Source organism: Gossypium raimondii, chromosome 2 (assembly GCF_025698545.1).
Source record: "Gossypium raimondii isolate GPD5lz chromosome 2, ASM2569854v1, whole genome shotgun sequence".
Lineage (NCBI taxonomy): Eukaryota > Viridiplantae > Streptophyta > Magnoliopsida > Malvales > Malvaceae > Gossypium > Gossypium raimondii.
This window is the reverse complement of record NC_068566.1, coordinates 47,894,553-48,018,908: the sequence shown is the minus strand read 5'-3', so window position 1 is coordinate 48,018,908 and position 124,356 is coordinate 47,894,553. Positions and strand designations below refer to the sequence as shown.

The following is a 124,356-nucleotide window of genomic DNA, read 5'->3' as shown; positions in this document are numbered from 1 at the left end:
ATGATTTCAAAGCATGATGGTAAAAAAAAAAACACATTCGCAATTATGTAAATATTATTAAAATTATGAATTAATTACACCAAAAATCCTTAAACTATGGGCCTTATTTTAAATTAGTTCTCAAATTTCAAAACATTTTAATTATATCCTCATAATGTTGATATTATATCAATTAATTCGTTTCCTTACTAAAATTATATTGAATCAATAATAGATTTATAAAAATATATAAAAAAAATTCTGTTAAATTAAGCCGCAACGTACTGGGTTAATGAAATTGCTATATTTCATAATTGTGCTGCTTTTATGAAAATCTTATAATTGAAATAAATGCAAACACATGGGTTTATGCATAGTTGGGTAGATTTCCACATCAAAATTGAATAATTGAAGGATTCTTTTTTCCCTTGAGAAAATTTGTAGTACCATAAGATATGACTGTTGATTTGAATGAGAAGCCTATGGTCCAAAAGGAAAAGCTACAACTTTAAAAATCCATGACTTAGAAGTTGTCCACATGACACTAACAGATAGGCACAATACAATTGAGAAAATGTTATAAATAAATAAAACGAAGTGGCGGGGAAGAAGGATGAAATAGATGTTGGAAAATAAGTGCAATGGTAGGTGGTAGTAATGGAAATGACAGGTGACTAAGGGTGAGTTTAGATGGGCGGTGCGTTTACCTGCGGTTAGTGTAAAAATAGCGGTGGCGGTGAGATTAGATACCGTAGCGTGAGACAAAAAGTAAACTAAACGCACCGCACCCAATCGCCCATCCAAACCCACCCTAAGAAAAGTGAAAGGGGTAGTGGTTATTGTGATTATTTAGAATTTAATAAGGGATCAAAATACAATTTTATCGTTTTGAAAAGTTTCGATAATCAATTTCTATATTTTTTAGGGACAGAGACAACACCATTGCATACCCCTGCTTTGAAGTAGTCTGGAGTGCCCCATGTCATTGCATGCTAAAGAATATTTCAGAATTACCTTGCAGGAACTATAAATCAATATGTTAATCTGTAAAATTTCATCTCAAATTGTTTAAAAGTACATGAAGTGATGAAAAAAAATTTCTCTTCATTTTAAAAAATTAAATAAAAAGACCGTCTTGCTTTATGTTCCTTTCTTCCAAAGTATTTTGAATATCGAGCTAACAGGGTCACTAATTGGATTGCTCGGACAACCTTGTCACAAGTTTCTATTCTATTTCATAATTGTGTTTCCCTTGTAGGTAATGTTGACAAGGGATTTAGGATCGAGTGTATGAGATAAGCCTATCGTCTTGGGATAGGTCTTTTCCTCAAAACGTTGTTCTATGAGCTTCCACCTCACTAGCAATGACATGCATTTGATTCAATGGCCCCATTTGTAAACCACCAAGCCGTAAACTTGTTCCCTTCATAACCAAAAATTTCAATTTCTCTTAAATTTGCGAAGAAAACTATTTTAGGGGAATCAGAAATGAATAAAAAATTTTGAGGACCAAAATATAAATTTATAATTATACTAACTCGTGACTTCATAAAAATTGAAAGGACTACATAAAAATTTTTCCATTTTTTCTCTCAAAATTTCATCTTTCTATTTTACGAAAACTAAGAAGTTAGTATCTTTACCTTAATTTGCCATAATTTCATTCTTTATTCTTTATGAAAATCGAGAAATTAGACCCGAAAAAAATTTAGAAACGAAAGAGCAATTTTATCATTATACTAATTTGTAATTTTTCCAATTTAGCCACTGCCAATCTCCCCGTCTTTGCCCCTGTTTACGTATTATACATTATAGGTATATAAATTTATATACTGATATTAAACCGTATGATAATCTTTTTAACCATCAATTAAACCTTTTACATATAATCTCTCATAATTCTTCACTATTAGTACATGCAATTATAAATAGCACAACCTATTATCAATAGGTTGTGCATTAAATCAATCTAAAATTATTGATCCTCCATAAATCCTAGGTGTTTATGACAAAATTTGAAATTTAATCCTTATACTTTATACAGAGTTAAAAATAAGTTTTCTTATTTTTTTACTTACTATTGATTGTAATTATCAAATTCGTAATGATTTACTTCTAAAGTTGGTACGATTATTGCATAGATTTATTGATGGAAAATTTCGAACAGGAAATACTAACAATACTAAAGAATTTTTAACTTTTAGAAAGGACCAAATTTCAAATTTCATCAAAATATAAGGACCGAAGAAATTTTTGACCATTTTGGATGTTTCATTTACCGTTATATCAAAGCAAGGCAAACAAGGTTCAAACCTCAGATCCAACCAACTCTTGATGCTCAATTTATTTCAGAGAGAGAATATAGAAGATAAAAAAGAAAGAGACTTGACACACAATTGGTCGAATTTTCTTTTTTGTCCCTCTATTATGCTTGAATTTAAAATTTAGTCTTTGTACATTAATTTGACATGTAATTTAATACTATTGTTAACTATTTCAATTAAAATACTCACATACAATTTTCTTTTAACACATCTATTTCAATACACAAAAGAAAATGTCAACATGATGAGTTGAAAAATAACTAATGGTATTGAATATTAGGTCTAATTACAAAGTTCATCCTTTTACTTTATGAAAATTGATAAGTAAGTATCTTTACTTAATTTGTCATAACTTGGTTCTCCTTTTTTTACGTGCAAAAATCAACTGTTCAACAATTTATACAACCAAAAATCAATTAGTTAAGTTTTTATTTTTAACAACAACGTGATTAACTTCTCGGTTTTCATAAAGTATAAGGATCAATTTTAACAAATTAAAGTAAATTGACCAACTTCCCAATTTTCATAAAGTAAAAGATGAATTTCATAGAAGACTTAAATATTTCAACTAACAAATGGTGTCATAAAAAGGAGAACTGATTTTTTTTTTTTGAAAGTTTAAGACTTTCACAAATACAATACAAGTACAAATATATCCGCAATCAACTAAAATATAGAATTAAATTAGTATAAAGCACAACAGACGAAGAACTGAACCAAACTAAATCTGAAAGAACCGAACAAAACCCACACATGATATACTCACATGGTAAGACTGAAGTCTTACACATTGCAATTGCGTATCGAACCTTGATACTCAAGAACCCAGGGTCTTTGTTGCAAATTTAAGCATAATAAACGGACCAAAACTATAAATTTGACCCTTTTAATGTGTCATCATTATTAATTCAACTGTCACGCACACCAGAAAAGGTACTTCACTTGGAAACTGTTTTTCACAGCTCGTTTAAGATTGCAATAAAAGGTTCCATCTACTTCACACATATGCCGCTCCTCCATTTCTTTATTATATTCCATTCATTATTTACAAAACTCCTCTATATCCCTTTTTGTATTTTTCAGACAAAAAAAAAAAAAACCATGACACCTCCGGCCGGTTCATTTTCCGGCGAGCGAGAAAACGACGGCGATGCCACGAAGAAGAAGAAGAAGCAACGGAAAGTTCCATTGTTGAAGCTGTTTTCATTTGCTGATTTTTATGACCATGTGTTAATGGGATTGGGATCACTAGGTGCATGTGTGCATGGTGCTTCGGTGCCTGTTTTCTTCATTTTCTTTGGCAAATTGATTAACATTATAGGAATGGCTTATCTTTTCCCTAAAGAAGCTTCTCATAAAGTTGCAAAGGTAAATTCCAAGTCGGGTTGAGGGTGAGTCGATTCGTTTGAAGTGTTGTCTGTCGAGTAGGATCTCTATGGAGAGTCATGTACGGTTGTGAAATGGGCTGCAAGGAAGAAGCCAGCAAATTAATTGGGGGATTAGAGATGAATCATAAATTATTTGGGGTGTTAAAGTGCAATTTTATCATTATACTAACATGTCATTTAGTAAAATTTAAGAGACTAAATGACAAATCTACCATTGAGGGGGTGGCAAGGCCATTGTCTGCCCCTTTGTCTTTGTTCTTTGAAGGGGTACTTGATTGGTGAAGATACAATTTGCGAGAGTTCATGGAAAATGTGGTAGCATTGTGTGTATTATTAATTATGGAGAATGCACATGGGGAATTAGAACCACCAACTACTAACACTTTTCTCATGAGCTATTGCTGATTGTATCTCCATCAATCAAAGTGCCCCTTCTAAGGACGAAGACAAAGGGGTAGGCAATGGCCTTGGCCCCCAAAATGGTAAATTTGTCATTTAATCTCTTAAATTTATAAAGTTACATGTTAGTATAATGATAAAATTGTACTTTGACCCCTCCAATAATTTATGATTCATCTTTGGCCCTCTTAAAACAATTTTCTGGCTTTGTCTCCACCCCTTCTGTGACCGTACATAACTCTCCATAAAGGTTAAGGACAAAACCCTGACACGGGAATAATACCCGATAAACCTTTAAACGGGACCAAACTTGAGAATTATATTTTTAAGTGAATATAATGCATTTGTTTTTCTTTTTTTGCAGTACTCGTTGGATTTTGTATATCTCAGTGTCGCTATTTTATTTTCATCATGGATAGGTACGTTAATGTCTGTCTCTCTGCCTTATGTGAAAACACTTTATCAATTGATTTGGTTTTAGTCCCTCTATTATATTAAATTTTAGGATTTAATCCTTCTACTTTAATTTAGTATAATGTGATCTTTCTACTTTTTTTAAATTTTATTAATAGATCTAAATTGAAGCCAACGTTAATTGGTATGGTTAAAGTGATAATTTTAATTGTTATTTGGTCACACAGGTTTCATGAAAAATTCAATCAACTATGTTCAACCAAAATAAATTTACATGATGGTCTAACGCTTAAAATTTTTCTTAAAAGAAAATCAAAGTTGGAAAAACTAATAATATTATAAAAGTTGGTATCAAATTAGGCCAAATTAAGCTTGGGGGATTAAATTCTACATTCCAAATATAATAGAGGGATTAAAATCACAATTTAACCAAAATTAATCAAATTTTAGTTTTGGTTGATGATATTCCTAGACTATCATAACCCCAATCCAATCCCTAAATAAGAATATCTTCACGGGGTGAATCTAAGGGGCAGTAGCATTGGCCCCCCTTAAATGGAAAAATTGCTTTTAAGTCCTTTTAAAAGTTTTGAAATTATAAATTAGTATAATTTTGAAATTACCTTTTGCCCCTGCCCCCCAAATTATGATTTGATTTAGGCCCTCCTAAAACATTTTTCTACCTTGCACATCTTCCAAATGTTGCAAACAACAGCTGATTGCTTTTTATTGTATTTTACGAATAACTTTGAATATGAAATTATAGAGGTGGCTTGTTGGATGCATACGGGAGAAAGACAAGCAGCAAAAATGAGGATGGCATATCTAAAATCAATGCTAAATCAAGATATAAGTTTATTTGACACAGAAGCTTCAACTGGAGAGGTCATTTCTGCAATTACAAGTGACATTATTGTTGTTCAAGATGCCCTTTCTGAGAAGGTAATTTGTTTTTTTCAAAACTAAAGCCTCTTTAAGGGAAATATAAGGTTAATTTATGGTTTTGATCCTTCTACTTTATTTAGATTTAGTTTTTACACTTTAATTTTGGTGTAATTTGAATTTTTATTTATAATGTTGTTAGTTATAATCCAAGTGGTTAATTAAAATGTTGACGTGGTTTTAAAAAAAAGAAGCTTTTACACTAAAAGAAACCTAGGTCAATGTGATGAGTTAGAATATTAAAAAAAATAATGTAAGCATCAGTGGTAGATCTTACCATTAAGTTTTGAGACTTAAATAAAATTTTAAAAATTTGAGATTTTTAATTTTGGGTGTTTAATGAGATTTTTCAAATTTTTTGAGGGTCTAATTCAAATTTTCAAAATTTTAAGAGCCTAGTGAGAATTTCTAAAACTTATAGGGCCTAATTAAAATTCTTAAAAATATAATTTTCCAAAATTTTGGGGGTCAAAGCCCCTAGCCCTGACTACATTCTCCCTCTTGTCAGCTTTTTGATTAAAATAGTTAGGTGGAGGGCTAACTAATGATATTATAAAAGTTAATGGCTAAATTATGCCAAATTAAAGTATAGAGACTAAATATCAAATTTTGAATATAGTAAAGGGACTAAAAATGTAATTTAACCAGGAAATCAATGACCAAGGAAGAAAGTAGTTGAAAACTTTGCCTTTATAAATGTATAAATTGAATGAAATTGGCAAGACTTACTAGCATTTATAAGTGGGTGGTTTGTTGGGTGATTTACTACATAAGGGGTTCTATAATTATGTATATACTTTTTTGCCAGCTTGGTCACGGCAAATCTTAAAAATAATGGTCATATAGGATAGGGATGGTTGTTGAATATTGATTGCTTCTTTCAATTATCATTTTTTAAACCAAAATGAAAAAAAAATCTTTGGGTGTTAATTTGATAATTACAAGTTAATTTAAATACCCATCTCCAATTTTGAAACACACATATATATATATACATACCTTTTGTACTTAAATGAAGAAATGTTATATTGTGAGGGTGGAATAGCTAGTTTTCTTTTAAAGTTAAAAAGGGTCTAATTATGCTCTCAATCCCTGTATTCTTTAAACTTTTAAAATTTGGTCCTTTTACTTTTAATACCAATTAAAATTAAATTCTAACCCATAACATTGTGATTCGTACATTTGAATGTTACAATGCTATATATATTCAAATATAATGAAAATACATTAATAGTATTATCAATTGGGATTTAAGTATATACACAAGTACAATATAAGTACAAATACATGTTGGAGTAACTACAATGTAAAATCAAACTAGGGGAATCCAGAATTATTTTTTTGGGGAGAGTCAGAATCGAGTTATGTATTATTATGAGAGCTAAAATACAATTTCATCATTGTAGTAGCTTATATTTTATAGATTTTAAATGATTAAATTAAAATTTTATCATTTTAGGGTGAAAGTGCAATTTGACCGTTTACTAATTTATAATTTTATAAAATATAAAGAAACCAATGTAATATTTTCCCATTTTAGGGAGCCCTGCTGACGAACAAAAACCATACATGGTATATACATGATGAGACTAAATTCTATGAAATAAAAATAGAGTGACTAAATTTCATACTTACTAAGAGTATAAGGACTAGGGTCATAATTAAACCTTAAAGAAAATGCATGCATGTAAAACGTAAACTGTTGGGTTTAATTTGTTTATGATGATATCTCAAACGATTTATTTTCTCTGTATTTTGAAATTTTCTTTCTCGATATTCTCTTCAGCCAAACAAAAAAAGAATTGTTTATGATGATGAAAGATGATGATGGCAGGTTGGGAATTTCATGCATTATATAAGCAGATTCATAGCAGGTTTCAGCATTGGCTTTGCTAGAGTATGGCAAATCAGCCTTGTAACCCTCTCCATAGTCCCATTGATAGCCCTTGCCGGTGGCATTTATGCTTATGTTGCCACTGGTCTCATTGCTCGAGTTCGAAACTCATATGTCAAAGCTGGTGAAATTGCAGAAGAGGTCAATTCTTTTATTTCTTTTCAATTCCCCCCCCCCCTCAAGATATTATCTGCCACAGCTGAAAGTTGAAGCTTTTAATATAATTTGTTTGAATTTGCAGGTGATTGGGAATGTAAGAACAGTACAAGCATTTGCAGGGGAAGAAAGGGCAGTGAAATCATACAAGGATGCATTGATGAACACATACACGTATGGTAAAAAAGCTGGGTTAACAAAGGGTCTTGGCCTTGGTTCACTGCATTGTGTGCTTTTCGTTTCGTGGGCATTGCTTGTTTGGTTCACAAGTATTGTTGTTCATAAAAACATCGCAAATGGTGGGGATTCTTTCACTACAATGCTTAATGTTGTCATTTCTGGCCTGTAAGTCCCTTTTCTTCATTGAGGACATTTCACAAACACTGATATGCAACTTGAATTTTTAGTATTCTTACCGGTTGGATCTTTGTATGTTTATTACTTGGTTTTTTGTTCTGTTTCAGGTCATTAGGACAAGCGGCACCAGACATATCTGCGTTTATTCGAGCAAGGGCAGCTGCGTATCCTATATTCGAGATGATAGAAAGGAACACGGTTAGTAAAACCAGCTCGAAAACGGGCCGTAAACTAAGCAAAGTGGAGGGGAACATTGAGCTCAAGAATGTATCTTTCAGTTATCCGTCTCGCCCCGATGTGGTCATCTTCGATAGGTTCAGCCTTAACATACCTGCTGGAAAGATTGTAGCTCTTGTCGGAGGGAGTGGATCGGGGAAAAGTACGGTCATATCATTAATTGAAAGGTTTTACGAGCCACTTGCAGGAGAAATATTGTTGGATGGGAATAATATCAAGGACCTTGACCTCAAATGGCTTAGACAACAAATTGGTTTGGTTAATCAAGAGCCTGCTCTTTTTGCTACTACCATTAGGGAGAACATTCTATACGGAAAAGACGATGCTACACTCGATGAAATAACGCGTGCCGCGAAACTTTCTGAGGCCATTGCCTTTATTAACAATCTCCCTGATAGATTTGAGACTCAGGTTGGTGAAAGAGGAATACAACTATCAGGTGGACAGAAGCAAAGGATTGCGATATCTCGGGCAATAGTGAAAAATCCATCTATTCTTTTACTCGATGAAGCAACGAGCGCCCTTGATGCAGAATCCGAAAAGAGTGTGCAAGAGGCACTTGATCGTGTGATGGTGGGACGAACGACGGTGGTGGTAGCTCACAGGCTTTCTACTATTAGGAATGCAGATGTGATTGCTGTTGTTCAAAGTGGGAAGATTGTCGAAACCGGTACTCATGATGAGCTTATTTCGAACCCGAACAGTACTTACTCTTCGCTCGTTCAGCTTCAAGAGACATCGCCTTTGCAACGCTACCCTTCACAAGGTCCTACTTTAAGTAGGCCACTCAGGTATATTTTCAATTGGATCATTTTGATGACCTTTTTGTATTACGGTGCAGCGAGTTAGAAATCCCGAACCAGTGAAATCCAGGGCTTCTTGTTCGTTCTTTTCATGCTAAAGCAGGCACTCTTATCATGTTTCTTGAATGCTATTATAGTGAAGAGTTCATTAATTAGAAGTTTCCTTTTCTTTTTTAGTGTGAGTTATTCACGAGAATTATCCCGAACAAGGACGAGCTTTGGTGAAAGTTTTCTTTCTGAAAAGGACTCGGTTAGCCGTGCTGGTGCTGATGCAATCGATGCAGGGAAGCAATCTTATGTTTCACCTGGAAGATTGTATTCTATGATAGGACCTGACTGGTATTATGGGGTCTTTGGTACCGTTAACGCATTGATTGCCGGAGCTCAAATGCCTCTATTTGCTCTCGGGGTTTCTCAAGCTCTCGTAGCCTATTACATGGACTGGGAAACAACGTGCCACGAAGTCAAGAAGATCGCCATCCTGTTTTGTTGTGCTGCTGTCATAACGGTCATCGTTCATGCAATAGAGCACCTATGTTTTGGCATCATGGGAGAACGACTCACTCTTCGTGTGCGTGAAGGGATGTTTTCAGGTAATATGTGACCGAACCTTTTCTTTTCCTACGATGTTTCGATTCTTATTTTCCTCTTATGACTTCGATTTGCAGCCATCTTGAAGAACGAGATTGGATGGTTCGATGACTTAAACAACGCAAGTTCCATGCTTGCATCTCGTCTCGAAACCGACGCCACGTTTCTAAGAGGTGTAGTCGTGGACCGGACATCGATTCTCATACAAAACGTAGGCTTGGTCATTGCTGCCTTCATCATTGCATTCATCTTAAACTGGAGAATCACACTTATTATCTTGGCCACATTTCCATTGATCATAAGTGGTCACATTAGCGAGGTTTGAACACCCTTTCCCACCATTCATATACATATACATATACATATACATATACATATACATATACATATACATATACATATAGTGATGTTGTCCTTGGTATGGTTCAGAAACTATTCATGCAAGGCTACGGTGGTAACTTGAGCAAAGCATATCTAAAAGCAAACATGATCGCCGGCGAGGCTGTCAGTAATATGCGAACTGTCGCTGCATTTTGCGCTGAGGAAAAGATCCTTGATCTTTATGCCCGTGAGCTCATAGAGCCTTCGGAACGTTCATTTAAACGTGGTCAAATTGCAGGGATATTCTATGGGATTTCCCAGTTCTTCATCTTCTCATCTTATGGCCTTGCCTTATGGTATCAAAGTTTTAGCCATACATATGCATAAAAGTATTCATATACATATACACATAAGTTTTTTGGTTTTGATAATTTCTGTAGGTATGGTTCTGTTTTAATGGGGAAGGAGCTAGCTAGCTTTAAATCGGTCATGAAATCGTTCATGGTGTTGATTGTGACGGCATTAGCCATGGGAGAAACGTTGGCACTGGTCCCGGACCTTCTAAAAGGGAACCAAATGGTGGCATCGGTGTTCGAGATTATGGACCGGAAGACGCAGGTTGTTGGGGATGCTGGCGAAGAGCTAACAAATGTGGAAGGTACCATTGAGCTAAAGGGTGTTCACTTTAGTTATCCGTCGAGACCGGATGTGGTGATATTCAAGGATTTTGATCTGAAAGTTCGTTCAGGGAAGAGTATGGCGCTTGTGGGACAAAGCGGATCCGGTAAGAGCTCAGTTCTTGCTCTTATACTTCGGTTCTACGACCCAACATCTGGGAAGGTGATGATTGATGGTAAGTTTGTCTCCGAAAATCTCCGAAATTTAAAGACACGGTCATTTTTATTGGTTTCTTATTTGCTAAATTGTTGCAGGCAGAGACATTAAGAAACTAAAGCTCAAATCCCTTCGGAAACATATCGGATTAGTCCAACAAGAACCAGCTCTTTTCGCCACTTCAATATACGAAAACATCCTATACGGAAAAGAAGGAGCATCGGAATCTGAAGTGATCGAAGCGGCTAAACTCGCCAATGCACATAGTTTCATAAGTTCCCTCCCCGAAGGTTACTCAACAAAAGTCGGCGAGCGAGGAGTACAACTCTCGGGTGGTCAGAAACAAAGAGTAGCCATTGCTCGAGCTGTCCTCAAGAACCCCGAAATCTTGCTGCTCGACGAAGCCACTAGTGCTCTCGACGTCGAGTCGGAGCGCGTGGTGCAGCAAGCTCTTGACCGGTTAATGAGGAACCGAACAACGGTAATGGTGGCTCATAGGCTGTCGACAATTAAAAATGCGGATCGAATATCGGTCATTCAGGGTGGACGAATAATTGAGCAAGGGACACATTCGAGCCTAATCGAAAATCGGAATGGACCGTACTTTAAGTTAATCAACCTTCAGCAGCAGCAGCAATTGGAACAATAGTGTCAAATTTCAATAAGAAAATGAAGAAACAGGTCATGCAGTTGCTTTGTTTAAATATTTTACTTTTTTTTTTCACTAAATTTGGATTCATCTTAGAGCCATTGTTTTCACATGAAGAAAATAATAATAAATATGGAAGAATATTGTAACAAGTGGGATTTTTTTTCCAATAACATGGATATGATTGAAGGTGTTAACAAATAAGATTGGATCGAGTTTGGGACGAATTTACACATATTATATTATCATATTTTATATTTGTCTAAATCTAATCTGACCTAAATATAAGTCTTAGATATTTAAGTTTGGACAAGTAAACCAACCAAAACCAACTATTTTATATTGGTAGGGTTTGAACCCATGGCATTAGTGGGTAAGGGCATGGGTTCGAACCCCATCAAGACCGTATGCTAAACACTCCCTAAATACTGTGAACCTTTTTGAGCTTTCCTTAGAGTCGGGAGACAACTCTGGGGCTAAAATCGAGCATAGACATTCCTTACGCAATACCTTTGTTTGAGAGTCTGGTCAACTACTTGGTCGGTGACACTTCAAAAACTTCTCTCGAAAGCGAGCCGATTCCCTCAACAAACACAAACATTCTCAAGCATTCAACTGGGATATAAATTTACAATTAGTTGAATATGGTTGATTGGATTTCCACATGCCCTTGACTATGTGATTGAATAAAAGTAAAATAAAAATAAAAATCTACACCATACTTTAAATACAATAACTAATGATGTTATCAGTTTGAATATACTAATAAATTATAAAAGTAGAGAGGCCAAATTATAACAAATTAAAGTAAAAAGGGTTAACTCTTAAATTTCAATATAATAGAGGGATTAAAACCAAATTAAATCATTTTTTTATATTTATACCCTTGGCATCAATATATTTACAACATAGTATAATTTTTGTCCCCTAAACTTGGCAATTAGGTCTACTTTGGTACTTGAATTTAGCAACTAGATCAATTTTGGTCAATGTACTTGGATTTGGTCAAAATTTGATGATGTGGCCAATGTTCTTGGAACATGATTGGATTGGTCGGTCGGATCAATTGGACTGAGAACTGATTGATGTATTGGTTCAAACAAAGGGGTTGAACTGATTGAATTAAAAACTGCTCGAAATCGGTAAAAGAACTAGGACAAAGTTGAACCAGTTTAATTTTTTTAATATTTTATGATTTTTTAATTAATTATTGTTGGTCTAACAATTGAACCAATCAAACCGATATCGAGAACAAGTAGTCTGATTGGTTCAACTGTAGGTTCAGTTATTAGAATACTGTATATGATACTCTAAGATTGTATCAAGTCATCACCGAAAATTTATATAATGTTAATTTTCAAGTAATAATATGACACAATAAAAAAGTGTCACGTTATCGAATTTTATATATTTTTTAAATTCAGAATTAAAATGAACTTAATTGTCAAATTCAAATACCAAAGTAAAAAAAAAATATAAATATCAAAATGAATCGAATTAGCCATAGCCAAAAATTATATTATCCTAAAATCAAACGAGAAAGTGAAGCAAAAATAGTAATTTTATTACAATATTATAGGATATTTCTTGCAAATGAGTATAAGAAAATTAAAAGAATTGAATGTTTGTACAACGAATTTGAGACAGCAATTTAGACCATTGTTTTTCAGTTTCTTGTTCAGAGTTGACTGTTCTTTTCTTCTTGTCGTTTAATCATTGTAGTCCAATGTTTGATAACAAAAGCAAACTGTCCTAAACTTTATGTGTTAATATTTTTCTAAGTGTTAATTTCATATTAATTATTTAATTTAATTGACTTGTCAAACAAGAATATTATGGGCTAAGAAAGTTTGAATTAAAAATAAAAAAATAAAAACAAGCACATCTTAGTCTATATTTTCTCATTGACTTTTTGATTTGTGTAAAGTCAAACATTTATATCTAATCTAATCTTCAACAGCATAGTCGATTTCGATTGTTTCGGTCGGTATGTAACGTTTCAATAACAATCTCATTTGTTTTAATTTTTTTGATGTTACAAAGAGATGATACACTCATAACAAAATTTTAAGATTTAAATCATGTCTTTAATAAAATTTACAAATGCAATTTCATTTATAAAAGACGAGTTTCATGTTTAATAGAATTTTTATATAAAATTTAAACAATTTATTAAAACAATATATTAATTTAGTCCCTGTTTGATAACTCATTGAAAAATTAAATCAACTGAAAATTAATATTTTAAATAATATAATTTTTAAGTACATTAATTGATAACTCAACATAAAAAGCAAATGATAGAATTTTTCAACGAAAAAACTCGAAAAATGATTAGTAGATAAAAAGCTACTTATAACTTTAATATATACTTTTTTCAATTATTTTTAACATTATCCTTTAAATAATTTGCATTTAAATTTTTAAAATTACATTTATCAGACAATCTAATTATAATCTATACTTAATTTTAAGATAAAAATACTATTGTCGAGAATTAATTTAGTAAAATTTGCAGTTCAAGAGTTTCATTCACCTTGTGCTACCCATAGTTTTTATTTTTTTATTTTTTATTTTAAAGGGTTGGTAAATGTTTGGTTGTTTTGATGTTAGAAATGGATTTAATTTGACTAATTAATTAATTAATTAATCCATAACAAGTCAAATGTGAAATCTTTAATGTTTACAAGAAATATTTTATGCACCATTTTACCATATTATTTATGGTCCTTTTTAATGATTTAATGGTATTTTAATAATTTTTTAATGTCATTAACACATAATTTTGGTAAATTTTTACCTGAACCTTAAATTCGAACTCAAGTTTAGGGTTTGAGTTCGGATTCAAAGTAAAAACTTACTAAAATTATATATCAATAACATGGAAAAAATTACTAAAATATCATTAAATAATTAAAATGGACTACAAATGATGCATGAGAAAGGTCCATAAAATAATGTATATATACATTCATAAATATATACTGTAATTTCAAAGTCAAAACTTGCTTGAAGAATGCCAGACTGGAATTAATTTAAAATTTACAAAAAAGAAAGGCTGCTTTGTTAATTGGGTGATCTACCAATAAAAAGAATTAGATGAAATTAATAATATTAGGGTGCGGTCTGTTTGGGGGATTAATTAAATTATATGAACATTCAACATTGAACATAAAATTAATTGATGCAAATGATGTCAATATTTGTTGGAAATTGACACAACTGCTGACTGATAAGGAAGCTGCTTAGAATTCCATGTCATTGCCTCCACTCATGACATACACAATGACCAAATCATATGAAACTTTTTCCTACTTTAGTGACCAGATTTTTGTGATGATAATAGAGCTTTGATCTTGTCCATTAGCTGAACATAATTAGAGAGTAATTCTCTAAATTTTTTCGAGTTTTTCGATTATCGAAATTTTAGAGAGAACTTCTAGCTTCATCGTCTTCTCCTTATGCTTTGATTTCTAAATTTCTAAACTTGTGCATCTGCGTTACATGGTTTGGAGGTTATAGTATTAGTTAACTAAAAGAGAGTTCTTATTTAATTTAATTAGAAATAAACAACAATTATTTAGAGTTAGTTAATTCTGCTAGCTAGATATACATGTCTAGTAAGTTGCAACTAGACCAGGTGATTACTGCAAGTAAAATCAGAGATGGACGCCAAGAACTTGTTTGTGCAAATGTCTGTGGGATCTTACCTTCACTCATCAATAACAACCTTACTTTTATACTCTGAACTGGATTACTCTTCTCTAAGAGTTTCCCTTAAAAGCTTTGGTGTAAACCATTACAATTTATGTACTCAACTAACCTAATACAAGTCGTGCATATTTACAAGTCGTTTAATTTGATAAGTTACAATCAATTGCAATCACATTTTCACATAATTAACCACATAAAAAGGTTTTCAATTACCTTTATAATAGTTGAGGTATTCAATTATCTTGAGTTACAATCAATTATAATCGTATTCCCACATAATTAGCCACATAAAATAATTTTCAATTATCTTCACGATGGTTGAGATAAAGTTTGAGATCTCCTTAATATTCGAAAGTCAATATGATCCGATTTTCTAACAAAAGAAATTTTGGATTGCAGATTTTAATTTGATCCTTACTTGATTTGTTGTCATCATGTTTTAGCATCATAGAGGTCCATATAAAAGTATCGGAGTCCATGAAACAAAGGGTCGTGCAATTTTGGATAAAAATGTGTCAAGTCAGGTTTTATCCAAATTTTAGCTATTAGGCAAAGTCAACTAGTGTTGTAGCTAGGAGACAAAACTCCTCTAACACACGGGTGAAATCAAAATTTTTTTAAGGAGTCAAAATTAAATTGTAATTTTTACGATAAAAAATGTGTAATTTTATCATTTTAATAGATTATATCTTTATAATTTTTAAAGGATTAAATCAAATTTTTATATTTTCAAAGGGGTCAAAGTGTAATTTTACTTTTACTAATTTAAAATTTTAAAAATTTTAAAGGGGTCATATGAAAAAAATTTCATTTTAGGGGCAGCGGAGCCCCTGCTAGCACCCCTAATTTTGCCACTGACGATGAGTTCTGATTGATGAAAAATTCCTTCTTCTACAATATTGATTGAAGAACTATACCCAAATACTTTCCTATTTTACTAGATAAATCTTAAAACTACACATGAACTTTAGATTGTTGTGCAATTTAATACATAAACTTTAATTTAGTGCAATTATACATATAAAACTTTATTGCGGTTCAAATATATGCATGAAACTTTAATTTTGATTCAACTATACAAATTTAAAGGTATAAATATATCAATTTAATTTTACATTAGATATGTATACTTATTTGCATTGCAATACGTATACTTAAAATGGTGCTATATTGATAATTATGTTAGTAATTTTAAAAATTAAATTAAATTAATATTTCATATATAAAATCAAAATTCATATATAACATTGCGCATTCAACTAATTACGAATTAAGAAGTTATTTATGAGACGAATAGTAAAACTATTATGCTTCAACTGCCATATCACAAAGTGTTGACCCAATATAATTTTAATTTGCAGCTCATAATTGTCAACTTTATATTATATGATGCAATTTCAAATTTAATTTAGAGACAACAATAGGATAATTATGAATCGAAAAAAATTAAGCTAAAGTTTTGTTGTTGACCAAAAACAAGTCCCTAGGCTTCCAATATCACGTGCTTGATAAAAATTCAACCAATTTCATCGTTCAAATAAATTACAATCTTGTAATCCAATTTACCTAACCCTTGTTATAGGGTTCATCATCCCAAAAAAGCACTACATAAAATAATAATCATATGAGCTGCCACGTTACTTCCCTGGGAAAACTTGTAATAATATTATAATACAACAAAAAGAATGTTAAATGACATCAATAGTTTGAAATCACACAGCCCCATGCAGCCTATAAAAACCACCTTCATTCTTGTCTCCTTCACCAAATCACCATATACAAAATTGGAAAACCCTTATTTTCCTTTGTTCATAAGCAAACCCTTGATATTTTAACAATGGGTAGGTCTCCATCTTGTGCTGATGATGCTAATGTGAAAAAAGGGCCATGGACAGCAGAGGAAGATCAGAAACTAGTGGATTACATTAACAAAAATGGCCATGGAAGCTGGAGGATTGTTCCAAAGCAAGCAGGGTTGAATAGGTGTGGCAAAAGTTGTAGGTTAAGGTGGACTAATTATTTGAGACCTGATATTAAGAGAGGGAAGTTCGGTGAAGAAGAAGAAAGGCTTATTATTAACCTTCATTCGGTCCTCGGGAACAAGTACGGTGATCAAACTTTTTACCATTTGGTTCAATAGATTTTCTATGAGAGTTGATTGTTTTGTTGCCTTTACTTAACAAATAGGTAGATTAGTCTTAGAATAAAAAGCAAATTGGTCCTGTTTATTACAAATTTTATCCATTTTTATTATTGAAAATTGGTGATTTACATAAGCTTGAGGTACACGTGGCACGCCATGCCAGTTTTAACAGTAGAAATGAGTGGAATTTTTAACAAGAAGGATCAATTTGTTCTTTTAAGTAACGTACAGGGACTAATATGTTAATTTTTTGAGTAAAGGGGTAAAATGTAATTTGACTCCTAATACAAGGGCTTCTATGGTACTTTTATGATTTTTGATATATTTATGATTTGATGTTGGAACTTGATTTCCATGATAAAAGTACTACGGAGGCCTTTGTACTACTCAAAAAATGGACAAATTAATCCTTATATGTTAAATTAAAAAGTAAACTGGTTTTTTTATTAAAAATTTCATCCATTTTTATTGTTAAAAATCCGGCCATTGTACGTCGGCATGAGGTGCAGATGAGCTGTTTGGATATTTCTTTAGCTACCCGCCAATTTTAATAGTAAAAATGAATGAAATTTTTAATAAAAATGATCAGTTTGCTCGTAGTATAGGGGTAAAATACAATCTGACTACTAATTTAGGGCTTGCATGATACTTTTACTGTCTTCAATATATCTACGATTTGACTTGTTTTTGTCGCAGGTGGTCTAAGATTGCTGCACATCTACCAGGGAGAACAGATAATGAGATAAAGAATTTTTGGAACACGCGTATTAGGAGGAAGCTATTGAACTTAGGGATTGATCCTCATACCCATAAGCCAAGAACTGACCTCGATCATCTTTTGAACGTATCACAATTGCTTTGTGTTGCACAATTGGGTAACATGATGAACCCTTTAGATGCTGCTTTTAAACTCCAAGCTGATGCAGCTCAACTAGCCCAAGCTCAATTGTTTCAAAACCTAATGCAAATCATGAACACTAATGAGGCTGCAAATGTTGAGAGTGATGGGTTTCTTGCATTACAAGAAAACACTAACCCAATACCTCAAAGTATCCCAAACAATGGTTTTATTGCTGGTGTAGTCCCTCAAACAAGTGACCAATGGGGTTTGAGCAGTTCCTTTGAACAAAGAGAAAATCCAGTACTTCCTGGGTTAGTTTCAATATCACCAGAGAGTAATTCAACAATGGAAAACAAGGGCAATAATGAAACAGATTCCACCATTTATGAAGCTTGGGAGAAGTTGATCATGGAAGATGATGAAGCTGATGGTGGATCCTATTGGAAAGAAATGTTGGAGTAGGTGTTTTTTTCTTGGATTCTTTCATTCATGATTTCTTTTTTCATTTTTTCAGCTTGTTGTTTAATCATTTAATTTATTTATTTTTTGCTTTTGCAGCCTTGCTTCTTCAACCTCTTCACCTATCTCATGGTAGACCCCCTTTAGGTTTAAGGGATAAAAAAGAAAGAAGTAGAAGAAATCCAAATTCATTCACTATTTTTCCATTTTATTTTGTTAGAGTTCTTTCATATACTTTATTCATCTATTTTATTCATTTAGGAAGCTTATAATTGAGCTACCTCTTTGTAAATCTTAGAATTTTTTTTATTTTGTTTTTGGTAATCAAGACCAAAGTTTATCCAACATACAAGTATTTTCATATATTGTTATTTTTGAGCTTACGAATGTCTCCTACATATTATTTTCAAGATTTAAACTTGAATTTTCTTCTAAAAATGTAATTTATCTTGTCACTCCACCTAAACGTGTTAATTATATTTTGTGTTTTCTAAAAGATATTGTATTTCCATCGAATATTGAGGGTGACTAACCCATGCCAAAATTAAAGATGATAAGTGGAATTATATCATGACGTTGCATTTTTCATTTACGATTTATGAAGTTTTAACTTTTTTGTTTGCATTGTTTTCCAACAGTATCATCTCCAAAGTTTTTAACTTTTAATAATTCATACAAGTTATATAATTCTAGATTTTATTATATTCACGAGGTAGATGGAAGAAACACGTAATATTAATATTATATTTATAAAAAATTAATCAACAATTGAAGTGCTTTTGAATTAATTCAATTAAGAAATTACTAAAAATCATTTTTAAAATAATAAATATTATTATAATTTTTTTGTGTGTTTTAATGTTTTATGATAAAATTTTAAATAAAACAACTTTAAAAACAAAGTATTTTTATTATATTGGGTCTTCTACTGTTGCATCAGAATGAATAATCAATGAAAAATGTTTAATTGTGATTAGTATTAATAATTCAGTTTCGGATATTAGCATTTGTTTTTGTCACTAAAAGTCATAATAGTAGTTGAACTGTTGCCTTGTACCTTTGTGAAAATTTTCCGTCGGAAATAAGCTATTTGATTGGTGGAGGTCGGAAGAGTTATATACATAACCTATCAAAACCATCACTTAAAAAAATAAAAATAAAAATCGAGAGTTAACTAACAACGTTTTGACATTATTGGTAAAGGTTAAGATTTTGGGTTTTTGAATATTCAAAGTTCAAATTTCGTCATGTGTAATTGTCATGTGTGGGTCTTTAGTTCCAGTATGTGTTGTTGCCATATTTGTCTCAGATGGACTGGTTGGATCGAAAACCAATTGGTATATTAGACTTACCAATTCGGACAAAGGGGTTGAACCAATTAGATATTGAACTGCTTTGAACAAGCTAGTTGTTGAATCAAGTTTTATAACTTTTAATAATTTTAGTTTTTATGAATTTTTAATAGTTTATTTAATTAAAACTGGACCAACAATTGGACCAATTGGACTGGGAATCGATGGCTTGACTAGTTCGACCATTGGTCTGACTCCAAAAACCATGGTTGTTGTCATTTATGGGTTTTAGTTCAAATTATTCCGATTCTTAGTCCGTTTGTATTGGCTTGTTTCTACTTTAAAGTTGTTCGAACATGTATTTATGATTGTTCAATGGTTGTATTGCATTTGTACTTATAAACTTAAAAAAAATTGAGAAATCAAAAATCAATTCGACATTGTGGCGTTTAGAGACAGTTTTGATTCTTGAAGTTTTTTTTTTACTTTAGCATAAATTGAAAGATTACATTAATTTATAATTGATTTTATATATAAACTCTAAAAGCTCAACGAGGTGACGCATGACTTAAAGAACATATATTAGTACATTTGTCAACAAAACGACGACTTATCCCATAAACATCAAGAAGAGGACATTTTTCCGAAAGTTATATAATTCTTAATAATGCTCTCGACATTCTATAATGTGTTTATTTCTCTCCTCTCATTCTTTCACTTATATTACATCAATACACTTAATTTCTCTATTCTTGAAATTCAAGAAATATAGATAATTTAAGCATTGTATCAATAATAACAAATAAAATCTCCACGTTTAAAGACTCAAACCCTATAAAAAAAATAGTGCGTGGGCAGTGGGCAGTGGGCAGGAGGCGTGGCCGTGAAAGAGGCAAAGCAACATCGGGGTTAAAACTGAAAAACACATGGTTGTTGACCAACAAAACCCAATCATTGTCTATCTCTCTTTGTCACTTTTGTCTGTGTTTATGCCTTTCTCCACCATTTCACATGCTTATCGTGGCCTACGTGTCTCCATCTCCGCATGTTATTACCATTTCTCTTTCTTACATTTACAAAGAGGGTAAACTACACTTAAAGGGCACTAAGCTATTACTAAATTTATGTTTTGGTCATTTAACATAAAAGAAATACAAAAAAGGGGTCATTGAATTATTTGAAAGTTTTTATTTAAGTTACTAGACTATTAAATTATTTTTTAAAAGTCTAACCAATGAGTTTCAAGCAACGATTTGACAACCGGTATGATAAATAAGTACTTGTTGATGAGTAGAAGAACATATCTCAATCCAAGTTGATCTGACAATTAGTGTTGAAAATCGAAGAAAAAAATTATTGAATTTTGATTTGCAGATTCATGACAATCAAAATTATTTCACATAAAAAGAAGACTAAACTATAAAAGAGAATGAGAAGAAGAGTTTTCGATTGATGCTAGCGGTGTGAAAAGAGAAGTTCATACAACAATGATTTTAAATGCCCAATGACTTGAATAAAAACTTTCAAATAATTTAATGACCATTTTGTAACTTTCAAAACTGAGTGATCAAAACATAAATTTACTAACAATTTAATGGCCTTGAGTGTAGTTTACCCTTACAAATAATAATCAAACAATAAATAATATCAGTATTTCATCTCTCCTCACAAGGGAATTTGAAACCAAAAGAGAGAAATGGAAGGTAGAGAAGAGGTAAAAGAACCCAAACCCAGTTTCCCTTTAAGCTTATGGGAACTATCTGTAGCTTCAACGGTGGTGATTGGTTTCCTTGTAGGCCTTGCCGGCGTTTATCTCACCATGCCTGCATCTGATTATAGCTTCCTCAAATTCCCCAGAAGCCTCGAAGATCTTCAATTACTCAGGTTTCCCTTTATCCTTTTCTTTTTTTCTTAATTTTGGGGTGATTTAAATCTATTGCTCTACTGTCTTTTGTTAGTGATTGTTAATGTACAATGAAAACTTGTGATTTTGGGGAAGAAACTGTGGGAAATGTTTTGTTTTGAGGAAGGGTAAATTATATTAAGTTTGACATTGAGAGTTAATAATAAAAGAATGAAAAAAAAATTATTATCTTAAATTTTTAGGTATTTTTATTTTTTATATTTTCAATAAAATTTAATTGGTAATTTTTAACTTTTTAATTGAAAGGATTATAAAAGAAAAGAAAAGTTAAAAAAATCATAATGTGTAAAATTAAAATTAAATTGAAACGATTTATAAATATTAAGAGTTAAAAGTTGATATTATGCTAATTTTAAAAGTTGCAAAGCTAAGCTTTTATTGTTGTTTGTACAATGTATGATACAGGGATCACCTTGAAACTTACACAAGTGACTACACCATACAAGTGTTGGTGGGATATTGTGTAGTTTATATTTTCATGCAAACTTTCATGATCCCTGGAACTGTTTTCATGTCATTGCTTGCCGGAGCCTTGTTTGGTGTCTTCAAAGGTGTAGCTCTCGTTGTGTTCACCGCCACTGCCGGTGCTTCTTCATGTTATTTCCTATCGAAAGTTGTCGGTCGTCCCCTCGTGTTTTCTCTTTGGCCTGATAAGCTAAGCTTCTTCCAAGCACAGGTGAGTTTTGATTGGGCAAATTATACTAGTAGTCACCCAACTATTTAGTCACTCAAACTATTTAATTTTGTCTTTTTTAATTACCAACTTGCTAACAGTGATGATGGCTTTTAAAATTGGCAGAGTAGCAAATTTTAACCCTCTAACATTTAAACATTGTGTCAATTTAGTATTGATTCTAAAAAATCTAACCCTCAACATTTACACGCATTGTGTAATTTGTTTTTTTTTTTTGTAGTTTTGCTTTTCTTTGCAATTCTTTTTCATCTAAAAAGTAAAAAAATAGCTAAAATATACAAAATTGAAAATACCAAAAATTCAAGATAATAATTTTCATCTTTTCTCATACTTTTAAAATTAACCTTCAATGTCACAAAGAAAAGCAAAACTGCCAAAAAAAGGACCAAATTATAAAATGTGTAAATGTTGAGGGTTCATTTTTTAAAAATCAATACTAAATCGACATAATTGATAAATATTGATGGTTAAAGTTGCCATTATACCACTTTTAAATGTTGCCACCGTTAGAAAAATTGAATAATTGGATAATCATTTTGTGACTTGTCATAGTTAGAAGTGACTAGTAGTGTAGTTTGCCATTTTCGATTTAAGCCATTTTTGCTTACTTTGAGCTAAGAGAGTGGAATAAGTTTTTGAACTTCATGCTTGTAGGTAGCTCAAAGAAGAGAGTGTTTATTGAATTATATGCTTTTCCTAAGGCTTACACCGACTTTACCAAATACGTTCATCAACGTTGCTTCGCCTATCGTCGACATCCCTTACCGTATTTTCTTCCTTGCAACTTTTATCGGACTTATCCCTGCTGCTTACATTACTGTCAAGGTATGTACCTATAGACTTCCATGTAAAAGTCGCAGTGAAAAACCATGGCGTTCTTGATTAATAACTCGAGCTTCTCTGTTTTCTCTGCAGGCTGGAATAGCTCTCGGCGAGTTACAATCGGTAGGGGACCTTTATGACTTCAAGTCAATCGCTACTCTTTTCATTATAGGAGTTGTTTCCGTCACACCTACGCTTATGAGCAAGACCAAATCGTAATGTTCGATCGACCATGCTTGCTTCTTGTACATGGTACTTCAATCTTCCAGTTAGTCATCAGTGTTGCCCTGATCTTTTTGTAATGCAATGTGCTCTGGTTAATGGAATTCACTGCCAGACACCATGGTCATTTTCAGTCCATATGAGGAGAGGAACATGAGAAGAAATTAGGGAAAGGCTGTTACTTGTTTCGATTTCATTAGTGTTTTAGAAGCTGTATATCCTTTGAAGTTTTTTATTATTACCAATGAAACATCTTTCTTTCTCAGTGCTTTGTTGTCCCCTAGTAATCACTCAACTAATAGTAAATTTTTTTTTCAGTTATCTAATTATGAAAAGTTACATCATGATCATCCAACTATTCAATTTTGTCTAACAGCAGCAACTTTTAAAATTAACATAATAACAACTTTAACCCTCAACATTTATAAATTATGTAAATTTAATCTTGATTCTAAAAAAATTAACCCTCAACATTTACACATTGTGTAACTTGGTCTCTGTTTTTGCAATTTTGTTTTCTTTGTAACATTGAGGTTGATTTTAAAATAATATGAAAAGATGAAATTTATTATTTTGAATTTTTGGGTGTTTTTATTTTTGTATACTTTCAATAAAATTTAACAGATAAATTTATTTTTTAGCTTTTTAGGTGAAAGGGTCATTAAAAAAGTAAGATTGCAAAAAAAAAAAAGAGTGACATAATGTGTAAATGTTGAGAGTTAAAATTTTTTAGAATTAAGAATAAATCGACACAATGTATAAATGTTGAGTGTTAAAATTGCTATTATGTCAATTTTAAAAGTTGCCACCATTAACTAGCTGTATCAAAAAAAAATTAAATAGTTGAATGACCATTTTGTAATTTTTATAGTTAAATGACAAAAAAATAATAATTAGGTAAAAGAATTGAGCATATCCTCAATTAAGCCTATTGCTTTGAAGCTAAGAAAATTTTAGATATACTAAATAGCAGATTTAATTAACCCTCATGACCTTATGACACAATATCATAGAAAAAAACCTCTGGTAAACTACATTTGTATACAAGTTTTTTTAAGTAATTATAAAAAGTTACAAAATAGTTATTTAATTATTCGAATTTTTTTGGTCAACAATCATTAAATGATCGACAGAAATGTGATGAGGTAGCTATTAAAATTGACATAGTAACAACTTTAACCATCAACATGTATACAGTATGCCAATTTAGTCTTGATTCTAAAAAATTGAACCTTCAACATTTACACATCGTGTAATTTGATCCCGAAATCCATGCATGTGTATGTATGTATCTTGGTAAAAGTACCATGGAGGCCTTTGTACAAGGAGTTTGATTGTATTTTGCCCCTTAACTAAAAAAATAGGTAAATTGGTCATTTTAAGTTAGATCAAAAAGCAAATTGGTCATTTCTATTAAAAATTTCATTCATTTCTATTGTTAAAAGCTAGCGTGATTGATGAAATATCCTAAAGTTAAACGTGACGTGCCTTGTGTATCTCATGCAAACGTACAAGGACTTTTTTAATAGTAAAAATAGATGAAATTTTTAATAAAAGGATCAATTTACTCTTTGATTTAACGTATATGACTAATTTATCTACTTTTTTTAGTAAAAAAGACAAAGTGCAGTCCAATTTTTGGTACAAAGATCTCCATAATATTTTTAACTATCTTTCACACTTTTAGCCGTAGCACTTTAAAATAAATAATAAAATGCTTTATTATTTGGGTAAACTACATTGGTGGTCATCCAACTATGAATAAGTTTCTTTTTGACCATTCATCTATGAAAAGTTACAAAATAGTCACTCAATTATTCAATTTTATTTCTTTTTAATCACCCATTGTTAAATGGTTAATGTAAAGATGACATGACAACTTTTAAAATTGAAATAGTTATAAATTTAGCTCTCAATGTTTACACATTGTGTCAATTTAGTCTTATTTTTTAAAAAAATAACCCACAATATTTATACATCACCTAGCTAATTTTATCTTTTCCTTTTACATACACAATGTTTAAATTAAAAAATACATAAATACATTTTAAAAATCCGTTTATTATTAAACTAGACAATCATAAATATATTTTTTAAAATTTTCGTTTATTATTAAACTAAATAAACTTCAAATATATTGGTTTCCTTATACTTCAAAAACTAAAATTTGATATCTCTCGAAGATAATTAATTCAATTTTTGTTAGTTTGAGTCGACCACCATTGATGAAGCAAATTAACACTCAATATCTTTTAAGCAATTAGGCTTACAATTGGGTTGAATTAATGAAGCATGTATTTTTTTTATTCTCAAGCAATTGAATCAGCTATTTTTTTTTTCAACATTTGGGTCATTCTATTTCTTGTCGATGTTCATTTTTTTCATTGAATCAATGCAGGGACAATGTCGAAAAGGGTTACAAAAAAAGCAAAAGTGCAAAAGGATAAAATTACACAATGTGTAAACATTGAGAGTTCAATTTTTTAGAATCAAAGATTAAATTGGCACAAGTATAAATGTTAAGGATTAAAGTTGTTATTATACTAATTTTAAAAGTTACCACATCAATTTTCCATTAGTTATTTAACGGCCCTTGAACCCCAAAAAAAAAATCAAATAATTGAATAACCATTTTATAACTTTTTATAATTAAGAGACCCAAAAAAAAAAATCTTCCTAATAGATAAGTAACTAGCAATGTAAATTACTCAATATTTTATTACTTTTTATATTCAAATTTGACATCACCCATCTCATAAACCATTCTAATTGAACCTGTTCTAAATGAAACATATCCTTCACACTTTTAATAGTAGCACTAGAGGTATTTGTCAACCGTGTCGGGTTAGGTTTGGGTCAAGTCTAAGTATGATATTAATATATTTTATATATACTTACTCAAGTTCGGTTCAGTTTAAAATACGAGTCTAAATTTTTTTTATAAACCCACTTATATTATTTTAAGTTAATATTTAATAATTTTATTTTTTTATTTATTGAAAATTTTTATATAGTTTTCTTAACATTATTTTAATGTTTACATTAGAGTAGTGTTATATATTTAGTATAAGTTTATTTTTTTTAAAAGTGTTCTAAATTATATAATATATAAAAATAACATAATATAAAGTATTATAAACTTAAAAACGGGTCAGGTTGGACTCAGACCTTGAATGTTCAAGCCTAAGCCCAATCCATATTTTAAATGGGTCTAATTTTTTTTGTCCAAACCCATTTTTTGGGTCTAATTTTTTTGCCAAAATCCTCCCAAATTTCGGGTAAGTCTTCGAACCTGGACAAATAACCTGAAACATGAACAGGTCCAAATAGCACTTTAAAATGAATATATTATTCAAATTTGACAAACCACTTTATTCCAATATACTTAGACTACATAAATTACACATTCACAGATATAGGTTACACTATTATATAAGTGATACTATGAATTAAACTTTGATCTCGAATATAAATCAACTCATTTTAATGGATGGATAATACATTTTTATTAAAACCCACAGATGGGAGAAACATAAATTTATTGATCACACTCCATGACCGGCATTTAAGATCAGTACAAATTCATTGCAGGGACAACAATGGTGCCGGTTTCCAACATCTGCAGGAAATGTTGAGTTGATTCTTGACTCACATTAAAGCTCATTTGCAATATTGATGGAATTGTTTTCAAAACCGAATTTTTACTGCCTATTTCTCCCACTGCGGCTCTGCAAATCAAGTAAAAAATAAACATATGAAGTGCTCCACAACTGAACTTGCCATATCCACCCTGTCTTACCTTTGAATGTACATCATTATTACCTTGGATACATCTATTTATATATACATATAAGATAGAAGAATTTAAGGGTTTAGAGGCCGATTGAATCTTAACTCAATTGATATAGTGTTATTATCAATATAAGAAGACGTGGATTCAAGTGTGTTGAAGTATATTGTCCTTTTATTTATGGGTTAGGAAAGGGTTATAGGTAGTTCTAAGCATTATATCAAATAAAATAAATATGATCAGAACTTAATAAGGGTAATAATAAGGGTTTAAGGTGAAATAATAATTTCATGTATCAGGATAAAGTGGGCCAGGGTCAAGGGTGATGTCGGAAAGGGTAGGTGGAGTTTTGGACCCTCTCAAAATGAGAAATTTGCAATTTAGACTCTAAAATTTATAAAACTATAAGTTAATGCATAATAAAATTATAATTTGATCCCTTAAAATGATGAAAACTTGTTTTGGTACTTTAAAAAAACTATAAAATAGTAAAACTATATTTTAACCCTCATAAAAATATATAACTAAATTTTTACCTCACCAAAAAAAATTATGACTTCATCCCTGATCAAGGCAAGCAATTATTAGAGCTGTTTCATACTCGCCATCCAAAAAAACCACCACCCCACCCCGAAGCCGGGTTTTGTCATCCCTAAAACATACATATAAAACTAATTATAAAAGAAATAAAATAATTTGCTTACCTTGTAGATGTTACAATTGAGACCAATTCTATGCCTTGTTCATCAGCAGATACAACAACCGCGAACAACTTCGGCACCACAAATAATTGACCAGTTTCCACTTTAGTGTTCAACACAAGCTTGCCATTGATACCCACAATTTGCACTTCACCACTTCCTTTCGCGATGTAGCAAACTTGTGGCTCCGTTGCGTAAGACGGTGCCCTGGTGGCGCAGCTTTCAAGCACCAAGCGACTAACATCAATCCCCACTTGTTCAAGCAAAGGAAACTCCGTACCCTTTATGGTAGTCAATTTGCCACCATTATCGACTTCAACGTCGGGTTGTGAAGCATCCATGTTGTGGACCAAAATATTTGATACCTCCTCGTTCGGGTTTGGGATTTTTCGTGCTTCTTCTTCACTAAGCTTGATAAGCAACACGCTCTTTTGGCTGCCAACAAGGTTTTTAGCCTTGTCGGCATTGATTTGGTAAGTTTTGGCAATGAATTCGGGGGAGAAAGCCCGTAAGTGACCTTGTTGTCCGGTTAATAAGAAATAGGTGATTTCTCCGGCGACATAGGCCTTGGTTGCATCAGCCATGAATATTATAACCACATCTGAATCTCCATAGTTGTACCATGATGAAACTGATCCACAGGGAATTGGTAAAACATCCCCTTTTTTAACACCTATGTAACCCATGTTTTCCTTTGTGTTAATGCCTGGTACTGTTAATGCAACTCCACATTTACCTAAAGATAAATCAAAAGTAATGACAATGTTGTAAGAACCGGATTGATGGTCGAATTTATTAGATCATCAATCTCTTTATTTGGATTAACATACTAGCCGATTTGATTCTAACAAGACTTCAAAAGAAATCCTTATGTACCTAAATCGGTAAGTAGATTAGTCGATGCATTATACCGCATAGGACTTAACAGGGATGAAGAGCTTTAGTTTGGACTTGATATTTAAACCAAACTTTATGCTTTTGTAATTGTGGATAATACTTGATTTATTGGCCGCAACAGTTCACATAGTCATTTTAATTATATAAAAGAAAACCTACCTGCATGGCTAAAAAAGTAAAATTGTATAAAAGATCCTTTTACTACACATTTTGATAGATTTAGTTCTACTGTAATTTTATCTTTTTAGTTTTATACTTTTTAAAATTTGTATTTTCAATTTCAGTCCTCAGGCAAACTTTTCTCACTCATTCAACCAAATAAATTGATTTAGCTTTTATCTGAACATATTGTAATGTGACATTCATACTTTCATTTTTTTTTGCAGCTGGACAAATATCATTTCTTTTTCTTTTGTCTTCCTTTAAATTATGAAATAAAATGCAAAATATATATGCCATGTCACTGCATTTAAAAAAAAAAGCTATGTCAAATTATTTGAAAGAATTAAAAGAAAAAAAAATCAAAACTGAACATACACATTAAGGGGCAAGAAATGAGTAAATAATAATAGAGGGACTAAATCCAAAAAAAACATATTACAAGGACCATTATAGGATTTACCCACTCAAGACTCACCTTCAAGAACATAACCAACTTTGGAGCAATCGGCATAGTGAGGAAGAACAAAGCCCTGAGGCTTCAACACAAGCTTACCAGCTGCAACTTTGGCCTCACCAAGGACTTGAGAATCGGCAGCTGCCCAGTGGTAGTACACGCCGGCTTCGGTCTCTGTGAACCTTGCCGGAAACTTGGGAGACAAGTCCATGTTCATTTTTCTTACCTTACCTTAATTCTACAAATCAATTATATATGAAAAATACAATGAACACACACACATATATATATATAGAGAGAGATGGAAACATTGAGTAGCTTTTAAGTAAAAACGTCAATTTGGTAACAACAACCATGTAATGAATTTCAATGAGAAAAATGAGAAACGCGTAAAAAAGGATAAAAAGCTTGTTACATATGCTTTTTAATTAGGCTTTATTCATGTATTTAATATCATACCGATATTGTTTCGATTTTAAACCGACATTAAGTAGTTTAAATTTTGTATGGGTCAAAAATTTCGTTATTTTTCATGTGTTTTGAGTTTAGGGTTTAGTTAATATCGACTTGTACAAATGTGTATCGATGTGTACTTGGTTGATATAAATTTTTTATTTTTAAACTAATTTTAATTTTTTATCTTAACCATTTTAGTTTTCCTATAATTACATTTAAAATTATTAGTTATTAAATTAAATTATCAAACATAATTAATAAATTTAAAATTTATATGTAATATATTTGCATGTTTATAATGTATAATTTATTATTTTACCAAGATAATATATAATTTATTAAGAAATTAAAAGTTAGAAAATGCATGTGAAACTATTTAAATTAATAATTAGATTAGAAGTATATATGTGAAAAATATTTTAAAATATCGATAAATTCAAAACGATACATCAAAATATGTCAACACCAGTACATATTTGTACCAAGGCAAAAACGATACCGCCCATCGATACGATATTGAATACCTTACTTTTACTAGTGATGGCAACTAGGCGAAATGGATTTAGTTTTTTCTTTTTCATTATTACTTCATGACATGTGCCTTATATGCACTAATAAGTATCGGTTGCAGTGGTAAGGTACGTACATTGTACTCCCAATAAGAGAATGTGATTTGAACATTGGAGATAACATTGTTGGGATGGGTAGTCACGAATCTTGAACATGAATTAGTAAATGTGGACTAAATTTATAACTTTATCCATAATACAGAATTTACCTTTGAGTCAGCACATAATACAGGAAAACAAAATTTATAAGTTGGAAAAATACGTTCGACTATTGATATGCAACAATCAAACCAACAAAGACAACACAATGGGGTCGAGAATCACACTGAATGAGGCACGTAAAACATATGAATCTACTATTCCGTGGTGCCAGGTTTGATTAAACATATGAATCAATAAACATCAACTAATAGAATATTTTGACTAGGGATGAAAAGAAATTCAATTTCAACACGATTGGATTCAATTCGATAAGGTTGAAACTTTTTCAATTTTAAAATCCAGTGTTCGAGTTTAATTCTACACTACATTTAATCGTGTCAAAATATCATTATATATATTTTTAAGTTTAAAATTTATGATACTAAAATTTCTATTAATATTTGTCGTAGCATAATTATACTTAAAAACAATTAATGGTATCATTAAAATATTAAAATAATAAAATTATCATTTTATTTTGATAAAAATAAAAATGTGAAATTCGGGTCAGATAGAAGTTGAATATATCTTTAATTTTGAACGGATAAATTAATATATAATTTTGGATGAAATTGAAATCAAGTTATATTGGGAGTAGACGAGATTGGGGTTGGTTGGGTCCCTAATTTTGAGAGTGAATTTAATGCTAAACTTTGAACCTTCACAGTGAGATTGTTGGCCGATTCAGTGTACGAAAACGACTTATTTGTATGGTCCAAGCAACAAGCGAATACAACAAAGTTTCTAGACAATATATAGAGGTAAAGAGAATCACGACTAAGTGTAGAGTAGCCTATCTTGGTTGGGTCCCTACACAATTTTGATATGTTCCATTATTAGCAAGAAAACATTGTAAATAGGAAAGAGTTTCCCTCTTCTGTAATAAATTAATCCAAACCTTTCTTTTTATTTAGAAGCTTGATATGTAACAATCAAACCGACAAAGACAACACAATAAGGTCGACAATCACATTGAATGAGGCACGTTAAATATATGAATCTACTATTCCTTGGTGCTAGGTTTAGTTAAACATATGACTCAATAAACATCAAATAATAGAATATTTTGAGTAGGGATGAAAAGAAATTCAATTTCAACACGATTCGATTCAATTCAATAAGGTTGAAACTTTTTCAATTTTAAAATCTAGTTTTCGAGTTTAATTCTACATTTAATCGTGTCAAAATATCATGATATATATTATTAAGTTTAAAATTTATGATACTAAAATGTCTATTAATATTTGTCGTAGCATAATTATAATGGCATCATTAAAAATATTATAATAATAAAATTATCATTTTATTTTGATAAAAATAAAATGTGAATGTTAGAATTGTGTGACCCAAATTCTAAGAGATTGCTTCCAAGTTAAGTTAAACAAAAATATATTTTCTTTCTAGAAGATTTAGTATTTATTAGTATAATATATCTAGCATTTATTAGTATAGTTTATTTGACTTACTAATTTAGCCTATAAATAGGCTCTTTTACAATCTTAGAATTAAGAGACACCCATTAGATTAGAACTCATAACACATTCAGAGAATTTTGTGTTTACGTTTTGAGGGTTCTTTGTTTTTCGGGTTTTCGGGGTTTAGTTTTTATCTCCATCTTTTGTACTCTTCATTCTTTTGCCATTATAGTAAAATTATCTTTGCCCGTGGTTTTTTATCCTCTTTTGAGGGGTTTTTCCACGTTAAATTTGTGTGTTCATCTTCTCAATTTCTTCTACTATTTTTACTTGTTCGTTGCTTAATCGGGACGATCCTAACAGTGAAATTCGGGTCTTTAATTTTATGAGTTTGAGTTTAGAACGGATAAATTAATATATAATTTTGGATCAAATTGGAATGAAGTTATATTGGGAGTAGATGAGATTGGGGTTGGGTGGACAAAAAAGGCCTGACCAATTCTGTGGCCATCCCTAAATTTGAGACGATTCAGTGTACAAAAACAAATTACTTGTATGGTCCAAGCAACAAAGCTTTTAGTCAATATATAGAGGTAAAGAGAATCACGACTAAGTATAGAGTCGCTTTTTTTCGAATTTCGAGTTCGAATCGAGTTGAGTTTTTGAATTCGAATAACTCGAATAATTCAAATAATTCGAATATCAAACTATAATATTTTACATTTTTACCCTAAACTCCCAAACCTTTTTATTTTTCTCTCAAAACTTTTACTCCTTCCCACTTCCCCCCAAAACTTTTACTCCCCTCCCCTCCCAACCCCCCAATCTACCCAAAATCCATTTCCCACCAAAATTTTATTATCCCATTTACTTTTTCTCAAAATTTTACTCCAAAAAACCCTCAAAACTTTTTATTTTCCCCCAAAATTTTTACTCCCTCCCACTTTTCCCCTAAAACTTTTATTCTCTTCCCATCCCACCTCTCATCTACCCCAAACCCTCCCCCTCCAATTTTTTTTAATATTTTCCCTCCAAAATTTTACTCCCACTATTTACTTTCTCTCAAACTTTTATTCCCCAAAACTTTTTATTTTCCCCCTAAACTTTTACTTCTCACCCTTTACTCTCAAAGAAAATATCAAAATTATCCAAAAAAAAAATCACTAAGCATAAATAGTAATAATTTTATTTATATCTACTATTTATATTATTAAATTAAAGTTCACATTTTATATTATTTATATTATTGAATTGTTTAGTCATATTGAATATTTATATTAAAATTAAATTATTAATTATGCCATAAAATAATCATGTTAAAATTTTATATTGGTATCAATTTCACATTTTATTTTTAAAATAACTTTTATTAAAAAATCATAATTTTACATTTAATATATTTTTAACTCCAAAATACATAGTGACAAGAATCTGAAGATAATTGAAACAATTAAGCAAGCAAAGAAGCTAACCAGTATATAAAAAATTAATAAATAAATTATGAGGTGATGAAAGTTAATAAAAAATTTGATTAAGGTGGTCAAATTTTATTACGATGGGTGACAATAGTTACAAGGACCCAAAATTATTTTTTAAATTTTAACTCGAACAAATATATTCGATTCGATTCGATTCGATTCGAATTCCATCTCACTCGACTCGATTCGAGAAAACTTCAAATAAAGTTAGGATGATAAAACGAGATCCGAAAACTCGATTAACTCGAAAATTTTCGATTCGATTCGATCGAATGCTCACCCCTAATCTTGGTTGGGTCTCTACACAATTTTGATATGTTCCATTATTAGTAAGATAACATTATCAATTGGAAAGAGTTTGATCTCTTCGGTAATCAATTAATTCAAATCCTTCTTTTTATTTAGAAGCTTGCATTCCTTAATATGTTTTCTAAGAAGATAGGGAGAGTTGTCTGGAGATAAAGAATATTCATGTTTATAGATTCGAATCCACTGATTTGAAAATAAACAATCTCTCTATTTGAAAAAGATTAGTTTACAGATACAATAAATTCAATTAAGTTCAAAATTCGTTGCAACGAGTGAGGAAATAAAAAAGAAATGAAGAAATCATAAAATCAATCTTTGTTTACGCAATTCAAACACAACGATCCTATGTTTGCAGAACTTAGGATATACTTTTATTCAATCACCAAATCAAACAACTGTGATAATCCGTACGTCTATATTGGCTAAAGCCCATAACCCCGTACAAACTAAGTTCATGTAACTTCAATGGAGAATAATCAATCACCCGACATACACCAGAAATAACTCTCGACTTACTCAAGTATTATCACCAACAATCAACAAAACAAACTAGCACTCAATACAAGAAAAACAAACAAGCCAGTTACGAAGATATTTGAAATTATTGTAGATTTCCAGCTCTCCAAGTCGTGAATCACTTAAGGAGGATGACACTGATTTATGAGTCGAATATCAGTAAGATATTCTCCTCTAAGAAACAAATAAATCCTTGAAAAATTCATTAAGAAAAATTGACAATTATCTTTTAATTAATTCTTCATTCAACAAAGTGATAATGATAATAATTCAGCTCTTATCCAATAACCTTATGGCCTCGACTATAAGAACAGTTGGGGAATTAGAGTTTTAGCCAAACATCAACTGGTGTTTATCATACATGCCACATCTTTATAAGCTATACTCATCATATATTCAAGAGGTCAAAAAACACTCACAGTTCAAATAAAAAATTGTTCTCGTTCTAATGGAACATGAAACGAGTTTTGCGATGAAATTTTTTACCAAAAGTTAAGAATGTAATCGCACGATAAATCCTTTGACATTGAATGGAGCCTTAAGTGTTGTCATGTACATAAACTATAGGTGGATTGAAGTTGGAAATTATAATTGAATGGGCAATTTAATGACAACCACTTCCTAGATGTGGTATCTGTACATTTTTTTTTTGTTCAATTAGATGTAGTATACGTACAAATTGGTGGTGTGGAAGGCGAAGTTAAATAAGTCTTCAAATTTTAAAAAGGTAAATTACATCTAATGTTATTAAATTATTAAAAAAATACATTTCAGTCATTTGATTATAAAAAGTTATAAAATAATTATTAAATTATTCAAAAGTTTTGATTTAAGTAACTAGTTGTTAAGGTTTTTGTTAAAAAAAAAGTCTAGCTAGCGAGTTCCAAGCGACGATGAAATTTTGGTTTACAGATTCATAATATGCAAAATTGTTTAATAAAAAAAAACTTAATTATAGAAGAGAAGGGGAAAGAGAGCTTTCAATTGGTGCCAGCAGTGCGAACATAGAAAACCATACAATAACAATTTTAATAGCCCAATGACGTAAATGAAAACTTTCAATAGTTCATTAATTATTTTGTAAAATTGTGAAGTTGAATGACTAAAATATAAATTTATTGTTAATTTAATAACTTTGGGGTAATTTACCCGATTGAAAATCTATTTTTTTTTTGTTCGTAGCACATTTTTTTTCTCTCAACATACAATATCTTTTATGAATAAAAAATATAATATTTTTCAGAAAATAATTTTTTATATCTAAATAATTAAATTAATTAATCTTTTTAAAAATATTTAGTAAATAGAAATTTGAAAGTATTTGATTGAAATGCTCCCATAGGACCACGGCCTGGATGAGGGATGAATGCACTAGTGCACAACATTAGTAGAGTTGGAGATTTTACGGATTACAAATAACTTTTGACTTCGTCCCTAAACATACCTTTTGTTTTTTCGGAGTACAAATAGTTTTTTCAGTTGTATAAATGCAACTTTTTTTCTCTTGTCTCCTGCTTTTATCGTTTAATCAAATCTTATGCATATATAAATATTAGGGAGCCTCGAAACAAGACATCAAGTAGAAGGGGATTGTTGTCAATGTAAGTTTTACGAGTGTAAGCTTGCTTCCTTGTGATAAACATTCAATTTTTCATAGAGCAAGTTTACTACTCATCTTATCAAGGATTCTTTCACGATATATTCTTCATTATAGACGAAAAATTACCTATATCTAATTCGACCTGAACTGATTCAATTTATTCTTAATATAACCTGATTCTGATCCGATCCGATCTAAAATTAAATACTAATTTACCTACCCGAACGGCCGAACCCAATGAAAAAAATTAAAGTTACACACGACCTCGACCTGATATGCCACAATTTTATTTTTTTATTATCTTTAATGATACTATTAATTGCTTTCTAGGTATAATTATGCTAGAGCAAATTTTAATATAAAATTTATTATCATTTATTTTAAACTAATATTATATATAAAAAGGTATTTTGGTAATTAGTCTGAAATGGATTTTTCCTATACCCGGTCTTGACCCAATTGAAGAACTAAAGCCCCGAAATCTCTACCCAAAAACATATAAAAAAAGTAAAGCTCATCAAAATCCCTAAAAGCTCGTTCCCATGTCTTGCCACAACAATGGTAAAGCCTAACCCATTTATAATCGTCGAGTCCACCAGGTTTTCGGCTTTTGACCCATTCAAGGTGAAAAATGTTGTTTGGCTAAAAGGTGGGAGAATTTACGCTCGCTTCTGCAATTTTTTTTTAAAATTTTTTTTGTGTTTAGATTGTAGAAACTTGATTCTAGTTTCTGATTTTTTTTTCCTGTTTTACTTGCTTAGCTCTGATCTTCTGTAATAAATTCACAACTGCGTTTTCAAACTCTTTGTCAATGGATTCCTTCCCAAAATCTTTGAATCCCAACAAGCACCTCAGAGAACAGTTAGTTACTCTTCTTTTTTTTTCTTCTTCTCAAATTTCCCAATTTTTTAAATTAAATCTTATAAGTGCAAATCCTATTGATTAAAATACTATAATCTACAGATTCGTGAGCAATTTGCCTGGATCTTCCATGCTTGAAGTCTCCGCGCTTTTGAATAATGTAGCTGTAAGTTTATCGACACTTCAATTTCATTTTAATTTGTTTTATCTCTCAAATAAATGTGTGTGTGTGTGTTTTAAATTTCTTTTCAATTTTATATTCAGCTTCTAATGCTTTTGCGGCACACTTTCTGCTCTCAAACAGTGAATGGTAAAGTTATCGATTTCTTTGTCTCTAATTGAAATGATTTATTGTAGAAACTTTGTTCTTAAATGTTTTAATTAAGGCCAAATATGCAGCCGGTTCCTATATTTATACTCGAATGAAGTTTGAGATTTAGTTATTGTACTTAAAATGTTAAAAGGTTAATACTTACTTTTTCAGTTTAAGAATTTGAAGAAAATATACTCATGAAATCTTGCAAATCATTATGAACTTAGTAGTAAGCAAACTTTGATAGAAAATACTGTATGGCCAACTATTGAACTAAAATTTTACATTCAAAAAGCGGATATAATTTTTAACTTTTCTTTATTTGAGAAAAGTATTTTTAACTTTAAGTGCAAGAGTAAGGTGTTGTTTGATAAGCTGAAATATTAAGTGTTGAATTTTTTAAGAACTAAATTTATATTAGAAAATTGTCTGCGGAATTAGTAAACCCTATAATAAAATGAAAAAAAATTAACGGTTTGTCAAACACACCCTAAATCTTAGACTTTGCAAAATTATAGCAATTGTTGACATATTTTCACCTTTAATAAAACAATAAAGATCAGAAATTCAAAATTTTTATGGCTTTGTAGAATTCATGAGTGCTTATCATTGAATCTGTTTGAGCAGATGCTTGTAGGAGTTTAAAGTCTTACCTAGCCTCAGTAGCTTTGGATTATGTCTTCCTTGTTCTACCCACACTTTTAATTTTCACTGTAAGTACTCCCAGTTCGCATTCTAAAGATTTTGTTGGAATCCCCAAATTCGACTTTTGTTGTTTGATAAAAGAGTTATTGGTGTAATAGGTTCTAGCAGAGTGGGTATACATATGCATGATTGGGTTATTGTTATTGCTGGTCTTCTTTACTGCAGTCAAAAGGTAGAACTTGATGAAAGTTTCATATATGCGTTATTTCTTCAGTCATTACTCATTATTCTACAGAGAACCGTGTTTTTGATGTAAAAGTATAATAACTCAAAGCCTTCTAATGCAGAACTTACTCTTTGCCTTACATGGAAGGACCTAATGCTTCAAGGGCAAGCATATCATCTTATAGGGTTGTTACGGTATAGTGTCTTACCTGCTTGTATATTATGCAAATTGGTTTCTTTTGAAATTACTCTCTTTGCTTAATGTACCTTTTTGAATTTGTGATAGATTTTCAGTGGGAATTTATTGATATTCTTTGTCACTTACTTGTGTATCTTGGCTGTTGGTACATTTTTTAATTTGTAATAAATTTTCAGTGGGAAAATTTTGCAGATGTTTATCACATGCTTGTGTATCTTGGCTGTTGACTTCAGAATATATCCTAGAGATTATGCTAAGACAGAGACTTACGGGACTAGCTTGGTAAGATATTATCAAGGTCGTTAATATTTTTTTTTTTTCATCTTCATGGATATTATTTCTTTTTGCCAATAATTTAGCACTAAGTAGATAAATTTACAGCTTTTAGAGGTAAAACCCATGTTAACATTTAATCCTATACCCTTATACATAATATTTTTGTTATTGTTGTTCTCATAAGGGGTCTTTACATCCTTTCAGAAAGATTATTATGTATGAGAAGTGGATGCCTACATTCATTCACTTTGAAAACTTCTGAACTTGTCCTACCAATATCTCAAAACTTATTGAATTTGTTTGTTTTTTCAGTAAAATTTTATGTTTTTATCCTGGAAAATAGCAATCCCAAATATTTTATCATATTGATGTTTTTGAACCTTGCATAATTTTTTTTTAGATGGACCTTGGAGTTGGCTCCTTTGTGCTAATGAATGCTGTTACTTCACGGCAAGCACGAAACATCAAATCATCAATGTGAGTCGTTATATTTTCCAGATGCTGGTGTTAACTTGTCATGTATATTGCTTACCATTGTAAATTCTTTCTCTTCTGAGCATACGTTCTAATTTTGGCATCACAATTTTCTTTTGTGCATGCAGCATATCTAAATTTGGTATGCAGTATATAGATGTATATTGTTTCAGATCTATGTTCCACTAACTTTTCTCAATGCTTACTAAGGAGTTGGTGGAAGGCAGCCTTTAAATCTACAACTCCGCTACTACTGTTAGGATTTGCTAGACTTGCTTCTACATTGAGTCTAGACTATCAGGTAGAATATATTTCTTTGCGCTGGACTTTTTGTAATAATAGTTGTTTGCAATGGAATAGGATAAGTTGTGTACTATATCTGTTTGCTAATATAAAACAAATGGAATTCTGGGAGATGTCTAAAATAATGCTCCAAACCAGTTTGTACTCAAAAGCATTTTGCATAATAAGCATAGAATTTATACGGACTGGTTTTAGTTAAATGACGCCTTTCTTAATGTTGGTAGTTCAACATTTTAGCTGTCGATGATTGATGATCAATACTTTTTTTCGTTTAATGGAATTTCTTCCTTGTAGGTACATGTGGGGGAATATGGAGTCAACTGGAATTTCTTTTTCACACTTGCTGGTGTATCTATCCTTACATCCATTTTAAATGTTCCCGCAGAATATTCTGGAATTCTTGGTTCAGTAATTTTAGTTGGTATACCTTCATATTTATGAAGTTTGTTTTTATATTCTGGTATTTGCTTTTTGATTGGTCCTATATAGTAAGTTGACTTTCTAACTCTCAGGGTACCAAAGTTGGTTGACTAATGGGCTAAATGTTTATCTTCTTTCTAATGAAAGGGGTACGGATGTCATAAGCAGAAACAAGGAGGGAATTTTTAGCTTATTTGGTAAGGAAAATTTAGGACTGTACCTAATGTCCCATCCCATTGTTGTATGCTTTATCATAGTGTTTTAATTTTTTTGCACCTACAGCTTTATTCTTGGATATGTTGTCTGTAAGATTCTTGAGATCCCCTGAGAAAAAAAAAACTGTATTCTTTGCATTTTGATGTTGATCTTCGATCATCTAGCTGAAAAACAGCTTGTATTGATTAGAAGGAAACTGAAAATGATGAGAGAAAAAGAATTTCTATATTAATTTTTAGGACCATTTCTTCCATTGGAGATTTGTCTTCTTTCTACGGAATAATAGGCTACTAATTGTTCTTTTTCATCTAAAAAGAGTAAAATGGTGTTATGGTCTATGCAGTTCCTTTTTATTAGTAACTCTTCTCATCATGTCATCTTGATACAAGATTTTGTCAAGTGATTACTTGTTATCGTACCCAGGATACTGGGGTATGTATCTTGTTGGTGTTCAGGTCAGCTACTATCTCTTCTTTGAAAATCATACTACCAAGCAGAGAAGCAAGCATGAAACACGAATCAGAATCTGCCTTCTTACTATTATGTTTTGGTATATATAACTCTCATGTCGTTTTTGTTGCCAAAATTGGTTGTGTTCATTCCTAATAAATTGATTGCATGAAGAGTGACCTGATTTTTGCTACCTTTGCTTGTCGCAGGATTTTAACGTTGCTTATAGACAGATATGTTGAAAGAATTTCACGTAGAATGGTAGGATATCGTATATTTACTAATTTGTAAAACTATCTTGGAATTCACAATCATGATTCACTGAACCGTGCTATGCAATTTTTGCAGTGCAACCTGGCTTATGTTACTTGGGTGGTGGCTCAAAATCTACAGGTTTTGCAATTTCTTCTTCTTCTTCCTCTTCCTCTCTTTTTAAAATTTCTTGAGTTAATTGCACCAAACATCCTCAATTATCGACCTTATATCAATAAGGTCTTTTCATTACTAAAATCGTTAACTGTTAAACGAGACATCAGATCTTATATGGCATAATTTAAAATGAAAATTTTAAAGAAAAATATTGTAAAAATGGATGTTGAAAAATCTTGGTTTTGAGGGTTTCGAAGCTTTTACATAAATTATCATTCACTCTTTCTTTTCTTTTTTTTTGTTGTTCTTTATTTTTAGTTTTTATTTTAAAAGTTATGCAGCAACATTTTACTTTTCTTTGAAATTTTAATTTTAAATTATATCATATAAGATTTTATGTGTTATTTAATGGTTAAATTAACAATTTCAATAATTTGGGGATGTAATTAGAACGTTTTGAAGTTTGGAGACCAATTTAAAATGAGTGTCATAGTTTAGGGATGTTGGATTCAATTAACTCAATTTATTTTTATTACATTTAAGAAGAGGATTGGATGGTACTGGTTCTATGATTATATGTGCTTGTCAACTACTAGTTTGAGTGAAAAACAAAGACATTTCGTGAGCAAAGTGTCCTTTTCATCTAAGATGTATTTTGGTGGAGCTATGAAACTTAGTTTGACATGTGTAGAAATCGTGTCAATATGGTAAGACTCTAAGGGAAATTTATTTGTTTCGACTTAGGTATCTGAAGATTGACTATCAACCATGACACTGCTAGGAATTTTTGGGTTCGAATTACCATGTTTGTTCTCTATTAGCCTCTCAAGAAAAGTTCACTCAGAAACTTTGTTATACAAATTGAACCCTTGCCTGTGTACCTTTTTTGGTTGTGTCTTTGGTTATTTTGCTTGTATTTGGATATTAAGAGACGGAGCAACATAGGTTTTTGGTATACTTGATGAACATAGATGCAATTACTTACACAAGATAATCGAAATGCTTGTTGGTGTTTCAATTAGTGCTTCAAATCCGAATAATAGAAAAATGTCCCGGTCCCTTTGAATGGTGATGGATGTGTATAGTTTTATTGTCTACTATCACATGAGTTGCATAGCTAACAAAAGGTTTACCAATTGCTTCAGCTATTAGCACTGCGATTGCTTGCCGATAACATCATCGGGCACAAAACTTTATGTCTTGAAAGAGCATTTGACCGAAATTTATTGGCTTCCTTTCTTGTGGTAAATTGAACATCTCTCTTTTTGGTAAAAGTACTATGGAGGCTCTTTTACCATAAGTCAGATTGCATTTTGCCCTCTCTACTCGAAAAATGGACAAATTAATCCGTGTATGTTAGATAAAAAAACAAAGCGATCTTTGTGTTAAAAATTTCATCCATTTTTATTATTAAAAATTGAATCTTGTATGCTAGAATGAGGTACATGTGACACACTACGTGTAACTGTTTGGTTATTCCGTCTATTATGCCAATTTTTAACTGTAGAAATGGATAAAATTTTTAACAGAAATGAATTGTTGGCTCTTTAATTTAACATATAGGGACTAAATTGTCCATTTTTGAAGTAAATGGGGAAAAATATAATTTAACTCCTAGTACAGGTGCCTCCATAGTACTTTTACTCCCTCTTTTTTCATTCATGTATGTGCTTAAAGACTCCTTTATTGTCGGGGATCATCATCTTGCTAAAAAATAAATAACGGTAACGGGTTTTCTCGTATTTGATCATTTATGCAGGCAAATCTGCTAACAGGCCTGGTAAATTTATCTGTGGATACCATATTTGTGTCACCATTATCAGCTGTTTTGATCTTGGTTTCTTATTCTTTGACATTGTGTGTTGTCATGGTACTCATAGATTTTTCTGGGGTGAAATATAAATTTTGGTAGGTTTAGGGATTTGTGTTATACAATACAAAAACATGAACCTATTAACTTTGGGATTTTAATTTTATGCCTTTATGAACTAGGCTCCTTTTTGTTCCAATGTTAATAATTTAAAATTCTTGTACCATTGTTACTTGCTAGGTTTGAATGAGATATATAGTTCCTCTATATGTATATGTAATCTATTTGTTCAATGAATTTTGTGTTATGAATGATTTGGAATTGTCTTTCTACTTTTATTTTTATGAATTTAGTCTTTTAATTTTTAGATTTTCAAATTCATGTCTAATTGTTAATACTTTTAATTTTTTTGTTAAATTTGTTGATATAACATTTTGAAATAATAATAAAAAGACTCGCTTGGTATCAATATAATAAAATAAAATGTTGTAATAAATTTTAATTTAACAAAATAATTTGAAGAGAGTTAATAATTAGATTTTAAATTTTAAATTTTAAAATCTGAAAAATAGTTGGACTAAACTTTTAAAAATAAAGGTATATGACTTAAATTTTAGATTTACAAAATGTGACATATTTTAACCATTAAAATAAGGCCAGGATTTTAGAATTGATTTGTCAGTTCGTTTTTTTTTTGAAAAACAAAACTGCATTGTTACAACTAAAAGCAACATTAACTTTGTCGATCTACGACTAAATTGACTTCCCTTAGAACATGTATACTAATGGTACTCGGGTCAAATTGATAATGTATACTCACTCAATACAACAAAAATACATTGTAAATAATATGGAGGTTTATTAAGACAAAAAAGAAGAAGAAATAATTGTTAAATCTCTTTATTAACTCTGTTAGGTAGTATAAAGGTTGATATTTAGTTTTATTTGATTCTTTTAATAATACTAGAAGTAAATAAATTTATTTAATAGTAGAATTACTAATTTGATTCAATCCCTGGGACCTACCAAGTAATTTCACCAAAGAAAAAAGACGTAGAGAGAATGTAACATTTACGAATTACTTTTTATCAAAAAAAAAAAAAACATTTACGATTACTTTCCTCATTCATCAGAGAAAAGTTGTATACACTGCTCTGAAAAAGGATGGAGAAATATGAAATCCCAGTGAAGATTTAAGACTCTTCGGTTTGATCATCGGGCTCCTTTTGTCCCGTGTTTTCATCTCCGGGTTCATCAGCTGTTTTCTCACTGAATTTCAAGCGTAGTGGCCGGTCCATCAATTCCTGCAAAAACAAAGAACGATGGAATGCATGACGATGTGTTCTCATTCAAGCTGATAAACAAAGAAACTTATGATGAGAAAAAGTTTCATTAACAAAGTGCATAAACATTACAATTTAAGTCCTTACCACAGTAGGTAAAAGGGCCATATTTGTCCTCCATGGCCCTTTTACCTACTTAGTACTAAGTATCGGATTGCATTCTGTTACTTACACTAGTTTTTAACAGTCAAAATAGATGAAATTATTGACAGAAAGGACCTATTTGCTCTTTGACCTAACATACAATGACAATTTTGTCATTTTTAAGTAACGACGCAAAATGCAATTTGACTCCTGACACAGAAGTCTCCATGGTAGTTTTACCTATATAGAACAAATTTGATTAGTACTTACCTTCCCATTGAGAGTAGAAATTGCAGCTTCAGCTTCTTCTTTTGTGGCAAATGAAACAAAGCCATACCCTGCAGACTGTCCTGATGGGGTACCGAATATAACTCTGGCCGAAACCGGGTTGAAGGTCGAGAAAAATTCTCGGAGATGACTCGACCGGACTTTCCAATTAAGATTCGATACGTAAACCTTATGGCGTGTTTCGCGAGAAGGAAGTACAATCGGTTTAGATGAAGCTGGTGAAGGTCTCTTTAATCTCTTTGCAAACTCTACCTTTATAGTTCTCCCTGAAACTTCCTGCACACAAATGGAAAGCAATTTATTGATAAAAGTACCATAAAAGATCCTTTTTACTCAAAGAACCATTTGCTCTTTTTCTTATTAGATGAGACAAAATGCAATTTAACTATTAGTATAAAGGTCTCCATCGTACTTTTATCATAATTTCTCTTATTACGTTTAAAAGAATATGAGCTAATGAAAGAATAACACGCGTTTAAACATGTTTGAATCTACTACAACAACAATGTTAACCGAGTTAAAATTCAATCAGCCACGTGAAAATAAGAAAATAATTGAATATCATAAAACTTATAAACCATTGACATAAATGAGACCTTCAAAAGACTATCACAAGATTTCATTTAGACTAATGTAAACAATTAAAATGTGTTGAACCAAGTTGACTAGCAGAGTATATAAATGGCAGACCTTTAATGAACATGGTAGCGAAAAATAAAAACATATCCTTCAAGCACAGAAACCAAACAAAAAGAGTAAAAAAAGTTAAATTCTACTATTAGTCCTTATACTTTGCAACTGTTCTGGATTTAATCTTTATACTTTAATTTGGTCATTTTCAGTCTCTATACTTTTCAAAGTTTGAAATTTCAATCATCACCAAAGAATAGCTACTAAATTCATTAGGTTCTGCTATTTTCGAAATCCAATACAGCAAACATATTGTCATATGTCTAATGTCACGTCAACTTGTTACTTTCATAAGTTACTAAAAAAATTTGATAATGGATTAAGGACGATTATTTGCATCAAAATTGAAATTTCAGAATTCAAAAAGTATTGGAACTTAGAATGACTCAATCGAAAAATACAGACTAAATCTACAATTGCATGTATAGTATAAGCCTAGTAATTGAATTTAACAAAACAAATTTCACTACTCCTATTTGAGTCAAACTAAATTGACCAATAAAAACTACAATGACTAAAATTGATCAATCTAAACAGTAGAGACTAAAATTGAACAAATTAAAGTACAAGGGCTAACAGTAGAAATTAAAAAAAAAAAAAACACTTACGTGAGAATCAAGGTTATCTACAGCAGCTTGAGCTTCATCACCAGAAGCCATAGTTACAAAAGCAAAATTCCTACTTCTCCCATCTTTTTGCTTTATAATCTAAAAACAATACACAATTCCACATAGCAAACAAAAGGAACCATATCATAAATCATCACAAATTTATATTTTTCTATAAAAAAAAATCACTAAAAAGGTATATTTTTTGGGAAGGTACCTCAACCTCTTTAACATTCCCATATTGGCCAAAGAGATCTTTGATATCATCAACAGTAAAAGCCCAAGGCAAATTCAAGACAAAGAGCTTTCTTTTCACATTCGGTTTCTGGGTTTTCTCTGTTTCAGCTTCAAAGCTTATTTCTTGCAGGGTAGAACAGAGTGTAAAGCTCAGATTTTTATGGGTGATGATTAATGGAGAGATTGAGAAATTGTGGGAAAACAGAGGGCTAGTAGATATTGATACATGGGAAGCTAAGGAACAGAGCTTTGTGGGTTTGGGACATAATAGGGTTTTAGTGTACCATGGAAAGGAAAGTGCTGCCATTTTTTATGAGCTTGTCAGTTTCAGCAGCAAAGATTTCGACTTTGGGAAAGATTTAAACTTTGGATGAGTGCATAAGAGATTTTATTTGGCAGATTTAACGATGTCATTTTCATTTTTTTTTTCAGATTTTTTTTTTCATTTTCTTTTCAGAATTTTAGAACATTTTTGTGACGGAGGACCGAGCTAAGTTGTGTTTTGTCCCGCTATTGAAAAATGTTAGAAATTAGTTTCATTTATATTAGATAAAAATAGAGAGTAAAAAGTAAATCGAAATTTTTGTTAAATATTTTTACTAATTACTACTATTAAAAATTAACTAACTGATAAAATAAATAGATAGTGTTATTTTATATTAATGTATAGAGACTTACTTTTAACAGTAGAAATTGATGAAATTTTTAACAAAATAGCCAATTTATTCTTTGCTCACATGTAGAAGAATTAATTTACCTATTTTTTGAGTAGAGGGGACAAAAAGTAATCCGATCCAACTATAAAAAGTTTAAAAATGGTCACTTAATTTTGTCTTTTTTTATCATTGGTTAGCTAGCGGTAGTAGCTTTTAAAATTGGCGTAATAGGAATGTAACCTTCAATATTTATACATTATATCAATTTAATCTTGATTCTAAGAAATTTAACTCTCAACATTTACACCTTGTGTAATTTGGTCTTTTTATATTTTTATTTTTGGAATCATTTCACCTAAAAAGCTAAAAAAATCAACTAAATTTGATTGAAAATATAAAAAATAAAAACACCCAAAAATTCAAGATAATAATATGCATATTTTCTCATTCTTTTTAAATTAACCATTAATGTCATAAAGAAAAGCAAAACTACAAAAAGATCAAATTACACAATGTGTAAATGCTGACGGTTAATTTTTTTAAAATCAAGACTAAATTGACATAATTTATAAATGTTGAGGGTTAAAGTTATTATATCAACTCTAAAAGCTGCCACCCTTAGGCGGCTAGTGAAAAAAAAAGAAGACAAAATTGAATAGTTGAATGACCACAAAAGAAATTTACTAATAGCTGGATAATCTTTTCGTAAGATTTCATAGTTAAGTGACCAATAATAAACTTATCAATAATTGAGTGACTACTAGTGAAATTTATCATTTTTTTTCTTTATTTATATGTAATGAGTGGGGTTTTTTATTAAAATGGGTTTAAAAAAAATTATGTACTGAAATGGGGTGTCAGAAAACTTATTTACGAAAATGGGGTATTTTTTTAATTGGAGCCTATCTCAGAGGCGCCAATGAATAAAAAAATATTTTTTTTTCTTTTTTAATGGTGCCTATTAGATAGGCGCCAATGAATATTTTATATTAAATTTTTTTTATAAAATATAATTAAATATTTTCTCAGGTCAGTATATGACCCGTATAATACATAGTATTGGCGCCTATCTGAGAGGCGCCAATGGTGGTGCCTATCTGAGAGGCGCCAATGGTATTATTTTATGTAAAAATTTGTTTCAAAAAATTAATAAATACTGTTAAATAAATACAAAATAAAATAAAATTACATAATATAAAAGTTACATTATATAAAAATTAAATGAGTTAACAACAACTATATGATTAAAAAAGTCAGTTATAATTAAACTTTTAATAAAATGATTTTTAATTTTTTATAAACTTTTATATTAAACTCACCAAATACTAAACTAAACACAACAATTTATAGCTTAATCCTAAATTACTAATAAATTAAATTTTAAATAATTACAAACACAAAAATTTATAACATAATCCTAAATTACTAACAAATTAATTATAAAATAATTACAATATTCATACAAAATTACAATATTCATACAAACAATATTACAATATTCATACAAACAATATTACAATATCCATACAAAATTACAATATTCATACAAAATACTAATCCAAAACTATAAATACAAAATTAATTATAAAATAATTACAATATTCATACAACATTATAATATTCATACAAAATACTAATCAAAAACTATAAATACAAAATTAATTATAAAATAATTACAATATTCATAAAAAATTACAATATTCATACAAAAAATTACACTATTCATACAAAATACTAATCCAAAACTATAAATACAAAATTAATTATAAAATAATTACAATATTCATACAAAATTATAATATTCATACAAAAAGTTACAATATACATACAAAATTACCCATTGGCGCCTCCCTATGAGGCACTTTTAATGGCGCCTCCTTATGAGACACTTTTAATGGTGCCTCCCTATGAGGCGCCACCCGACCCATTTTCCCCTTTGACCGTATTTTGACCCGTATTTTTATTTAATTTTTAAAAAAATAATATTTTATTCAAAAAAAGAAAAAAAATTTAATAGTTTTTTATTCATTGACGCCTCTGAGATAGGCACCAATGAAAAAATAATTCATTTTTGTAAATAATTTTTCTGACACCCTATTTCAGTAAAAAAAAAAATTAGCCTAGTTTAGTAAAAAACCCGTAATGAGTGACATGTAATAAAAAGCACAACACGTCATCGGTTTATTAGTTACAAAAGTATTACACATTGTAGGAAGAAAAAAAAACTTTATATATTTATATTTAATGAATTAACACAAATTGATGGCAAAAGATAAGACCATCCACGTAAATTTGAGTCAGCCAAAAGTAAATATTTGCTAATCTCAGTATTTAATATAGAAAGTTAGGAACTTTCGCCACCATTTTAGCTTGAAGATAAAAAAGATTGATTTTTTTCCCTGTCAGTATCCAAATTCCAAAGAACCCTAAAACAAATCAAATCTTTATTAAAATGGGAAATAAATCTTTTTCATTTTAGTACACTCTTCCATTTCTATAAATTCTCATCTCTTAAACAGTCTCATTTCATTGCTTTTCTCTTTGATTTTTTTTTCTTATATTACCCTTTCATTTTTGCTGTAAAAAATGGTGACTATTTGCATTGGCAAAGGTATTTTGTTTATTTTATTTTATTTTTCATTTCATTTTCAATTATGATTATACATTTATATGGTTTTAATATCATTAATAATTTCATTTACTTGGTGTTTAGTTGGTCAAGCAAAGGGGCAAAAGATTCAGCTCGATGCTAATGAATTGGTATCAAATGATGAATTTGCATTGCCTGAAAAGAATGCTTTTGGAAACTCATTTAGGTAATATATATACATATGTATGCATGTGAAAGTTCATGATTCAGTGCTATGGTTATGTGAAGAACTAGGAGAAGTAAAAAAAATTATGGGTGCAAAGGATTGGTTTTGTGTTGAATTTCAGGTTTTGATTGGGAAGGAAACAATGGAGATGTATGTATTTATGCATGTATGGGTTTGTGTGTGTGTGTGTGCAATGGTTTTTTTTTGGTGTTTTTGAATATAGCTAATTCACCGTTTGTTGAAATGACTGACAGGGATTATGAAACAGATAATGGGAGAAAAGACATTGTCGAGCAACACTACAAATCAAGTCATATTAACCAAACCTATGAGTTTGTAAGTGAAAATGTGTGTATATATGCAAAGTTGATATATTAACATATATATTTTAATTACATAATAAAATGTATAGGTGAAGCAAATGAGGGAAGAATATATGAAGCTTGATAAAGCTGAAATGGGGATATGGGAATGTTGTGAACTACTCAATGAAATTGTTGATGAGAGTGATCCTGATTTAGATGAACCCCAAATTCAACATTTGTTGCAAAGTGCTGAAGCAATTAGAAAAGATTATCCTAATGAAAATTGGTTACATTTGACTGCTCTTATCCATGGTAAAATAATACAAAAACCCTATAAAAATCTTCATTTTTGATAAAAGTATCATGAAAGCCTCTCTACTAAGAGTCAGATTAAAAATTGTATTTTCTTATTTCTATTCAGAAAATGACAAATTCATTCTTATAGTAGGAGCCTCCGTGATACTTTTACTTTCATTTTCCAACGGTAAAAAAGTAAGATAATTTTGCTTTTACAGATCTCGGAAAAATCTTGGTTCTTCCAAAATTTGGAGGGCTACCACAATGGGCTGTTGTTGGTAAGTGGTAGTAAAAAAAAGATCTTATATTGCTTTGATGTTATAAGTGTTTCATTAACAAAACTAGCTTGAATATAACAGGTGATACATTCCCTGTGGGATGTGCATTTGATGAGAGCAATGTTCATCACAAGGTTCTTTTTTTCTTTTTTGATAAATTTAATCATTTTTTTTCATTAAAAAAAGCTATGAGTTTGTGTAAATTGACATACCATTTTTGTTTGTAGTATTTTAAGGAAAACCCTGATTTCAACAATCCAAAGTATAATACCAGAAATGGAGTTTACATTGAAGGATGTGGACTAGACAATGTGCTTATGTCATGGGGGCATGATGATTATATGTACATGGTATATATATACATTTTGACTCCATTAATATAGATCCTTCTAAGCTAAAGTACTCAATTGTTTCTTGCAACAAAAGTTTTAGTCATAATGCTGAATGCAGGTTGCGAAGGAGAATGGAACCACATTGCCTTCTGCCGGATTGTTCATCGTCCGATACCATTCGTTCTATCGTAAGCATTTTTTCCCATATCGATGCTGTTTTGTCTCGAAATATCATAATCCATTTTACTTAATTTCAACATATTTAATTGCAGCATTGCATAAGTATGGAGCTTATTCTCAGCTCATGAATAAAGAGGATAAAGAGAACTTCAAATGGCTTAAAGTATTCAAGTAAAGTGTGTTTTTTTTACTCAAATTTACTATACTGTTAATTTATTCGGAATTCGGGTTTGAATCTTGTGGACTATATTGTTAGGAGCAAGGGTGGCCCTAAATTAGGGGTCTATTTAAATTTTAAAAAATTATAAGTTAGTAAATAGTTAAATTGTATTTAGACCTCCTAAAAATATATATAATTTTAATTTAATCCTTTAAAATTTAGAAAGATATAAGCTTATACAATGATAAATTTACATTTTAGCTCTACAAAAGTCAGTTCCCATAAGGGGGCAGGCTGTGGCCTTGGCCCCTCAAAAATGGTTAAAGTGTCTTTTAGTCCCTTTGATATTTATGAAATTATAAGTTAGTATAATAGTAAAATTGCACATTGACCCCCAAAATTTATAGTTCATCTCTTGCCCCAAATGTAATTTTTTAGTTTTTCCCCTACCATGAACCCTAAAAAATTAGTTTTTATAGACCGTAAAGCTGACTTGGATTGACTTTTTCATGAAATTATGACAGCAAATATGACCTTTATAGTAAAAGCAAAGTCTTGGTTGATGTTGAGAAGGTCAAGCCATATTATGAATCCCTCATTGCAAAAGTAAGCTCTTTTTACTCCAATTTCCCCATTTTTTTCCCCTTTAATCAATGATAAACTCTAAAGTTTTCATATTTGATTAAATGCAGTATTTTCCAGCAAAGCTGAAATGGTAAAAAGCTTCAAAGGCTCAAAACACAGCTGATAAATTTATTAGGATCTTAATGCCATTTTCATATGTTTTTTTTTTTATATATTTTTAGTGTGAATAAAGGACTTGTTTTGTTTATTAGTAATAAAGATCCTTGAATTATTATTGTCAAATTTGCTTGTAGGGTTTGTTTAATTTGTCTTAATCAAATCAATGTTAAGACCAAATCATTTCTAATTATAGGAAGATCATTGCATGATGTGATCTTCTATATGATGCAACAAGGCATATAAGCATGTGCATGAAATTTAGTTGATTAAGAAAGCATTGGTAAGTAACCAAAGTTGAAATAAAGTCCTTAAACTATCGATGTTATATCAATAAAGTCCTTTCATTATTAAAATCATTAATTTAACTGTTAAATGAAACATCAAATCTTATGTGATATAATTTAAAAGGAGAATTTAAAGAAAAGTAAAAATTTACGGCATTCATTTTTTCTTTAAAATTTTGATTTTAAATTATGTTATATGAGATACGACGTCTAATTTAACGGTTAAATTGATGATTTTAGTAATGGAAGGACTTTATTGATACAACCTTGATAGTTTGGGGATGTCTAGTATAATTAACTCTTTTATAAATTATAAGAACAAAATTAAATATTTAAACTAGTTTAAATCCAATTCAAACGGTCTTTTATTTAGTTTAACTAATGTTACACCAGTTTCATAGCACCGGTTGAACTGATTGGATCATCAATTCTCGGTTTAATTGGCCAATCCAATTTTGTAGTTTTCTTGGGATTCTTTTCTTTTCCCTTTTCAAAACATGGTACTAAAAAATGATTATAAAGAACCTAAAAAGAAGCCCTTTAAAATTTGTTATAAATTACTTTGCTTTAGTACCTTTCTTGGATCCAAAGCAAAGAACAAAAACTTGTGGGGATTACATAACAAAACCCCCATCTTATACCCCCTTTGGCAAATTCCATTTTCATTATTTGATCCCAAAACAATATCCCCCCCCCCCTCCCTTCACCAAAGGCAAAAAAATGGCATTGAGCAACAATGTGATAGGTGCAATCAACTTTGTTGCTATGTTGCTCTCGATCCCAATCCTCGGTGCTGGAATCTGGCTTTCGAATCAACCGGCCGACTCTTGTCTTAAAATTTTGTTATGGCCTATAATAACATTAGGTGTCTTAATCTTGGTTATGGCACTAGCAGGTTTTGTAGGAGCATTTTGGCGTATCCCATGGTTACTTATGGCTTACCTTGTTGGCATGCTAGTGCTTATCATATTGCTTGCATGTTTGGTTATTTTCATGTACATGGTCACCATTAGAGGGTCAGGTCACATTGTTCCTAATAGGGCATATTTGGAATATCATTTGGAAGATTTTTCAATATGGCTTCAAAGGAGAGTACGAGGTTCTTACAAGTGGGAAAGGATTGAAACATGTTTGAGTACAACACAGATTTGTCCTGATTTGAACCAAACTTATACAATGGCTATGGATTTCTTTAGGGCTTATTTGACTCCTATTGAGGTAAATCCCCCACTTTATCTGCTTATTCTCAATTGAATGATTTATTTTGAAAAGGGTTAATTTCATAAAAGGTCCTCAAACTTCAACATGTTTTCATTAGATCCTCAAAGTATCAAATATTACATCAACCATGTAATTTCTGTTAGCATTGCTGTCAATTTAGGTGTTTAATGGCGGTTTCGGATTGTCATGGATCATTAATCAAATTAAAAGAACATAGTGGTGAATTTGGTTGGGTTCTTGGTTTTGGAACTTTAGACTTATTTTAACAAAATGAGTTTTGTTTTATGGCTTTTGGATATTATTTGATAAAGTTTTGAAGCTTTTTTCATAAATATTTTCAAAAATGATTTTTCTAAGTAAATAAAAAATAATCAATAACTCTTATATAATTGTTCTTTTATAATTCAGTTCAACTGATTTAACCGCCAGCCTAAAAATAATAAAAAATTAAGACATATTAAAATTTTATAAAACCATTTCAACCATCAGTTTTGTCTCAATTTTCAATTTTTTAACTGGTTCCAAATGGTTCTCTCAAAGGCTAGTTCAATCCCCCACAGGTGAAGCTAGAAAATTAGCTTAAAGATGATGTGAGATAAATCATAAAATTTTAGTGGGCCAAAGTATAATTTTACTGTTATAGTAACTTGTAATTTCATAAATTTTAAAGGGGTTAAATGATAGATTTATCATTTTTAGAGGCTAAAGCCACTGTCCACCTTGTCTATGCCCATATTTAGCCCTATGTCTAGACTAATATACAGATTCAACCGAGCAATCTGATCCCACTCAAATAACATTAAATAATCGTAATTTATGTTCTTAATGTTGTTTTACAGTCAGGGTGTTGTAAGCCACCAACAGAGTGTGGATACACATTTGTGAACCCAACAAATTGGATCAGTCCCATTAACAACATTGCTGACCCTGATTGCATTCAATGGAACAATGACCAAACAAAGCTCTGTTATAGCTGTAATTCTTGCAAGGCAGGATTGCTAGCAAGTTTGAAACAAGAATGGAGAAGGGCCGACATAATATTGCTTGTAACTCTTATTGCTTTGATATGTGTGTATTTAGTAGGGTGTTGTGCCTTTAGGAATGCCCAAACTGAGGACATATTTAGAAAATACCGACAAGGTTACTCGTAAGCCGGTAATGGTGCGGGGTTTAGTCTTTATATTATGTGCATGTTGCGGGACTTAGTCTTAATTTATAATTTGATTTAATTATTTTTAATTTTTTATATATATTTTTTAAAATTTTCAATATTGATTCAAATGATAGTTGTTAAAATACGGAAAATATATTATTACATATATAATGCTATGTTAGCTTATTATTTTCACGTAATGCTCCAAAAAGAAAAGCGATGTCATTTTAGTGAAGGGTAAACTATTAGTAATCATCCAACTATTATTTTTTTTCTTTTTTGATCAACTAACTATGAAAAGTTACAAAATAGTCACCCATCTATTCAAATTTGTCTTTTTAATCACCCAACTATCTTGGATATTTGGGTGTTTCCATTCTTATGTTAGTCAACTGTTGATAAAAAAGACAAAATTGAATAGTTGAGTGACAAAAAAAAAAAGAAAAAGAACCATAGTTGAGTGACTACAGATATAGCTTACCCTTTCATTAATGGATTCAACTATTACTATTTGAATAAGGACTACAATTTTAAAATAAAAAAGTATAAGGACTAAAATGATAAATTTGAAAAATAAAAACTAAATCCATACTCAGTTCAGCAACTATAAGCCCAAAACTGCAGAACTAGATTCAACTATTTTTATTTGATATACTTAATTGGACTCAAAATCAGGCCGAAGTCTATGGAGCTGGCGTCCAGACAGGACCAAAATATGTCTTTCATTTCTTCGACTTGCAATCGGGAAGTACAAAACATACTTTTGGATAAGATATTGCCTGCTTTACATGGGATAATAGCAATACTTATGTCTTCTATTTTTTGTTATCTTTGTCCGAAACCAAGGAAACAATAAGAACTCCCATCACTAGAGCTATAAATTATTAACTAAATTTAATTATTCAATTCGAATTGAAATTCAATCCAATTTAATTAAAAAAATAAACCATTTAAATTAGAGTTGCTTAAAATTGGCTCAAAATTAAAACAATTCAAATCTCAAAATGACTTGAACCATAAATTATCCCTAACAAGTAACCAAAGATTGCTTTGGCCTTCAATGTGGTAAAATTATCCTTTTAGTCCTTTAAAATTTTATGCAATTACAAAAATTAATATAATGATAACTTTCTTTTGGCTCCCCTTGAACAATATTCTAGATTCGCCCTTGGAAGTAACTTGGATTGACATGAATTTGAAATGATTAAAATCCAAAATAACCCAAACACGTAATGACTTGAGTAAAAAAACTCGAACCCTGAATCTTAAACTAAAAACAACCCAAACATGCTCCCCCAAAAAAAGAAAAATCCCCCTTTAATCCCTTGAGCATTTGTAAAGTTTTAAATTAATTTTATGGTAAAATTATATTTCGGCTCTTCCTAAAATTTAAAATTAAATCATGCCCTCTCCAAAAATAAAAAAGTTATAATTTTAATCCATTGTTTTACATTAATATAATAACGAAATTATATTTTCAACTCACTAAAAAAGTTTTTAGCTTTACCCTGTAACCCGAACCTTAAATGACTTGTGACGAATTCTCATAACAAAAATGTCAGTGATGTCATGTCAGCCAAAATAGACACACAATTACAAGAGGCATTGACTGGTTCAAAGTTTTAAGTCAATTGCCAAAAGCCGAGGCTTCGTCGGCCACAACTTGCAGTCTACACTTAAGTTTGTGGTGGGGGGTTGGTAGGTTTGCAAGGACTGGACTGTGTGTGTGGGTCACTAAATGGGACTCAAATTTCAAACCTTTCTTTAATGTAAAACAATGGTAACAAGCTACTTGACTTTTCGTCCTTCAATTTCAGCTCACAGGCTTAAATTGAACACAAATGAAGGTACCAAGATATTTTTTTTGGTCAATATGACTCATCCTATGCATGTATAGAAATTAAGGTTCAATATATGTTTTTGTTCTTGTATTATAGTGAATTTCTCACTTTAACCCTTTTATTATTGTTCATGTGTTCTCATTTGATTGATTTAAATGGTCAAGGGGCTAACGTTATGGATGGAATGACAGTAGAGGTCAAAATGACTAAAAAATATAATAAAATGGTTAAAGTGAAAATTTTATTATAATACAAGAGGCAAAACAAGTATTAAATCGGATCAATTTAAGTTGAGTTGATTTGAATTTTAAAATTTTGATGAACACCTCACATGGTGCAATATTAAAGTTAATTAGTTTCTTTAAAGTGTTTGCCCATAATTATATGTTTAGGGTTTAGAATTTATGATTAATGCACTCGGTATTAATTAATAAAACTATTGTTAAATTAACTAGCTTATTAAATGAATTATAGGTTGAATTGTAAAGGATTTGTATTCGAGTCTTTAGTTCACACCCATCCCGAATATTTTTATTTTTAATAAAAAATCTATATGCTAGTTTCGACTTAAAAAAACTAATTATATAATAAAGATATCGGGTTTGGTTCTTCTATTAGGCTTAAATTTGTGATTTAATTAGTCCATAAGTTTTAATTGATTTAATTAAAATGCTGATGTGAATTTTTTTAATGAGTATCTATTTCAACTTATCATCTTGTTGGTTTTTTTATTTAAGGCAGAAGATGTGTTTTAATGAAATTAATGTTAGCATTTCAATTTTAAAAATAACTAATATTATTAACTAAATTAACTAATGACATTATAAAATTATAGGGATCAGATTATACCAAATTAAAATATTGAGATCCCTTAAATTTAAGGGACCAAAACTAAAAGTTGACCATTTTTATTCAATTGATTTTTTATAGCCCCATGGGGAATGATGTCAAAGCTTTGTTGAGTCAAAACAATGATGGTTAAGGAGAATAATTAGTTCATTAATGGAATCAATAGTCTAGTTGACTTTGTTTCCTACAATTTTCATGGTTGCTGCCTTGAAACGCCAATAAGGGATACCAAGTTTCCATGCCCCAAAGTTGAAAAAGACACAGCACTATGGTGATAAATTCCGACGACATACATACTTTTTTGGGTCAGAGAGGATCTTTGTAATAGTCAAAGGCTCATGCTAAAACACTTGTGTAACATGTACCATCGTCTTTAGGAAATCTTGCAGTCAAATTTTGGATTCGGGAATTAATTTTTATGTTTTAATTTATCATAATTTCATCCTTGTAGACTATTTTTAATGTTATTGTTGGATTATGTACGTTAATAATCGTAAAAAGATTATACCAATTTAAAAGTGATCTAATAAGGTTAGAGTTAGAATTTTTGGGGTAGAATCTTACTGTCCATAGAGACTAATTTTTTCGGAGTTTCTAGTTATTTCTCTCAACAATACCATCTCCAAAGTTCAAATCTAAGTCTTTCTATTGGGAGTACAATGTGGTTTACTAATTATATAATAAATTAAGGGCTTATATGTGTGTACTATAGTTACTAACTTTTTAAATTTACGATGGATTAAATAGAATTTGGCTTGCGGATTAAAATTTTTAAAAAAAAATCAATCAAGCCCTTTATGAAAAATATATTCAATTGAGTCCTCAAGCTTGAAAATATCAATACGTAGAATATAATTACATTTAATTACACTATACATAGGCCATATATATTTTAATGTACCACATGCACAACATCTTCACGGATTTTCTTTCTCTTCTGGTAAGATTCCATGCCTAAATCAACGGATTATTTATATGTTGAAAAAAAAGTTAAATCATTATTGTATTTAACATTAAATATTCTAAAGACACGTTTGCTAGTAAAAGTATTATGAAGGCTTTTGTATTACGAGTCGGATTAAATTTTACTTCTTTTATTAAAAATTTGGGTAAATTAGTTCATATACATTAGATTAAAAAGTAAATTGGTTATTCTGTTAAAAGTTCCATCCATTTTTATTGTTAAAAACCGGTCCTTGTACATTAACATCATATACACGTGGCACATCGTGTAACTTTTTGGTTATTTCGCCAACCCCACTAGATTTTAACGATAGAAAAGGATGAAATTTTTAATAGAAAGGAATCGTTTGCTCTTTGATCTAACGTACAGAGACTTGTTTTCTCATTTTTTGAGTAAAGGGAAAAAAATGCAATTTAACTCCTAGTACAGGTACCTCCATAGTACTTTTACCGGTGTTTGGTTCATGAAATTTTATTTTTGTTAATAGGATGATTGAAATATAAGATTATTTAACACATTATTGAGTATGTTAGATTGTCATGTTTGATTCATTTGGATAGAATGTTAGATTTTATTATTTGATTGATATAATATAAGATTACTTAAAACACATCTATTAATTTATTCTCGTAGAATTTGCTTCTTGTTTTTATTGATTACTACATAAAAGCTGAAAGTTATAGTAATTTTTTCATCTAATAAATTATTTCATATCACATTTCTTAAATAAATAAATGGGAATTAGGGAGGAGATATAAGCAACTAGAATTTCCTTTTAATCAAAACGATAGGAGAAAGAAAGACAGAATTTTTTTAATAAAACATGTTATTTGTTATGATTTAAGGGTAAATTTGACGAAATTGATAAAAAAAATGGTAAAATTGTTATAAAAGTAATATCTAATTATTTGCTATCCTATCTAGTTTGGTGGATACTCGATTTTTTGTTGATTTTTTCCTGCTGTTTTACACCATCCGAGGCTGATTTCCTAATCGTATTAAGTGTTTGCAATCACTCCAGATTTGTCGTGCCATAATGGTTTATTGATACTGAGGCTAAAGCCTTTTGTTGTGTTGATGGAGTTTGTCCTTCACCGCCTACGACGGGTGTTGTTGTTCCCCCTCCCTTAATGTATGATCCCATTCATGGAATGAATTAATAAATTTCTCTACTTGAACAATTATCAAAGAATCGAAGAATTTGATTAATTAACTATTGTTTCATTTTATAAAATAAACTAAAATTATTAAAAATGGGATAAATGTGGTATTAAAATCTTAACACTATTAAAATATAAAAAATACTAAAAGTAATTATTTAAAGTCAAACATAAAAATCCTATACTTGAATCAAATGCTACCTCGAAAAATCATTTCTTAATAAAACAAATGATGAAATAAACTAGTTATAAGCTTTTTCAGAATACTGTTAAATCGACACACCAGCTTTGACTTCAGACAAACATATTTACTTTTTGTTCATGTCTGAAATGTGAATTAATTGTTGTACCCAACTCCAAACTAACAAAAAGTAATATCTTCATTAAGGCTCAAATAATAATAATAATATCTTATTCTTTTTTTATTGAATATTCACATTTGCCTCCCCATGCGAAATGATGTCAAAGTGAAAAATATTTAGCATTGATTAAAAAGAAAATGATTTGATTTTAATCCCGAACCCAGATTTGATTTGAGTTTAAATCGTATTAATCGCATTATTATTAGAATTTTACCTTCCTTTTATAATTCACCAAAAATAAATAAATAATAACCAAAACTTTTGTACATGATTTTCTTTGTACTCCAACATTTGTACTCCAACATTGAAAACATTAATTGGCATTCAAATAAATATTCACCATAACCTTTGTGCTTCACCACAAACATGTTAATTCAACGAGTGATATTGATTTTGGATTGGATCAATCTAAATCGGATCAATTCGGGCTTAAATTTTTTTATAAGATCTGGGATTTAATAAGAATTTTTAAAAATTTTAATAGGTCTAGTTAAAACTTTTTAAAGTTCTAGAGGTTTAATGAGAACTTACAGAAATTTTTGAGGGCTCTAATTAAATTTTCCTAAAAAATTGAAAAACTTAATGAGAACTTTGAAAATTTTTATGGATCTAATGAAAATTTTCAAAACTTTGGGGGGATGCAACTCGGCTCGTTACAACCCACCCTTCCTTAGACATTGGACATTAGGCTTTAGAGTTTTAAGGTTTAAGGATCTAGGATTTAAAATTTGGGTAATTATTTGACAATTTGTGGAGTTTTGAGACTTGTGATTGAAAATATTGTAAGTGCCTTATTTGTTTATATAGTAAATATTTTCGGGATAAATCTCAAAATTATATATGAACTTTAAATTAATGTGCAATTTGATATATGGACTTTGATTAGGTGCAATCATACACATGAAACTTTATTTGCGGTTCAAATGTATATATGAAACTTTAATTTTGATTCAATCATACACATTTAAAGAAATAAATACATCAATTTATTTATATATTGGATAAATATAATTATCTTTGTATGCAATATATAAACATAAAATGTTGTTATATCAATAATTGTATTAATAATTTGTAAGAATTAAATCAAATCAAAATTTCATGTATAAAATGTACAAAATCAAAGTTCATGTATAATTTTCAAATTTATCCTTATTTTTTTACTATACCCTATAAGACAAATTACCTCTCAAACTGTTTATAAAGTTTAAAAAACTCCTCGAATAATGAATTGGATATTCTTTTTAAAAAACGAATTAAAATTTAAAATAATAATTAATCGAATCCAATTTTCAAATTTAAATTTATATGTACAACTTTACGTAAGCATAGGGGAACAATTTTATGAGGGATGGCTCATGAAGCCTATCGTTGGCCAGGTCTTGCCCACCCTAAACCCTATCCAATAATAATATCACAAAATGTGCTTCAACAAAAACCAAAAGCCAATCAAGTCCAAATAATAAAACACATTGGACAGTTCATCAATTTCATATAAAAATCGAAAGCAATTTTCATTTAGAAGGGCGAGGTCCTTCCAAGATGGGTTCCATAATATATGATTGCAAAAATGTGACCCCCAATCATTGACACCATATGGGGGCATTGATGAAGGGTTTGCATCACAATTTTTTTTTAAACGACTTTGGCATTTCAGAAAAGGGACCTAACATTAGTATGCCTAACTAAGCACATTCGTTCTTATCCACTCAATCAACATCTTCTTTGCCTTTCACCATAATAATAACAATTTTCTTTTCTCCAAAACAAAGATAAAATTTGTGTTGGTTTAAGTTGATTAAATGTGTGTCAATAAAAGAGGGAGATGGGCGAAAGGTGTGATGTCGTAAGAGAGAGAAATTTGTTCTAATGTCTCTCGATGAGATTTTATATCGGGGCTAAAGTGTCACGTAGAAGTATCCTATTAGTAGACAGCTCACTTTGTAACATGATCTTGTTGGATATTGATGTGATGTTATAGGTTGAGTTAGTTATGGATGATAGTTGTCTTGTCAATACAAGGTCTTTAACAATGGCGATGGATGAACAGTATAGGAAATGGATACGTGACTCAACAGAGGTGGTATAACAAATCTAGAACTCATTCTCTTTTGTAATGTAACCGGAAAAATTTTATATATGAAATTAAGACCTAGAAACAATTTGGGGATCCTCATTTAGGTAATTACTTAGTATAAGAGGTTAAGCTAAAATAATTTTGTTACTAATATTTCTATTTTAAAAAAAAAAAGATATGTGTCAAAATCTCAATTCCGTTTGTGGAGTTAAAAAGTTTTATCCTGTAAATATATCAAAAATAATATAATTAAATTTTATATGAATTAAATTTTATTATTAAAGAATCAATAATATTAATAAAAATAAATAATATAATCAAAGTAAGTATAGAACTATTTTATATTACAAAAGAAAAACATAAACTAAAATTTACATTAAATATTGTATTTTTTATGAATATATAATGAAAAATAGAATATAATTATATTGATTTTTTATAATTATAATTTAAACTCAAGTAAAGATGAAAACCCAACAGGGCATAATTTGGGTTCTTAAATATATTGATTTAATTGAATAACAAAGGTAAAAGAGATATAAAACTAATGAAATTAAGGATTTAAACTAAAATATTTACAAATTTATCATTTTTTTTATATATTTAATATAGAGAATAAAATCAAATTTTAAAAATTTTGGGGATGTACCTCTGCCATGTTAGAAGTAGATAAAATTTAGACATTTGAAATATATGGTGCCAAAGGAAAATCACAAACATTTGTCAACAAACATGCAAAGTAATAATCTAAGCCCCATGTAATGGCATGATGGTTAGAGTGTTCACCGCCTCAGGTCTGGTCTGAGTTTGAATTGCGCTAATCTTATTTATTAGTCGAGATTTACCTTGTTCTTATATTTTACAAAAAAAAAAACAATGTTATTGTCAATTGAACGACATGCATAGAATCTAAGGGTTTTGTGTATATTTTGATAATTGGGTTTGATATTTTTTTCCCAATACGATACTTATGTTATTTTTTTGTTCAATGTGGTATCTGTATTCGACAAAAGTTACACATTTTGGTACCTGAAAATAACAATGTTAACTTTTTAGTGTTCAATTCAAATTTTAGAGTTAATTTGACGAAAATTCATAATTAACTAATAAATTAGCAATTAGCTTTATTCAAATCAACCTTAAAACTCAAATTAGATATCATCCATTAGATTGTATTTGAAAAATTAAACACATAATTAAACAAATTCACAATTAACACTAAATTTATCCTATTAACAAAATCATGAAAAATTCAATCCAAATAATATTAGCAATTAACTTTCATCAAATCAAATATCAAAATTAACCTCATTACCTTTGGGTATCAAAATACATAACTTTTATCAAAAACAAGTATCGATTAGACCAAAAATAATATAGATACCACATTAAGAAAAAAAATCAAATTCATGTACCAAATGATATGTTACACTTAAAATAAATTTGATGAATTAACTTTAAATTGAAAACCCAAATATAATTTACAAAAGATAGACTAAAACCTCTTAAAAAAAATGTCAATATATTAACTTTACTATTAAACCAAAATCTGGATTAATTTGGTGATGTGATGAATGACAAATGAATTAATTATCAATGTGAAATTGGTGCTCGAGTGGGATGCTTTATGGACCCATATTTGGTAGATGGAAATTAGATGCCAAAGATCGGCTATATCCTAGAAATATAAAGCATATAGGATAAGGATTATTAAATTAAAATAAACGACAACATGGTTGTGATCATAGGGACCCTATTTCATGTTGTATTTTATTGCATTAAAGGCAAGTGATGAAAGGGTTCCAAATCAAAAAAGCATATTAGCATCAAACATCATGCATATGGTGTGTATTTTGGTTTTTTATTCGAGATTAAATTTTAATTAAATTAGATTAAACTTGTAAATAAAACAATATAACTTTTTCTATTTATAAAATTCGTACTTGAAATTTTATTTAAGAAATATTAAATTTATTATAATTTTACATGATGTGTATTTCATGTATACAACATGATGGATCAAATCAATTCAAAAGGATGGTGGAGTGGTATCCCCTTTCACCACTTCCCTTTTCCCTATATGGCCATATTGTGATATCCTACAAGGCCACCACCATCATAGCCACTAACACACAAATATTTTTAATAATCAAGACGATTCTAATCATAAATTTAGTTCTTTGCTTCAACAAATTAGGGATGAAGTTTATTAATTTATACATCGTGTATGGTTTTTAAGTTTACCTTGATAGGTTGAGTAGAACAATGGTATATTAAATTAGCAAATTTCGCTAAAAACAGAATATCTTATTTAATAGGATCGATATCACCTATCATCCACATACCTAGTAATTAAATCTCATCAAATTATATTAAACCTAGTCTATATGATATCCGATGACATTTCACGAATCAAAAATAAATAAATGTAGCCTAAGGGAGATCCTCTTAAATACATCTTTGAAACACAACCAAAGCAGCCAACTAACCACCTTCTCCATCCCTGTTTTGGACTCTCTTCTTTTTCATTACCCTCAGCAAGGGTAAATGTAAAGGGTAGACAGGGGCTTTGTCTCTCCCCAGGAAATAGAAAAATTATAAATTTATATATGATAAAGTTGTATTTTGACTTTCAAAATCGAAAAAATATTTACTTTTTTTATATTATTATGGAATCATATTTTGACCTCTCAAAATTTATAATTCAAGTTCAGTCTCTCGGGAATAAAACTTTAACAACAATATAACTAACATAACTCGAACCTAAATCATACATAAAATAATAAACACATAAAATATCTATAACATGATATATATATATAGATATTAACTCCAAAAATTGACGCCTTGGGCTTTGTGAGAGCCAATAAATCAATCAATCATCAAAACCATGCTCCACGCCACCAGTTACAAGATCCAAGGGTCAGCATCTAATGACAGTTTGACGTGGCCCACGTTCTAAATATGTAATAAAATAATCCTACTTGGCTAACAAACCAAAAATAAAGTATCAAACAAACCGCCTTTCAAGAGGCGGCTTACTTTATTCACGATTCCAAGAATCAAGACACCTACCCATTTCGCGTTTGACCCGTGCCAAATCCAAATCATACTCACCTCACACGTGCCACCCCATCCATTTCTTTACATAAACTTTAAATTATTGAAGTTTCGATTATGATCTTTTTAAGGATGAGTTTGGATAGACGATGCGTTTATCTGCAGTTAATATAAAAACAGCGATTGCGGTGAGATTAGATACTATAATAATACTGTAGCGTGAGGAAAAAAGTAAATTAAACGCACCGCACCATACCTAATCGCCCATCTAAACCCACCCTAAATCTTTTCTAAGAGATAAATTTAATTAAATCCATTTAAATTAATCGAATCAGATTTCAAAAAAAAAAACATTAATTACCACATAACAATTTTTATACATTTTAGGTTAACTTTGCATCTCTATTATAAAGTAAAAAAAAATGCAATCAATCAAACAACATACAATCATTTTATTTATTTATAGAAAACCCTTCCATCCTCTTTATAACACTGTTATATTTACATATTCCATTCACTCCCCAATCCCCATTACAATTTGCCAAAACCAAACCCTTATGTACACAATGTGAAGAAAAAACGAAAACTAACCTATTCCACAATGCTAAAAGATTTATATTTAAGTCTTTAGTTCACATCAATCTCGGATTCGATCTTTGGACAATCCTATCCCTATCCGTGGGGCTTATTTTTCCACTTTGTTTCCCACTTGTATGTTTTTTGCTTGCTTCTATTTACAAAACACTTGAGAATGGGAGGGGAATGTGACAATGCCGGATCGTTTTTAGGGAAAGAGTTGTGGTGGGGCATTGTGGCCATCACATTGTGTACATGTCTAAACTTTAAGGCTATGGGGCTTTAATATTGTATGATTAGTCCTGCCATTGGAGCTCGCTGGGGAATCCCTTTTCTACGTTTAGCATTTCGGTAATTAACCGAAGTCGGAGGTGGCGTCGATGGACTAAAACTACGAACTTTGTTGCTGTTGTCGTCATTCTTCCTTGGCTTCCCATGGCTACTACTACTGTATGAATCCTCAGAGTCCGACGATACCATCGCTAGTTGCCTTTTCTTCTTTTGAAAATCCTTTGACGTCCCAACAATCTGCATTTCAATCACGTCAATTCCAAACTTTAAAATCATTTCGATTTCATATAACTTCCGACGAATTTAAAATTTAAAAGCAGCAGGGCAGAGGCTTGACCCCAAAATTCATGCAATATATGATTAAATTGTATTTTGGCCTAAAAAAATTTATTAAATACCTTCAAAATATACATCATAATATTATATTTGGAGCTCTCAAAAATTTATAATTCAATTTCAGTCCAGATTCGGGTCTAGATTCAAAATAAATCAGCATTATTGTTGATTACACAGGCGAATAAAGTTGGAGGCAGTAAGGAAAAATGGAGATGAACAATTAAAAAGTAGATGAAAGATTAAAAAAAAAAAATTTACCTTGCAACCAAGGGAGCAAAACCGAAAGTTATCAACAAGGCTACGATCACAGACTTCACAAGTATTGATAACACCTTTACCAGGCCTTGGTTGAGGCCTTTCATTGAGGAAGACAACCTTAGCACTGTTTATTACATAAGTTTGAACACCAGATATGTCCAAATATTTTTGTATCTCAGATACCCTTATTACATCATGGTACGAAGATCTCCTTATCTGTTCCAAAACAAAATCACATTAGCAATCGAGTCAATACCCTGTTTGGATGCTGAGAAAATGCAAGGAAAAAAAAACCAAACCTGAATGTAATTATGATCCCTGTGATAAGCAAGGCAAAAAGAACAAAGAGAACCATTCATACAATCCAAGCAATACATATTGCATTCACTCTTATGAGAATCAATATGAAGCTTGCATTGAACAAAGAATTGTTCTTTCAATAAAGGTTTCAACCATGGCGGCCACTTGTCGTTCTTGTTGTCTTCTTCATCAGGTCCACCACCTCCCTATACCGAAAAAAAAAGACACCATTTTTCATCAACACCCATTTTTTTCAGTGAGTACCCAAATCAAAACACAAATTTTTTTTCATTAAACCACACTTTATAAAGATTTTACCATGATTCTTCTGTTCTTGGGCTTGATTTCACGAACAGTGGATTCTTGATTTTCGATAGCCAGCTTGAACTTAGTTACAAAAAAAAAACAGACTTTTTTTGAAGTGAGATTTTAGAGAGAGAAAATATTGAAAATGGGAATTAAAAGGGGAAGAAGAAGGGGATGTGGTTCTTATCTAAAGCAAAGTCCACACCCGAACCGTAAGTCGGAAGCTGAGTCCGAAGCTAAGTGCGTTGAAGTGCAAGGAACCGACCTCCACCTTCCCTTTTAATTTCACTTTCTTTCATTTTCACTATCTTTGGTCTTATCATTTTATTTAATTATTTTTTATAAAATAATGTGATTAATTTATGTGTTAATAGACACCCATTATTGAGTGGACAATGTTTTCTTTATATGATTAAATTTTAAATTAGTGATTTATGATATTGTCTTTTTTTCTTTTCTTATTTTAATGCGATGGAAGGTGAATATATAGCATCAAATGTTTGTATTTATTTTAACATAAATGGAAATCATATTCACCATTTACTTTTCATTACATATTATATATATATATATATATAAATTATATGATCTGGTTAGATTATCTTACGATATTTAAGAGAGTTTAAACATGTGTTTATCTTATATGTATGTGTTCACCTTAAATTTAATCCTACTCATTCATATTGCTAATTTAACACCGGTTAATAGATTAAATAGGTTGAATTTTTGTTCTTTCATATCCCTCTTCTTTGTTTTGAAACCTTTAGTTTGTGAAATGTCATTTTATTGATTATAGCTTCACAAAATTTTGCAAAATGAAAGGGAAATGAGGACAGATTGGTAGGAAAAGAAAAACCTAATTCATGAGAGTTTAGAATAGGGAGGAAACATGTTGATATCAAGGTTGGCCCTAACAGCATGGGGTTTGCTTTTGGTCGGTCATATTTCTTGAGAATTATTGCACCATTTACATCATCAAAACACACACACACACAAAATAAGAGATATAATTTTAGTTCTAATTATGGTTTTAGTTTATTTGCTATGTAGAAATTTGTGATTTTATACTCTTATTTTATTTTGATATAGTTTGATCTAAACTTGTTCGTGAGTCAGGTTATCTGCTTAAACTCGAAGGTTCACTCAAAAATTGGGAGTATTTAGACAAAAATATTATGTTCAAAAAATGAGTTTAGGCAAAAAATTAAGCTCGTTTAAAATATGATCCATGCTTGAGCTTTAAATGTTCAAGGCCTGAGCCCAACCCAATCCACCTGTTTTTTTTTTCTAATATGTTATGTTATTTCTATATACTATGTAATTTATAATACAAAATTAAATCTATAGTAATATATAATGTTATAATGTAAACATTATACAAATGTTAAGATGTCTATATATAATTTCTTAATAAATAAAAAATATATAAAACTATCAACTATTAAATTAAAAATAATATAAGTATGTTTTTATACAAAAAATAGAAATTATATGGGTTAGACTAAAATGTGGTTGAATTAACTATTTACAAATATGGGTGGGTTTAGGTAAAGTTTTAAGTTCATATTTTGAGTTTGGTCAAGCTTGGATAAGTATAAAGTATATTAATATCATACTTAAGTCCAACCCGGCCCGACCCATGAACAACTCTAGTTTAATTTTTATACTTCTATAATGTTATTAGTAAGTCCAATTTGGTAGCATTGTTAATTGTTGTATTAAAGTGACCATGACGGATTTCCATGAATTTGTTAAAATTATTAATAATGTTATCAAATTAACTATTAATAGTGCTAACATTTTAACCACATTAGTTAACAATATTATCAATATAAACCTCCTAATAATATTATAAAAGGAAGGGAATCAAATTATGTCAATTTAAAGTAAAGAGAATAAATATAAATTTCCAATATAATAGAGGGATTAAAATTAGAATTCAACATTTTATAAAGCAGGGAGTGTTGGTAAATGAAGGGCCAAAATATATATTAGAGTTATGTGACTCGAATACCATTTGATTCGGCTCGAAAGGTTCGATGTGCAACTTACTTGTTAAAAAAATAAAATAGAGAGGCAAAATAAAGGATCTGTGGGGGGCGAAGGATTGAGGGTCGAAGGACTATGGTTCTTCTATTAGACATTGATTATAATAGGGTTGTTTAACCCTTAAAATATGGATAGTCGAAAACTTCTTGTTTTTATTGTTTTTCAATATTAGTGAATTTTTCCTCATTTGTTTGTGGCTTTCCCCGATAAGAATTTTCCACGTAAGATCTGTGTGCTCTTATTTTTTTTAATTACTTTACGATTATTCTTACTACCATTATCGGCATATACTATAACAATATACTTAAAAAAATCCACATTTAAATTGTGCTTGAATAATGTCAAGATTTAGGTAAAATGAGGAAAGGATCCCATCAATCATTTAGGCATAGTGTAGGAGTTAATTCACTTCACCAATTAGTTGATAATAGATCCAAGTTCATGAATCATCACTTTCAAATGACACTAAACTACCAATTGGACAAATTGCTTCTTTAGCATTCTAATTTCATTGTATTGTAACTAAATTTGTGTAAAATATGAATTCTTTGTTTGTTATGATTATGAATTTGAGTGGATACAAAATAATTTATTTTTTATAAAAAATACTTTTAGATTATTCTTAATTTCAAAATTGGATAAATTAATTGATCTAAAAATAACATTAAAGTCATTATTAATTATTTTAGTTACTCAAATTTTAAATTAAAAGAAAAAAACTATTAAATTACTTTTTTATGAGGACCAATTTATGTAATTTAAAATTTAAGAGGAACCTAACAAAATTCAATTCTAGAAGAGTATTTAAATTAAGTTATGAGAATATAGGAATATTTTGATACTAAAATAAAATTTTAAATTTAGGTGACCGACTACCAACATTCTTATTATCCAATAATTGTCAATTTGTCATTGATTGCCATTATTAATCTAATAGATAGCATGTTTCACTTAAGGAATTGTAAACAACCCATTAATTTATACTAAATATATTTATTAAAATTTTTATATAAATTATTAATATTATTGTACGTGTCATGCATGTAAAATTTTTAGTTAGTCTAGTATCCTTATTATATTGATCTAAAATAATGTATATATATTATATTATTTATTAAGCAATGAAAGTTTTTACATAAAAAACTTAAAAATTTTAATTCATGTCAAATTCAATATGCATGATCTATATGAATGGATGATTATAAAATATGACGATTAGATCTTCAAAATATTAACTATACAAAAATATACAGAAAAGGGTGTAACGATGTAAGTGGATCCCTCCTCATTATAGATTCTGACTATATCTGCTCTTTTTAATATAATATCTAGAACTACCCATAATCCCTCCCCATCCCATAAATAGGAGGAAATGCGCGAACCCACGTTCTCCTGTATTGGCATCAATGTCCATGCCAGTTGAGCTAAGGCTCAATCGGCAACTTATATCTTTAATTTCATAACAAATTATAATTATATGTTTTTTATAGAATATCTATTTTTTACTCATAACTCTTTTTTAATCCTTCAATTAGAAGTAAAATACACTTAAACGTATTCAAATCCACATTCTACTGTAATAGCGACGGAGTAAACGAGTATCCAATTACGTTTGGAAAAGTTTTTTTTTCTTAATTTACAAATAATAAAACCAATATTTCACGTCACAAAAGATGATTTGAATGGATATATTCCAGCTTAGCTAATTGATTTATGTTACAAATAGAAGGTTTTAAGCCACAAGTATAAGGTTTATTCCTTTTATTGTTAATGCTAAGCATTTATTCCTAAGTTATATATATTATCGATAATTATCAATGCAAGAACAAGATGCTCTAAGGGTAAATGGAATATCTAATTAATTAATTGTTCTCAAATAAAAACCCAATCAAGGGCCTCTTTCATAATTTCATTCAATCAATTGAAATTTTCAATTTTTATAATTTAATTTTCTACAATTAGTCTCTATATTTTTCATTTTGAGAAAATTAAATTTTTATGTTCTTTAACTTTCTCTTTTCTTTTTATTCTTTTAGCTTCTCTCTCTCTTTTCCTCCCTTTTTCATTTCTTTTAACGTAATTTTTCTATGTTTTCCATTTGTTAAAATCATGTTAAAAGAAATGGAGAAGGGAGGAAAACAGAGGAAGAAGCAAAAGGGAATGAAAAAATAAAGAGATAAGAAAGGAAAGTTGAAAAAACATAAAAAAAAATTAAATCGCTCAAAACGAAAAAAATATGGGGACTGATTGTATAAATTAACCTAAAATTTTTGCCTGAAATGATGATTTAATGTGCCACGTCAACTTACCGTTACACCGTTAATGACCCAGTGACTAAAATGTTACAGCGCGTTAACGTAAGTGACTAAAACGTAATATTTCAAACATAAGTAACTAAAATGTAACTTGAGCTAAACAAAAGTGACTATTTTAATAGTTTACCCTAAATTTTATAATTTAAATTAAATACTTAATTTATTAACATTTAGTTTTTAACATTAAATTTTTTAATTTATCAATCAATACCTAAATTTAATTTCTTAATTATGTAAAATGATTTTTATTTTAAAATGATTTAAATATAATAACATGCACTTAAAACACAATGATCAAATGCTACCTAAAATATTCAATATCAAGGATCTTGATTAGACAAATAATAATAGGTGAGTAGAAATTACCAAGCTATAAAATGTGTTTATAGTAAAATTAATACAATCAAATTTCACAAATCTTTTATGAGATTTCTTGTGAAAGAAGGATCTAATTATTTTTCTTTCAAATAAAAAAATCACTCATCCATTTATATTTTTAATGTTCGGTATGACATTTCTTTTAACATGCACATGAAATTTATAACTATCAACCTTACCCAAGGTGTTTATGAGTTCTACATATTCGAGTCAGTTCATATTTAGTATTAATATTATGTATAATTACTTAAAATTGATTTGATTTTAAATATAAATTTTAAATTTTATCCATATTCATCTATATTTATAAATTGTTAATCCTGTTGGGTCGTGGGTAGTCCCATTATGTGGGAGCCTACTTCCATATGTGTGTACATATATATAATTTGTGGGGTTGCTGAAAAAACAAGAATATGTTTCGTTTGGGGTACTGTAGCTTCGAGTTTTCAGCCTAAAAAGTCAAATCCATTATGGTGATATTCTCAATTTTTCTCTTGAAGTTTGCTTGAGATTATTTGTTAATAGTCTTGTTTGAGTTCTATACTTTTTATTGTGGCTTGGTTGTGATCTTGCAAGACTTTGATTATAGTAGAATTTTTGGACTTTCAAAATACCGTGATTTTTACCCTTTGCTTTAAAGGATTTTTTCATGCAAAAATTGTGTGCCCCGATTTATTATTTTTGCTTGTGATATTGTGTTTATTTGCTTCGATTGCTGATATATATTGTGTTATTAGATTTATAATAATTATCAAATTGATTTTTGAGGAACAGAAGAATATAGATTGTGCTTCCACAATATTTCATCGGGTTCGAATTCGTCCCAACAAATCCAATCCCGTTTAAACCCATCCATTTTTTTTTAAAAAAATATTATTTTATTTTATTACAATACATGTTTTTTTCCTTTTATTAAAATTTTAAACATAAACAATCTAACATATTTTTATTTACATTTCAATATGGTATATTTAATTTTTCATATAATATAATTTCCAAAATATATATGATAAAACAAACATATTATAAACTTGAAAATGAATAAAATTGGATTGTTGATTTAATATACAAGTACAAGCTCGATTCATATTTGAAACGGATCTATTTTTCTTTACCTAAACTCATTTTTAAATTTAATATTATTGTTCAAATTCTCTCAATTTTGAGTAAATCTTTTAAAATTGACATATACTGCAATTTTCATATGTTGACTTAAATTTTATCGATAACTTAAATTTTAAATTTGAATTTTGGTGTTAACATCTCGATATAAATAGAATATTTAATATGAATACTCAAATATGTAATATACATATCGATAATATTTAATTTTCTATTATACATTTAATGATTATATATAAATAGGGATTGTGTTAGGTATAAGTTATCTTAAGTCATATTATGGTATTGATCACTCTACTATATTTAAAATTATGATTAATTTGTATATTTTATTTTATCTAATTTTCTCCCTATTATTTATAATATTAGTGGTTGGTCCAAATAATTAATATCATTAATCATTTCAGTGATTGGTGTGGATTCTTCAAAATACTTATTCTAATTCATAAACTAAAATATAACCTATAGTGGTTTTTAAGTAAAATCGCGTTAATATTTTAATTTAAATAATTAAAATATTAATTATTTAGATTAATTAATAATATTATAAAATATAAAAATTAAATTATAAGATTAAATCTCGAATCGAAGCATAATAAAAGGATGAAATTGAAATATGATCATTTTCTTATAACGAAGAAGTAAGACAATAAACACGGTTTATTGATTTTTAAACACAAGATAGCCACGTGTTGGAAAACAATTAATTTTCATGAAATTAATCTTAAAATTCAAATTAAATTATGTGATTATTTTTATATCGAAATATATAATTTTCACTAAATATAATTACCATTTTAAATTTAAAAATAAAAGTGACCAATCAAACTCACATATCGTATTAAACATAAAATTTTGAAAGCAGCTGTTTGATTATTTATGTATGTATGACTTAGTTGTTTGGATAATCTTATGTTGGTCATGTGATTCATGTTTTCCGAAGAGATAAGAACAGAGAATAAACAATTTAAATGCAAGAACATAAAATAAAAAAATAAAAACCAAACATTTTATATGTATGTTGGAAAACATGCTTAAAAGACAACTTATTCTAAACTGCTACCAACCTTTTCTTTGAGAAAGGAAGTTTATATGATGTAAAGTAATAAATTTATAAAAATAAATGTGATCCGGTTAATCGGTAATGTCAATTCAATCCAGTTTTTAAATGGTAACTAGATTATGGTATACATACGATGTGGGTGAAAATATTATGTATCAAATTCATAAAAAAAATTTGGTGCAGAAATTAAATGTGGTTTTGATTAAAATATTTTGAGTTCAAATATCATGATTCTAAGTAACAAGCGTTGGGTGCAATGATAACAAATGTTAAACTCTTGAGGGAGAACATAGATTTGAAACTTGAAGACGACAGTGTTGAAAGGAGCAACCACAAACCCCGAATATAAATAGTAAAATGGGCGTGAAAAATATAAAAAGAAATCCCATCATTCTAATTATGTTATGTATTTTTTTTCTACATTTATCAAAATATAAAAGGACAAACATGCTTTGTAAAAGAGATGGACTTTTATTTGGATTTACAATTAAATTAAAATTTAATTAATTAATGATACCAACTTAATTAAATACTAAAATACGACATAGATTCTTTCAAAATTACTTTTGGTAAGTTTGTATATATATATAGGATATGAACAAAAGTAGCATTATATCATTGCAACCCTGCATTTGACCAAAAATAAAGACAAGCTAAACTCAATTATAGCCGTCATGGTAAACAACACAAACTCTCTACATTATCCTCCTAAAAAACAAAGCAAATCAAGCAAATAAAGCATTTTCTTCCTAAAAAATGAAATACGCAACGGCTGAAAATGGAGAAAATGAAAAAAAAAATTAAATAAGGACAATGGGAATCTTTCTCATTATAATTGTTAGCAAAAATTCTCCCCATTTTGTCACATTGATTACACAATTAAGGGGCTACTTCAATTATATTTTTAACGATTCTAATTATACATGTTTTTAGAGAAGGTAATAAGATACCTGATGAATTGATATTAATGGCGTCTTCAAAGCTTTTAAGTATGTATATTTTCATGCAATTGCCAGATGAAGTTCTACGATTGCTGCATGATGATAAATCTGGCATAACTTGGTCTCGCCTAGTTTAGTTGTGGCTTTATCCTTCTTCTTGTACAAAAAAAAATCCCCTCCACCAAATCCCATTAATATTGTATATGTATATAAGAATGAATAATTTTTGATTAATTAGAATGATTTTGGAAAAGGTTTGAATTAATTTTTGTTAATAAATTAAACCAAATCGAATTCAGTTATTAAATTTTGAAGAGTCTTAGTCTAAGCATGAAATTTGTAATTTAAGATAACTTTTAGAGATAATATTTGAAGATAATTCTTAGACAAATTCTATTCGAAAGTCTCGACGATAAAATTTCTAGATAAACCTCTTGAATTTAAATGATTTTATCCCATTTTACATGAGGTAATTTTAAGAATATTTGAAGCCTATATATATATATATATATATGAATAGTTCATCGGATGTAAGGTTGATGAAATTTGGGAGAGTAGATATGTTTATTATTAATAACTTTTATGTTAGAAAATTTTATTACTTTATTCACCTTTGATTGATTAGTTAACAACCTATTAAATATATGTTGTTTGGGAGAGTTCATATTAAATGTACTAGGGTGAGGCCGCAATTATCCGAGGGTTATGGTAGATTGGGCTTGAATCATTGCTTGTGTCGTGAATTTAATAGTGGATTTCTCTGAGCAAAACCCTACAGGGATAGGTGATGCACTGAATTACATTACCAATTTGCTTGTGTTCATTCCATTGTTTACTGCTTTGTTCGTATGGTTGTACCAATACTAGAGCCAAAGCTTGTGGACACATTGCGTACCACAACTTATATAACAATCTAGTCAGATGAACTTTCAATTGGTATCAGAGCCTCCCACCTAAAGTAATTGATGAGATAACAATCAATAGTGAAGTTTATGAAAGAAGACAATTCGACTATATGCCTACCACTCTTGGATAGATACAATTATGTCTACCATAAATCTCAAATCAATGCTTTTATCAAATGATTTGATAGAAAAGCATAAAAAATTGTGTTGAATGGATGAGATTCTCCCAAAATTGCTGAGAAAACTCTAAAAAAACTCGAAACAAGTTGAACTGTCAAAGAAGACAAGGCTGCAAACTATGACTCTAAAGCTTTGTATGTTATATTTAATGGTGTAAACATACAATAGTTTAGAAGAATTTCTAAATGTGCCTCAACACAAGAGGCCTATAACATTTTGTAAACTACCCATGAAGGAACCTCTAGAATTAAAATGTCTAAACATCTTATACTCACTACTAGGTTTCAAGTTTTAAGAATGTGTAAAAATGGATCTATTTTTGAGTTTTATGTAATCAATTTCCAATGAATTTAATCAACTGGAATATGATTCCAATGGTTGTATGCTAAAATTTATTTACTTTCTTTGAAATGTCTCTTGTCCTTCAAGCTCCTTTCCCATAAACATGACAATATGATTTTTATAATAAAAGATAAAAAAAATTACTTTCCCATACAGATTATAAGTGTAAGAGAATATGTTAAAACAAAATTAGCTTTATTTAATTACGTTTTCTGTAAATATTTTTTTAATAATGAAGATAACTTAGCAATGCAAAGGATATTCAATTGTCTTAACTTGAATCTTTCCCCTAGTGATCTCCATAGGACGTTGTCAAGGCTTGGGGTCCACTTTTTTGGTTACCATTCTTCTTGTGGAACTCACAAATGCCTTAGTTTTTTTTTTGTTTCTTTCTTTCTCCCAAGGGTTCACCATCTTGAAAATTTGAGAAATGAGAAATCTAATGGCCGGCATTACCAACATAAAAAATCATCTACTCTAACTTCTTTCACTACTTTACTTTGAATTTTGATTAAATCGAAGCAAACTTCTAAATAAGAGATAAAGCATTAGTTTCTTTTATCTATAAAACTCTTATCACTCCACTCCACTCCACTCCACTCCACAATAGCTAATTAACCTACCAAGTTTTTGTAGGTTTGGGTTCTACCCAATGAGGTTATCTCATATAATTGTCTGTAGAATTTGACTTGGACTAAACATGTTAGTGCCATTGATTTAAATATGATGGCCTAGCTTTGACCTTGTCTTCTTATTTGAAGTGTACCCAAATTAAGGGTCCCATGGCGATATGTTTTTTCGTACATTGAGATTCGGAATAGGGAATAAATTTTATAAAATTTAAATGATGAATATTATTATCAATTTTTAGACTTAAAGTCTTTCGAAATAGTTTTAGGGTTTTGTTTTTTATTAGTTTGGGTTTCTGACCGAAAATAGATGGAGTAGTAAGGTATATTGTATTTTTAATAAGAGAAGTTATATTCGAAACTTGAAAACGATATTATTAGAAGGGTAGCCATAAATCCTAAAATGATTAACTTCCAATACGATGAATTGGGTCATTTACATTTTAAATCACTTAGTTTAACATAATTTTTATTAAATTATGCACAACCACAAAGTGAGTGAAAAATTTATGTAAACTATTGTATTTATAAAAATATATAAAAATCAAGTGTGGCTTTGATTAAAATATTAAATTGAAGCTTTAAAACAACATAATGTCTTATTGTACCAAAAAAAGCATAATGTTTGTTACGCTTTTAGTCATTTCTTAATTGAGTTGATGCCTGGTTGACTTGTAACACAATAGTAATATAGATAATATAGATATTAAGTTTGTCATACAGTAATAGTCACTGACTTGAGATTCAGATAAGCTTTGGGTTGCCGACCCGCAACCTGATAAGACCCGACCAGATGGAAGCACACGAGACGTACAGTGAGAGGACAATTAGGGGAGCTCGCAAGAGTCGAAGGGAGTTTGCAGTCCCAGCTCGCATAGACCCAAAGAGTTCGTATGGAGAGGACGGCGAACTCTAGCATGCTACTTGGAACGATGCACATGTCTAACATGTCCGAGGCTTGCTCAAAGTGTCAATCATGTGACTAGTGGGGTTAAGTAATGAATAGTGGAGTCAAATTATGAACAGTGATAATATGTATAAATATCCGAATATTTCTTTTAATAAGATACACAAAATTACCCAACAAATTACAAACTCTAATTTACTCAAATTAACATCATTGAGTTTCTATTATTAATTAATTCACTTATACTCTCTCTATTAAGTATCTTATGAAAAGTTCATTCAAAATGCATATATTATTTTTGTTAGCAAATGTTTCTTAAAAGAATAATCAATGAATTAGGCTTTAACATAATGAGAATAGGCCCATGGGTTTCTTAAACTAGAAATCAAAATTGCCCATGGGTTAGTTGTTGGCAATGCTCAAAGAGACAAGTAGGAACAGATGAGAGTAGGCCCATTGGTTTCATTTGGATGAATAAATTTTAATTAATCTGGATTTAAATTTGATTATAGAAAGTTAATAATCTAATTTTTTAAATGGAACTTATAATTGACTTAAATAAGAAATATCATAATTTAAAACAACTTCATCTCCAAATAATCTAAATGTGAAATTATCAAAGCATAAAATGATTTCGAACAAATAATCATAAATGACTTGAACTGAAAATGATTTGATTCGAAAAAACTCAAATCGAAAATATCCCAACTCAAAAGGATAATTGGAATACCGAAACATGATAGCCATACTCTTCCTTGCTCTACTATAATGGATTCCGACCATACGTGGATTCTTTCAAACCATTTATCCTGTATTTCTCTATCATCTTTCAGGGTACATTCCATACTAGTAAAGACCGGTAGAACCATCAACCCAGATATCCTAATGATATTAAACCCTCCCAATCCCGCTTCTCCCATCGCCTTTGCCTAGTCTTCAACCTTAGCAAAGCTATTACACCAACCTATCAAAACACCATAATCAAATAAAGTTCACATTCAAGCAAAAGATAAAAAACTAACTCCACACTATGTTCATGGATTGTCTCCAGTGGAGTCCCCAAATTGTCTGCCGAAAAGTTTTCAATCAGCTAGGCACGAATTTAACACGCTTATCTATTATCCTAAGCCACAAAATTTTTATTTTAAAAATAAATGATATGTTTATCCAAAAATAGATAATAGTAAATTATTCATATTAGAGGTTATTTATGTATTGATTAAAGAAAATATTTACGCAAATGTCTAAGCCATGTACAAATTTTACTAAATTTTTCATCACTTCGTAGTTGCCATGTTTTGTCTATTATTCGTTTCGTTTCACTACAGATGTATAATTTTAAAAATCACTATCATTTTTATGCAAGAGATATTCATCTTCATCCCACTTCACCCCATCTCAATTTGTTTTATGCCAATTATTACTTATACTTTCAATCTATTTAAAGATAAACAAATATTTAAACATGATTTTACAAAAAAATATTAACATAAAACATCTTCCACAATCCTCTAAACACAAAACATAAAATATCATACAAACTCAAACACATTTAGTTTTCTTTTTTCACATTTTATCATTTTGATAATTATATATAAAGGCAAGATAATTTCATTTAGCGGGACACAATTATATGAGACAACAATTACTATAACACTTCATATTTATCGTTAAAAAATTTCGTTCCATTCATAACGAACCGATTTGAAATTTATTGGGAATTTCAAATTTTATCATGCATGATATATATGAACAAGCCTAACATATAAATTTTGGGTACGAACCAAAAGGATTTGAAGTCAACCCTTTCTATAAAATTCCTATTTCTCTATCAAAATTTTATCTATTAAAGAGAGGTGACTGTTATACTCTTATAATTTAAAGAGATAATTATTATAAATCTACAATAGAATTAATATCATAAATTTTCATCAAATAAAAATATAAATTAAAAAAAGAAAGTGAAAATCAAATCAACAAAATTAAAAATGTAGTAGGTACGTGCATTATTGCTTTTATGCATATTTATATTTTACATTCTTTCACATAATTAATTATGAAGTTCATATATTTAACAAGTTCAATTAATCAATATAGGTTAATAAAGTTAAGAAATCAATTTATAAGTTTACAATGTTCTAAATTCATAGTAAAATATTTAATTAGGAAACTTAATAGTTTACCAAATTAATATCTTTAATTCCACTCATTGAAGATTATTTTATTTAATAAAATATAATTAATAGATTTTCTCAAGTGAAATTTAAACATTATATTAAAATAATAATTTAATTAAGATCAATTTTATTTAATAAATTACAATTAATAGATTTGCTTATATGAAATAGTTATAATTTTACTTAAAATTTTAAATAATATGTTATTATAAAGAATTAATTTAATAAAAATGTATTATAAATAAAAATTTATTATAATTAATTCTACTTTAAATTTAAATGTTATAAAAGAATATTGTTTTTGTGCAACCAATCCAATTATTGGATTTTTTATAAAAAATAACTCCAATTTTTTTATTAATTACAAAATATCTATTTTTTATTTTACACGTAAATGACTTGAAATAAATAATAAAAATAAGTAGAGCCAAAGAGATTGGCGTCACTCACTTGCCACGTCAGCCAATTATTGGTTTCTAGAATTAAAAAAAAATCAATTTTTTAGGTGTTGTCAATTTATTTGATATCACATGTATAAATATCACTTCCAATACTAGTACTTTCATAGGTCAGAAAATAAATTTTGGGAAGGTGTCAATCTATTTAGCGTGACCAATGGTAGAATAGTGGTGGAGCCAAATAGATTGGCGTCACCGCTTTTATTGTATTAGACTTATTTTTTTGTTTAAGTGATTTTTATTTTTTTAAAACTCAATTATTTTTTTATTTGGTGGTGCCATAGAAAATGACGTGATCATCATGCTGCCAACATTTTCTTTTGAGTTTTCTAAATTATATTTTTTTTAAAATAATTTTTTATTTTGGTGGTATCATTTTCTTTGACGTAACCACGTGCTATTGAGAATGACATGACCACCTTCTACGCTTAAAATTTAATTTTTGGCCCATAAGATACACAAAAATATTGGTATTAAAAGTGATATTTATACATATAACGCCAAATAAATTTGTAGCACTCAAAAATTTAATTTTTTAATTCTAACATCCAATAATTAACCGAGGTGAGAGATAGATGAGATTAGACCTGTCCATGGGCCGGGCCGGGCCCAGAAAATTTTTTTGACCCGGCCCAAAATATGGGCCTGAAATTTTGCCCAGGCTCGCCCCGGGAAAAATATCATAAGCCCGAGCCCGGCCCGACCCATTTTTAATAAACATTAAAAAATTATTTAAAAAAATAAAAATAAAAAAGATATATTTATTATATTCGGGCCGGGCCGGGCTCGGGCTAAAAAAGTGGTGCCCGAGGCCCGGCCCGTTTTTTAAACGGGCCTCATTTTTTTGTCCAAGCCCATATTTCGAGCCTATATTTTTACCCGAATTCTCTCATATTTCGGGCGGGCTATCGGGCCATGCCGTCCGGCCCATGTACAGGTCTAGATGAGATGAATGTCTCTGGCTCTGCCAATTTTCATTATTTATTTCAAGTTATTTTTATAAAGAAACCCGCAATAATTGCACTCCCACTAACTCTTCCTTTATTGTTATTTTGTGTGGCTTTGGCGTTTGCTCCTCAGCTTTAACTCTCCCAATCTCCGTCGCAAACCACCATGGCTGAAGCCACCACCCAAGTCCTCATCTTCACCTACGGGACATTGAAACAAGGCCATGGTAACCACCATCTAATACAAGACCTTATCCTCCAACAAGATGCTATCTTTTTAGGCTTTCACGTCACTCATCAACCCCACCCACTCGTCATAGGCCTACACGGCATCCCCTACCTCATTAACCTCCTTGGACATGGCCACCAAGTCAAAGGCGAGTTATACTCCGTGTCAACTCGTGGACTGGTCCGACTCGACGAACTGGAAGGAATCAGCATAGGGCATTATGAGAGGTTGCCTATTGAACTGTATGAAGAAGGGAAAGAAGGGGTTTTGGTTGCTGCTGAGGCGTATTTCGCCCATAGGAGCTTTGGGGAAAGGCTTTGGGAGAGGAAAGGGAAAGTGGGTTTAACTGAGTTTGGAGAAGAAGAGGGAAAAGGGTATGTTAGAATAGAAGATAGGCCTCATGGGTGTGATGTTCTTCATGATATTACTTCATTTCTTAGCAATAATAGTGAAGAATTGTAGTTTGTTTCTTTTATTTATTTAGTTAATTTAGATATGAATCTATTAAACATAATTGTATGCTTACAAAACCATTTGCACACTAACCGAGAAACAAAGGCAAGCATGCTAGCCAAGAAACCTTCACACAGCTAAGGGGCTTCTTTTTTCGTGCCATTACCATTTCATCTGAAGTGGTCAATTCCACGCTCACCCGTATTCCCTGTAGTGCGATTTCGGATTTCACCTCTGATCTCTGCTGGTTTGGCTCTTTGTAGAAAATTTGTTGTTTACGCAGTTTTTTAGCTGTACCAAAGACAGATGTCAATTGGTGTTTTGGTTTGTCTTCTGATGTTTCAGTTATGATTAACTACTCATAATAACATATCTTAGAGATTGATTTGGATCTGAATCAAAGTTATCAACTTTTCAATTTTGATGGATCGGATCGAATTGAATTAAGCAAAATTTGAAAGTAAATACTAGAGATTTAAGACTGAATGAAGATATATATAATTTTTTACTTATTATCTTTCTAATTTCATTGAAGATTAATTGTAATTAATGTAGTATGTTAGCAAGTTTTAGTTTCTTATAAATTGTGAAGACATATATGGGTTATATATTAAATTGAGAGCACTTAATCTTGTTTATTGATGAATGTTTCATTTGAGTGTGTTGAGTGAAAAGTTAAAGTGTTTTACTTGGTTAATGTTATAAGTTTTTAGAGGAAATATAAGTTTTTAGACGAAATTGTTTAGATCTTATGTACAAAATTGAGAATTCTAATTTGTTGAGTATTAGAAATTGTAATCACTTGTTTTACATGTTGTTATGATAGTGGATTTACCTCTTTGGGCAAGACTCTGTTGATGTAAGGAAACCAAATTGCGTAAATATATCGAATGTTCATTGTTTTTCGACCATACTTAGTGTCTGAAGCAGTTGACACTGGTCACTAGCACTGCTTCTAATGTTGCTATTGTTGTACTTGCAAATATCAGTTTAGATCTTTCAGCTGTTTATTGTTCATGATTGTGCTTGTAACACATTTCTTTTACAATTTTTGGTAAGCGTATTGTGGAGGCCCTATACTAAGAGTCAGTTTGCATTTTGGCCTATTTACTCAAAAAATAGATTAATTAATCTTTGTACATTAGATCAAAGAGCAAATTAAACTATTCTATTAAAAGTTTTATACATTTTTACTATTAAAAGCTGACGTAGCTAAAAAAATAACTAGAACTCATTTGCCATTTTTTAACCGAATGAACCAATTTGCTTTTTGATCCAAAGTACAAGAACTCATTTGCCATTTTTTAAATAGAAAGAATAAAATGCAATTCAACTATTAATACAAAATCCAACACAACTTTTACCACCCTTTTCCTATGAGATCCACAAAAATGCAAATGGTTTTGTCTGCTATGACTTTGTTTCCATCAGGTTTGGGTTGTAGTTTGTGCAGTCTTTAGGCTTATTATAGGGAGATGATCTGTAATCAATTTTACTTCGCTTGAAACTTGTTAATAAAAAAAATTCTATGTTTCACATCTTGGTTAAAGAGTCACTTTGGCCCATGTTCCAGTAGCTATATATGTTAGACACTGCTCCACCTTTGTCTAATTTTCTATAGATTGAGCTAATTGACAAGATGAAACATTGAAGCCTGTGTAGAAAATGCTTTTCATCTATTCCTTGGTACCACTATGGAAGCCAATCAGACATGTAGGAGTTTTTGTGACCAGTCATTACTCTCTTTCCAAAAACTATATATATGGTCAGATGTGTAGTGCACTCACTTCTTTTTACTGAGTAAAGGTATTTGAAATTTATTGATTCACAGAAACTAAGTACAAAGTCTAGCCCATTAATCACGAGGGCTCAAGGAAAACAACGACACGCCTACCATAAACACAAAAAACACACTCGGGTACCGAAAGCAAGAAAGTTAACAAAATGGATTAAGCAAAATATTGCAAAGATCAGAGTCTATGCTAGCCCCTGCTTTGGCAAGGTTATCAGCATCTATATTAGCAATGTGAGATATATGACAAATTAACCAAAATCTGGGGTAATCCTTCCTAGTGAATCTTCTTAAGAAATTCCCACTAATGTCTTGTGCTAAATAAGGATGAGTGCATCAATTGACAGCAAGATCGCAATCAGATTCAATAGCTAGTTTATGAGAAATGTGCCACTTGAAAGCAAAGAAATATAAGCTCTTTCCATTTTGAGATTAATGCACTTTGTCTACTTTTTTAGATCCATTCTTCTCCACCCAATCTTATGATACTTTCAACTTGAACTTGCAATTATAATTTACTAATCTATACAGACAGTTTCTACAATGAAATATAAAATTATGAATAGTATCTTGTAGCCTATTTGTCAAAGAAAAAGCCAGAATTTGCTGAATAATGCTGTTTGTCTATTATATAAAATAAATGAAAGTGGATATATGGTAACAACTTCACTCAATTTGGGTTTAGGAAACAAATCTTGGAATCATGTTTATAATCATTGATTTAATTTAATTTAATATAAATGAACAAAAAATTGAAATTTATGAACAATTTGTGTTAAATACTGTTTAGGGTTCTTTTCGTAAGGTGAGGAGTCATTACAATTGAACAAAACAAGATGTTCTGGAGAGATAGCGCAGAGGAAGATCAAAGTAGACTCTAAGAAACAAGTGAGGTACCAAGCGGTGGTGGTGGAAGCAATAAGGGTTTGAGAAGAACGAGAACTACAGTGGTGGTTGTGATTGTAGAAAAAAGTTATAGAAAGGATATTTAGAGAGCTAAATTTGCTAAAAGATAAAAAAAGTCTTGAATGTGAGCTCAAACTTTTATTTATAAGCCTTGAAAAAGGAAGTTATGAAGAGAATGTGAACATGAACCTGCTAAAATGGTGGGTAGCAGGATTGAAAGTGGTAACTTGAACGTGAAAAAATGGAAAATAACTTATATGGATGATAGGTATAATGACGGTTAATGAAAGTTGCGCTCACTTGAAATATTTTAGCAATGAAAGACTTCAAAGTGACAATACAACGTTTGTTCATTAAAGAAATAAGAAGGAAGCACTTGCATTCTCAAAAAAAAGAGGTAAAAAGAAATTCTTAACAATTTTCGTATTTAAACCTCATGCTCTCTAGGACATCCTAAGAGTAGAATAACTCATAAATCCCACCAACCTTCCAAAGTTATTTCCAAAAAGTCATTCCTAATAAGATTATTTCTAAAGGTACTCATGCAAGGAATAATATTTCCCGAAATTACTATTGATTAGACAGTTAATAACCAAAAACAATCATATACAAACATTACTTTATTCTCCTCATTTCCTAAAAACCATCCCTTGAGAATATTTTCCTCATTTCCTCATCTACAAACATCCACTTGTGCAGCGATAGCGTTAAGGGTAGCAAGTAGGGCCTTGTCCCAATCGTCACTTTAATCATCGTTAATGATAAAATTACATTTTTATCATTTCAAAAAAGAAAATTTATAATTTAATATGTCGAAAATTGTAAATTTTACATTAATACAATAATAAAATTGTATTTTAACTTTCTAAAAATTTTATAATTAAAATTGTGACAAAAAAAATTAACTTCACCCTTACATGATGAAAGTTAAACTCGAAATCTTAATATTTTTTTATATCTCATCCTTACCATTAAATTAAAGTAATAATTAATTAAATTGAAAAACTCAATCGTATGTATCACATTAATTGGATTTAAAATTGCATAAACGATGTTCTTCGAAATAAAGTAGGGAAAAAAAACTAATAACAAAAAAAGAAAGAGAATATTTAAACAAAAAAAAAAAAAAGGCAGAGAGGTGTGAATGTGCGTGCATTGGTGTGATTTAGTAGTGGCAGGATATTGCGATCCACCTTTTGTACGAGTGTATATACAATTGGGTGCGAATACAAAATAATTTTAGGGGTTAGAATTAAATGATAAATTTTTATGAGATTAAAATTTATTTTTATAATATATTAATTTATGATTTTATTCTTTTTAAAGGAATTAAACATAAATTTTTTACTTTTAATTTAATTATTTAATAAAGACTTGTATGATAATTTTAAGAGTGGCGAAAGTTTTACTTATCTCCTCAAATTCCCTTACATACAATGAAAGTACAGTACGGAAAATTGAATCAAATTATTACAATACAAGGTGGATGAAGAATCGAAAATAATTTAAAGTAAAACTACATATGCATAATTACATATGATGAAATTAAAATCTGCACATATTTAATTGCAATGGCAAAACTTACACCTAAAGACCCAAAACTTCAACTTATTGATTTTATAATATGTTGTATTTTGATGTCCATTGCATGAGTATTGATTATATATGTGTAATGGTCCAATTGTTCCCAACTATAGGTGTTTTTTTTTTTTTTTTGTGAGTGCTTCAAATCGCAATCATTCCAACCAATGGAAGTGGGAGTGAGTATTTGTGTAGAAATCTACTAGTTTAGCTGAAAAGTTTGACTTCTTTTATTATGTTTTTTCATTTCATCGGATTTGATTTTGGTACAATTTAATTTATTATAAAAAATTAGTAATTTGATTTTCTTTTTGATTGAAATCAGAAAATAACTAGTGAAAAATTGACATAAATAAAATACAATAATTAAAATTTAAAATACCCAAATCCAAATTGACCTAACATAAAATTTCGATTATTAAACCTGAATTACATAAATCCTAAACAACTCAACCTTGAAATAACTAAACTTTAAAATAATTTGAATCTTTTAAAACTTGAATTATTCAATCCAAAATCAATCTAAAAGTGTTGAAGTTACTAATTAAATTGTTACTTAATGAAAAAAATTAAAATTGAAAAAGTAAACAATGAATATAGTTGATTAGTAACATAATTCAATCCAATTATATGTATGTAGGATCTTGCTTAAAGAGCAATTTACTATTATTTACACAGTATAAATGATAATTTAAACCTTACTAACGTTGGTTGCAGCCTCATTGAGTCTATTCCATAGGAAAGCATAGTACAAATTGCTAAAATAATTTGAATACCAACATAAATTACATTTACAAATATTTCTTGCAACAGAAAGAGTCCTGTTCACTTAATTCCACACATGATACAATAAAATAAGTCTTCAGTACATAAACATTGTAATCCAGTTTAATCCACAACTAGTATGATCAGTTTGGTAGAAAAATACAGCAAAATAGCGTTTATAAGGTAAAGAAAAGACATTGGACATAGTAGCAAGATCGTCATCAAGTAATTCTTGGATCAAGACAGAAGGTTTTTCAAACAACTACAAGCTGTTGTAATATAAGTTGGCAATTTTAGCCATATGATTGGTAATTTTGTTGTGGTCCTTAAGAATATGTCGAATTCGCATTTCTCAATTGTGTCATGAGAATTGATGGATCAAGCGGAACTAGGAGGGTTTCAATTAACAAAGCATTATCACATTTGAATTCTAGCAGTCTAAAACCAATCTCCCATACTATGATAAGTCCTTCTAAAATCATTAGAGTTTCGCTAATTAAATCACTTATAATGGTATAAATAGTATTATAGATATTTATCCGTAAATCCTTTGAATCGCATATTCAAGTTTCATTTCTCGTCAATAAGTCTTCTCCTATAATATTAAATAATTTGCTTCACCGTGCATTGGCCAGTGTGACTAGAAGTGATAGGAACAAGTGAGTACAATCGATACAAATAAAAAATATCACCGATGTCAAAGAGAGTGTTGTTTATTCCGCTTTAACACAGAAATAATGCACACCGACCTGCACGACCAGAACCGGTGCAGAACCGAAGGGACAATCTCATCTCATCCAGAAGAAAAAAAGGTCAAGGAATGGACCAATGAAAACTAAAAAGAACATGCAAAAAGAGGAAACCTAACATTTATATAATTCAAAGGCATGGAAAGTAAAAAAGCTCCACTAGTCAAGCAAAGTGAGATGGAGTGGACCCATTAATGGAGGGATGAGATTATTATTGGATTTGGAGGTGCTCTATATTGCATGTGCTTTCCCACTACTCTCATGCATGCGCTATTGCTAATGTTTCATGTTTTGTTGGAGATAAGAGTTTGTTATATCTTTGAAGTGAAGCAAATGTTTCAGACATGAAAGTGAAAAAAGAAAATATCAGACAATAGTTGCCAAACACCAGATTCTGGTGACAATCATCGGAGAATGCTGTCAGCTTTTCGATATGATAGGGGAATTGTTATGGAAAATGGAATAAGATCTTAGCTTTGGACCCATCGTCTCCAAATAGTATACACGGTGTCAAGATATGAACTGTGGATCCTTGTTGTGATACATATTTCGAAATTGTACTCTTTGCATATATATGGAGCGAAACCAGGAATTTTATATTAAAGACCAAAATAAAATTAAAAAATTTGTAGTAAAATGGATTAAATTGAATTTCTAAATGGTAATTATTTGATACATCACAGTGGAGATTTTTGGACTTCACAAGCGGATTGAGGGTGTGACAAGTATCACATTTATTTATGTAATTATTGTTTTATTACACCATATAATACATTTGTCAAATTCTTAATCCGCTTGTGGAGTCTAAAAGACTACAAAAGCTAAAAATATATTATTTTTATTTAATTAAGAGGCTAAAAATGATGAAATAGAAATATTAATTTGAAGAGGGATTTAAAAACAATCATACCATTTAACTAAGAAGGTCATGGCCTCTGCTCAACCCTCGGCTACACTCTTATAGGATACTAATGATCGGACTTTAAAGCTTTTTCCACATTAAGTGCACATTTACTAATTCGAACCCAAAACCTTAACATAAAAAAAAACATTCTACGTAGTGAATACCAATCTTATATACTTTTTGTTTTTGTTCATTTTGGCTATTAAGATAGAATCTAACTAAGATTTGCTTAAAATATGGTGGATAATACCATTATATATCCACAAGGCTAATTAAGGTACTTCCATACCTAAGAATTAAAGTAACATTCCTCTTTGTTGGGTGCTTGGTTGTAGAGCATCATATATGCAAATTAAAAAGTCCTAATTGTAATTGTACTCACATTGCTAATGTCACTAAATTTATCTTCAATTGTTGAGATATTAAATGGGTTCTTAGAAGTGGTTGTTGTTTAAATTAGATTCGAAAATAGGATTGGCCTACTTATAGAATGTCGTCAAAATCACTATTTCATCTCATTCTAGAGATTAAGGGTGGGTTCTAAAAGTATATGTTTTTTTTATACAATGTCTAGAACTACTTATAGTCCTTTCTTAATCCAAAAATAAAAAGATAACACGTTTCAGTACACTTAAATCTAAATCCTCACGCATTGACAATACTATCCATATCAATTAAGCTAAAATTCAATCGATATTATTGAATTAGTTAAATATTCATTAGTATATAATTTAAAATATAGTAAAGAATAGTGGGAGACATTATATGTAATGACTCAAGAACAGGATTGGTCTATGGAATGTCGTCATTGTCGGCTAGCTCCCTATTCCTTCTCGTTCTAGAGATTAAGTGATCATTCAAAGGATATTAATTACATGGTGGAAACATGGGTTTTCGTTCATTTCACAAATAGCATATGATTCAATTTAGTATAAAGAATATTAGGTGATACTATATAATTGATTATTCGTTCTTCAATTAGTTGAGTATTGATTAATAGTTTTATTTGTGGATAATCTGCCCATGTTCATCCTTTTATGAGACCAATAGCATGCCTAATTCAGTGTAATCTTCTTTCACCTAATTTAAAAAAAAAAAACAAAGAAATATTAGGTTAGAGGCTAGAAACTTAGAATTTTTTCTACATTTATTTGGAGTATAGATAATTCTTTTCTTCTTCTCTCATCAACCAATTAATCAATAATAAGAAAATGACATTAAGTTCTACTATTTTAAAATTTTATGCAATAAATATATTATATGTATTTAAATCCCAATTATCAAGCTATTGATTCTGTTGTTTCATTTAAATGATTGAAGCAATAATATTAATAACACTAACATGCTGTGCAAGAAACAATACTAATTGAGAACCCAAGCAGGTAATGGGATAAACAAGTTGATTAGACACATATTATGTTAATCAACTTGATGAGTTACTAATAATTTTATATGTATCAGCCAATATCAATATGCTTTACATTACAAGCCATTGGTCCGACTCAGATATCCATCAAACTAGAAGGATAAAGAAGAGGATGTTAATTTGTAGGCATTATTACTTGAAACAAATTGTGGAATGAAGCTTAAAATTTTAAATAAATAAATTTAGGTGCCAGCATAAGCACACTAGTGGGTTTATTGGTGTGAGTTTAAACTTCTTACTGCCGACTTGATAACTTTTGGGGGCACCCACAAGTTATACCTTTTGCATGTGCTAGCAAGCTTTCACCCCTTTCAATGTATCATACGCGTATTTCCCTTCTAGGCTCCAAGCCAATCCCTATAAATACCTACCTTCACTTGCATTCTAAATCAAGGTGAACTGAAACGTTCTCATGGGTATCAAGAAGATATTTGGTGCAATTTTCTTTGTGTTATTAGGTGTAGGTATATGTTCTGCAACTAGATCTCTCCTCACTCTTGATGAAGTAACATCTCGTCACCTTTTAGGCAGTGTTCATGGAGGTGGCATTGTTGGTGTTAGCTACAATGGAGGAGGTGGAGGAGGTTCAAGAGGCGGAAGTGGAGGTGGAGGCGCCTATGCAAATGTAGAAGCAAGAGCTACTGGATATGGCGGTGGTGCTAATAAAGGAGAAGGTGGAGGTGGCAGTGCTGTTGGATATGGAGGTGGTGGAGGAGGTGGCAATGGTGGTGGTGGAGCTAGTGTAGGTGGTGCTTCTGGATATGGTAGTGGAGGTGGTGCTGGTAGTGGTAGCGGGTATGGAGAAGCCGGTGGACATGGAGGTGGTGGTGGTAGTGGTAGTGGTGGTGGGGGAGGTAGTGCAGGTGGACATGGTGGTGGAGCTTCTGGATATGGTGGTGGAGGTGGTGAAGGAGGTGGAGCTGGTGGTGGTTATGGAGGAGCCGGTGGACAAGGAGGTGGTGCTGGTGGTGGCAGTGGTAGAGGAGGAGCTAGTGCAGGTGGTGCTTCTGGGTATGGCAATGGAGGTGGCGAAGGAGGTGGAGCTGGTGGTGGTTATGGAGGAGCTGGTGGACATGGAGGTGGTGCTGGTGGCGGTAATGGTGGAGGCGGAGCTAGTGCAGGTGGTGCTTCTGGGTATGGCAGTGGAGGTGGCAACGGAGGTGGAGCTGGTAGTGGTGGCGGCTATGAAGGAGCTAATGGACACGGAGGTGGTGGTGGCAATGGTGGTGGAGGAGCTAGTGCAGGTGGATATGGTGGTGGAGCTTCTGGATATGGAAGTGGAGGTGGTGAAGGAGGTGGAGCTGGATATGGAGGAGCTAGTGGACATGGAGGTGGTGGTGGTGGCGGGAGTGGTGGAGGCGGTGCAGGAGCATATGGTGGTGGAGGGGCACATGCAGGTGGATATGGCAGTGAAGGAGGAGCTGGAGGAGGTGTTAGTGGTGGTGCAAGTGGTGGTGGTGGTGGTGGCGGCTCTGGTGGTGGAGGTGGTGGTGCATATGGTGCTGGAGGTGCAAATGAGGGAGGATATGGAAATGGTGGCAAAGCCGGAGGTGGTGAAGGTGGTCACTATTAGCCTTGAAAGTACCTTGTCACCTTTACCATATATTAAGAGTATTAATGTTGTTACAACTGGTACTAAAAAAAATAAGAGTAATTTGATACGTAATCCAAAATACTTAAAAATATCGTATGAAACTTATAGAATCCAAATAGATGATGTTAAAAGTTATATCATATGATAATATTGAAATGAATCTATCATTTTCTAATGATTTCCATCTTCTCCTACATTGTTCATATGCATTTTACCTATCTAAATTTATTTATATTAACCCAATACAAATGGATTGTTGTCTTGTCTTCAACTCGAAGGTTATGTGCACGGTCGTAATGTTTTGCATATATTACAATTATTCTAACCCATGATGAATCGGTATACATCTATTGAGAAAGGCATTACAAGCTGAAGCTATATATATGGATGGAATTGTATGGCAAAATCTTGTTGAGGAAACATACGTTGTTTAATTGGTTGAAATGAACAAATGTATAATAATATTAAATTGTTTTTTTAAGTAATAATATTATATTATTTGATTAAGTAAACAATTGTCAAAAAAATGAGTAAGTAATTCAGTTTTAGTGTTAGCTTGATTGGCATCAACATTATTGTCAGTGTAGAAGTACGTGAGTTCGAGTGCGTTGAAACGCATTATTCTCCTATTTAAGGATTGAAGAAGGAATATGAATAATTCTAAATACTAATGATTAATATTAAAAAATAGCATGTAATAAATACCATCATTTTAAGCATGGGATATCGATAACAAAAGTTAGTGCCTTAATATGATTTGCTTTAGAATTCAAGGAAGTTCTTTTAACATAAATTTTGATTTGAAAGGTAAAATGTCATAATCACCATTTTCATCCTTAGTACAATTTTATCTGGTAAAGTTGTAAAAAGTATAGAAAGTAAATTACCATAAAAATTATTACTATATCTAGATTATGTTATTTTTATAATAAATTAGTATATGAATGTATTAAGAATTTTAGAGACTGATATGTCACTTTTCATTTTATTTGGGTTTATTTTTAAAAGTTTACGCTATAAAATAGTGGTCTAATTTCAATTTTAATCCTTATACTATGCTCAAATTTAATATTTAATCTATACACTTTAATTTTTAACATAATTTAATTCATTTATTTTTATGTTGGATGATATATCGGATAAGGATAAATATGTTACTTCTATACCTAAGAATTAAAGTAGTATTCTCTCATTGTTCGGTGCTTGGTTGTAGAGCACCATATATGCAAATTAAAAGGTCGTAATTGTAAATGTACTCACTTGGCTAATTTTTTTAGTCACCAAATTTAGGTTCATTGTTGAGATAATTAAATGGGTTCTTAGGACACAAAAACAGGATTGGCCTATTTATGGATTGTGGTTAATGTCAGCTTGCCCCCTATTCCATCTCCTTCTAGAGATTAAGTGATCATTCAAAGGATATTAATTACATGATGGAAACATGGGTTTTCATTCATTCCAAAAATAGCATATGATTCAATCTATTCCTATTTAAGCCAAAGAAATTGTTATTAATAATTTAATAAACCCAAAAGAATAGTTTTACGTGTTTGTCAAATCATGACTAGAAGTACACTCAGACGAAAGCATATAAGCTTCGAAATTAAGCATAACCCATTTTACAATTAGAGCACACCTAAAACAGTAGCAACTACATTCAAATAGGTACAAAATACTGCTGCATGATAGTCTTAGAACCACTCCAAATGATTCGGTGAATCTTCTTTGCTGAAATAACAATAAAATTATCATCTCAATCGAACTCAACGATGTTTCGCCATAACCATATAAAGCCTTCAACAACATTCATCAACCACCAATATGCAAAAATAAATAAATAAATATATATATATATATATATATATTTGAGATCGAAAGCATCCTAACTTTGCGAACGAATTTTGCCATCCCGTAAGCATCTCTCCCAATTTTTTTAACAATACCTCGTCAATGTAAATAAATGCAATACGTATGAATGAAACAAACATCTCTTATCTTACCATGAAATGCGTCAATGTAAAAAAAAAAACACTTTGCAAAACCTCCAAAGCCTCTGAACATGATTCATAATCAAAGTAATCGTTAGTTTTATCGGCTAAAATTGCAAAAACAGAAAACAATCATAGAGATTTATCATAAAATTTTCATTTCCAAACAATTTCACTCTTCATGCACTTATACTATTTGAACATAACAATCATTTTTTTCTTTGTTTTTTATAATGGTGGTGTTATTTTATATTTAAATTATTATGAACTTGAAGTCCAGCATTTGGTCTATTGGTCAAAGTTGTTCATCATATCTTTAAAATATGAGATCGATTTGTAAGCTGTGCTTCTATGGTAATTTAAATAAAGATGTATATAGATGTGTGAGTTTAAAATTCTATTATATCAAAAAAAAACTGAACTTAAATTTTCATTTATGATTTATTTTATATAAATTTTGATGGAGCCATATTGATGTTATCATATCATGTTAATGCACAGCCTACAGTGTGTCTTGTAGTGGGGTTTTAGATGTTGGCACATCTTTCTTCACACCTTGAAGGCAATCTATGCATTGTTAGAAACCAATCTGATTTTATTAGAAGATAACCATTGTTGTTTGGAATAGTATAAATCAAGAAGAGATTCAGCTATGCAAGGCAATACATTTCAATAAGAAGAGTCCTGATTGGCCAAGACTTTTTTGACTGAAAACATGATGCATATATCAAAGAGATAAACTGAAGATAATGATTGGGTCATGTTGTAGTGAAGATAAAGGGTGAAGATCGACAGTTAAAATGATCAATTGAAGAATTATTTCATTTCTCCCTTGCATATATGGAGATCATCTTTATCAAACCTTGTAGCCTATTTATAGGCATCTAGGCATCTTACTTAATGAGATATATATATTCCTTTAAGTGCCAAATTCCAATATCAGTTCATGTTGAGAGGAATATTCTGAGTGATTTATATTTTTACTTTTATGTGATTTATTTTCTATCTTTAATGGGAAAGACGAGTGGAAAAGTTTATATTTAGTGTATTTGAGTGAGGTTGCAATTATTCTAGAGTTAGAATAAATTGGCTTAAATCATTACTTATACCATTAGATTTAGTAGTGGAATTTTTCTCTAGGTAAAGTCCTGCAAACGCATGTTAAATCTGAACTGCATCAACAACTCTTCATGTTATGTTTTCTCCTTCTATCTTTATGTGTATCAAACTATGTGATAAAAGGTGTTCCATTTCACTTGTCTCACCTCACTACTAGATTTAGTATTTTGTTTTCAATTGGTATCAAAACCCACCACCTAACATACTTCAGTGGTCCTAGTGTCTAGTTCATAGTCATGGAGTGCATGAAAGAGGAAGGTTCAACCGTATGACCACCACTAGTTGATGGATCAAACTATGCTTGTTGGAAACCCCGAATGAAAACATTCATCAAGTCAATGAATAAAAGGGTATGAAAGATTGCTTTGATTGGATGGGAGTCGCCCTACACTAGAAAAAGTGATGGAACTCGAGAAGTAAAACTAGAAACAACTTGGACTGCCTAGGAAGAAAGGTTTGCTAATTGCAATTCCAATGGTATAAAAAGGTAAAGGTAAAGAATTCAAGTGAAATACTAAATGTGTTTCTGCCAAAGAAGGATGAGACATTCTCGAAACAACTCATGAAGATACTTTTAGAATGAGACAGTCAAAACTACAATGCTCACAAACAGGTTTAAAACCATATCCCATTTATATTCAAGACCTTTTGAAATCACTAACAAAGCTTTTGCTCTTAGTAAGTAATATTCTTTGGTGAAATTGATACAAAAGGTGTGGAGATCCTTTCCCAAAAGATTTGTTATGATGGTTACTGTTATAGAAGAAGCAAAAAAACTTCAACATTATGAAAATAGATACATTGGTTGGCTCATTACAGACATTCAAGCTGAACTTTAAAGAAAGCCCAAAAGATAGATTCAAGAAGGAAAAGAATTTGGCTCTCAATGTTGCTTCTGGTGCATATGATTCTATTGAAGAACTTGCACATCTTGCCAAAATTTAGTAGCATTTTTCTAGTGAAATATTTCATATATCCTTTCTCAAATAAATAAATTAAAATTGGGGAGGAAAGAAATACAAGAGTTTTCTTTTAATCAAAGGGATGAGAGAAACCAAGTTGGAGTACAGTAGGGGCAGAGGGAATTTCCGATGAAGCGGTGAAATGCGTAGAGATAGGAAAGAACACCAACGACGAAAGCACTCTGTTGGGCTGACACTGACACTGAGAAACGAAAGCTAGGGGAGCGAATGGGATTAGATACCCCAGTAGTCCTAGCCGTAAATGATGGATACTAGGTGCTATGCTTATCGACCCGTGTAGTATTGTAGTTAACGCGTTAAGTATCCCACCTAGGGAGTACGTTCGCAAGAATGAAACTCAAAGGAATTGACGAGGCCCGCACAAGCGATGGAACATGTGGTTTAATTCGATGCAAAGTGAAGAACCTTACCAAGGCTTGACAAGCCATGAATCCTCTTAAAAGAGAGGGTTGCCCTTGGGAACGCGAACACAGGTGGTGCATGGCTATCGTCAGCTCATGTCGTAAGGTGTTGGGTTAAGTCTCGCAACAAGCGCAACCCTCGTGTTTAGTTGCCACTGTTGAGTTGGGAACCCTGAGCAGACTGTCGGTAATAAGTCGGAGAAGAAGATATGTTTTTTTATTAAAACATGTTACTTGTTATGGTTTAAGGGCAATTTTAACCGAATAATAAAAATGATAATTTTGTTATAAAAATAATATTTCAAGTAGAATGTAATATGCAAAATATTAATTTTTCTCAACTTAAAATAAATAAATAATAAATATAATTGAAATATTACTAGAAGAATATATCAAATAACTAGAGTATTTAACTCATTAGTTTTCATTATGATTTTGTTTGGGTTTAAGTAAAATGAATGAAGTCTTTAAAATGAGGATAAAATTGTCAAAAAAGTCACCGTACCAAAGGAATGTAAAATTAATTAAGGAAAAGGTAATATTGAGATTACCCCACATTTCAAACATTGTTGGGAATGTGAGATAACCAACTCAAGTTAATGTTTGAAATCCAAACATAAAATCTTTAATTGGAATCTCACATCATCCTCGGGGATGTTACATTCCTTAAACTAAACACACTCTTATTATCATGTAAACAAGGCTTTTCAATATTGACGGGATCATAAAACTCAAATTAATTAACCCGAAATATGAATCCAATTTTTCCTATTTCGACCACAAAAATCACAACCAAATTGTTTAATTGACCTAAAAAAGAACCTAAAGTTATAACTATCTAAATATGAAAGTATTCGACCCAAGTAATTTAAAATGACCAAGAATAATAAAACTTAAAATAATGAAAACCCCAAATGATACACCTCAAAGAAAGTGGTGTAGAAAGAAAAAGAAAAGGGATAGATAGGCAAACAAAGTGAGATGGAGTGGACCCACTAATGGAGGGATGAGAATATTATTGGATTTGGAGGTGCTCTATTGCATGTGATTTCCCACTACTCTCATGCCTGCGCTATTGTTATTGTTTATATTTTATTGGAGATAACAAATCTTCTACTATCTTTGAAATGAATCAAATGTTTCATACTTGAAGGTGGGAAAGAAAGAGATAATAATGGCCAAATACCAAATTTTGCTTAAGACAATCCTCGGAGAATGCCATCAATTTTCTACATAATAGGGCAAAGATGGTATGGGGAATGGAATAAGATCATCTTCAAATTCTTTACTTTAAGATTTAAGGTTTGAGGAGGAAGAAATTTAAAAATGGTTATGAAATTTTTGCTAGGATCCTAACTAAGATTTGCTTAAAATATGGTGGATAATACCATCAGGTATCCACAAGGCTATACCTAAGAAATAAAATGGCATTCCTCTTTGTTCAGTGCTTGGTTGGAGAGCACCAAATTGCACATGGATCATGGAATATATATATATATATATACTCAGTTTGCTAGTATCTTTTTTATAAATTTTAAAATAATACATGAAATTTGATCCGACATGCAATGTCATATATAAATTTTAATTTTATATATGAAATTTTATTTAATTCATTTTCATAAATCATTAATACAGTTATTAATATGCAATCATTTTATGTTTACATATTGTATACACAAATAATTATATTTATCTAATGTAAAAATAAATTGATGTGTTTATTTCTTTAAATGTATACAATTAAATCAAAATTAAAATCTTATGTATATAATTTGATATATATAATTATATTAAATTAAAATTCATATATCAAATTACGGATTGTATCAAAAAGTTTTATGTTATTTTTTTTACCAAATTTAGTTTCAACTGTTGAAATAATTGGTTGGCTTCCCTGAAGTGGTGCTTTTCTAAATTAGACTCAAAAACAGGATTGGCCGAATTATGGAATGTGGTCATAGTCAGCTTGCCCCCTATTCCATTACATTCTAGAAACTAAAGGCATCATTCAAAAGATATTAATTACATATTGGAAAATATGGGAGTTTTTTTTTTATTTCAAAATTATATAATTGATTTGAGTTTGTTTTAGTAAATTCATGGATCATTTATTATTATTTCAGAGTAAAGTAGAATATAGTAAAGGATTGTATTAAATAGAGACGTCATATTATCGTATCTTCTTTTAGTAGGTTAATATTATATCAGTATTTTTATTTGAATTTTAGCATTTTCATTCGAAAAAATTAAATCCAAATAAAAATCTTAAAGTTCGAATAAAATTACTGATGTGACTTTAAACTATTGGAAATGGGTAATATTCAAGTTTCATATAACCTTTTCTCGGATTAAAATATATATAACAATACAATATGTGGTAAAGTTGAGAATGAAAATTTATAATGTTTTAGGTTTGAATCCCATCATGAGTAAATATTTTTCTAGATTGTATATAAAAGATAAATTATCCTCAAAATAATAACTTTTATTTTCTAAAATAAAAACTTTTGGTAACGCTGTTGATAAGTGATACCAACTTAACTAAAATATTAAATATAGAATATATATGGCTTATTTTCTAAAATGATCCCATCTTAATCCGTAGATATTTATATTACATATATGTTTTGGAAACAAAAGTTAGCTTTCTCATGCTTCTAAAAGTTCCATTTAAACCCCAGTTACCCGGCAAGTGAATCTATTGTTTCATTTTCAATGATTTAAGCAATAATGTTAATTATTCTTACATGCTTTGCAAGAAACAATACCAACGAGAGAATCCACGTGAGATAAACAATACTATTGTCAAGTTGATCTAGATTATCATGGTAAACAAGTTGTTGAGTTGCTAACTTTACCATTGGTCTGACTCGGATATCCATCAAACTAGAAGGATAAAGTAGAGTATGTTAATTTGAAGGCATTATTAGTTAAACAAAACGAGGGAGTAAGTTTCAATTTAAATAAATAAATAGATTTGGGTGCCAGCATATGCACACTAGTGGGTCTACTGGTGTGAGTTTAAACTTTTGTCTTACTGCCGACTTTACAATCTTTGTTGGGGCACCCCACAAATTACCTTTTGCATGTGCTAACTAGGTCCTACCTCTCTCAATGTAGCATACGCGTATTTCTCTTTTAGGCTCCAAGCCAATCCCTATATATACCCACCTTCACTTGAATGGTAAGCCAAGGTGGACTAAAACGTTCCCATGGGGATCAAGAAGATATTTGGTGTTGTTTTCTTTGTGCTATTAGGTGTTGGTATTTGTTCCGCAGCTAGAACTCTCCTCACTCTTGATGAAGTAACTCCTCACCTTTCGAGCATTGGTCATGGTGGTGCCAATGTTGGGGTATATGGTAATGGCTACCTTGGAGGAGGAGGTGGAGGAGGTGCAGGAGGTGGCGGTGCCCATGCAAATCTAGGAGAAGCCGGAGCTGCTGGATATGGAGGTGGTGGTGGTAAAGGAGAAGGTGGTGGTGGCGGTCCTGCTGGTTATGGAGGTGGTGGAGGAGGTGGCAATGGTGGTGGTGGAGCTAGTGCAGGTGGATATGGCGGTGGAGCTTCTGGATATGGTGGTGGAGGTGGTGAAGGAGGCGGAGCTGGTGGTGCCGGCGGGTATGGAGGAGCGGGTGGAATTGGAGGTGGTGGTGGTAGTGGTGGTGGCGGAGCTAGTGCAGGTGGATATGGTGGTGGAGCTTCTGGATATGGCGGTGGAGGTGGCGAAGGAGGTGGAGCTGGTGGTGCCGGTGGAGCTGGTGGTGCAGGTGGACATGGAGGTGGTGGCGGTAGTGGTGGCGGCGGAGCTAGTGCAGGTGGATATGGTGGTGGAGCTTCTGGATATGGCGGTGGGGGTGGTGAAGGAGGTGGAGCTGGTGGTGCCGGTGGAGCTGGTGGTGCAGGTGGACATGGAGGTGGTGGTGGTAGTGGTGGCGGCGGAGCTAGTACAGGTGGATACGGTGGTGGAGCTTCTGGATATGGTGGTGGAGGTGGTGAAGGAGGCGGAGCTGGTGGTGCCGGCGGGTATGGAGGAGCAGGTGGACATGGAGGTGGTGGTGGTAGTGGTGGCGGTGGAGCTAGTGCAGGTGGATATGGTGGTGGAGCTTCTGGATATGGCGGTGGAGGTGGCGAAGGAGGTGGAACTGGTGGTGCCGGGGGGTATGGAGGAGCAGGTGGACATGGAGGTGGTGGTGGTGGTGGTAGTGGTGGCGGCGGAGCTAGTGCAGGTGGATATGGTGGTGGAGCTTCTGGATATGGTGGTGGAGGTGGTGAAGGAGGCGGAGCTGGTGGTGCTGGTGGTGCTGGCGGGTATGGAGGAGCCGGTGGACATGGAGGTGGTGGTGGAAGTGGTGGTGGAGGAGCAAGTGCAGGAGGATATGGTGGTGGAGGGGCACATGCAGGTGGATATGGTGGTGGAGAAGGAGCTGGAGGAGGTTTTGGTGGTGCAGGCGGTCATGGTGGTGGTGGTGGAGGTGGTTCTGGTGGTGGAGGTGCTGGTGTATATGGTGCAGGAGGTGCACATGCAGAAGGATATGGAAAAGGTGGTGGAGCCGGAGGTGGTGAGGATGGTGGCTATTATCCTTAAAAGTACTCTATCACCATTGCAATTCACCAAGAGCATTAATATTGTCACTACTAGTACTAAAAGAAATAAGTGTAATTTGGTTACAAAAACCAAAACCTTGAAAGATGTCGCAAGAAACTTTGGAATCGAAATGGATGGTCTTAAAAGTTGTATCATATGATATTCGAACGAATCCATCGTTTCCTAATGATCTACATGTAACACTTTGTTCATAAGTATTTTATCAATCTAAATTTATTTATAACAGAGAACAATACATGCACGGAGAAAGCCCCTTTCACATGTCCCAACGACAACGTAGGAGTCCTAGTGATAGCTTACATCTTTCATTGCAATATGAAACCAAACAATCAGGCATGTTTTGAAATTCACTCTACAACCTAATTTTTCAGCCTTCACTCTATCTGTAATTTGCTCACTTCCTGTTCATCGAACACAATAACAACATCAACATTTACATTAGTAATAATCAAAGAAAACATTAATTTGTGTCTTCGTGAGGAAATTTTTACCAAAATATTTTAGGAGAGGAAAAGAAAGTGAATGAAACTAAAACCCAAAATGTATTATGTGTATCTTATTTGGTTAGTTGGAAATATGAACAATTTGTTGCAATAAGGAGCTATATATTGATGGAATTTATATGACAAAATATTTTTATACAATCCTGTTGCTACAATTTTAGGAAATTTTGGGTTCTGGAAGATAAAAGGCAGTTGTAAGGATAGGCAAAAGCGAAATATGGATGTATAGAAACATTATTCTAACATAATTTCAAAATATTTGTTGTAAATTTAAATTGTCCGATTAATTTTGATTTAAAATTAAAATTTATTTAATTTATTTAAATTAGAATATGATTCAATTTAATTTTATCATAAAAGTCAATATCGCAAATATGCTCAACACCAAACCGAAAATATTCAAAGCATAAATGATCCAAATATTAAATGATATTACTTCAGCCAAAATCTTAGATTCGCAAACTTGAATAATCCAAATTAAAAATATTCAAACTCAAATGTTGAACATTATTTATTAAATTCTTCGTGACGGATTGTTGAGTTGATATAGTATTGAATATTTTGGTATAGTGTTTAGGCAATTCAAAGAATTTCCAACAATTGGAAGACCAAATTCAGATTTTGGTCTTTCTATTATACTCAAATTTGATATCTAGTCCATGTACTTTAATTTAGCATAATTTAGTCTTCTACTTTTATAATATCATTGGTTAATCCAAATAGTTAATATCAGTAACTATTTTAATTAAAATATTAAGGATAAATTTAAACACACATTTTTAACTCATCACGTTTAAGAAAAAAAAATTCATGTCAATACTTTAACAGAAGTAATTAATAGTGTTAACTATTTGAATTGATTAATGTCATTATAAAATAGATCAAATTATGCCGGGGAACATCATTCAAACCGAAGGGGGCTTTGCCCAAAAAAAATTCGTTATACCCTTCAATTTTTTTTTTGAAAAATGCAATTAGACCCCTCAAAACTTTTTGAAATTCTAATTAAGTCTTTTCAAAGTTTTTTAAAATCTCAACTAAACTCTAGTTTTTGAAAAATCTCGTTAATCCCCTAAAATTTTTGAAAATTTTAATCAGATCTCTTAAATTTTTTGAAAATTATAAGGTGATATATATTGTATGTAAACATATGTTAAAAATCCAAGAGTCCATAATTACACAATAACATGAATACAAATAACTCAAACTCACAACATTGTCAACGGAACAATGAGCTTTATTTATTACAAAACAAATTGTTGAAATAAGTAAACTATTGGGGGGGAGGTTACGTACAACTCTAGTTGGCATGTTTACATCCTACTCGGAGTCATACTATCTGAGATCTAATTTTAGTGGTTTTTTTCTAAGGTCCGCAATCATCGATGGTAGAAGGAAAAGGAGTTAATCGTCGTCGTCTTTTCCGAATTCTTGGTCTTCCAAAATTCGCTTCAAAGGTTCCGAAAATATAACCATCGGAGTAGCCAACCAGGCTGGGGATTCACTCGGAGTGTGCTCTCCGCTATCGATCATCGGACGACCTTTGATCATGTCCATATCGCCTTCCTCGCTCATCATTACCATGTTGCAAGGTATTTTTTTAGCAAAGTATGCCCTCTTCTTTCTCAAATTTCGGTCGCTGCATTTCCAAAATCAAAAACTTTAGTCTCTTCCAAATATTAATAGTTGGAATTAATCTCTTTGTTAAATGAAAAAATCATTTTTAGCCAAAATTTTAGTTTTAATCACTCAATTTTTTTTTTAATTGTCTTTGCTCTTATCAAAATAGTCTCGGTTTCGTCTCTACTTATTATACCAGCATATAAACAAAACAATAGTCTAAATTTAAAGTAAGCTGCTTAGGATCTAATATCTTATCAAAAAAGGGCATGGACAATTAAAATTGCATTGCCAACAAGATGGTCACTAAGCAGGACCGACACGTCGACAAGGCTAGATAGTCGACTTATAAACAGTCTATGGCTGCTTGTCATAGAATAACCCCCTGGCAGCCCAATGACCAAATAGAACTCTCGTTCTTACTCTTTAAATTACTCTTTGTTTTTCACTTACTTTTTAAAAACATAAGTATTGACACACCTTTTAACTCATGTTTATCTTATCGAAACCTTGATTTTTCATTTACCTCAGAAATTATCTCTAAATCTGATCCACCACCCCAAAAAATAACATAACCAAAAGGAAAACAAATCAAACATTGTATGTGTATTCGAACTCACCAATCAAAGACAACCCAAGATGCTCGAAGGTTAATGATTCTTTCCACAACAAGCGATGGCAATGGATAACCCATTACAATTTCCTTTTGTAATGTAACCTATTAAATAAAATATTGAATGCATTTATTATTTGTAAATCTTATAAAACCAAGGTTAAAATATGTTGTTAGTCCTTATCCTTGTATAGAATTTGAGATCTAGTCCATGTACTTTAAAAGTTAAAAATTCGATCCTTCTACTTTTCCAATTTAAAATTCCTAGTCCAATCATTATCGTTATTGGTATTTTCTGTCAAAATTTGTCAACTTATCATGCTTGTTTCTTATCAATCATATACCACATTATATGATAACAACTTAATCAAAATTCCAAGTTGACAAGTTTTGGTAAATATATATTTACAACTTTATTGGCTTGACTAAGATTCTCAAATAATAATAAAAAAGTAGGACTTCAATTTTAAGTTTTTAAATATAGGGAACAGGGGTGAAGGGAGGAGGGTTGGCAAGGCCTTGGCCGTTTTAAAATGAGAAATTGCTTTTTTAGGCACCCAAAAATGATTAAAATCTCAAATTAATATATAATAAAATTATAGTTTACCCCTCCCAGAAATACTAGAATTTTAATTTAATCATTTTTGAAAGTCATAAAGATATAAACAAATACAATGATGAAATTACATTTTAGCTCTCATAAAAATGTATAACTTAATTTTAACCTCCTAGAAAAAATTTTGACTTCACCCTTAACCGAGACTAAATCTCAAATTTAACCAAAGTGCATAAACTAACCACATATTTTAACCTAAAAATCAAAAGAGATGAAATCCAATACCCCATGTCTTTTACAAAGGTCGATCACTGCTTGCAACTTTATATATTTGGCATCATTTTTCCACTCATTTTTCTCTTTTATTAAAGACAAATGCTCAAACTCCAACATCCATACATCTTGCCATGTCTTTGAAAACACTGCAACAAACCCAAAATGATCAGAACACGAAATTGAATGATTTGAAAATCAAAATGAATTAGAATTGCTAACTTACGAGGGATATTTAACCAGGGCATGAAACCGACGAGCGTGACAATATGACCCGAGGCACTAACATTCTCGAGCACCCACTCAAGCAGCTCGGTTGTGAATTCCTTAAGACCATTCATGACAATCACAACATGTTTAGGTACATTTACAGAGCCCGGTGAACTAAGATCATTTGCCAATGATTCTTTCTTTTTTCCTTTACTACTAAACCTTGGCAAAAATGGATAATACTTACGTTTCCCACTAAATTTGATAGGAATAACCATTTTTATTTTTATTTTTTTGCAAAAAAATGATGGAGATCATGGAAACGGATTTTTGGACATGCCCTTGTTTTCCTTTTATAGTGATTTTTGGGCATTGATTTTTTGTAATGAATAGATTTTTTTTTTTTTTTAAAAAACATTGATGGAACCAAAGACAAGGAGTTTCAGCATAGTATATTTGAGGATCACTAGGTTGGGTTTTTACAACGGAAATTCCAATATGATATTTTGGAGCAATAGAGAAAGGCGAATGTACATGGGAAAGTCCTTTCATCTAATCTTTGCACTATTACAAAGAATCAAATAAGACTAAATTAGAGTAGAATTAACATTTACTATTTAACACGGCTAATATTTTTAAAGTTTGGGCAAATTACCCCATTAGTCACTCTAAATAGCGGACGATTTTATTTCGGTCACCCCAATTTTTTAAAATTTTTTTGTTAATTTGATCACTCCAAAAAAATTGATCAAATTGATTATTCCACCATTAAATGGTAACGGCAATACATTTTCACATATTGTTTTGGGTGATCAAAATAGGAACAACTATTTAATGGTGGAGTGATTAATTTGATAAAAAAATTTAGGGTGACCAAATTAACAAAAAAAATTTAGGATGACCAAAATAAGAACGACCTCTATTTAGAGTGACTAACAGGGTAGTTTACCCTAATGTTTTTATTGTTATGTAAATAAAATCTTTTGTTTGGAATTGATTTGTCATTTAAAAGAATAATTTTTAAGACATTTTTTTATATAGAAAATGTTAACTTTGTTACCATTTAGACTTATTTGATTGTTTTAATAATATAGAGATTAAATTAATAATAGAGGGACTAATTTGATCTGGTCCCTATAATACAAGGACCTATCAAGTACTTTAACCAATAGAGAAATGGGTGTTTAGGCTTTGGAATCCAGTCTCTAGATTTCATCGTTCGGAGGAGTTTTAATTGAATATAAAACACCAAAAATGGAAACTATTCTGCTGAATGTAAACATCGAATTCTCCCCAACTAGAATTATTGATTTGCTCAAAGTTAGATTAATTGGATCGGGAATTAGTTCTGATCCAAAATAAAAAGTTGAATTGATTAATCTACAAACAGGTATGAAACAATTAAATCGAGATTAAATGTCAGTAAAATTAGCGGTTGAACTGATTTTTTTAAAATTTTATGATTTTTTAATATTTTATTTAATTAAATTGAAAAATTAATCGATCGAGAATAATAATCTAACAAGTTCAACTATCGATCTGATTTTAAATTTTTGTTTATTTTATCTAAGAAAAGTAAATAAATTATACATGATAATTTACTTATAAAATATAAAAACTTATCTATTAATATATTAAAAATTATCCATGAAACTAAATCAAATAAAAAAGTATTCTTTACCATAAATGAACATAGAAAATTTAGTACCACAAAAACATTGCTTCTAAATTCAATATTTGAATTTTCTAAAATAATATTTTCACGTTTTTATACTTTATTAATTTTAAAAGTTAATTATTAAAAATTACATATTGCTCATTCTTCTGTTAAGTTGCTAATAGACATCCTATGTAGGGATATGTAAATTTACAATCTGATCACCTAATTATTAGTAATTTATTATTTGATCACTCAATTTTAAAAATTACAAGTTTATCACTAAACTATTAGCAAATTTACAAATTTAGGTTTTAGTCACTCAATCTTTACACCATTATTCCGTAACTCAATAATTCAAATAATATCAACAATAATTTAAGTCTAAAATCCAAGCAAAGCCACTGTAAACCTCATGCCTCATCTCTAATCTAACCAACTCAACAACCCTTCATAATTAACTCACTCACCCTTTTTCCTTCAGCCAAAATCATAACTCAAGAAAAATTCTCAATCAAGCTATTCACACACATTTACTCCCAACCAGCAACTAAATATCACCGCAACCACAACTAAAGCAACCAAAAATACAAATAAAATGAATAAAAAGAAATAAAGAAAGTCTCCTATTTCAGCGTACCCTAGACAAGACCTACAAAAGTAGAGGGACAAAATAAAATCAAAGAAAAGAGAATCATAATATCAAAAATAGAAGACTCAAACACACCAAATTCAATCAAGAATTAGTCGGATAATTCAAAGCGACAAAGACTCAATCTAAAAAATTAAGGAGAAAGTCTCACTAAGAAGAGAAACATATCGAAGTTAGGCGATCATTTGAAGGCAATGAAGGGAGACTCGAGAACCTCTCCATTATGACTTTGCATTTAAAGCATCAGAATATCAGGACATTTCAAGAAAAAATTAATCATAAAGTTGAAAGAGGAAGGAAAAAAAAACTCTACTTTAGTATATTTCTTTGCCAAGGAAAAGGCCAAAAGGTAGTAAGATTACTAGAAAACAACCGTAAAAGGGGTCTCGGATACCTTAAAACTTTTGAATAACTCAACAAGCAATTTGTAACTTTTTTTTTAAAATTAAGTGACCAGAAAGCAAAACTTAATAATAATGAGTTGATGACTATCAAACATTCGTGAGCAACTTAACAACCCAATGACTTAAATGATAACTTTCACATAGTTAAATGACCAATTTATAACTTTTTAAATTAAATGACCACAAAACAACCTTGAGTGTAGTTTACCCTTTTGAGTTGAACTCAAATAGTTTCATGAATGAAAATAATATTTGAGTTTAATTAGTTATAGTAATAGCTTAATTGAACAAAGATTATTAGCTTAAGAGTTCTTTTAATTCAATAGCTTGTTTATATATGTTAACAGATTTTCAACAAAAATATATAGTCAAGTAGCCAATTTGAATGAAAAAGAGGGCCTAAAAGCAAAGCAAAGCAAAATTCACATAAAATAAAATCAAATAAAAAGAAAATAAATAACCAAAACATTATTTTAATTTTTAACTTCTTACTAAAAAGAATTTATACCATATAAAAGCCTTGAAATATTTACTTCCTCAAATAAAATCCCAAACTTTACATTTTTCCCTTACTAAAAAGTGAGAAAAAAAAAAAAAAAACCAGCAAGATCAACCCCTTTAGCCATCATTGTCCCCTAAAAAAATGGAACCCTTTATGCCATATCATACAACCAAAATCAGCATAAAAGATATAATGGACTTCATATACTCCATGTTTTTACCTTTGAGATCGATTATGGTCATGCATACTGACAAAGGGTGACCCTTTTCTGAGTAGATGATCATCTTCTTCTCTTCATTTTACCAACAGGTTGTAAAGCCAACAGAGCCATGGATTTCATACCTCGTTGATTCAACATTCTTTTAACATGTCTCATTGCTTCACTTCTTCTATGAAGCACCCTAGGCCTATTGACTGCTCTTCTTCGAATAATGGCACACTTCTTCTCTTTCGAACGGAAAAGTGGAGTGTGTACTGAAAGAGTAAACCATCTCATCGCTCGTGTTATCCTAGGAAAAAGCGTATTACGTAACAAAAACTTAATATGAATCCCATTCTTTTACCTGAAGAGTCCCTTTGACACTTACCTGGTAATTGAGATCTGAATGGCATTCGAGGGAAAGTACTCTGATTGCTGTTGTTTTCCCCAAGATTGGATGCAGTAGATATACTTATCGGACTATCATCGCTCAAATCAATAGACTTTGGCTTGGATTCACTAAGTGGTCCGGAAATCCCCTTGGTAACAACACATGGTTCATCAAGCTCAAGCATCAATTGTGTTTCACAAGAGAACTGAATTGAAGTTTCATCAGCAACAACTTTAGATTCATAGCCATTGGCATCGGTATTATTTACTGGTTGGAGATCGGAGACGCATACAGTATTATCAAGAACGGATTTTGGTGAAGGATCAGAAGTACCAAGGTCTGTACAAGGCTTTTGTACTTCTATTGCAGTTGAAAACCAAGGTATACCCTCCCTAACATAGAACAAAATGTAGGCTTCTTGAGAAAGCACTTCTCCTTCCTCAACACTAGTAACCTGCAAAAGATAAAACGTGACGCCATTATACACCATTCGTTCAAGTTTCATCAAAACATCGCTACATAATCACATAAATAAGATCCTTCAAAGTTCATAATTTCAGTTAATATTACATTCAAGATGCTTGCAGCACAAGCAAAGTTTTAAAACATTGGGGTGATTGAACCCTCCTTTACCTTAATAAGCACGAAAATTCTAATCAAGAAACATATATCGGGACTAGTTGGAACAAATTTGTTTGAGTTCTTACGATTGAATCATTCAAATTATGCCACGTATCTGGAGAGGACCGAATGTAACAAACGTAATGTCCTGAAGTAGGGTTGTATCCAGAGTGCATCACGACTGCATATAACTGATACTTCAGTTCCTCCTATCACAAAACGAGCACAAACAATACGAGTTTAGCAGTTTTGAACACTAAAAAAGAGGTATAACTAATCAAAATAGACCATATAAAGCCGACCCCAAAGCAAATGGTGCTACTCACATTATTACTTGTCTGATTGACATTAGTGTAAGGCTGCAAATCCAACTCTAATGGGAAAACAACGTGCTTGTCGATCTTCTTGACGTAGGTTGCTTTAGTCTTAAATCTCTTCAAGTGGAATGCTGCAACCGAAGGAGCCTGGTCTAGCATAAGTTGTTTTTCAACAGACACCTTGTCTTCACAATTCTCACACCTGAACTTTGCAACCAGATCATCTATCTTTTCCACCTTGGTGAAAGACTCTAAAGCACTCAGAAGGGTGTCAACATCTTCGATCTCCAAATTCAAATCAATCAAGGGCTCGTAACTGTAAGAAATGTGACCACAATTGCAACAGCATAGCTGAAACCATCAAAGTAAAGGTATAATCAATAAAAGACTGCATTTCTCACTTACTTAGAAATGGCTAGTCGAGATCAATTTGGCATTGTTCCTTACTTTGCTAACAAGTTGACCACCAAAAACCTTCTTAACTAAGCAAATATCCGGAGAAGACGAACAATCATCCTTTAGCTTTAAGTCCAAGCAACATTCTTCAAGCCTATTTAACAAGCACTGAAGGAACTCGTGAGCATCCTCTTGTTGATATCTCTCGAAACTAGGTGAGATATCTGGATTTCATGTGTCAAGAATTACAATTAAGAAAGAACTCTTTTCGATAGCAAATTGATAACAAATATGGCAATTTCATCAAATTATAAAAGTTAAGCCTAACTACAAAATTCAATGCTGGAACAATAATTAACTATTTAACCAGAAATTAACAAGCAAATGATAAAATAAAAACAATAAAAAGAAAAGGATACAGCTCAAATTGTCAAAAATTTTAGATGGTGAAACAACTCCTCCAGATGAATTCAATGAAAGCTCAATGTGATCATGAACAGCACAAAGTAAACAAAAGCTATTAATATTCCCTGACAAATCCAACAAAACTAAATAGTTAGAAACCCCGAAAGGATACACGTACACATATACATATAGGATTCACATGGCTGCAAATCATACCATCAACAATAGCACATTTAGGAAAAGAATCATCTATCCCTCATATCCTTCATGTCCATGACATGGTTAGAATTATGTTGCATTGCAATATACGTACATATATACATACAGATTCATATAGGATTCACTTGGCTGCAAATCATACCACCAACAACAACACATTTACGAAAAGAATCATCTATCCCTCATATCCTTCATGTCCATGACATAATTAGAATTATGTTGCATTGCGATGTACGTACTTGTACACATACACATACACATACACATACACATACATATACAAGTATATACATATACACCAAAGGCGAAGACAGGGGGCAGGCACTGGCCTTGGCCCCCCAAAAATGGTAAATTTGCTACAGAGGCCCTTCAAGTTTTGTCAAATCAGAAGTTAGTATAATGGTAAAATTATACTTTGACCCCCAAAAAGTTATTATTCATTTCTGGCCCCTAAAGTAATTTTTTGGCTTCACTCCTAATATACACATACACATACAAAAGGTTAAAGGAAAGAGTTCTTACGATGACAAGGCTTCTCATGATGATTCAAAGACCGAAGACCCAAAACAAAAGGAACAGTATGAGTAAAACATTGTAACACGGCATTGATAAAACACGTGTTACCCAAATTTTCCAGCCCTGCACCCTACAAAATCCAATATCCAAAATGTTCAATTATTCAATCACCATTCAACCAACATATACATACGCACATGAATAATATAAACATACCACTCCAGTTGGTTCATTTGCAATTCTAAAACCTTCATTAGAAGGAACCCAAGGATCATGGGGTTGCTTAGAATCATAAGGTAGTAAAGCTAGAATCTGAGACAATTCGTATTCATCAGAAGAAGACGAAGGGGGTTGTTGATACGTTAACGAAAGCACGTTCAGACCTTCAGGATTCACCGCCGTTTCATCTTCGAGGAAGCTTTCTAACATGGTGGCAAGATCAAGGGAATCATTAACAGCCACCATTGGAGAAAAAGATGATGACCCAGATAAAGAATCGGGCACTAGAGACGGAACCTGATCGATTTGAGAAGGAGAAAGATCATTTGGTTTATCAGTATACGTTTGGGTTTCCATAGAAAGACGGTAATAAAAGCTTGCAACGAGTTTCGACAGAAAAAAAAAAAGGAGTTTCGAGGAGATTAAGAATTATGTATCTCCAAAAGAAACGAACTTTGGAATCCCCAATCTTGCTGGAATAATTAAGAAGAAAAATGGGGTTTTCTTGGAGAACAATTTTGAAAGGGGGAGGGAAATCTTTTAAGCCGCCATTTCTTTGGTTTTCTTCTCCATTGACTGTATAAAAAAATAGACTGCTTACTGTAGGCGGTAGATAAAAAGAGCGAACTGAATAGATTGTTTGACTTTTGAGTTTTGGTCAAACCCTCTATTTTTTTTAGGGTTATTTTTTTTGTTTCCCTTTTTAGCTTTGTCGGTTAAAGAAATTTATTATAAAATTTGAGATTTCTTTTTTTATATTTTATCAATGTTGTTGAAATTAAATAGGTGGTTTAATTGGTCCAACCGGAAATCGGTTGATGTCAATATTATTTAAATTTGATCAGATGTCAATTCGAGTATTGATTCAGATAAATATTTTAGATCGAATGAGTTGGGAATTAATATAGACCAATTGAATCGAGGTAAAAAACTGGTTGAATCAACGATTGAACTAGCTGAATCGATTTTTAACATTTTTTAATTTTATTAACTTTTTGAATTATTTATTTAAACAAATTAATAAAAAAATACTTTGACTGATTCAATCATCGGTCCAATTTAAAAAAGCTTAATGAGTGTATCAAGTTAGACAATACTATTGAACTGAAAATCAAAACCAATTGTACTAGTTAAAAAATATCAGAATCGAGTTTAACCAAAATAACACCCAAATAATTTTTTTTAGCTTATATCGATAAACCCAAATCCAAGCTCAAATATCCTAAACCGATAAACTCAACAAAGAATGGTAGGTATGTCAATCAAAATTTTAAAAATAACATAACTTAATAGAATTAAATCGAGATCTTATACATTATTAATAATAAAATTTATTTTTTTTAAATTTTTTGAATAGTTGGTGTCTAAATACAATTTAAGACCCATAAAACTGAGTTAGGTGAAATGAAGTTTGGGCTTGAAGCCCACATTTTCCTTGTTCCAAACCCAAAATTATTATCCAACCCCTAAATAAGCCCTAAGATCAAATACCCAATTTTCATCTTTGATTGATGCTCTCTCCTTTTCCATTATTTTCTCTCCACACTTCCATAGCCGGACTCTTCTCTCTTCTTTCAAAGGAAGGGGTTTTTTTCCCTATTAGGCGATCACCATGGATGAACAGCCATCTGCTTCAAAATCAAGAACACAAAAATCCAAAAAGAGGAGCAGAGATGGTAATCAAAATCCTGGTGGGGCAAAACATGAGAATTTGCAAGTAAAAATCCAACTTTTTCAAGACCAACCAAACAAGATTCCACCTTTAGTTGCTTATTTCCCATCTGGTTACAACCCTCAAACTCAACAACGACAAGATGAAGAAGAATCCAATAACCAGAACAATTCACCCAAGGTGCCGAAGGTCAAGGTTTTTAGAAACATGGCTCAAAGAAAGGGTAATAGGCTTCAAGTTGTGGTTAGCCCTGGTGGGTCAAATGTGGATTTTGTTGGGTCAAGTTTTACAGGTGAGGCTGCTGCTGCACAAGTTTGTAGGTACTCACTTGGGGTTCTTGATAAAGAGGCTGGGACTCTCAAAATTATCCCTATTGCTACTAATAAGGTAACATCTTTTCTATGTATACGTATGTATGTGTATTCTCTCATTTGTATAACTACTAGCCGTAAGTTATATAATGGAGATGTATGTCTATGTGTGTGTGTATTCTCTTATTTGTGTAACTACTGTTCCTTAAGTTATATAATGTATGTGTATGTGTATGTGTATGCTCTTATTTGTGTAACTACTGGCCTTAAGTTATATAATGTATGTGTATGTGTATGTGTATGTGTATGTGTATGTGTATGTGTATGTGTATGTGTATGTGTGTGTATGTGTATGTGTATCCTCTTATTTGTGTAACTACTGGCCCTTTAAGTTATATAATGGAGATGTTTGTGGTAAGGGAAATCATGTTGCTATCGAACAAGATGTTTATTATGGTTTTTAGTTAATGTAATCGGCTTTGCATGGTTTAATTGTAGATATTTAGATTGGAACCTAGAGTTAGAACTGCCGAGACTGCTAATGAAGAAGCTTCGAATTCCACAAAAAGTGAACTTACTGCCAATAGAATGGACAAGCTGGGAGAGCTTACTGCACTTTACGGAACAAAGAGAGAGAGAAAGAAGGTTTGGCCTTTTCATATTTCTTGGTTCTTGAAGTGTAATTATAGATTCACATATATAATTGATTGGCTTTCTGATATATCGGCTTAAGTGGTAATGCAATTGGTTACATTCATAGTTATACATAGAAATGCCTAATCGTTTTTTTTTTATTATGTAAATATGAGTACAACCAAGTGATACTTTTAGTACTATTACAAGGTTCTAACATCTCGTATAATGCAGAGGAAGGACGCCATCAATTTGAAGAAGGAAGTTGATTCTGAATCACAAAAATCTTTAGACAAGAAGATCGAGGAAGTTGCCTTTGACAAGGAGGCATTGGCAAACACCAGTTCCCTTATTGCTCGTAACATCCCTCCACACAATGTTTCTGCTACTACGCCCCTAGAAGCTTACCCGCTCGACAAGATTATTCTCAAAGGCGACTGGGATTTTCTTGGAGATATTTATAAGCTTTGGCAAGGTGGCGAAAAAGTAGCCACCAATGCTTATCCGCACTTTGTTTGCAACAGAATCCGAAAATTGGATGCAATTAAGGTAATGCTACGAGAAAAGACTTACCGAAACTTTTCATTGATATATTCTTACGTTGCCTTTAACTGCAGGATGAGACACAGCAATGGAAACTCTCGTGCATACTTTCGTATATTACTCATCTCATGAAGTTCAGGGATCAATTCTCGATGGGACACGTTAAATCCGGAAAGAAGCATAATATCCCAAGCATTATACATCATAGGTTCCTTAACCTGTTTACTGATCCAGAGTCTAAAATACTAGCAAGTGAAAAAATCAATCTCTTCATCAGTTATGTCTTGGTGCTCGCTTTACATGTTGATGGATTCCGAACCGATCCATCAGATATAGCACAGGATCTAAGAATCAGTAAAGTAGATTTAAGACAACATTTTCTGAACCTGGGGTGTAAACTTGTGCGTCAGAACAGCATATTATACGCTACCCTTCCCGTCCCTCTAAACTTTCCTTCTCAGAATATAAGACGAAAACGAAGACAGTAGATGGATCAGCTGCCACAGTTGATATTTCAGCGATGTCGGTCCATGGAGGTGGGTTTTTCGTCTTGGCGGTGCTAGTATTAACTATGCCGAATTTTGATTTATCGATGTTTGTGGTTTTTATTTATTCGAGTTGATTGATAACTGATAAAAGGGTCTGCAACATTTTTTTTGTTTTGATGTTGTATCTAATCTATATCAAAAGCCACGAATTAGCATTTTGTTTTGAGTGGGTTTTACATTGGATTCAAGTTTTTTATTGAAACAGTGTTGTATGAGAATTTAGTAGGCAATGGAATAATTTGGTCTCTATTTTGTTATATCAAAGAAGAATGTCAACAAAATGATTCAGGGTTGAGGTTTGAGTATGATTGCCGGATCAATTCGAGTTTCGGGTTTGTGTTGTTTCTGGATTATTTTAAGTTTGGGGTTTGTATTTTTCAGATTGAAGTTATTGCAAATTCAAGCTGTTCTTTTTTCTTTTTGATACCAACATGCTTAAGCGCTTTTGAGTTCATGTTTCTGTTGCAACACGTAAGTTAAAAGCTTAATTAAAATCAGATGAAATTAATTGATAAAATTTAATGAAAACAACACAATGGAAAAATATGCCCATTATCGAAACCATTTTCTTTTTGAGATTTGAAAAATGGGGATCGACTTTAAAAATAAAATGGGGAGTCACCACCGATCTTTTATTGTGGTGTGATCGGATCACCCTGAAAATAATTTTTGGTCTGCGAATTTTAAGAAAAATAGGTTCGGGAGTCAGTTACGCACGAGGAAGGGTTGGCACCCTCGTAACGCCCAAAATTGGTACCCAATTGATCGTTTAATGTCTTAGTATCAAAACTTTGAAAAGATTCTAAAATACGATCCTTGCGTTAAAATGTTGAAAATTCTTGAGAAAATGAGCATATTTCACGTTAATCAAGAAAGAGTATAATATCCAGTAAGTTAGGACACGATGTCTCGAATTCCCGATCCACGAATAAAAATGCTTATTTTTTAAAAAATATTTGGCTATCTCGGATTTAAAAGGGAGATCTCGACCAGTAAGTTAGGACGCGATTCTTTTTCAAATCCCGAGATCATTTAAAACTTGAGTTTGAAAAGATTCGTGTATTTGGATATTGTGAAAATCGAAACCCAGTAAGTTAGGGTACGACCTTCTCAAATCTCAAAATACGAAATGTTACTCGTTTTAAAACTACAATTTATGAATCGGAAAAAAATTAATTTAACACGAAATGATAAAAGACATGATGTTAATATGCATTGCGAAATATAACAGATATGTATATATATAAATATAAATTATGATATATGTACATGTGTCATAAAATATATAAGAGATTATAAAATGCATATAAAAGGAATATATGTATGTATATATTATAAGAACGAATATATGTAATTAGAATTATAAAATGTGAAAATATATGTGCATATGTATTATATATTAAAATTATGAAGCGCAAAATGTATGATAATTAATAATAATACAATAGATCTAAACAAATCAATAGTAGCTTTATAATAAGTTTAATTATTTTAATAATATTAGATTTAGAATCATATATATTAAAAGCAACAAAATGAGATAATTAAATAAAAAATGAACAAATTGAAATAAGGATCAAATCGAATCCAAAACAAAATTATAAAGAAAAAAGATAAAAAAAATAACATTGAAAGACAAAAATAAAATATGCATATTACATGGAGGACCGCATGGAAAATATCCCATATCCGTCAAAACGCGTCACAGTAAAGAAAAGGGCTAAAATGTAACAATACGGGAGAAGTGGGGCAAATTTAGAAAAACAAAAGGAACCTAATTAAATCGTCCAAACAAATTAGAAGGACTAATGATGCAAAATTCCCTCCAAGACCCAAAACACGCGGATCTGACTGTGCCTGGGTCAGGTCATCGGGTCGGAGGCGTGGCTTTGGCGCGAAGGCGCTACACGCGCGCGGGCGCAACACGCGCCAGGGGGAAGCCTGGCTCTGTTGCGGCGGCTGGGGCTGTGATGCTAAAGGCTAGGGTTTCTGTCATTGGGTTGGAATTTGGGCCGTATGTCGTTGGGCCTAGTCCAGTTTAGGTTTGGGTCAATGGGTTTGGGTTGTAACCGGGCTTAGGGTTGTATTTTGGGTTAGGGTAGAGTTGGGTAATTTAAATGGGCTATAATAATTTTGTTTTGAGTTGAATTTGTAAAGAAACATTATTTATTTTATATATATATATATATATATTGGTTAATACTTAGGCTTGGGCCGGGCAAATTTGGGCTTTTACACCCATAATTGACATTTGACACCTTATTTGACAGATTTTATAGAGGTCCAAGAACAAAATTAATTTTTGTTAATTAAATTAAAGAGTAAATTAATCTTTTTTATTAATTAAAAACATAATTAATGAAATACAAAAACCATTTTTTACAACAAAACTAAATAAAAATTTTAACAAAAAATTTTATTTTTTAATCTAACATACAAAGACAATCTCATCTCGTTATTGCAAGGGCCTTCATAGTACGTTTACTGTTTCAAGTTCAACCTCTTAATTAATCCTCCAAATATAAACCCTAAAATATAAATAAATAAAAAAGGCAATCCCCAATTTATTCACTAACTAAACAATAATATCATATCATACTAATAATGAACGGCAAACAGGTAAAAAAAAAGAGAGAGAAAGCAATATGAGAAAAGTTAAAAACAGGCAAAAGGCAATGTAGTTCACAATTTCAACATACCTTTTCCTAATACACGCACAACATGACAACTTCGCTTTGGTTTACAGTTGATACACATACGAATTCTATACGAAAGGGTCTAATAAAAATACCACAAATTGGAAATAGTGGTAACAAAGAAAAGAAAACCAGCCTGCCATGACATTTAAGGTTCTTTTTTTTTTTTTAAGATATTATTTGAAAAGAATTTTATGATAAAAATAGCTTTACATTCAGTACAAAAACATATATAGGCTGGTAAAATAACAAAACATGTTTTTTTAAAGGTCAGAACACTTGCATTAAAGGATTCTGTCCTGGAGATCCGACATTAGTGTCGATGCCAATGAGCTAAGTTTCTTTCCTGTCTCACCAGCTATGTTCTTGAGGTTTGAGATATCTTGTTGGGCCTGAAACCGATAATGATAAAGAAATAAATGAACTTATACTCGATAAAGAAATACGGGGAATGCATAAAAGATGCAATTTACAAAGCATACCTGGAAAGAGAGTCGATTGATTAGATCGCTAGCAGCGACATCAATAGAACCATCAGCAGAATGACCAAATAGATCAGCACTGGAGATGGCTGTTGAACCCTGTAAAAGACCAGGTGACTATCAGGTCTCACAAAACCACATTTCATGGATAAATTAATTCTGGTTATGCGCACATATGAAAGAAAAAGAAGCTGTTAAAAGATGGTAGTAAAAGTTGGTGGTAGATAAGGATACAGTATTTTGAGCCTTAAATTATATCTGTCAAGAAAGAAATAGCTACACAGCACGTACTGAGAATTTCTGCAAAGTAACTTGAGCATCATTGTCTGCTCTGGTATTATCACCAAAATATTGGGCTGATGAAATAGATTTTGCATTTGAGAACTTTCTCCTAGCTTCATCAGTTTCCTGAACCTGATAGCAAAAACGAAGCAATAAGAAACAAACCCGAATGGCAAAAGAAGATACAAGCAGAAATAATGACTAAGATTGACCCCTTCCAGGGGGGATATTATAAAAGTTAAAACACTTCTCATCCATTAAATTCTCACACATTACACTGCATGAATATCTCCTATATGGGAACATTTCCTTTTCAAATTCTATGATTTGGAAGGCAAAGTGACACATTCAAGTAGATTGAAGGCTATGTCCTGAAATTTGATTTTCAAGGAAAAGAGTACTGCTAGCTAAAAGCATAACCAGACATCCTCATTAAGAAGTTGAAAGTTTCTAGCAGTACAGGTATTACAATTAACCTTGAGTGATATGGGGAATCATAGAGAAGAGTAAGATGTTCTAAAACCAAAAGGAGACAATTCCATTAAACTAATCAGCCATTTATACACACAATATTTAAGTTCTTTGCCAACAACCTCTTGACCAAGTGCCAACTCCCCAGAATTCTTACCCCTATCCCCAATTATCAACAAAATATGTATATTTAATTTCTTGGTCATATTACTTACTTGCACTTTTGAGGTATTTGAGCTTGATTTCTTCTGAAAACCACTGTCCATGCCAAATTCTGCAAAGAAGCTTGATGACTTTGGCGGAGCAACATGGCTAAGAATTTGTGGGCCACCAGAACTCGACTCAGAAGATTGATCATTGTCTACATACTCAAAACGAGATGGAAAAGTTGAGCTAACAGGTGCAGTGTTATTAGTAGGGGAAGCAACAGGAACAACTCGTTCTTCAGGCTTTTGATCATACAGATTTTCACTTGGCTGCAAGTAAAGAAAACTAGGTTATTAAGAGGAAGGGCATTTAAAATAACTCCAAAAACATGTAAATATTCTAATCAAGATATCCTTATGATCATTCTGCAGTAATTGTATTGCTCAAGAAGGTCTGGAAGGAATACCTTTGAAGTAAGCTTTCTGGCACCAAGTCCTCCAGTTTTTCCAGTTCTTTTTGCACCTAGAGGCTTCTTAACAGTGCTGGTAACAACTTTATGAGAAGCTTTCGGTGAAGCGGGAAGTTCTACTTTTTCTTGCCCACCTAAAGGAATTTCTTTAGGAGTTTCATCAGTCTTGCTATTAAGAGGTCCATTGGGTGCTTGGGGTGACTGGGAAGCAACAGGGGATGAAGGCAAACCTGCCTCCTCTGCCATACTCTTAGCAACTTCTTTTGATAATATTTGCCTATATAAATCAGCCGCTCTTGAAGTATATTTGGCCTCAATTTTGCCCCCATCAGACCATCCATGCTGCTTAAAGAAAACCTGTGCACGGTTGTTACCTCCATAGATCATCATTTTCAATTGTTCAGTAGACCAAGAATCTAAATTTGTAGACCTGCATAAAATATACAAGTTTTTCAAAGAGGAAAATACATCTAACAAAACACCTTAGCTTTTTAGGCCAATAAGGACAATCTCGACTCCTAAGAAGGTGGTGTGGTTTTGTACCTTCAAATTCGGCTAAACACACCGACAAAACAAACAAAAAGAAGTAAAATATAGGGAGGTGATGTGCATATTGCATTGTTTACCCACAAAAAACTCAAACAGGTTCGGTTAATACCAGATTAATCTCTCTACAGAATGGGCTTATTCTATCAAAAACTCAAGAAAAATAAAAAGGAGCCTTTCTAAGTAAATTTCAAAACTATATCAAAGGAAGAACAAAAGCCGATACAGGAACAGCTTATCCCATTTGCATTATAAATAAAAAAGTCACTTTAACCGCATATTATCATACATAAACAATTGCCCCAAAAACCATTTCAGTTCAGGAATCTCTCCAACACTAGAAACAAGAAGTGTCGAAACATCTCTGAACATGAAAATTCATAATTCAGAAGCACGTAAATAGAATACCAAAAACCAAATTTCCTCCTATCATTCATTCCTTCAATTGAATTTCAAGGGACCCAAAACCGGATTACAATTTACAAATTTCCACACTAGATATCTCAGCTGTATCCATAAATTCCCATATAAAACGGTTGTTCTAAAGCAAGACAAAAAGCCTTTTCACGAATAATTAAAACGCATCACTAATTAACGCAAAAAAAAAACACGAAAACTAAATCCAAAACCATATTAAAAATAATGAAACCTGACAAAGCTGATGTGTACACCGAGACTCCGATGAACGGCTGAGCAATCGATGCAAAGAAAGATCCCGTAGGTCACTGACGCCCATGTTGGATTCTTCGCATTACAATCGAAACACATCTAACAAAAAAATATATAAAAAAATAAACAAATCGAATATCAACTAACGGAAATTCCAGATCTGACACAGATCTACAGATAAATCAATAGAACAATCATACTTAAAATTTAAAAATAAAATAAAATAAAAAACACCTTGTTTTCTGATTTTGCTTTCAGCTTTCTGAAAACGGCATTCTTGTCGGTCAGATTATCGGACGACGACGCCATCGATGCTTCTTTTTTTTCTTTCAATTTTTTTCTTTTTGAAATTTAAAACGAAAATATTATTTATATTATATATAAAGGAAAGATTTTTTGCACTGAAGAGGGGTGGGATCGAATATCGAACACCTCCTCTGGCTTTAGATTTTGAAAGATATATTAAATAAAAAGTGTAAAAAGCAAAATCAATTGCAATTGGATTTGGATTTGGATTGGGGGTTTTTTTTTTTTTTCCCCTTTTTTGAGAGGGATGATTTGGTTTGATTATGTAATGACGATTGTGGCCTTTTTTAATTAATTAGGGGTTTTGGGAAGGACGAAAATGACCTTGAAATGGCGGAGCTTCCTCCTTTCCTCCGTGGGTGGCGGTGGTTGGGCAGGAGTTTTTTGGGGTAAACTATATCCAAGGTCACTAAACTATTAATAAGTTTACATTTTGGTCACTCAACTTCAAAAAGTTACAAAATTATCATTGAATTATTTGAAAATTTTCACTTAAATCATTAGACTGTTAAAATCGTTATTGCATGGCCTAATCCTTTCACACCACTTGCTTGAATTAAAAGCTTTCATCCCCTTCTATTTTTACAGTTCAGTTTCTTTTATGAAATAATTTTAAATATTATGAATCTGCGAACCAAAATCCAAACAAATTTCTTCTTTGATCTCAGAGTCTGACCGTCAAATCGACTTGGATCTAAGATATGTTCTTCTACTAGTTGATGGGTTACCGATTGTCAAATCATTACTTAGATATCACTAGCTAGACTTAAAAAAAAAAAACTTAACAGCCTGGTGACTTAAATGAAAATTTTTGAATAGTTCAATGGCTTAAATGAAAATTTTTAAATAATTCAATGACCATATTGTAACTGTTGAAACCATTTTTTATGTATTTGAAAAACGGGGATCGACTTTAAAAAAATGAAAATGGGAGTCGCCACCGATCTTTAATGGGGCGTGATTGGATCACCTTGAAAACGATTTTAGGTCTACGAATTATGAGAAAATAGGTTCGGGGGTCGGTTACGCACGAGGAAGGGTTAGCACCCTCGTAACGCCCAAAATTGGTACCAAATTGATTGTTTAATGTCTTAGTGTCGAGAATTTGAAACGATTTTAAAATACGATCCTTTAAAAAGAAAATTTGAATGAAATAAATTGGATGATGATACTCACTTATTTCAAAGAAATAAATTGTCGCACTCAGTAAGTTAGAGTGCTACATTTTAAATCCTCAAAATTAAGTCTATCTCTTGATTTTCAAAACCTATGCATTTTAAGAAGGGTATTTGGTTATTTGGGTCAAATGAAAAATCAAAACCCGGTAAGTTAGGGTTCAATTTCCCAAAATTCCTAAACACCGCATATTGCCTTTATTTTTAGAAGAATCCTCGTCTCGAGAAAATAACATGTCATATCCAATGCATTAGGACACAACGTGTCGAATTCTCAAGAATGAGCTTTTATTTATGTGTTTTGATTAAAGCATATCCTCGATTATTTAGATTCAACGAGGAAAATTGGAACCCAATACGTTAGGGCTCAATCTTTTTTAAGATCCCAAATGTCGAGTATTGCGTCATTTTTGAAAACTTTTTGAATAAAAAATGCTCTTGGTATTTGAATGATATTGAACGTAATCTTTTGAACAAATAAAACAATGAAATAATAACGTACAACGCGAAATGGTATTCGTAAATTAGAATGTACACTAATGAATAATGAATAATCAATAAATAAATTTAAACAAGCATAGCAATAATTATCTCAACCATATATCATACAAATACCAACATTGGCAAGTAATAGAAGACTAATTGAAACCAAGTAAATTTACATAAACACTAATGAAATATACAAAATTTAAACATAATTTAAGAAATAAGTATAATATATGAATTAAAATAAAATAAATTTGAATAAATTAACAATATTGAAATAAGTTGAAATAAATTAAAAATGTTAAAATATTTGAAAGAGATAAAATATCTATATAATAATATGAAATTAACAATAGATTATGTATGTATGGATAATGAAAATAATTTAATATGAAATATATACGCATTTAATATTATTATATAATAGCATTATAAAAATATTTACATTGGAGGAAATGTATTATAGAATAGAATATTAAAAATTGTATATAAAACATATTGATATTGCATGAAAATATACATAAAAATGTGGAAATTTAAATAATGATATATAATAAATTTTGAACAATAAAACATGGTAAATTTATAATATAATAATGATAGATTCAAAATAATAATATATTATAATATTAAAATAGTATTGATAATAAAATTAAAAATGTATTAAACTTAAACAAAAAAAGAGTTAAATTTTAAAATAAATATATCAAAAAAAATAAAAATGTAAACAGCATAAAAAAATTAAGTACATTAAATTAAATAAGTATGGACAAAATTGTATTAAATTCGAAATAAAAAGGAAAAAAATGAAAATAAAGCAGAATTGAGGACCAAAAAGGGCACGAGCGAATAACATGGGGGCTAAAGAGGAAAATATCCCGCTTCCCCAAAACGTAGCGTTGAAAGCTCGGTCGAAATGAAACAACGACGAAAATGCGGAGCAAAATTAAAAAACAGAAAGGATCAAATTGAACACGCCGCAAAAGAGAGAGGAACATTTGCGCAAATTGCCCAACGGAGGCCAAAACTCGCGGATCCTTCCCCGGGTCTGGTCACTGCGAGGGTCATGGCCACTAAACGGCGTCGTTTTGACACTAGGAACCCTAGCTCAAAACGGCATCGTATTGTAATGTTATTTAAACAAAAGTTTACCTAAAAAATAAACAACTGCAGCCCATACATAAAAAAAAAAAAAGAAATTGCTGCTTCTGCCTCCATTGGGGTTTCGACCCCTTGTCTCCTTGCCTGAATCCGCCGCTCCTTCGCCATGGCTCCGCCACGAACGGCGATTTGAGCCGACGTGAAGACGACAAATTCCCGGTAGGTCCCCTTTCCCTCTCCTTTTTATTTATTTATTTTTTTACCAAAAAAAATCAAAGAAAACTGAAAATAAAAATAGAGTTGGGGAATCACCTAAAACGGTGTATTTTTTGGTTTTTGAATTTTTTTTTGTATTTTTGTATTGATTTCGTTTTTTGATACAGTATCCCTGTTTACAGATTCTTAAATATGCCTTTATAGCAGAAAATGAAAAAAATAAAATAAAAAAATCAAAAGAAATCTGTCCTTTTTTTTGCTGTCGATTTCTGCCCTTTTTGTTTGCTTGTCGTTCTTACAGGTACGACGTACGCGCCGCGCGTGGCGGTGTGTGAAGGTTGTATGGAGGTGCGGACGTGGTGTGCGAAGGCGTGGCTCGTGGGGCACATGAGGCCGAGGGAAAACTGCGGCTGAAGCTGAAAGCTGTTGAAGGCTGAAAACTAGTTTAGGTTTTGGGAGGTTTTAATTCTTATTGGGCCTGTTCGGGACATTGTAATTTTGGGTTTAAATTTTCTGTAAATGGACTATTTTTGTTTTTATCATTTGGGTTTGTTTTGCTGGTATGGGCCCGGGCAAAAATGAGCTCTTACAGTAACTTTTTGAAATTAAATAACCAAAACGCAAACTTAGTGTAATTTAACCTATTTTTTCAATGGGGTTGGATATTAGAAGGTGTAACTAAATAAGCCACCTCAATTATTGTTGATGGCTCAACGGACATTCATCCACTAATTAAACCAACCATAGGAGAATACAATGCTAAATAACAACTTTATATCATATTCCACTTTTGAAACCCGATAATCACGAATTTCGAACATAGATTATAAAATAAATATGAAAAATATTTTTA

At 31.1% G+C, this 124,356-nt stretch overlaps 15 protein-coding genes across 23 annotated transcripts; 10 read left to right on the top strand and 5 right to left on the bottom strand.

The window, feature by feature from the left end:
- Window positions 1-3,317: 3,317 nt before the first annotated feature.
- LOC105789368 (ABC transporter B family member 2) lies at window positions 3,318-11,492 on the top strand. The gene is made up of 11 exons (XM_012616733.2): window positions 3,318-3,671; window positions 4,455-4,509; window positions 5,271-5,446; window positions 7,281-7,481; window positions 7,582-7,841; window positions 7,961-8,881; window positions 9,071-9,486; window positions 9,562-9,803; window positions 9,914-10,161; window positions 10,246-10,658; window positions 10,738-11,492. The coding sequence occupies exons 1-11, from the start codon at window positions 3,405-3,407 to the stop codon at window positions 11,286-11,288; spliced, it is 3,750 nt and encodes a 1,249-aa protein (XP_012472187.2). The 5' UTR covers window positions 3,318-3,404; the 3' UTR covers window positions 11,289-11,492.
- A 5,292-nt stretch (window positions 11,493-16,784) lies between these two features.
- On the top strand, window positions 16,785-18,808 carry LOC105789918 (transcription factor MYB39). Its single transcript, XM_012617222.2, has 3 exons — window positions 16,785-17,105; window positions 17,842-18,444; window positions 18,545-18,808. The coding sequence occupies exons 1-3, from the start codon at window positions 16,840-16,842 to the stop codon at window positions 18,579-18,581; spliced, it is 906 nt and encodes a 301-aa protein (XP_012472676.1). The 5' UTR covers window positions 16,785-16,839; the 3' UTR covers window positions 18,582-18,808.
- A 2,588-nt stretch (window positions 18,809-21,396) lies between these two features.
- LOC105789367 (uncharacterized membrane protein At4g09580) lies at window positions 21,397-23,664 on the top strand. The gene is made up of 4 exons (XM_012616732.2): window positions 21,397-21,621; window positions 22,067-22,337; window positions 23,010-23,180; window positions 23,271-23,664. The coding sequence occupies exons 1-4, from the start codon at window positions 21,434-21,436 to the stop codon at window positions 23,394-23,396; spliced, it is 756 nt and encodes a 251-aa protein (XP_012472186.1). The 5' UTR covers window positions 21,397-21,433; the 3' UTR covers window positions 23,397-23,664.
- A 3,062-nt stretch (window positions 23,665-26,726) lies between these two features.
- LOC105789365 (cocosin 1) lies at window positions 26,727-29,682 on the bottom strand. Its single transcript, XM_012616731.2, has 3 exons — window positions 29,425-29,682; window positions 27,894-28,626; window positions 26,727-27,127 (listed from the first exon to the last, which is right to left on the bottom strand). The coding sequence occupies exons 1-3, from the start codon at window positions 29,618-29,620 to the stop codon at window positions 26,971-26,973; spliced, it is 1,086 nt and encodes a 361-aa protein (XP_012472185.2). The 5' UTR covers window positions 29,621-29,682; the 3' UTR covers window positions 26,727-26,970.
- Window positions 29,683-36,425: 6,743 nt separating this feature from the next.
- LOC105789361 (uncharacterized protein At4g17910) lies at window positions 36,426-42,829 on the top strand. Of its 4 annotated transcripts, none has more exons than XM_052627739.1 (17): window positions 36,427-36,596; window positions 36,709-36,808; window positions 36,911-36,974; window positions 37,073-37,118; window positions 37,749-37,834; window positions 37,925-37,998; window positions 38,114-38,186; window positions 38,383-38,472; window positions 38,867-38,943; window positions 39,154-39,241; window positions 39,538-39,664; window positions 39,756-39,860; window positions 40,303-40,429; window positions 40,539-40,590; window positions 40,678-40,722; window positions 41,844-41,942; window positions 42,458-42,829. In XM_052627739.1, the coding sequence occupies exons 1-17, from the start codon at window positions 36,506-36,508 to the stop codon at window positions 42,608-42,610; spliced, it is 1,497 nt and encodes a 498-aa protein (XP_052483699.1). In that variant the 5' UTR covers window positions 36,427-36,505; the 3' UTR covers window positions 42,611-42,829. The 4 variants fall into 4 exon arrangements, with proteins under 4 accessions (XP_052483700.1, XP_052483699.1, XP_052483701.1 ...); XM_012616726.2 differs by having other exon boundaries at window positions 36,429-36,596; window positions 39,151-39,241; XM_052627741.1 differs by having other exon boundaries at window positions 36,428-36,596; window positions 39,151-39,241; window positions 41,443-42,707.
- Window positions 42,830-43,425: 596 nt separating this feature from the next.
- Window positions 43,426-46,188, bottom strand: LOC105789363 (31 kDa ribonucleoprotein, chloroplastic). The gene is made up of 4 exons (XM_012616729.2): window positions 45,739-46,188; window positions 45,522-45,620; window positions 44,206-44,499; window positions 43,426-43,812 (listed from the first exon to the last, which is right to left on the bottom strand). The coding sequence occupies exons 1-4, from the start codon at window positions 46,063-46,065 to the stop codon at window positions 43,702-43,704; spliced, it is 831 nt and encodes a 276-aa protein (XP_012472183.1). The 5' UTR covers window positions 46,066-46,188; the 3' UTR covers window positions 43,426-43,701.
- A 2,729-nt stretch (window positions 46,189-48,917) lies between these two features.
- On the top strand, window positions 48,918-51,655 carry LOC105789362 (inositol oxygenase 4). Of its 2 annotated transcripts, none has more exons than XR_001132280.2 (11): window positions 48,918-49,025; window positions 49,128-49,230; window positions 49,485-49,566; window positions 49,643-49,847; window positions 50,051-50,110; window positions 50,192-50,244; window positions 50,338-50,460; window positions 50,561-50,630; window positions 50,715-50,798; window positions 51,307-51,388; window positions 51,475-51,495. XR_001132280.2 is itself a non-coding variant. In XM_012616727.2 (11 exons), exons 1-11 carry the CDS (start codon window positions 49,001-49,003, stop codon window positions 51,499-51,501), a joined length of 909 nt encoding a protein of 302 aa, XP_012472181.1. In that variant the 5' UTR covers window positions 48,918-49,000; the 3' UTR covers window positions 51,502-51,655. The 2 variants fall into 2 exon arrangements, 1 of the variants encoding a protein (XP_012472181.1); XM_012616727.2 differs by having other exon boundaries at window positions 50,715-50,793; window positions 51,475-51,655.
- An 851-nt stretch (window positions 51,656-52,506) lies between these two features.
- Window positions 52,507-54,277, top strand: LOC105789364 (protein TORNADO 2). The gene is made up of 2 exons (XM_012616730.2): window positions 52,507-53,028; window positions 53,871-54,277. Exons 1-2 carry the CDS (start codon window positions 52,531-52,533, stop codon window positions 54,180-54,182), a joined length of 810 nt encoding a protein of 269 aa, XP_012472184.2. The 5' UTR covers window positions 52,507-52,530; the 3' UTR covers window positions 54,183-54,277.
- A 10,650-nt stretch (window positions 54,278-64,927) lies between these two features.
- LOC105789360 (protein RGF1 INDUCIBLE TRANSCRIPTION FACTOR 1) lies at window positions 64,928-66,776 on the bottom strand. The gene is made up of 4 exons (XM_012616702.2): window positions 66,577-66,776; window positions 66,258-66,464; window positions 65,959-66,174; window positions 64,928-65,601 (listed from the first exon to the last, which is right to left on the bottom strand). The coding sequence occupies exons 1-4, from the start codon at window positions 66,577-66,579 to the stop codon at window positions 65,356-65,358; spliced, it is 672 nt and encodes a 223-aa protein (XP_012472156.1). The 5' UTR covers window positions 66,580-66,776; the 3' UTR covers window positions 64,928-65,355.
- A 14,255-nt stretch (window positions 66,777-81,031) lies between these two features.
- Window positions 81,032-82,077, top strand: LOC105789358 (putative gamma-glutamylcyclotransferase At3g02910). Its single transcript, XM_012616701.2, has one exon. The coding sequence runs from the start codon at window positions 81,144-81,146 to the stop codon at window positions 81,666-81,668; it is 525 nt and encodes a 174-aa protein (XP_012472155.1). The 5' UTR covers window positions 81,032-81,143; the 3' UTR covers window positions 81,669-82,077.
- Window positions 82,078-90,160: 8,083 nt separating this feature from the next.
- LOC105789356 (glycine-rich cell wall structural protein 1.8) lies at window positions 90,161-91,551 on the top strand. Its single transcript, XM_052627738.1, has one exon. The coding sequence runs from the start codon at window positions 90,195-90,197 to the stop codon at window positions 91,353-91,355; it is 1,161 nt and encodes a 386-aa protein (XP_052483698.1). The 5' UTR covers window positions 90,161-90,194; the 3' UTR covers window positions 91,356-91,551.
- A 7,498-nt stretch (window positions 91,552-99,049) lies between these two features.
- LOC105789760 (glycine-rich cell wall structural protein 1.8) lies at window positions 99,050-100,611 on the top strand. Of its 2 annotated transcripts, XM_052627737.1 has the most exons (2): window positions 99,050-99,686; window positions 99,957-100,611. In XM_052627737.1, the coding sequence occupies exons 1-2, from the start codon at window positions 99,083-99,085 to the stop codon at window positions 100,454-100,456; spliced, it is 1,104 nt and encodes a 367-aa protein (XP_052483697.1). In that variant the 5' UTR covers window positions 99,050-99,082; the 3' UTR covers window positions 100,457-100,611. The 2 variants fall into 2 exon arrangements, with proteins under 2 accessions (XP_052483697.1, XP_052483696.1); XM_052627736.1 differs by having other exon boundaries at window positions 99,050-100,611.
- Window positions 100,612-107,479: 6,868 nt separating this feature from the next.
- Window positions 107,480-111,318, bottom strand: LOC105789354 (ubiquitin carboxyl-terminal hydrolase 20). 4 transcript variants are annotated; one of them, XM_052627734.1, is made up of 9 exons: window positions 110,748-111,311; window positions 110,538-110,661; window positions 109,811-109,921; window positions 109,443-109,615; window positions 109,005-109,346; window positions 108,765-108,887; window positions 108,350-108,511; window positions 108,055-108,262; window positions 107,480-107,941 (listed from the first exon to the last, which is right to left on the bottom strand). In XM_052627734.1, the coding sequence occupies exons 1-9, from the start codon at window positions 111,105-111,107 to the stop codon at window positions 107,748-107,750; spliced, it is 1,797 nt and encodes a 598-aa protein (XP_052483694.1). In that variant the 5' UTR covers window positions 111,108-111,311; the 3' UTR covers window positions 107,480-107,747. The 4 variants fall into 4 exon arrangements, with proteins under 4 accessions (XP_052483694.1, XP_052483693.1, XP_052483695.1 ...); XM_052627733.1 differs by having other exon boundaries at window positions 108,055-108,511; XM_012616694.2 differs by having other exon boundaries at window positions 107,800-107,976; window positions 108,055-108,511.
- Window positions 111,319-112,254: 936 nt separating this feature from the next.
- On the top strand, window positions 112,255-114,615 carry LOC105789355 (DNA-directed RNA polymerase I subunit rpa49). Its single transcript, XM_012616696.2, has 4 exons — window positions 112,255-112,809; window positions 113,232-113,378; window positions 113,601-113,915; window positions 113,984-114,615. Exons 1-4 carry the CDS (start codon window positions 112,363-112,365, stop codon window positions 114,395-114,397), a joined length of 1,323 nt encoding a protein of 440 aa, XP_012472150.1. The 5' UTR covers window positions 112,255-112,362; the 3' UTR covers window positions 114,398-114,615.
- Window positions 114,616-117,103: 2,488 nt separating this feature from the next.
- LOC105789353 (probable ADP-ribosylation factor GTPase-activating protein AGD8) lies at window positions 117,104-120,753 on the bottom strand. Its single transcript, XM_012616693.2, has 7 exons — window positions 120,454-120,753; window positions 120,200-120,318; window positions 119,002-119,434; window positions 118,604-118,864; window positions 117,927-118,049; window positions 117,636-117,734; window positions 117,104-117,545 (listed from the first exon to the last, which is right to left on the bottom strand). The coding sequence occupies exons 1-7, from the start codon at window positions 120,526-120,528 to the stop codon at window positions 117,438-117,440; spliced, it is 1,218 nt and encodes a 405-aa protein (XP_012472147.1). The 5' UTR covers window positions 120,529-120,753; the 3' UTR covers window positions 117,104-117,437.
- Between the last annotated feature and the right edge of the window lie 3,603 nt (window positions 120,754-124,356).

Bases quoted from the DNA above. Each gene is read 5' to 3' on its own strand.
- LOC105789368 (XM_012616733.2), top strand. From the start codon at position 3,405: ATGACACCTCCGGCCGGTTCATTTTCCGGCGAGCGAGAAAACGACGGC. The intron at 5,447-7,280 runs GTAATTTGTTTT...TGATGATGGCAG, and splicing joins AAGATGCCCTTTCTGAGAAG to GTTGGGAATTTCATGCATTA. The intron at 10,659-10,737 runs GTAAGTTTGTCT...AAATTGTTGCAG, and splicing joins TGGGAAGGTGATGATTGATG to GCAGAGACATTAAGAAACTA.
- LOC105789760 (XM_052627736.1), top strand. From the start codon at position 99,083: ATGGGGATCAAGAAGATATTTGGTGTTGTTTTCTTTGTGCTATTAGGT.
- LOC105789363 (XM_012616729.2), bottom strand. From the start codon at position 46,065: ATGGCAGCACTTTCCTTTCCATGGTACACTAAAACCCTATTATGTCCC. The intron at 44,500-45,521 runs GTAAGTGTTTTT...ATTTGTGTGCAG, and splicing joins TAGATAACCTTGATTCTCAC to GAAGTTTCAGGGAGAACTAT. The intron at 43,813-44,205 runs GTAAGTACTAAT...TTGTTTTTGCAG, and splicing joins TTTCTACTCTCAATGGGAAG to GAATTGATGGACCGGCCACT.
- LOC105789353 (XM_012616693.2), bottom strand. From the start codon at position 120,528: ATGGCGTCGTCGTCCGATAATCTGACCGACAAGAATGCCGTTTTCAGA. The intron at 119,435-120,199 runs GTTTCATTATTT...TATTTTATGCAG, and splicing joins GTACACATCAGCTTTGTCAG to GTCTACAAATTTAGATTCTT. The intron at 118,050-118,603 runs GTAAGTAATATG...TTTTGCTATCAG, and splicing joins CAAATACCTCAAAAGTGCAA to GTTCAGGAAACTGATGAAGC.
- LOC105789362 (XM_012616727.2), top strand. From the start codon at position 49,001: ATGGTGACTATTTGCATTGGCAAAG. The intron at 49,026-49,127 runs GTATTTTGTTTA...CTTGGTGTTTAG, and splicing joins GACTATTTGCATTGGCAAAG to TTGGTCAAGCAAAGGGGCAA. The intron at 51,389-51,474 runs GTAAGCTCTTTT...GATTAAATGCAG, and splicing joins ATGAATCCCTCATTGCAAAA to TATTTTCCAGCAAAGCTGAA.
- LOC105789918 (XM_012617222.2), top strand. From the start codon at position 16,840: ATGGGTAGGTCTCCATCTTGTGCTGATGATGCTAATGTGAAAAAAGGG. The intron at 17,106-17,841 runs GTACGGTGATCA...TTTTTGTCGCAG, and splicing joins CATTCGGTCCTCGGGAACAA to GTGGTCTAAGATTGCTGCAC. The intron at 18,445-18,544 runs GTAGGTGTTTTT...TTGCTTTTGCAG, and splicing joins TATTGGAAAGAAATGTTGGA to CCTTGCTTCTTCAACCTCTT.
- LOC105789354 (XM_052627733.1), bottom strand. From the start codon at position 111,107: ATGGAAACCCAAACGTATACTGATAAACCAAATGATCTTTCTCCTTCT. The intron at 109,616-109,810 runs GTATCCTTTTCT...CATGAAATCCAG, and splicing joins AATTTTTGACAATTTGAGCT to ATATCTCACCTAGTTTCGAG. The intron at 109,347-109,442 runs GTAAGGAACAAT...TGATGGTTTCAG, and splicing joins GTGGTCAACTTGTTAGCAAA to CTATGCTGTTGCAATTGTGG.
- LOC105789361 (XM_012616726.2), top strand. From the start codon at position 36,506: ATGGTAAAGCCTAACCCATTTATAATCGTCGAGTCCACCAGGTTTTCG. The intron at 36,809-36,910 runs GTTAGTTACTCT...TATAATCTACAG, and splicing joins AACAAGCACCTCAGAGAACA to ATTCGTGAGCAATTTGCCTG. The intron at 40,430-40,538 runs GTATATATAACT...TGCTTGTCGCAG, and splicing joins CTTCTTACTATTATGTTTTG to GATTTTAACGTTGCTTATAG.
- LOC105789364 (XM_012616730.2), top strand. From the start codon at position 52,531: ATGGCATTGAGCAACAATGTGATAGGTGCAATCAACTTTGTTGCTATG. The intron at 53,029-53,870 runs GTAAATCCCCCA...GTTGTTTTACAG, and splicing joins CTTATTTGACTCCTATTGAG to TCAGGGTGTTGTAAGCCACC.
- LOC105789358 (XM_012616701.2), top strand. From the start codon at position 81,144: ATGGCTGAAGCCACCACCCAAGTCCTCATCTTCACCTACGGGACATTG.
- LOC105789356 (XM_052627738.1), top strand. From the start codon at position 90,195: ATGGGTATCAAGAAGATATTTGGTGCAATTTTCTTTGTGTTATTAGGT.
- LOC105789365 (XM_012616731.2), bottom strand. From the start codon at position 29,620: ATGAACATGGACTTGTCTCCCAAGTTTCCGGCAAGGTTCACAGAGACC. The intron at 28,627-29,424 runs GTGAGTCTTGAG...ATTTATCTTTAG, and splicing joins AGTTGGTTATGTTCTTGAAG to GTAAATGTGGAGTTGCATTA. The intron at 27,128-27,893 runs GTAAGCAAATTA...CTTGATTTGCAG, and splicing joins TCAATTGTAACATCTACAAG to AGCCGCAGTGGGAGAAATAG.
- LOC105789355 (XM_012616696.2), top strand. From the start codon at position 112,363: ATGGATGAACAGCCATCTGCTTCAAAATCAAGAACACAAAAATCCAAA. The intron at 112,810-113,231 runs GTAACATCTTTT...GTTTAATTGTAG, and splicing joins TCCCTATTGCTACTAATAAG to ATATTTAGATTGGAACCTAG. The intron at 113,916-113,983 runs GTAATGCTACGA...CTTTAACTGCAG, and splicing joins GAAAATTGGATGCAATTAAG to GATGAGACACAGCAATGGAA.
- LOC105789360 (XM_012616702.2), bottom strand. The intron at 66,175-66,257 runs GTTTGGTTTTTT...GTTTTGGAACAG, and splicing joins GGGATCATAATTACATTCAG to ATAAGGAGATCTTCGTACCA. The intron at 65,602-65,958 runs GTAAATTTTTTT...ATTGAAATGCAG, and splicing joins TTTGCTCCCTTGGTTGCAAG to ATTGTTGGGACGTCAAAGGA.
- LOC105789367 (XM_012616732.2), top strand. From the start codon at position 21,434: ATGGAAGGTAGAGAAGAGGTAAAAGAACCCAAACCCAGTTTCCCTTTA. The intron at 22,338-23,009 runs GTGAGTTTTGAT...TCATGCTTGTAG, and splicing joins TAAGCTTCTTCCAAGCACAG to GTAGCTCAAAGAAGAGAGTG. The intron at 23,181-23,270 runs GTATGTACCTAT...TTTTCTCTGCAG, and splicing joins CTGCTTACATTACTGTCAAG to GCTGGAATAGCTCTCGGCGA.